Source organism: Lithobates pipiens, unplaced genomic scaffold (assembly GCF_037356315.1).
Source record: "Lithobates pipiens isolate NorthernLeopardFrog02 unplaced genomic scaffold, aLitPip1_a1.2 Scaffold_19, whole genome shotgun sequence".
NCBI classification, from domain to species: Eukaryota; Metazoa; Chordata; class Amphibia; order Anura; family Ranidae; genus Lithobates; species Lithobates pipiens.
The window spans coordinates 341,134,085-341,278,263 of record NW_027507764.1 but is presented as its reverse complement, the minus strand read 5'-3'; the positions used below and the strand labels follow the sequence as shown (position 1 = coordinate 341,278,263).

Genomic DNA, 144,179 nt, shown 5'->3' with positions numbered 1-144,179 from the left:
ACCCACTTCCGGGATAGCTCTCTGCGGAAAGGGGCGTAGATTACGCCCCTTTCCGAAAGTCCCCCGCTGCCTGCTGGGAAACACACAGATCCCAGAGGCAGCGGGTCCATCTTTATTGCGCAGCGCGACTCGCGCATGCGCAGTAGGTAACCGGGAAATGAAGCCGAAAGGCTCCACTTCCTGATTTCCATACCCAAGATGGCGGCGGCAGCACCCGAGAGACGATCGAGAGATCAGCTTCGGGTGCCGACATCGCGGGCGCGCTGGGCGGGTAAGTGTCCTTATTTTAAAAGTCAGCAGCTGCAGTATTTGTAGCTGCTGGCTTTTAAAAAAAGAACGGCGGAACTCCCGGCGGACTCCCGCTTTAATACATCCTGACTAATCTATAAAAATAAGACAATGAAAACTGGAACCTAAATCAACCTGTCTGCCAATTTGTTTTCTTTTTGCAGATTTGCATTTTAAGGACTGCTTTTAAATAAGCAGAACCTTAAAGCAGTAGTAAATTGGGGGGGGGGGGGGGGGGGGGGAACCTTTCCCCTGCAAGGAACTGTGATAATGTGCACCAAGTATGCATCGCACACTACTACATTATGAGAAACTAACCTTAAAACGAAGCCCTCCGGTGGCACGATTTCACAGCTGAGTTCACTGGCTCTGGTCCTTTGAATGGCCTAGCCGCAACGATATTACTCCCATGCATGAGCACAGGAGTCACTGATTATGGCGCAGAGCTGTGAAGGAACGGCACGGGTATGCCGTTCCTTCAGAGCCAATGCGCCGGTGACATCACCGGCTGCTACACAAGTATCTCCTAAATGGTGCTCATTTAGCAGATATTTAAAGTACCTACAGGTAAGCCTTATTATAGGCTTACCTATAGGTAAAACATACAAAAATGGCCTTTACTACCACTTTAATGTGGACCCATAACTAGTTAAAATCGAATTGCACAAATACACTCCCTTCAATCTGTTAACCAGCCATCTACATCTGCCTTTCTCAACATTTTTTACCCTTAAAATATTTTTCGGGTCCCAGGGAACCACTGCTAAAAATAATTATGCCAACAGTTTGCGGCACATGGTCATGATCACCAGATTGTAGAATGCTTTATATATGAGTAATCGGGCATAACTAGCAAATTTGACGCAATGTGTCATTTGTTTTATTTATTTTTTTATTTATTTTTTTTGTTTTTTTACACCCTCCTGCTCAAGTTTTTAGTAATAATCTTGAAATTAAAGTGTATCCAAAACTGTAATATGCAGCCACTGTACTTTCTTTCTTTTTTTTTTTTTTTTTTTTTTTCTGGCATCCTTTGCTTTATTTTCTCCTGGCAATTCTGCAAATAACTCACTTCCTGACCCTGGGTGGCTACATCACTCCACTGTGTCTGTGGAGGAAATCATGGTTGTCCCCCAAGGATGCTCTACTGATATGGACTATAAACATGTCTGTATCTCTGTTTCCACTATGCAGTGTTAATTTTGGCAGCAAATTTTGATTAAGTTTTAGTCTTCTGCAATTTTTTTTTTTTTTTTTTTTGTTTTAGTCGTATTTAGTAGAATAAATCTTCAATACATTTTAGTAAACTAAAATGAATTTTAGTCCTCTAAAATCTAATGGGAGTAATTAATTTTTAATGCATTAGTTAACATTTCTCTACAATTTTCAAACTTATTATATACTGCTGGAGTGAAAAATCTCATGTTATATAAGGTATTGAGGTATGAACATGCACTACAGACCAGTGCTAATTTTGAAGTCAAATTTCAATTAGTTTTAGTCTTAGTCTTTTGACTAAAATGTCATTTTAGTTTTAGTCATATTTTAGTCTTATTTTAATTTGACTAAAATAGTATTCATTTAGTTGACTAAAATGTTTTAGTTGACGAAATTAACACTAGTGGAAGGCAGGACAATTGGTAGTTAACAGAAGATAGCCAAGACCCAATACACACGATTTTATGCAGATTTTTGTCTTCAGATTTACCAAAACCATATAGTGCAAAGGCCTGCCTGATTACATACAAATGGAAACTCTGAAAAGGTTTTGGTAAATCTGAAGACAAAAATCTCCAGAAAATCGAATAGTATGTATGGGGTCTAATACGGACAATGTCAACAGATATTTACTGCATTTGCTGAAACCTTTTTTAGCTTTAAAAAAAAAATCAAGTTTTTCTCTAAAAGATGTAAGCTGCAATATATTGCACTTTTTTTGTTCTTGGGTTTAGTTTTCCTTTAAATGAATAATAAGCAAAAATAAATGGACAGTAAAAATTGTAGTGTTCCCTAACATAGTGGTCTCGCGTCTGTGGTTGGTGCAGCTAGGAGATCAGTTTGTCGTTGCTCACAGGTCAAAGAACCCCTAGCAACCTCTGCAGGAACCATAGGGTTCCACAGAACCTTGGTTCTATCAGGAAAAAGTGAAATTCTGATAGAGGTCATAACCCTCTCTGAAGCTATAAAAAACAAAAGTAAGATACGTTTTAGCTAGATTTTGGCTTTAAAGCTCCAGTCAATTCACCAAGTAAATGCACAGAACATGGCCCGTCTGTCCAGGACTTTTCTCTTGTTTTATGATTGCTTGCTCAAGCCAGGCCACGCCGTGTGTTTAATTCTCTAACCAGTGGTAACCTCCGAACACCTCATCTGGGACATGACATTCTACAGGCTAGGGATTCCTAACTGCTCATCAGCAGGTACTGTGTTCCTGTATGCCTTTTATCCACATGTGAAGATTATATATGGCCAGTGAGAAATTATTCACAGTTCTGATCTGTCCACATCGGAGTCCTGCAAGGAGGGAGGTTTCCTCAAAATAATGAGATATATGGGTGCAAGGGAAAAGGGAATACAACTCAAAATAAAGGAGATTGAGTTTAGTTCCTCATATTATTATGAATGTGTTCTTATTGGTGATTAGCAGTTTGTAAAAAAAAAAAAAATAATTGAATTCATATACGTGTTACCTGGAATAATTCTTTAGGGTTGGATCTCAGAATCTCATGTGACCAATTATTTAATATATTAACCTGCACAGATTTCTGCTGTTTTAACTTGCTTTGTAATCTTTTTTATTCTTTGATTTGATCACATCTTGTTCAGTAAGTCGAGAAATGTTGCAGCCCTTGGTGTCCACACTACAGCACGACATATGCAAGCAAGCCAGGAAGACTTTGATAAAGCACAGAATGACTTGAAAACATTAAAAAAAGACCCGGGCAATGAGGTCAAACTGAAGTTGTATGCTTTATTCAAACAGGTAGTTAAATGTTGCATGTTTTTATGTGTTGAAAAAAAAGCTTAGTTGCATTCAGGGTGGATTTGATTTAAATCATGATTTAAATTGCTAGTAAATAGGCTTGATTTTAAATCGTAATTTAAGAGCAAATGTCATCTCTGTCTCACAGTGGCTCCTCCTCTGACCCACTGTTGACTCACCGAAAGTTCCATTCACTTTATTGGGACGGCTGGTGAGGTGGCAGTGACAAAAAAAGGTGAGGGACGTGGCGGCAGCAGGTGAACAGATGCCCATTAACAGTCACTGCCATGATGGATCTGAAATGACAGGTGCTCTTTAACCACTTTCAGACCGGACCATTTTGCTGGTAAATGACCAGAGGTCTTTTTACACTTTGGCACTGCGCTGCTTTAACTGGTAATTGCGCGGTCATGCAATGTTGTACCCAAACAAAATTTGCGTCCTTTTCTTCCCACAAATAGAGCTTTCTTTTGATGGTATTTGATTGCCTCTGCGATTTTTATTTTTTGCGATATAAACGTAAAAAGACCGCAAATTTTGAAAAAAAATGATATTTTCTACTTTTTGTTATTAGAAAAATCCAATAAACTCAATTTTAGTCATACATTTAGGCCAAAATGTATTCAGCCACATGTCTTTGGTAAAAAAAAAGTCAATAATTGTATATTTATTGGTTTGCGCAAAAGTTGTCACATCTACAAACTAAGGTACGTTTTCTGGAATTTACGCAGCTTTTAGTTTACGACTGCCTATCTCATTTCTTGAGGTGCTAAAATGGCAGGGCAGTACAAAACCCCCCCAAATGACCCCATTTTGGAAAGTAGACCCCCTAAGGAAATTGATAAGAGGCATGTTGAGCCCATTGAATATTTTATTTTTTTGCCTCAAGCGATTGAATAATGACAAAAAAAAAAATTTTTTTTTTTTTTTACACAAAGTTGTCACTAAATGATATATTGCTCACACATGCTATGGGCGTATGTGAAATGACACCCCAAAATAAATTCTGCTGCTTCTCCTGAGTATGGGGATACCACATATGTGGGACTTTTTGGGAGCCTAGCCGCGTACGGGGCCCCGAAAACCAAGCACCGCCTTCAGGCTTTCTAAGGGCGTTACAGTTTTGAAGGCCATAAAATGCCAAGATGGCACAAACCCCCCCCAAATGACCCCATTTTGGAAAGTAGACACCCCTAAATTTAGGGGTACACTAGTGAGACTAGGTAATAAATGGCGGGTGCCCTGAAACTATAAAAAAATAACTAACCAACCAGCGTCACCTGTAACAGTTATATGGTGATCACTGGTGAAAGGGTTAACTAGGGGGCAATTAGGGGGCTTTATGCGGTAGTATATGGGGGTCCCTGGCGCTATAAAAAGCTGCAGCGAACCTAAATACCTACCTGCCTAACTAGCGTCACCTGTGACACTAATACGGCGATCAGAAAAACGATCGCTTATTAGGCTGGGTTCACACTGGAGCGATGCGGGAACGCCACGAATGCGTGGCGGGTTCCCGCATCGCATGCCTCCCGGCGGCAGTTCACACTGCCCTATGCGAACTGCTGGGAGTGTCAGTGAAATGTTACTGACACCCCCAGATCAGTTCGCATATCGCAGTGCGATCTGCAAACTCGGATCGCATGGTGTGAACACCCATGCGATCCGATTCTGCTGCGGGCCAAAAAAAGGGTCCCGTGCGAATTTGCGGCGGGTGCGGCGGGTGCGGCGAATGGCTGAACTCGAATCGCACAGAGATCGGATGTGATTTGCACTGCAGTGCGGTGCGAATCACATTCGTTCTCATAAACCGCTGCAATGTGAACCCAGCCTTAGTGACACTGGCGACGGGGGGTGATCACGGGGTTAAACCTTTATTGGGGGGGTTAGGGGGGTACATTAGAACTAAAGGGGGCTAACTCTAACTGCCCTAACAGTTATTACAGTCACAAATGACACCAATGCAAAAAAAAAAAAAAAAAAAAATGACATTGGTGTCACTGTGACTGGGGGGCAGGGGTAATTGGGGGGGTGATCGGGGGGTAAAGGGGGGGTGTGAGTGTGCCTGGCATGTTCTACTGTGTGTGTGAGTGTTGGTGCAACTTACTGATCCGCTCTCCTCCGTGTCGGAACGAAAAATACCGACACGGAGGAGAGAATACATCACTTCCTCTCCTGTGTTTACATTACAGGAGAGGAAGTGATGTCACCGGGGATTTCTATTCGTCGGGAGCGATCGCGAGGGGGTGGCCATGAATGAATGGCCGTCCCCTCGTCCGGGATCGCTCCCGTACGAATACCGACCGCCGCAGGCACCGGGCGGGGGCCCGATCGGGCCCCCGACCCGCGGGAGGCAAGGGACGTACATGTATGTCCTTATGCCTGCCCGTGCCATTGTACCGACGTACATCGGCGTGCGGCGGTCGGCAACTGGTTAAAAGTAAGGACTCATTCTTGCTGGTAGTTAGAATCTTTAATATTTGCATACAAAATGAAGGTTTCCCATTTAGAGTAATAAGCTGTCAGGTTAGTAAAACGTTGATATCAGAACCGATTCAATCTTACAGTTTGTAGTGTACGTAGATTTGCAAAACAATGGGATAATGGAATATTCCTGAACTTTGTTTTATCTCATGGTTACTGTGAAATTGTATGAATGCAGTGCATGTTATCTCAGCTTGTGGAGCTTGGATTCATTGAATGAGTTTACCAAAAATATAAATATTGCAGAATATACAGCCTCATGCTACATAACTAATCTCAATTTCATGCTGAAAAAACTAAATTATGAATGTATTTTAAATAGAAAACTATCTTTTAGATAGATTTTTACTCCAAAAGCATTTTATTAAAATTAAATTGGATAAAAATAAAAAATAAACTGTTTAAAAAAATCATTGCTTTATATCCACCCTGGTTGCATTTGATTATGGTACAAAAGCAGCATTTTGCTGTTTTGGTGTGACTATATCGGTCATCGTTGGTACTACAGGTTATATAGGGTAACACATGTTTTAGAAAATCTCACTGAGACCCTGAGCCTTTACCTCTCCTCGTTTCCTGACACCCATTTGCCTTACAGCCTGCACAGGCCATTGTAATTTTCAAAAAATCTGGAACCCACAAAGCTGCCATTGGTGACTTCCTTCAGAAAATTCTAGAGTGCTTCTTTGAGTTGCAGAACTGGAAAAAAGGATCCATATCCACAAAATCACAGTAATGTCAAAAGACCTCATCTGCATATTTGTTCTCCATTTGAGAATCTGAATGTTGAAGCCAGACTATCAACAAGACCACCAGATGCCTAGCATTTGCAGCTTGGATATTCAGCAATGGCAGCCTACATATATACAGAAATAGAGCTGTGCTTTAAATACCCAGAAAAAGCAGCTTATTTACAGTGTAAAACAAAATTATGCAGCGCTATTTGTATTAAATAAACTATATGCGGTTTATTCGTGCACATCAGTGAAGAAGAAAAATGACTTATTTGCAAAATTTTATAACCAACTAAATTTTAAGACCCTTTATTTTTTTTTTTTTTTTTTTTTTTAACTAAACCTTAGAAACCCAGTGGTGATTATATACCACCAAAAGAAAACTCTATCTGTCTCCAAAAAAAAATGATAAAAATGTCACATAGGTACAGAACAAACAGGAGGACTGAGGGTTGGGACTTTAAATGAAGCAGGCAGGTGTTTCAGTGATAGTGTACTCATGATTACCCTCATGGAACCTAAGAAAAACAATATATTTCATTCAGTGAATAAACGTACAGCAATGGCAATTAAAGCGGTAGTAAACCCGCAGATGTTGTGTTTTTTTTTTTTTTGTTTTTTATTGTTTTTTTTTTACTACCTGCAAAGCAAAAGGCATAATGAGCTAGTATGCACCGCATACTAGCTCCTTATGAAATACTTACCGTATATACTCGAGTATAGGCCGACCCGAATATAAGCCGAGGCCCCCAATTTACCCCCCAAAAAACTGGCAAACTTATTGACTCGTGTATAAGCCGAGGGTGAGACATGCCTGTCCATCCCTGTGTGTGTGTCCGTCCATCCCTGTGTGTCCGTCCATCCCTGTGTGTCCGTCCATCCATCCCTGTGTGTGTGTGTGTGTGTGTGTGTCCATCCATCCATCCATCCCTGTGTGTGTGTGTCTCCATCCATCCATCCATCCCTGTGTGTGTGTGTCTCCATCCATCCATCCATCCATCCATCCCTGTGTGTGTGTGTATCCATCCATCCCTGTGTGTGTCTCCATCCATCCATCCGTGTGTGTGTGTCTCCATCCGTGTGTGTGTGTGTGTGTGTGTGTGTCCAGCCTACCTGTGTCCCGAGCCTTTGTCCCGAGCCTCCGTCCCGTGTCGTGTCGTGCCGTGCCTTGCCTTCGTCCCGTCCCGTGTCGTGCCTTGCCTTCGTTTCGTCCCGTCCCGTCCCGTCCCGTGCCCTCTTCGTCGGCGGCCATTGTAAAATTCAAAAGCCGCGCCTCCTCCTTCGCCTGTGATAGGCGGAACACTGAATTTCCCAGCAGCCTGTGTTCCGCCTATCACGGACGTCGTATCATCCTCGTCCGTAGTACGAGGATGATACGACGTCCGTGATAGGCGGAACACAGGCTGCTGGGAAATTCAGTGTTCCGCCTATCACAGGCGAAGGCGGAGCCGGAGGCGCGGCTTTTGAATCATAGAATGGCCGCTGTCTGTCTGCTCGACACGCTGATCGAGCGGGCAGACAGCGATGACTCGAGTATAAGCCGAGGGGGGCACTTTCAGCCTCAAAAAAGAGGCTGAAAATCTCGGCTTATACTCGAGTATATACGGTACCTTAAAACGAGGCCCCGACATCTGGCCCGATCCACGCAGAGGGAGATGACATGCTCCCTCTGCGTTTCTTCCGGGTATCGCGGCTCCGGCGCTGAGTGGCCGAAGCCGCGATATCGTCACTCTCGCGCATGCCACTGCCGGATTTTCAGCCGAGAATCCCCTTGTGCGCATGAGCCGCTGCAGTCAGCGGCGCATACCGAGGGGAATATCTCCTAAACCATACAGGTTTAGGAGATATTTTTTTTTACCTACAGGTAAGCCTTATTATAGGCTTTCCTGTAGGTAAAAGTAAAAAAAGTATACAACCACTTTAAAGAGGAAGTAAACCCTGATGGGTTTACTTCCTCTCTTTTTTTTCCCTGCAAAGGTAAAGCATAATGGACTACTATGCATCGCATAGTAGCTCATTATGTGTCACTTACCTGACACAGGAGCCAGCGAAGTCGCCGCTGATCCCTGTAGTCCGCCGCGTCCATCTTGCTGGTGGCGTCTCGCAGCTCCGACCAATGACAGCGGCGCAACCGCGATGACGTCACTCCCGCGCATGCGCACGGGAGTCGCGCCTCGCAGCTCCGTTGCTGTCATACGGCGAAGCCGCGATGACGTCACTCCCGCGCATGCGCACGGGAGTCGACAAATTTGGCAAATCCATTCTTGGATTTGCCGCATTTAGTGCGCCTGCGCGCCGCTGTCTACGGCGCATGCGCCGTAGACAGCGGTGCCCATTTTCGGGCAAATATCTCCTAAACCATATAGGTTTAGGAGATATTGCTTGGACCTACAGGTAAGCCTTAATCTAGGCTTACCTATAGGTCCAAGTTGTTTGGAAGGGTTTACTTCCCTTTTAACCACTAATAATACAAATCACATATTATAGGTGATCATAAAGTAGGTAAAACATATAATTGGCATAAAAACATGGCATATAATGGCTCTATGCATTTCGTGGATTCATCCACTCTTCAGGAGCATGCACAACTGAATGCTGTAGTATAATAGTAACACAAAATATCTGTAAGGTCTGACCCTGTCATAGAAGGAGATTAAAATAAGTTAATTATAGTTAATCTTGCCAAGGATAAACCAACCAAAACCACACTCAAAACTACTTACAGTGTCTGTATCTATGCAGTAGCAATGTGCCAACACGAGTCAGAAAACCCATAGGGGTATCACTGGTGGTACATAGTTGGATGACCGTGCAATTGTCATTCAAAGTGCGACAGCACTGAAAGTTGAAAATTGGCCTGGGCAGGAAGGGGATGAATGTGCCCAGTACTGAAGTAGTTAAAAACAAAATTTGTGTCCAGAAGTGTTGCACTCAGTGTTTCCATGAAGCTCCACTGGGGGTCATTGGCCTCTGGTAAACACTCTTTGATAGCCCTGAGGTGGTGTATACAGTATATTCACTGGGAAGATTGTGTTCACAAAGGAGAGCACAGAACTGGAACGTTTACGGACACAAAGTTAATTTTGAATATGATCACATATAGTTTAATAGAAAGTGTTTCGTGTTAATGGCAGCCTACATGTTGCACACAGGGATGGATTTGTTTTAACTTTTCTGGCTCAAGCTCTGGAGTCTTCCAGTCCCCAGAAGGCTGTACTGTACAGCTAGTGACTGTAGACTGGAAGTGGAAATTGGCTGATGACAAAGATAAGTGAAAAATTGGAAAAAGGGAAGGAGGGACATTATCTTATCCACTTTAAAACAGGGCTAATTGTGACATTTCTCACATACATGTAAAAATCTCCATTCTTTTTTTTCTTTTTTTTCTTTTTTTTTCCCCTAGAAAATTGCTTAGAACCCCCAGGGCAGAGGCCCTGGAGAATAAATTGCTGGTTGTCGCAATTTTTGTTTTTTATGTCACACTTTAATGAATTATTGGGCACACAAACACGATATACTGTCCCTTTTTTTTTTTTTTGTAAAATATGATGTTACACGTAGTAAATGGAGGCGATTCAGTTCGCATTGTGCGCTATACAAGTATTTCATTCATTCAAATAGATACCCAACATGCCATGCTTTAAAATTGCGTACGCCCATAGAACAGAAACAAACGACAGTACCTAAAACAAATCTTCATAGGCAATTCTTTAAATGTTTTTACAGTTGACCAGTTTAGGGTTACACATGAGGTCCAGCCCTAGAATTATTGCTGTCGCTCTGACATTCGTGGTGATACCTCACAAGTGTGGTGTGATCACCGTTTACATATGCACACAGGACCTATGTGAATGTTTGCATTTGCACAGAAGCACGAGGGTACAGGGACCTTTTTTAACGTTTTCTATTTTATTTTACCCTGTACTGTACCATTTATTTTGATTTTAATTTTATTGCTATCAAAAGGAATGAACCCCTTTTGACTGCCTATAAAAGGAGGCTGTATAGCCTTGCAATCACTTTCATTGTGTACCGGCTATAAAAAAATAAAATAAAAAATCGCAATCATGACTGTAGCTGCAGCCATGACCAAGATATTAGCACCACTTCCCCAGGACATACAGTATACTCTTTACCTACCTCTGGAACAGGTGATTACTTAAGCCTAGTACACATGGGCTGAATGTCGGGCAGCATTGGGCGGTTCAAAAGAGAGCAGCTGACATTCGGCCGTGTGTACTGGAGTTGCTTCAACAGAAGCTGGCCGTTTTTGCTGGCTTCTGTCAAAGGGGCATGACTGAAAAAAGTTTGCCAATCGGCTTCCGATCAGCACTTTCAGCCAGTGACTGGAGTGTTCTGGCGGGGGGGCGTCCCGCTGTCAAAACACAATAGCACAGCTGGGAAGATCGCTGTACTAACCTCGGATTGTTGGTACAGCGGCTCTGAGCTGTTAGGTTTTTCCTTTTTTTTTTTTTTTTTTTTTTTTGTATTTATTTATTTTTCGTACAACCCGCTGGGTTAAACAAAAATAACGAATAATGTGTACAAGGCTTTGGGAAAAGGAAAGTAATTTGCAGCTTACATGGAATTGTTAGCATATTATTCACAATTCATTGATGATGTTTGTGCTCCTGAACTGATAATTTCATAAATTTACGATCACGCTAATGGGTCATTTTTAATTACGGCAGCGTATATCAAACAGTAAATTCAAACAACATTAGCAGCAAGAATTTCACAGTCCTGTTTTAGATTAATTAGACTCAACTGGATTACCAGTGTGCATTGGGGGAGCTGGATAGAACCCAATGAGTCAACAAGTCTGTCTTATATGTTCATATTTAGCTGCATCATTTTATTTTATTTTTTATTATGAACCCCTCTTTGGCTCAGGTTTTTTTTTTTTTTTTTTTTTTTAACATCTGTTATGTATTTTACAATTGCCACTTTACTCTGTTAAAATAATTGTCCTATGTATTTCCTGCAGGCAACGCAGGGAGCTTGCAATGTTCCAAAGCCAGGTATGTTAGACTTTGTAAACAAAGCAAAGTGGGATGCATGGAATTCACTAGGAGACTTATCCAAGGTAAATGTTGTTTTTCTGTTTAGTTAAAATACAATTAAAGCAGTTGTAAAAGTTGGGGTTTTTGTTTGGCACTGTGGTGAGAGAAAGAGAATAGATGTGGCGCTATACCTTATTAAACTCACTAAAAAAATATAAAATGAAATTGTACAAATTGTCCAGCTTGCTGGCTAATATATTTTTTTTTTTTATAAACCAGCGATAAACCTTGGTGGACTGAATAGTAAAATCAATAAATGATAAAGTGCTGGGGGTTAATCCTTATTAAATAGTGAATGCAAAGTGAATATAAATTTTCCAGCGTGCTGGTTAGTAAATGCAATAAAACTGTACGGTCCACAAAAATTAGTTAAAGATGAATAGATAAATATTTAGATAAGTAATTAGTAAAACTCCCATGAATCAATCAATATTCAATAGTGAAAACTACTTAAGGTGCTTGTGACTGTGATTGTGGCACAACCAAATGAATGGCCACAAGGGGAACAATCAAAATTATATAAACGTGAATACTGGTGGGATGGTGGGTGTGAACACACTGTGTCAAATCTCAGAACATGCCAAAAATTGTCACAATATGAAAATAGAAAAAATAGGAAAAAAAAAAAAGATAAAAAATTGATAAAGATAAAAAATTAAGAAATTAAGTCCAGAAAGTAAAAAGTAAAAAAATCTTGCGGTGACAAGTCAAATGTGAAAGTCCAATTGAATAAAGTTTAAAAATTAATATTTAAACATGAAACGAATATTTGATGGTGAAAAAGGTAAGTGAAGAGAGTGACTTCGATATTCGTTCGCAGTGAACGTTTGCAGTGAACGTTTATGGATTTTGCTCTCACCAGAGATATGACCCCGTCCGGGGTGGATCAGCCTCCACAGTATAAGCCACTGTGTCGCTTCTTGGGCTGTCTCTGCTGTGATGCTGGGGAGATCCTTCGTTCTTCCGTGGGGATGTTGTACCTCGTTTACATGTGATAGAAAAGAGGACTGCCCATGGTGTGGTATGTTTGAAACTCAGTTTATTTGAAACAACCTTAAAAATACTCACATTTAGTACGAAAAAACACGTATTGTATTAAAAGCGTTCGGAACATCCACTCGGCTGACACGCCGTTTGTGCTGAAGGTGTACGTATCTGGCCACGCCCTACGCGTTTCGTCATTCAGACGTCATCTGGAGCGGCCATCTTCATACACCTTTCCACTTTTATAGGGTATAGTTGCCAATCGCGCATGTGCGGGACCCAGCCGCCATGTTTGCTAAGGGAATTATCAATGTTAAGCCTGTTGTTATGCCGGCCCAGCCGCCATGTTGGCTGAGGGAATTGTCAGTGCTAAGCCTATTATTATGCCGGCCCAGCAGGCAGTATATCATTGTGCCTGCTGCTAGTGTAATGTTGTTAAACGCAGATTGGGCACTATTCCTATATAAGTGGAATATATGTTATTATAACACCTTTATGCACACACATAAATCGATGTAACCATAAAAATAATATAAATAAATTATATAGCAATTACAATAGTTTGACAGTATTTATGAAATTACAATAGTTTGGCAATATTTATAAGAAATTAAAAAATTTTAAAAATAAATTTAAAATTGGATTGACAGTATCTAAAAAAATTGAAAAATTACCATAAAAATCTATAAAAAGAAAACTGAAAATTAAAGGAGAAATATAATTTTTAAATGTGGCCAATGTCTTCCCTGCCGTAAAAGTAAAAAGACCAGTAGAAAAATTACTAAATTTACTTCAACTACCAATGGGAGAGAATTCAACATTAAGGAACTTATTTCATGCAAAAGTACGCATGTTACGTACATTATAGAATGTCCTTGTCATAAACAATACGTGGGTAGAACCACAAGAGAATTGCATGTAAGAATTAAAGAACATATTAAGAACATCAGGAAAGGATATGACAAACACAGTGTCTCACGTCATTTTAGAGACTTTCACAATCAAGATCCTAAACAGATGATTTTTTATGCAATTGATAAAATCAAAGGACATTGGAGGGGAGAAGATATGACCAAGAAAATTTCCCAAAATGAAACCAGATGGATTTTTAATATGGAAACATTGCAACCTGATGGAATGAACATAGACTTGGACCTCAATTGCTTTTTAACCAATTTTTAACTGACTTCCGTCCTAATACATCGTATGGAGATCGAATGCAACACAATCAACGAGGTCTTTAACGAAAAACTTATGTTCCATTATCCTAATGTCCCAAATATTTTAATTCTCCTACCCAACGCAAAAATAGTAACATTCCTATCTTTATTGTTAACCACATTCTATTCTACCATTTCAGTGTCCCCTTTTTAACATAAAAGTTTTTCAACATATAAGTTTTTTAATATACATGTTTTTTAATACACATGTTTTTAATATATACGTTTTTTTAATATATATGTTTTATATATTGATAGTTTTTTTATTATATATATATTTTACATACGCATATTTCATATATTTCATATATCCCTATTTACGTACATATTTTTATACTTGGTATATAAATTTTGTACATATTTCCTTATTGTAACTTTGCCATCACAACTGAGGACGAAAGAGATTCTTTCTCTTCCTCTAAATGAATCAAGTATTCTAGTCCTTGGGTAACACAGCATATAGTCTAATATTTTAAAAGTAATATACCAGATTGGAGGCAATGTCTGTCAAATATAAATTTTCTATCCAAACATTTCTGGAACCCAACTAGCCTCCTTCACATTTGAGATGAAGTCTAATATAAATTTAATTTTAATTTCAATTTAGGCATTACCGATTTTAATTTACCTTCATGTTCCATTATAAGGCACACACACATAGATTGGTTCCCCTTTCAGTATTCCTCCTTCCTTCAAATTTCTCCTTTAATTTTCAGTTTTCTTTTTATAGATTTTTATGGTAATTTTTAAATTTTTTTAGATACTGTCAATCCAATTTTAAATTTATTTTTAAAATTTTTTAATTTCTTATAAATATTGCCAAACTATTGTAATTTCATAAATACTGTCAAACTATTGTAATTGCTATATAATTTATTTATATTATTTTTAGGGTTACATCGATTTATGTGTGTGCATAAAGGTGTTATAATAACATATATTCCACTTGTATAGGAATAGTGCCCAATCTGCGTTTAACAACATTACACTAGCAGCAGGCACAATGATATACTGCCTGCTGGGCCGGCATAATAATAGGCTTAGCACTGACAATTCCATCAGCCAACATGGCGGCTGGGCCGGCATAACAACAGGCTTAACATTGATAATTCCCTTAGCAAACATGGCGGCTGGGTCCCGCACATGCGCGATTGGCAACTATACCCTATAAAAGTGGAAAGGTGTATGAAGATGGCCGCTCCAGATGACGTCTGAATGACGAAACGCGTAGGGCGTGGCCAGATACGTACACCTTCAGCACAAACGGCGTGTCAGCCGAGTGGATGTTCCGAACGCTTTTAATACAATACGTGTTTTTTCGTACTAAATGTGAGTATTTTTAAGGTTGTTTCAAATAAACTGAGTTTCAAACATACTACACCATGGGCAGTCCTCTTTTCTATCACATGTAAACGAGGTACAACATCCCCACGGAAGAACGAAGGATCTCCCCAGCATCACAGCAGAGACAGCCCAAGAAGCGACACAGTGGCTTATACTGTGGAGGCTGATCCACCCCGGACGGGGTCATATCTCTGGTGAGAGCAAAATCCATAAACGTTCACTGCAAACGTTCACTGCGAACGAATATCGAAGTCACTCTCTTCACTTACCTTTTTCACCATCAAATATTCGTTTCATGTTTAAATATTAATTTTTAAACTTTATTCAATTGGACTTTCACATTTGACTTGTCACCGCAAGATTTTTTTTACTTTTTACTTTCTGGACTTAATTTCTTAATTTTTTATCTTTATAAATTTTTTATCTTTTTTTTTTTTTTTCCTATTTTTTCTATTTTCATATTGTGACAATTTTTGGCATGTTCTGAGATTTGACACAGTGTGTTCACACCCACCATCCCACCAGTATTCACGTTTATATAACTTTGATTGTTCCCCTTGTGGCCATTCATTTGGTTGTGCCACAATCACAGTCACAAGCACCTTAAGTAGTTTTCACTATTGAATATTGATTGATTCATGGGAGTTTTACTAATTACTTATCTAAATATTTATCTATTCATCTTTACCTAAATTTTGTGGACCGTACAGTTTTATTGCATTTACTAACCAGCACGCTGGAAAATTTATATTCACTTTGCATTCACTATTTAATAAGGATTAACCCCCAGCACTTTATCATTTATTGATTTTACTATTCAGTCCACCAAGGTTTATCGCTGGTTTATAAAAAAAAAATATATTAGCCAGCAAGCTGGAAAATTTGTACAATTTAATTTTATATTTTTTTTTGTGAGTTTAATAAGGTATAGCGCCACATCTATTCTCTTTCTCTCACCTATTTTACTGTTCCATCCATCTGGATGGAAACATAATAGAGGCTGCTCTTACCTATATTACACTACATACTCTCTGTATAACAGATTCCATAGCGCACCCTATCCCTTAGTATGCAGTGCCAAACAAAAACAAAAGTTGTTTTACCTTCATGCATAGAAAGGGGAAGTGTTACAGTGTCTGTCTGTTTTTTTTTTTTTTTTTTATATATATTGGTCTGTGTTAAGGTTTCACCTGCCAGTTTTCACTTTGAGACCTTTTGCACATAGGGGCTTTCTAGCTGCACAGCGTGCAACCACACACTTCATTATTAAAGTGTATCCAAAGCCAAACCTTTTTTTGTAATAAGCCACTTGCTTCATTCTTCATTCTTTCATTCAATTATTCTTGTAGTAATAAAAATACTTATCACAATTCAGCACATATGGAAAAGCTTCCTGGACATTATAACGGTTACAATTAGGGATGCATCAACGCCCCTTTTTTATTTTTATTGGTGGTACGTGTACCGATACTTTCGGTCAAGTACTCACTGATGCAAACTACCGATACTTTGCGGTGTGACATGTGTCCATATAAAATGAATGGGTGCAAATTTCACTGCAAAGAATCGCATGGGATTTGAACGAGAATGCAGTGCAATTCCTGTCCTACCCGCATTCCGTTTCCCCACCACTCGTGTGAACCCAGGCTTTTAGCCTGGATTCACACAGGAGCGGTGCAGGAAACCACATGCAATTCGGACAGGAATCGTACCGAATTCATGTTCAAATCGCATGCAACTCTTTGTAGTGCGATTTGCACCCATACATTCTGTATGGACGCAAATCACACCGCAAAGTATCGGTTTTGGGTATTGAGTATTTCACGAGTATCAGTACTTTGTATTGGTAGTTGCAATACAGACAATATAAGCACTGTTGGTATAATTTATGTGTGCTATAAAGTGGAAGTGGAACACAAATAAAATTGACTGGCCTTATAATAAAATAAATTCTTCTGCTTTACTATACTGAGACTATGGGTTTATGCTTTAAAAATAGTTATCATGTGTTTAACTTTAAATTCTAGTTTATAGAATACTATTAACTTGTATTGCGAAAGTCTTTTGTGTGTGTTTTTGTTTTTTTAACAGTGTTTCTTTTTTGTTCATATTTTATAGCCCTTATAAAAAAGATTGAACATTTTCATTTATCGCAGTTTACTAATCCTTAAATATGGTAGCTGCTTTAGTTTCCCTTTTTTTTTTTTCTTTACTTTTACCTGGCGATCCAGCTAGTAACAAACATCCTGGTTTAGGGTGGCTCCAGTGTAGATGGAGGAGCAATGGCTCCACACTTGGACGACAGCATCGTCAATCTGGGGAGAGAGTAGTGTTGGATGCACTAGCACATTTACACATTAGATGAACTTGATTAACAACTTTGAACTCCAGCAAATTATTTTAAAACCGTTACAGAATCCGTTTTTTATTTTTTTATTTTAGGATAAAGTTTTTACATAAATACCCGTCAGTGATAAATTGTCTAAAACCTCCAACTGCCATTATTGCTTGACAGCTTGGGTGGTTAAAGGAAGTTGAATAACAGACTTTGAAAAAAAAACACTCTATTTAGATGTCAGCGTTCACCCCTAGGAATCGCTGTATTTGTTACACTGCTCTCTTGATGCGTTACACAAAGCAACTGTGTCTTTTAGCGATCACCCCTTCTATCCTTTTTACACAGCACTCCTATACACAAAATGGCCTCTATCCATGCCAATTATATTAGCTTTAGGCAGGCCGTACACGGTGCAAATTTATTTCCTGCAACCAAATTCCCACAATTTCCACAGATAGTGCTGACAGGGGAATTGGCAATGATCTTCCCCTGATGGGGGCGGGCATGGGAAGTCATCCCCGCCAGGAGAAGACAGTGATTATCGTTAGCGGCTATAGCAGCTGCTAACAATAATCACAACAGAATCCAGCAGGCTTATTGTACCCACGTTGATCTCTCAACTTGGTACATTCAGCCTGTCCATTAACGATTTGAATCTCAGGCCGGTTCAGCGGGAACCGTGTATTGCCAGCCTTAGCAATCACCTCTCTTGTTTTGCACAGTGTTGTGTACACTGATATATGATATGTCTGTATTTGTTCAAAATCGAATAAAACGTTATTCTTTCCAAAAAAAAAAAAAACCTTGGAAGAGTAGAGCAAATCAACGATTTGCTGAGAATTTAGTCATAGGAATTTCAGGGATGAACAATCCTGATTAATACCTCAAAAGGAATAATAAATCCTCAATTTTCTGGAGGCATTAATTAACCAACACGGAATATTGATTATGGGAACCATGCCTTTGGTAAGGAAATTCTATTTTGATAAGCTTAAAAGTATTCAAGGTAAGATTAACTCTGTGGATTAATATGTTAATGCTTCAATTGTGCCATTATCTTCATTTTATTTCTTGGATGAAACTTTTTTTTTCAATTATATTTACTGAAATTGGCAAGAGTTGAAACACATGAGTTAGGCTTTATAATTGTATGCATTCTGTGCATTGAATTTAATTAAAATGCATATTAACAGGTCATTAAACCATACAAAAGTGTTCTTCTTTAAACAGTTTAATTTTCCCGAAAGAACATCTGTCTTAAGTAATATGTGGACTGCCAATTCTGGCTCTGTTTTGAAAATGTTAGTTCCTTAGGTGTATTTGGCTTCAATATGTCTATGCCTGCAGCAAATGACAGTGAGGGCAAAGTCATCTTTCCTTATCTCTATAGTTGGTCTAAGTCCAGGATTCAGAAAGAGTCAAAGTCAATACATTAGCATTCACTTTACATTCCCTTTAGTTGACAGGTTATGAAAAATGTAAGTAAATCTGTCATGAGAGAAATATGTGGATGCCATTGCTAACCTCTTTATGAAATTGCTAATTAAATATCTTAACAAATATCCTGACAGATTTCTATAAATTGTAAGCTAAACTGTATATTTTACCTCATATGGAAAATGTTTGCATGTTTATGGCTAGTGGCAGTACCTTTCTTACTTTATAGTAACATTTTTGTTATTTGTCCTTTTAGGCTGGGTTCACACTGCAGCATGCTCCAGCTGACAGCAGGAGTCCAGTGCATCTCCATTCAGTTTTAGGTCTGATTTCAGCCCAAATCTTTGGATGAATTCTGACCTGAAACTAACCAATAGATACCCAGGACTCCTGTGCAAGTCACACCAGAGATGCTGTGGAGATGCTGGTCACTATCTCCTGCTATGCAAATTGGATGCATGGAAACCCACATCCAACTTGCATAGGTGTGAACCCAGCCTTAAGAAACCATTGAGGCTGAGTTCACACCTATGCAAATTGGATGTGGGTTTCCTCTGCATCCAATTCGCATAACAGGAGATTGTTACAGACTCTCACATCTCAGCAGCGGCTTCAGTCCGAATTGCACAGGAGCCCCGTGCATCTTTTGGTCTGTTTTCAGGTCTGAATTCAGCCAAAAATTTGGGCTGAAATTGGACCTGAAACTGTGAATGGAGACGCACCGGGCTCCTGCTGTGAGTCGGAGCGTGCTGTAGTGTGAACCCAGCCTTAAAGTGGCCTTCCCAACATTTTTAACAGGAAGGATCTTTTTTGTCAAAGTCGGGAGTCGTGTAGCCATTTGTTCCCGAGTTTTTCCAGAGTAGGGAGGGAGGTCATTATCAAATGAGTAAAGTCGCAAGGTGGGCTTATTTTCACATCTGGTCTTGGATATGTGGATTAGACCACCTGGAGGGGAGAACTGGAGAATTGGCGACTGAAGGCATGGGAAAGTTGTAGATGTCTAAAAAAAAAAAAAAAAATGGCTCTGAGGGGTGTTGAAATCGGAGATCGATTTGGGGAGTGTGGATAGAGATTGGCGATTACTTGGTCCACTGGTTTTAATGTTGAATTTAGTTCAAGAGTGGGGTTCGGGCAATTTGTAAATCTGCTCAAGGGTGGGTTTCAACCACAAGGGGGCAGGTGGAGAAAGTGCATTTTTAGGGTACCTTTCAATTTGAAGTCCTGCCCCCCATGCATGAAGCATGGTGCACATGGAGGGGAACAATGGGTATGGGGCCTTTGGGCCACGGAAAAGTAAAAATGTCAGTGCTTCCAAACAGGGTGGTGGGGTTTGTCGTATCGGGAGTGAGCCACCAGGCCTCTGTAACTAGCTGGGTGGCTAGCAAATATTTATATAGGTCATGGCACACCAGTCCTCCCTGGGAGGACGGGCGTACTAGTGTTGATCATCCATATCTGGGGGGACTGGGTCCCCCAGGTAAAGTAGGCAAAGAGGCTATGTAGCCGGGGGAAAAAAAAATTGGGAATCCATTGTGGAAGTAGGTAGGTCAATTTTGGCAGGATTTTCATTTTTATTAGATTTAGCCTACCTAGCAATAAGGGTAGTGACTCCCATGCCTTTTAGTCTCAGCCGTGTCTCCTGAACCACTGGGGATTGATTCAGGGGCAAGAAATCTGAAGCCTATATTGAGACTACCACCATAAGTTATTTGAAGCTCTCAACCCATTTTAGGGGTATATCGAAGGGGGCGGTGGTAGGAGCTGCAGTGTCTATAGGGAACAAAAGAGACTTTGACCAGTTAACCTTAAATCCTGTGACAGTGGAGAATGAGTTCTGAATCTGCAATGCCCCTGCAAGCGAGGAGTCTGCCTCGTTGAGGAAAATAAGTCGGTTGTCCGCATACAGGGCTAACCCTTTCCTCCAGCCAGCCAGCCAATGCGCAGGCCCTTGTTGTGCAGGGAGGTGGGCAGGGCCTCCGCTAAAAGGGCCGGAGAGAGAGGGCAGCCCTGTCGTGTGCCTCTTGACAGAGGGAAGGGGCTTGACAGACCCCCCCCCCCCCCCCACCCAACTTAATAGCTGACGTGGGTGCTTGTAGAGTGTATGTAACAATGTAATAAATATCAAGGGAAGCCCCATTCTACGGAGGACCTCCCACAGAAAAGGCCATTCCACAGTGTCAAAGATCTTCTCTATGTCTAAGGAGGCCACCACCCGGGAACTCTCATTGAGGTGTTGTACATGTATGTTGGTAAATAAGCGTCGTAGGTTGACATCAGTGGCTCTGTTAGCAATAAAACCAGTTTGGTCAGTCTCTATTACAGATGGATTGCAGCCTATTTTTGGTGTGGTTTCTGAACTGTGGACATTTTTAATAAAAATAGGTTCTATCTAATAAAGTATAAGAGGTGATCTAAACTGTTCAGAACAATCTCCTCTGTCATAGCTGGGATGCACATTGACATGTCTATTTTCCCTTTCTTCATTTTAGTATTGGAGCAGTCAAGAGCAGGCTGATGTGAAAATAAATAGACAATATTCCAATTTGTGTACCAGCATTGACATAAGGGGATCACTGCTCCTCTTTCCTTTTTTAGTGTGCCTCCTTTACTTAGTATTAGGGTAGGAAAGAGCAGGCTAATGAGAAAAATGTACTGTAATTACAACATGCCAGTGTGTGTGTGTGTGTGTCTTGATAATTATAGAGGAGATCCTTGCTGCTCCTCCTTACAGCACAGCCAATCTAATATCGGTGTAGGCAAGAGCAGGCAAAAGTTATTGGTAAGCCAGTGCTGTCGCTGTGCTGGCTTGTATACTATTTACATCAAAAGCCTGCTCTGTAAGCAGAAGGTTAATAGAATATGTATTACTGTAGACATGCCCTGTAAATTCCCCGCTGCTGTAAGATGGTGTCACAGGGCAGAAAAAAGGTATATCTTGCTGCCAAAACACTGTATGTGACCGTATGTCAACATATAATATTCTCAGCTAACAAACTATTGCACCAAATGGCTTTGTTTTTTTTCCAGTTAGCTCATGGTTTCCCTCTGTGCTTACAGTTCCCCCTCAGGCCAGTACAGGCAGTCCCCGAGTTATGAACACAATAGTTTAGGTTTGTTCATAAGTGAAATGTGTGTGTGTGTGTGTGTAAGTCAGAACATTGCATTTTTAAGTGGAACTTCCGCCTGTGCAGGGATGTGGGATGTTTCGGGAGCTTCTGGGCATGCAGTACATGTTATCTGGGGCTCTTCTGGCCATCCAGTACATGTAGTCCTGCAGTGTGTCCAACGCTGCAAGATAGCTGCTCGGAAGTATCAAGGACCAGCGTGGAGTACAAGTGGCCAGCATTGAGGTCGTTTGTAACTCTGGGACTGCCTGTAGAAGGAGCTGATGCTTTGAGCACGTAGCCAATCCTGTGCTGTCTCCTCACTTCCGGTGATGTCATTTCCGTGCGTTCCATGCTGGTTTTCTTGACTTCTGGTGGCCACAGGACAGACTACAGACATCCCTTCACCGATACAGTCCATGGATACAGTCAGAGGACATTAGTAGAGAATTGAGTGACACCCCACTACAGATGAGTGTTTTGTATCTTGACAATTCAGGTGCCCCTTCCTGTCTTTCCCATCTTTATTGGGTGTGCACAAGGGTCTTTGCTCTGATATACTAGCATGCCTATCGTGTAAGGCCCAACATCTGCCAAATCTGTATTGCTTTCTCTGTCCTGATCTGGATGATTCTCCTGCTTCCTGTTTATTTGGAGGTAACTTATTGCTGTCTCAAGTTGAAAATGCTAACAAGGTCAGCCATGAAAGCCCCTGCATAGTAAACCCAATTCAGCTCTTACATCTGTACAGGTTGTGTTTCTTCTGTGGGCCTGTTTAGTCTATAATATCCTTGTTACCTAGGATAAACAGTGATAAGATGAATAACTATACTGTACTATATCTACTCTGTATATATGGAAACCTACTTTTTTTAAATTAACACTGATAAAAATGAAAGAAAAGTTAATTTTTATAGAAAACAAAACAATTTCTATGGACTGCATAAAAAAAATATAAAATCACTTTTTTGCAAAACAATATCCGAGAAAAGCTTTGATTATTAAAAAAACAAAAATAAACTGAATTATCAAGTTCAAAGTGTATTTTCTAAACTTGCTAAAAATGTTCTTAGCCTGAAAAAAAAGAAAAGCAATGCAGCCACCACTTTTAGGGACCAGTAACCTACAATATGTTGCTACTAGCTTTGACCTGCAGATAAATTGAGCACAGTATATACAGTGGTGTGAAAAAGTGTTTGCCCCCTTCCTCATTTCCTGTTCCTTTGCATGTTTGTCACACTTAAGTGTTTCGGAACATCAAACCAATTTAAACAATAGTCAAGGACAACACAAGTAAACACAAAATGCAATTTGTAAATGAAGGTGTTTATTATTAAAGGTGAAAAAAAATCCAAACCATCATGGCCCTGTGTGAAAAAGTGATTTCCCCCTAAACCTAATAACTGGTTGGGCCACCCTTAGCAGCAACAACTGCAACCAAGCCTTTGCGATAACGTGCAATGAGGCTTTTACAGCGTCCTGGAGGAATTTTGGCCCACTCATCTTTGCAGAATTGTCCTAATTCAGTTACATTAGAGGGTTTTCGAGCATGAACGGCCTTTTTAAGGTCATACCACAACATCTCAATAGGATTCAGGTCAGGACTTTGGCTAGGCCACTCCAAAGTCTTCATTTTGTTTTTCTTCAGCCATTCGGTGGTGGACTTGCTGGTGTGTTTAGGATCATTGTCCTGCTGCAGAACCCAAGTTTCGTTTCAGCTTGAGTACACGAACAGATGGTCGGACATTCTCCTTCAGGATCTCTTGGTAGACAGCAGAATTCATAGTTCCTTTTATCACGGCAAGTCTTCCAGGTCCTGAAGCAGCAAAACAGCCCCAGACCATCACACTACCACCACCATATTTTACTGTTGGCATAATGTTCTTTTTATGAAATGCAGTGTTCCTTCTACGCCAGATATACAGAATGTCCACAGAATGTTGTCCCAAAAGTCTTGGGGATCATCAAGATGTGTTGTGGAGAAATTGAGACGAGCTTTGATCTTTTTGCTCAGCAGTGGTTTTCTCCTTGGAACTCTGCCATGCAGGCCATTTTTGCCCAGTCTTTTCCTGATGGTGGAGGCATGAAGGCTGACCTTAACTGAGGCAAGTGAGGCCTGCAGTTCCTTGGACGTTGTTGTGGGGTCTTTTGTGACCTCTTGGATGAGTCGTCGCTGCGCTCTTGGGGTAATTTTGGGCGGCTGGCCACTCCTGGGAAGGTTCACCACTGTTCCATGTCTTCGCCATTTGTGGATAATGGCTCTCACTGTGGTTCGCTGGATTCCCAAAGCTTTGGAAATGGCTTTATAACCCTTTCCAGACTGATAGATCTCAATTACTTTCTTTCTCAATTGTTCCTCAATTTCTTTGGGTCTCGGCATGATGTGTAGCTTTTAAGGATCTTCTGGTGGACCTTACTGTGTCAAGCAGCTCCTATTTAAGTGATGCCTTGATTGTGAACAGGTGTGGCAATAATCAGGCCTGGGTGTGGCTAGAGAAATTGAACTCGGGTGTGGACAACCACAGTTATAGTATGTTTTAACAAGGGGGGCAATCACTTTTTCACACAGGGCCATGATGGTTTGGATTTTTTTTCACCTTTAATAATAAACACCTTCATTTACAAATTGCATTTTGTGTTTACTTGTGTTGTCCTTGACTATTGTTTAAATTGGTTTGATGTTCCGAAACACTTAAGTGTGACAAACATGCAAAGGAACAGGAAATGAGGAAGGGGGCAAACACTTTTTCACACCACTGTACATACAAATGTAACAATGTTACTTTGTATCTTGCATCAGAACAATGTGTATAAACACTGTATCATACGGTCCAGTTTTGTGTTTTTTTTTTTGTTTTTTATACGACAGTGGCAGTTATAACTGCTGTAGTTGCATAGCAATGTCCGGCTGTCATTTTAACAGCTGGAAATTTACAGAAAATGCATGCTCTATTTTTCACAACTGGTCAAAATGCATTTAGCTTTTACTGTCAACTTATACGCTTAACCGCTTGCCGACAGCCGCATGTACATTTATTTCGGCAAAATGGCACGGCTGCGCAAATGGGCGCACCTGTACGTCCCTGTGAATTTGTTGGCATGCGCGTGCCCCCACCTGCAGGTCCAGCGAACTCTATGTCCGCTGGGTGTCCGCGATCGTCTCATGGAAAGGCAGAATGGGGCCATGCCTATGTAAACAAGGCATTTCCCTGTTTTGCCTTGTGACAGGACAGAGACCTACTGCTCCCTGTCATCGGGAGCAGTGATCACTGTGGTGTCACTTGTAGCCCAGCCCCCCCACAAGTAGAATCACTCCCTAGGACAAACTTAACCCCTTCATCACCCCCTAGTGGTTAACCCCTTCCCTGCCAGTGTCATTTTATACAGTAAGCAGTGTATTTTTGTAGCACTGATCGCTGTATAAATGACAATGGTCCCAAAATAGTGTCAAAAGTCTCCAATCTATCCGCCATAATGTCGCAGTCACGATAAAAATCGCATTACTAAAAAAAAAAAAATTATAATAAAAATGCCATAAATATCCCCTATTTTGTATACGCTATAACTTTTGCAAAAAACAATCAATATATGCTTTTTTTTCCCCCAAAAAATATGTAGAATACATATCGGCCTAAACTGAGGGAAAATGTATTTTTTATATTTTTTTGGGGGATATTTATTATAGCAAAAAGTAAAAAATATTGCTTTTTTTTTTTTTTTCAAAATTGTCACACTTTTTATAGCACAAAAAATAAAAATTGCAGAGGTGATCAAATACCACAAAAAGAAATCTATTTGTGGGAAAAAAGGACGTCAATTTTGTTTAGGTACAACGTTGCATAACCACGCAATTGTCAGTTAAAGTGACACAGTGCTGAATTGAAAAAAAAATGGCCTGGTCATTCAGCAGCCAAATCTTCCAGGGCTAAAGTGGTTAATGGACTTGCAGCAGGGTCCATTGGACTTGGAGGGCTGTGGGTACTCCTGGAAGTTTGTGAGACTGTAAAACTATTTGAGCTGTCAGTTTTCTGTCAGAGCAGCAGTGCTGATATCTTTGATGGCAAGCTCAAAATGCTGCAGAAGAGAACTACTATAAGTACATTGCTTAGCAGATCCGGTTATTTGTAGTACAATGCCATGAAATAAGCTCTTCCTTTTTTTTTTTTTTTTTTTTTTTTTATGTGTATGTTTTCAGGAAAAAGCCAGACAGTCTTACATAGAACTTGTTTCTGGTTTGATCTCCACGGAATCTCCTACCAAACAATCAACATCAAGTGCTGACCAGAAATATGAGACTTTAGAGGTGTTTTCTCAAGATAATATAACAAAGATATTCCTGAACAGACCAGAAAAGAAAAATGCAATCACCTTGCAGGTAATACTTATGATAAAGCTAGGTAAAGGCCTTAAAATGAATGTAATCAATAGTTGTTTTCACAGCTGTTTACAATAAAGACAATCAGTCCTGCCTTGTAAGGTTTTTGGTTAAAAGTGAATAATGGTACTTCATAGTAATTTTTAAGCAATGAAATTTGGGGGAAAAAAAAATGAGTGGAGAGATAGTTTACAATGATGCGTTACATATTTCATTACTTCATTTCCCTATAAATTATTGGCCCAAGGGCAAAGTTATTAGTGATTATACAGAATTACATGGATGCATAAAAGCACAATGCGACAGACTGAATTATATGGCAATTTATTAAAGTCCAAGGTGACCTCCTATTTTTTTTAAATGTAATCAGAACATTATTTCTTAGACATGTTTGACCCACAGGGCATTTTTAATATGTACTGATGTATTTCATATTCAGTGGCAGCTTTGGCCTTTACATGGGTTACATACATAGATCATGATTGAATATAATGCTTAGACCTTTTAAATATAAGGATGTTCGTCTGCTAGATTCTTTTAGGCTATTAACTGTGGGGTTTCAAACCTTGAAGGTTCATCTATTTTAAATCTTACAATTTCCAAAGGACAGTGGCTTAAAGGAGAAGTGCAGCCAAAGCTCATTTTAGCTGCACTTCTGTGGATCACAAGAGTGCAGATTGTTTTGCACTCCTGTGAACCATTTCCAGCAGATGTCAGCAGACAGCAGGCTTTGGCCTGCTGTCAGTCGGTCCAGGCTCGCAAAAGATCATGACCATATGGTCGGGATCCGACCACACTCCTGGACTGCTACCCAGCTCCGCATCCTGCCACCTACAGTGAGCGTGCGGGGGGGGGGGGGGTATAGCAGAGAGCTCTGAGACCCGAGCGACCAGCTGTGTTTGCTTAGTTCCCAGCCTTCGAGCCGGTGGGGGACAGATTCAACATCGGTCTCGTGCTGCACCTAGGTAAATGTAAAAAAATTTTAAAAAAATTCCCATACTTGTCTTTTTTAATTATGGTATTTGTTTTTTTTTTTTTTTTTTTTCCTTAGATCTAATTCACAAAGACACAAAATGTAGAAGCGCACCAGCGTCTGCATACTCTGCTTTTACATGTTCATCTTGTTTATAGAAGTTGGGGCAGCACAAATAAAATGCTCTTGAACAGTGCATCACCAAATATACCATGTCTGCCCTTAGTAGATGTCCTGCTTGTTTTTTTCTTCTAAGGGATAGGCCTGGGCACACTCGCCACCAAGCAAGGGGTCACACTGATCTCCAATGTAAGGTGGGCAATACACTGACCACAATGTCAGGGGGCACACTGAGCACCAGTGTATGGGGGGACTTGCTGAGCACTGACCACCAATATAAAGGTGCATGCTGAGAAATTTCACCAATCAAGGAGATGTGCTGGCCACCAGTGTAAGGGGACATTCTGAGTAAAGGCAACACACTGACCAACAACATAGTGGGACTCTTACTCCTGACCACTGGACTTTGCAAGCGCTGCTGTGCAATTACATAGTCATAATCCCTGCACAACAAAGTTTCCCCACACCTGTGGAATGTCCCATCAGTCATGCCAAAGAGGTAACAATGGTAGATACTGGTGGGGCTGAATGGTGGCTGTCTACTGTAGCTATCTGTTATTCTCAGTGAGACGCCTGTTTATCTAAGACTAACCAAACTTTTATGGATACTTTATTTAATGTACAGGCCGTGGAGCAAGGTACCAACTGTATTAATCTATAGCAATACCGTATATACTCGAGTATAGGCCGACCCGAGTATAAGCCGAGGCCCCCAATTTACCCCCAAAAAACTGGAAAACTTATTGACTCGTGTATAAGCCGAGGGTGAGACATGGCTGTCCATCCCTGTGTGTCCGTCCATCCCTGTGTGTGTGTCCGTCCATCCATCCCTGTGTGTGTGTCCATCCATCCATCCATCCCTGTGTGTGTATCCATCCCTGTGTGTGTGTGTGTGTGTGTGTGTGTGTGTGTGTATCCATCCATCCATCCATCCCTGTGTGTGTGTGTGTGTGTGTGTGTGTGTATCCATCCATCCATCCATCCATCCCTGTGTGTGTGTGTGTGTGTGTGTATCCATCCATCCATCCATCCATCCCTGTGTGTGTGTGTGTGTGTGTGTGTGTGTGTGTGTGTGTCCGTGCAGCCTTGTGTGTGTGTCCAGCCTACCTGTGTCCCAAGCCTCCGTCCCGAGCCGCCGTCGTCCCGAGCCTCCTCCGTCCCGTGCCGTGCCTCCTCCGTCCCGTGCCGTGCCTCCTCCGTCCCGTGCCGTGCCTCCTCCGTCCCGTGCCGTGCCTCCCCCGTGCCGTGCCTCCTCCGTCCCGTGTCTCCTCCGTCCCGTGCCGTGCCGTGCCTCCTCCGTCCCGTGCCGATGGATCGCCGCTCTTCTCGGCGGCCATTCTACAATTCAAAATTCCGCCTCCGCCTGTGATAGGCGGAACACTCAATTTCCCAGCAGCCTGTGTTCCGCCTATCACAGACATCCTCTCATACTCGTCCGTAGTATGAGAATGAGCGGATGTCCGTGATAGGCGGAACACTGACTGCTGGGAAATTCAGTGTTCCGCCTATCACAGGCGGAGGCGGAGAAGGAGGCGCGGCTTTTGAAAATTAATGTCCGCCGTCTGTCTGCTCGATACGCTGATCGAGCAGTCAGACAGCGGCGACTCGAGTATAAGCCGAGGGGGCACTTTCAGCCTCAAAAAAGAGGCTGAAAATCTCGGCTTATACTCGAGTATATACGGTAAATGATTCTACTAAAGATGCACCCCTCCCTATAAGATGGATGCAGATTGATTGCTGCAGATAGTGAGCATTACACGTAATGCTTACTGTTCTTTCTTGGCTAAAAGCTTGTAAAATGTATAAAGATTAAACTTTACATTGTGATTATGCTGGATCTTCCAACCCCAGTTCTCACTACTTTCAGGATTTAGTTAGTATCCACGCATGTGAAATGCCACCTGATATTTCATAAATGTGCTGACTGCACCGAGACCCAACCGATGTCCCTGATTTGTCATGGCTCATGCAGAATAAATGGACCACCACTTCACCACGCAACTATCTCATCATATATATGATATGTCATATCTGTTCAGTTTTTAATCATGGTTTCTGTTAATTTTTTACAGATGTATAAAGAAATTGGTCTAGCCTTAGATGAAGCTGCAAAAGATGACTCTGTTATTACAGTCTTGACTGGTACTTTTTTTCATTGAAGTTTTACATATCCATACTACATACATTTCAGTTTGCTGACTATTTGTGCTACACGTTTTATGCATACATAATAAACTTAGAATGTTCAGTTTGGATTTTAAAATTAAAATATTCTCATACTGTGTTTATATTTTTACATACTCCATTGTTTGTAGTTCTCTGGATTGGTGAATTCTTTGCTTTTTTTTTTTTGGGCGGCAACCAGTTAAAGAGGGTCCTGGCTTTCGCTGCTCCACCTCTGCACCTCAGTGCCTCCCAGGCTCCTTTATATGAGATCATGTCTTCTTGACTTGTCCAGTCGCAGCCACCAGGACAGGAGAAAGCGCTGAGCAGAGCGGGAGCAACTGGCACCTACCTGCCCACCAGTCCTCTCTATTTCCATTGGCTCCACCTCCTTGCAGTGCTGCTTCTCACCTTTTGAGTGCTGCTTGGGTGGGGAACAGGACCCTCAAGGGTGCTGTTGGCTGCCAGCCTGCCACGTGGAAATGTATGTGGATAATGTTCTGACGTGCTGCTGTCCGTTGACCCACCCGGGTCTATAGGTGTGTCTCTTTCCCTTGTGTCCTCCTCAGTCAAGCTAGCTTAGAACGGCAGTGCTGCAGAATTTCTTCCGGTCATTCTACTGGTATCTGAGATTGTGGCAACTGCTGGCAAAGTTGGTGATTTTGAGATGCTGGACTGAGTCTTTCATAATTTATGTTTTGTTAGGCACATATACTGATTTGTTTGTGGGCAGAATATTGCTGTGATTCTGCCTGCAACCGCGCTCTGATTCCAAATCACACGGCAATGCTGGCAAAACGCAGCCCATGTGTGTGTGTTCCATTAATTTTTACTGGCACCACAATGTGGTGTCTTTTTGCTGTGATTGTTGAGCGATTTATCACACAACAAGCATCCAAAACCACACTGTGTTTTGGTACCACTAAAAACAAATGGAACGCCCAATAGCTCAGGAGTTTTGTAAAAAAAAGAAATTTCACAATGGCTTCTAAAGCTCTTCAGACCAATGTCATAATGGACCCGGCTACCTCCCTCTTAAATTTAAAGCCAGCAGAGATCTCCCACAATCAATTCAGACTATTGACCCAACTCACCACTGTGGCCAAACAAACTATTGCTAAGGCATGGAAAACTCAGGCATTAGTTGTAGCTGAAGCAAAGCACAGAATAAATAAGGCCCTTATCTTTGCAAAAATGACCGCTATCAAAACAAATAAAGCCAAGAAATTATGGAACCCTTGGGTAAAACACCATCTGCCCCTGACTTTGAGTCTTTACTTATGCCTTGGTAGTACAGTCCATCTACATATGCAGGCCTTGTTTCCTGTTCCTGCATTAGTCACTTTTTATTAAAAAAAATGTTGTTATTGCCTAATTAGTGGATCCCCTGGTTGGGGGCCATCCTGCTGTGCCAGGAACCCCCACCCCCTATCAGCACATCAGAGTCACCCACAAGGCTAAAGTTGATATCTCTAAGACATCTTACGTTGGACCCCCTGTTAAAGTTCGAATTAGGGTGAACCTTCATTCGTGACTGCTCGTAATTTGTGTATGTCATGAACGTATGTTGACAGTTTGCATAGTATGGGACCTCTTCTGCCTCATACATCCCAACCTCTGAGGTCTATTCTGCACCTAACCATACTTTCCTTGGCAAGACTGGAAGAGACCCCTCCTGTCCACAGCAAGTTCCCATTAGGGGGGGGCAGGTAGAGCGAGACCTCTTTTGACATTCCTTTAGGCTCACACATGTTTGATCTCAGAGTTTTCCTTTTCCTCCCTATTTTTCACAGAATTCCCTACTACACATTAGCCATAACAGGTATAGCACTCGATTCCAACTGAATGTGTATATTTGCTGTAACTAATCTCACCAGTGCTGCTGTTCTCACTTTTAGTACTATATGTCTGATGTTTTGTTTTTCTTTGACACTTCAATAAAAACATTAAACATGAAAAACAAATGGAGCACAAACACATATGCTGCGTTTTGCCAGCATTGTGGACAGAATCACAGTGATTCTGTCCATGATCCCAAATCGCTCAATGTTAAGTCAGGGCCTAACAGGCTAACACAACAGCAATTATGAAAGATATTTTATAGGTACAAGGAAGCCCAGGTTTTGTTTATCTGTGTCCCTTAAGACCCTCCCACTATCATCTTTGGCCACACCCACTTCTTTGCACACACCACAGGACTCTTCTTCCCTGTCATGCTCCTCATTCTCGAGCTCAAAAGTTTTTATAGGTACATTCTGTTTGTATGGACTCTGCACAGTACCACTTCTTGTCTAGTATCCTGGGTTAACAAAAAATCAGGGAGTGTGCTTCCTTCCACAAGATGCTGCCCTTTGCACCTGCCCCATAAGATTGGCTGTTGCAGTGCACCACCCTGTGAAAGGCAGTCCAATGGCAGAAAAAACTGACCGCTGTCTTCTGTACCCTGTGAGAACACAATAGCACAGCGAGGAGATCGCTGTACTAACACAGAGTGTGTTTAGTACATTGATCCGTCACTGGGCAGTGTTCATAAAAACTGAAATCCGGTTCTGTTTTTCAAGAGGATCTGAGAAAATAGAATTAAGGATGTGATTGCTTACTATGAGCAACACATAGCTTTTCCTTTTTCCAGTTTTTATGAATTTGGCGCAATTTTGCTTTAATTTAAAAATACTTTACTTAGTACCTGCTGCTGAACTGAAATAGGGTTCCTTTGAACGCAGGAAGATTGAAGAGATCAAGTCCTAAATGCCCACCTTTCTCAAGGCTAAGTCTTCAAGCGGACAATACATAATAATCTTTTTGTTTTTCAGGCTTTTTTCTCATAATGTTTATAATTTTTCTTGTAGGATATGGTGATTATTATTGCAGCGGAAATGACTTGAATAATTTCACAAATATTCCACCAGAAGGCAAAGAACAGATGGCGAGTGACTCTGCAGTAATTTTGGAGTGTGTAAACAATAAGTATCTTTTATACATTTATACGAATAGATTAGAGCATAAAAGAACTAAAATAATTGCTTGGTTAGATATAGCTCAGGAGCCATTTAGCCAGTATACTGTTGAAAAACTGAATGTTGCACCCAACTTTCTTGCGCTTTCCCTGTTCTCTGGCTCTTTAACCTTGCCTGCTGACTCCTAGAATGAACTGCTTAGACCCTGATTTCTATATTAAAGTTCTGATTTCTATATTAAATTTGCACATTTTAGGTTTATTTTTAAAATGATTGTTGAAAGCAAATATTGAATCTGCTTCTAATTTTCCTTAGGTCCCCCCCGCAATGAAATGATGTTGAATAAAACCTTTACAATCCAGATTCTTATTTTGCACCCAGGGATCTTATCATTGGGTCTAGGTTTCTTTATGAAATGTGGGCAGATCATGGCTGGTGAAAGGGGCCAGCAGGGTGCTTCTTGAAAACACAGAACTCTTATTCAGGGACCTCCAGCATCAAAATGTCCTCATGGGCAGGGATCAGCCTGGAGGAGTAGGCATTCCTAGGAAAGATGCATTTGCATGCGGATCACACTAGACAAAACCCACATATGATGGTGAGCCTCCATGAGTGAAATCCAGTAAATGAGGCGGGCCAGTGACAGGCTGGGGAGGAAAGCCCTATATGATATTGGAGGTTCTTATGCCAGGGCATGGGGCAGGCTTTATCAGAATCGTTGCAGCTTCTGATGCACAGAAGGTTCTGATGCTTCTCTGAGAAGCTAAGTGTGCAGTGAAATCAAAGTAAGACATTTCAATACAGGAGAGAAACCTCTACAACTTCAACTGTGATAGTAAGCTTGGAGTTCAGCCTTACAAAAATACAATTGCATCACATCACTTTTTATTAATGTATCATAACCTTGTATTCTAGTATTAACAAGCTAATTAGATTTTTATTTTTTTTTCTATCGGTAACATACACAGTTTTGTTTGTAATACATTGTCCCATTAAAGTACCTACTTTCCATAACTACTGTAGATTGCTATTATGGACATTTTCTTGGCCTGGCAATGTGCATGGAAATGAGGACAGTTTAAGAACATTTTTTGTATTGCTTTGGCCTCATGAAAGGGTCATTAAGCAAAATTGCTTTTTCTATGAACTCTCTGGAGCGTAGCACAGACCCTTATTACAGACCAGCTGTAATGGGGTAAGCAAAGACTGTAGATGACATAGGTATATCTAGTTCTGCTTCAACGTGTATTTTTTAATACATACGCTTATGTATTTTCTACCTCGTTTATCAAAAAAATAAAAAATTTAAGATGTAGTTATTTAATCAAGCAATACATTTTTTTTTTCCCATTTCCAGAGAATTCGTCAATAAATTCATTGATTTTCCAAAGCCACTTATTGCTGTTGTTAATGGACCTGCAGTTGGCATCTCAGTCACCATATTAGGGCTGTTTGATGTGGTCTATGCCACAGATAGGGTAAGTATTTAACTGTGTTTGTTTAGAAGACATTTGTGTTATTTTTGCCTATTATGAGGTATATGGTTTTTTTCACTGCGTTTAGCTTTGTGTGCTAAAGCTGGCTATACACTAACAGATCCCCCTGTTAATGCTAACAGTGCAGATCTACATGTCTTCTGCTGAGGCTATTGTCAGAATACAGTGGGAGCTACAAAACAGTGACTCCAGCTTATTGGCTGCAATCACTGTTCTGCTGAGAATTGTCTGCCCAGCTTCTTTGATTTTGAATGGAAGGATTTGAAACAGTGGCGTGGCGACGGGGCCATCCACTGCTTGAATTTTGGCCATTCATCAGGAACTGCCTGAAACTCGATGTGTGGCCAGCTTAAAATTGAGAGCATGTTTGTTCAAAGTGATGGTGATTGCTAAAATGCTATATCATGCTAACAACCATTCTTGCATTCTTCCTTTTTGCAGGCTACCTTCCACACTCCTTTCAGCCAGTTAGGACAAAGTCCAGAGGGTTGTTCCTCATACACATTCCCTCGAATTATGGGTCTAAGCAAGGTAACCTTGAAGTGGGATTATCTTTCTGAATAAAACTACTATTTAAAATAGAAGTCTCCAAAATTTCTTAACAAAGAGCCAGTTTATTGTCCTTCAGGGTGGCCGAACTGTGGCCAGCAGGAGTGGAAATTTTCCTGGCATCATGGCACCATGGCCTACATTTGGTATTGGGGGTAAGAATACAGAATAGTGCCCCATCGTTGGTATCATTGGGAGAAATAGTGCCCCATTGTTGGTGTCAGTGGGAGAAATAGTGCCCCATTGTTGCTGTCAGTTGACCGACTAGTGTCTCATATCAGTGGAAGGAATAGTGCCCCAAGGGACAGATAAAGACAAGCAAAGGGCCGCAGTTTGGAGACCACTGATTTTAGAATATCACATACCCTCTTTTTTACCATGCGTGTTTGTGAAATGTCCAAAGCTCCCAACACACTACTCCCAACTCATGTGTTCCCGTACAAATGGCTGTGCATGTAAGTGAGCTCTTAAAGGAGTTGTAAAGGCAGAAGGTTTTTTTATCTTAATGCATTCTATGTGGGGAGGGAGGTAGGTATTTGGGACATTTGATGCTGTTATCTCTAAAGTATATTTAATAAACGTTAGAGGAGGTAGCCTTTGGGTGTGTACATGTTTTTTTGTTTTTTATATTTTTGGTATGCTGGCTCCTGCAATTACATTCACCATATATGATAGGAGAGCACCCTCTCAGTGGTAAAATTTTGCGTGGTTCCCAAGACTAACACATTTTTTGGTGTAGATGATCTCTACAGACTGAAACATGTAAGCTGTTATAGCTGACTTCTGAAAATGCTTCTTGCCGGTCTGCCATATTGATCTAATGTCTTCCGTAGTTTCTGCATCTCAGCCCACTAAAATAGCATTTTTGCATATAGTACTTTATTTAGGGTCAGTGACCTAAATATTTGGAGACAGAGTGTAAGCATGGTCAGGGCTTCTCAGCAGCAGGTCATTGTTGGCAGATAAATAACTATTCAATCTAAACCTTACAATGCTGCTGTAGTTATCAATTGTTTGTGTGACAGAACAATTTATTTTCAGGTATAAGAACCTTTTATCAAGCACTACTGTAGCTATGCATTTTTAGGTTGTGCAATTAAGTAGTGTTAGAGCAGGGGTAAGCATCTACAGCCCTCCAGCTGTTGCAGAACTAAAAAGTCCCATCGTGCCTCTGCCTCCTCATCTTGTAGTGCCTCTTGGGACATGTAGTGCCACAACAGTTGGAGGACCACAGTTGCCCACCCCTGTGTTAGAGGATGCTGGACTGGTTTATGTTAAATCTATTCCAACATCCCTTTGTGTACAATTGTCTCTGTGATGATGGATTGGATTCACTGTCTTCTGAACTGAGCTGAGCTTTAATGCATACAGAGTCTGTTTATTTTTGTAATAGTTGTCATGATAATTGCACTATTTCCTACCATTAAAGCTGAAGTCTGGTGTGTGTGTGTGTGTGTGTGTGTGTGTGTGTGTGTGTACCCACAGCAGGAACAGTACCTGCAATGAATGAGGAGTGTTTGTGTTAGGTTAAGTTGAAGTCTTAATTTCTGTGCCCTCGGATACTCCCTGTAGCTCTGATATTCTTCTGGTGCTGCGGGTGTTAATTTAATTTAAGTGGCTGCAGTTGTGGCAGGCACTTGTGAAAATAGACGAGAAAAAGTAAACAAGGGCGCCACTCTGGGTGCAGCATTAAAAACATAAGGATCTTATTAAACAGCACAATTTGGCAACTGACATTTGTAAAGGAATAGAGCCCTTTGCGCATCATAACATATCAGTGTAGCCCGGGACATCCAAAACTGCAGAGCTCCGCTAGAAAACTGGAAGTCAACATGCCATCGTGCGCCTGTGGAACACCGAGCCTCGCCAGGAGGAGATGAGGTCAGTGCCTCGAGTAGGTGGGGGCAGGAGAAGGTGTTACCTACACATTTCGGAACCACCCAGCTCTTTTTATCAAAGCTTCTTGTCAAAGCGCTCTCTTGCTTAACAAATGTGAGTTGCTAATTGTGCGGTTTAATAAAATCCTCATGTTAAAGCTGCACCCAGAGGGGAGCCCTTGTTTGTTTTTCTAGTTGCTGCTAAGATTCCTTCATGTCTCTAAGGAGCTGCCCTTCCAGTGCTGTCATTCATTAGATGAACTTCTTGGACTATGTTTTTTTAGTCTGTGAACTCTGGAGGTATACTCTGGCATTTGCACCATGTGTTTGTACACTCGTCAAAATTGACAACTATATTCACCCGTTTCTGTATGATTATCCTTTAGGGTTCACCTCGCCCCTGCCCAAAGTCTTCTACTAACCATGTTATTGTGCAGCCTATATAGGGAGCCACTACAGACCTGGCTGTTCATTTGCTTCTTCTGCGCATACGTAGAAACAATTTATTTCTATGAAGAGACAATCTATGGTCAGGATGCATAATAGACAGATTGTTCATGGGAATTAATGTGATATTTTTTCTGCACATGCACAGAAGCTAAAAACTGGCCAAAATGCTTGTCCTATGGATCTTGCCGTTTGAACAGTATTAATGCTTTTGGGGGGTGGTTTAATTTAAAATGATTTTACATACGTATAGCTATTCTTTTATATTATCTAAAGAACTTTTTTCACGACCAGATACATGCACAGCAGGTATGAGATTTTGCAGGAAACTGATAAAATATTTCTTTAATAGGCTTCCGAAGTTCTCCTCTTTAACAAGCTTCTGACTGCACGTGAAGCATCCCAGCTTGGACTTGTCACTGAAGTCTTTCCAGACAGCACTTTCCAAAGGGAGGTTTGGGAAAGGCTGAAAGGTTATGGCAGCCTACCAAAAAATGTAAGTATTTCACCAAATCTGGAAGCGGCAATAACTATTATGACCTGTGTTATATAATCTGGAACAAAGTTAACCACTTGCCGCCCGCCCTATAGGCAATTGACGGCTGCAAAGTGGTTGCATAATCCTGACCGGACGTCATATGACGTGATCAGGATTATGAGCCGCTGCGCGCCCCCGGGGGCGCGCATCGCGGCGATCGTTGTTGCGGGGTGTCAGTCTGACACCCGGCAACTACGATCTCGGTAAAGAGTCTCCGACGGAGACTCTTTACCAGGTGATCAGCCGTGTCCAATCACGGCTGATCACAGTGTAAATGGGAAGAGCCGGTGATCGGCTTTCCCTCACTCGCGTCTGTCAGACGCGAGTAGACAGGGGGGGTCTGTGCTGATCGATTATCAGCACAGCCCACCCCGAGGATGCCCACACTGGACCACCAGGGACGCCACCAGACCACCAGGGAAAAGGTAATCCTCCCTAGACCACCAGGGATGCCAGTCAGCACAATGGATGCCAATCAGTGCCCACAATGGGCATCACTGGCATGCATTATTGTTTGGCACTGATTGGCACCCATTACTATAGTATAGCACCTGTGCCGCCTATGAGTGCCCACCTGTGCCGCCTATGAGTGCCCACCTGTGCCGCCTATGAGTGCCCACCTGTGCCGCCTATGAGTGCCCACCTGTGCCGCCTAGGAGTGCCCACCTGTGCCGCCTATGAGTGCCCACCTGTGCCGCCTATGAGTGCCCACCTGTGCCGCCCGTCCGTGCCCACCTGTGCCGCCCGTCCGTGCCCACCTGTGCCGCCCGTCCGTGCCCACCTGTGCCGCCCGTCCGTGCCCACCTGTGCCGCCCGTCCGTGCCCACCTGTGCCGCCCGTCCGTGCCCACCTGTGCCGCCCGTCCGTGCCCACCTGTGCCCACCTGTGCCGCCCGTCCGTGCCCACCTGTGCCGCCCGTCCGTGCCCACCTGTGCCGCCCGTCCGTGCCCACCTGTGCCGCCCGTCCGTGCCCACCTGTGCCGCCCGTCCGTGCCCACCTGTGCCGCCCGTCCGTGCCCACCTGTGCCGCCCGTCCGTGCCCATCTGTGCCGCCCGTCTGTGCCGCCCATCCGTGCCAGCTATCGGTGTCCGTCTGTGCCGCCCATCCGTGCCAGCTATCGGTGTCCGTCTGTGTCGCCCATCCGTGCCAGCTATCGGTGTCCGTCTGTGTCGCCCATCCGTGCCAGCTATCGGTGTCCGTCTGTGTCGCCCATCCGTGCCAGCTATCGGTGTCCGTCTGTGTCGCCCATCCGTGCCAGCTATCGGTGTCCGTCTGTGTCGCCCATCCGTGCCAGCTATCGGTGTCCGTCTGTGTCGCCCATCCGTGCCAGCTATCAGTGTCCGTCTGTGTCGCCCATCCGTGCCAGCTATCAGTGTCCGTCTGTGTCGCCCATCCGTGCCAGCTATCAGTGTCCGTCTGTGTCGCCCATCCGTGCCAGCTATCAGTGTCCGTCTGTGTCGCCCATCCGTGCCAGCTATCAGTGTCCGTCTGTGTCGCCCATCCGTGCCAGCTATCAGTGTCCGTCCGTGTCGCCCATCCGTGCCGCCTATCAGTGCCACTTCATTGGTGCCCATCAGTGCCACCTTATCAGTGCCCATCAGTGTAGCCCCATCAGTGCCCATCAGTGAAGGAGAAAACGTACTTATTTACAAAGTTTTGAAACTGAAACAAAAAAAAACATTTTTTTTTTCAAAATTTGGGGTATTTTTTTATTTGTAGCGCAAAAAATAAAAACCATAGAGGTGATCAAATACCACCAAAAGAAAGCTCTATTTGTGGGAAAAAAATGATAAAAATTTCATTTGGGTACAGTGTAGCATGACCGCGCAATTGTCATTCAAAGTGCGACAGCGCTGAAAGCTCAAAATTGGTCTGGGCAGGAAGGTGTTTAAGTGCCCTGTATTGAAGTGGTTAACAAAGTTTAATTCCATAATTTATACTAATTGTTTGCCAAAATAACATAAAATGGCAATCGGACAAATAAGAACTAAAATAAGTCGCAGGCTTGAAAATTACCTTTATGGTTAATAATCACTTTGTGAGCTAAATCTGGTTTATAATTGTGTGCCGCTCTCCTGCAACATTATAAAACCTCATGCAGATAGGACATCAAAAATGCAGCTTTTACAGGCGTTTAACTTTTTTTTTTTTTTCCCGCCTCTAAATGCCCCCCTATCATAGTCTGTGTCCTTGCACACAGGCATTTACAGACATTTAGAGGTAGGACTGTTTAGAGACAGAAAAAGAAACACACCACCAGCGGACTAGCGTGCCTGTTAATGCATTCTAATGGCCAAAAAAAAAAGAAGATTCTGGCCATTAGACTGCATTAATACCAAATGTGCGAACGTGCATTAACACACATGTAAAACACAGATTTAAGTTTGTTTTTACTGTCTCCCTCAAACTAAAAAATTCACAACTTGCAAGGAAGACCAGTTCTGGTGAATTTTATAAATTGGCTCAAAGTTCAGTGTGTATTTTCACGTATCCTTATCCGCTGGGGAACAGATTTCAGTTTACTGTGGGCATTAGAAAAAGCAGCTCTTGTCATGGGTTGTTGCAGATAGAACATGGCCAGTGCAATTTCTATTGTCCAGTCATACAGCTTACAAGCGAAAGCCATACAGTATAGCAAAATTAGTAAATATTGTATATGTTTTCAAACCTGTCCATGTTTGAGTTAGTTTGTAGGCAGATGTAATTTTAGATTAAATCGGGGCTTTTTTCAGATGGAACTTGGTAGAACGTGGTTCCATCACCTCTGGCTCTGGCCATCTGCTCCCTGCTCGCCACTATCACTTGTAAACACAAAAGACTAGATTCTCTGTTTACAAGTGACAGCTCATCCCCCAACGGCTTCCACAGATCTGATCTCCAGAGTGACCCACACTGAGTGCAGGATGGGGACTAGGGAGATGCAGGTGCCCAGGGTGCAGTGTGGATGCTGACACCACTAATGGATAATCTCCCTGCAAGTGAGAGGCGAAGCCACTCTTCAAGAAGGGTGGATCCCTGCAGGAAGTTACTAGAGTCGGCTAAGTGCTGCGGAGGGGTGAAAGTGAGATGTGGATGTGGGCTATGGACAAAGGCTAAACTCTGCACTCTGTGTGTAACATCCCCACCACGACCTCTGAACTTGACACCTAATGCACTCATGGTATTTAGTGCCCCTTTAAGATCCTCCCACTGTAAAAAGTTGACCACACCCATTATTTGATGTAGTGTGGGAGGTTTGGGGGGTCGTGGTTGAGTTTCTGCACCTATTTTCTGAGAAAAAAGGCCTGGATTAAATGAATAGGCAGTCACCTTAGATTATAAATTCATTATAGAGTGTGGGGGTTAATGCCTTATATGTGAAATGGATTTCTGCTTTAACCCCATGGCCCAACATGAATACCTGCTGGTATTTGTTTATGAATTAAAACCAGTGCAGACAAACTGAGTTCTGTATAATGTATTATACCCTTGATGCTGGGAGAATCTTCTGCAAAGGAGATGGAGGAATATGCTAGCCATCACATTTTTTGCCTTTTTTGTGAGATACAACACGGACAACATAGTGGCCAGGATTGGAATGCTTGGCCCAAACAGATGATGCTGCATTTTACTCTGCACGCAATCCCAATGTTCTGGAAACTTTTCTGAGTAATTTTTTTGACAGAATTTCTCCTTTTTTGTTTTGCATGAATTGCTATTGTGTCATAAAACACAATGGAAGACATGATGGAGATTTAGTTGAACATGTGCAGCTCATGCAAGTCAAGGTGACTCCTAACAGGGCATCCCCCAACCCCACTATACTCTACTCGACTTGCTTGCATTTCCTTCCACCTCTGCAGCTGGTGCAGAGATTGGCAATCCAAGGGAGTGGTGATGTCACTCCTCTGTCCATGTAACAGTGCTCAGGCTTGGCAATCAGCTGATAGGCCAGGGCACTGTCACTGGGGAGTGAGACCCATGCTCCTCCATACCCTGAAGTGCCAGGTATTCTCGCTGACTATAGCTGAACAAGGAGCTGTGAGGGAGGACAGGTTAGAGAACTATAATTGAGTTTGGATGAGGAGCTTTCCAGGAGACCCTGTTCCTATTTAAATCAAAAAGCTTTTCAGAGATTTTTGCTTTTACCAGTATTTGACATAAATTGAAGACTTTATAAAACTAAAATCCTCCCACCACGGTCTTACAACAGAGGCAGGAAGTACATATACTGTTATATATGTTCTAAAAAAATGGCTTTTCTTTGCTTTTTCCAACAGTCCTTGGTTTTTTCCAAGCAGTTAATGCGTGCAACTGAGAAGGAAAAGCTGCATGCTGTGAATATTGAAGAGTGTAAACGCCTCAAGGAGCGCTGGCTGTCCGACGAGTGCATGAATGCAATTATCAGTTTTTTCCAGAAGAGAGTAAAATTGTGATGAGTTTATTTCCCCCAATAGCTTACATTTTGAAGTTCTACCTTAATGAATTTGTAACAAAATTGAAACTTTGTTAACCTTTGTTAATAAAATATCAATTACATATTTATATTAATAAATTGATCTGTATGGAATATCCAATTTAAAATAAAGACCTGTCTGACAAACTAGGATATGTTTACCTTTAAAGCAGTTGTTAGATCAGTGCCAAGGGCAGTAGAGTAGAAGCTGGAACCACCAAGCCACATTAACAATTTCAAGTTTTTTCCCATGTGTTCATGCTCTGAGCTAAAAGTGCTGAGATCTTTTGAGGGTTTACCAAGAGAGATACAGAAAGATTACTTTTTTTTTTCTTTCTTCAAGTAATAATCATGATTGGTACCATTGTTGGTAACCAAATGAGCAGGCAATATTTAGTAATGTTCACTAGGATAGCTCTGTTTCTTAAAATGATCTTGGTAAGAAAACTCACTCAATGGAAACACTTTGCGCTAGTTATTTCCATTTGATAGGGGTTGATTAGGACATCTGGAGCTTGAAGTTTCCTTGACTTTTCCTAGCAGTCCAGGACATATTCATAGGCAGCATAGGGGGGCTTTATGATTCCAGAGGTACTATATACAGTATGTATAAGGGCTTTGCTACATTGGACATACTTGAATGTCTTGCGCTGCATCCAAGAATCACTCCTGCATCTGCCTGAAAATATCTACATTAGGCACCAACAAGTGCAGCATTATGCCATTGCTCTGCAGTTATTTCAGTGTCCTAGCAAATACCTCAAATCTAGTTCTGCCTACATGCTAAAAATGTTTAATATTAGTTTTAGCAGTCTGGGTGAAAATAACCAATGGCGGAACTACGTAATTGTAGAGACTCATTAGGTTTCATGATTGAAGTTCATACAATGTTTGTATTATTTAATAGCTTGTGATTATTATGAAGGTTTATATTTGAAGAATGCTAATAAAATGCAATGTTTACTAAAATATTATGCATATTGGTTGGATTTTTACAACTATATACAGGTAACAAAGACTGTCCATGGGTCTCAAACTGGTGGCCCTCCAGCTGTTGAGAAACTACAAGTCCCATAAGGCATTGCAAGACTGACAGTTACAAGCATGACTCCAGTTTCGCAACAGCTGGAGGGCCGCCAGTTTGGGACCCCTTCTGTAGGCGTTCAAAAAGTGGTGATCAGCCAATGATTCTTGTGCATTTTACTGTGTATATATTTGAATGTCCCAGGAATGTTCCTTCCTGGTTAGATTTGTGAGATTACAATTTCAGAGATGGAACATGGTGACACCTGGTTATATGAAGCTGGTGAATTTGGGCTATATAAGCCAAGCTGCTTAGTTCTAAGTTGGTTTGCTAAACCCAGCACCCTGCATTCACTATAGCTGGTCTACCACAGTAAACAGAACATGGAAATGGAATTGTTATGGTAAATATAAACTGCTAAATACCTCTTTCCCATCGGCAGTTAGAGCAGTCTTGTGACTTCTACCAGTGTCTGGTTAAAGCTTGTAAGACGTTTTTATTCTGCTCTGACAGTCCTATAAGGCTGCAGGACCCCTGACCCTCTGTCTGGACAGTGCTGATTGGCCCTGTGCTGATCATATGCACTCTCCAAAGAAAAAACAAAGTCTAGCAAGACACAGTGGGCATGTGCAGCTTGTCTCCTAGCCTCTGTTCTATCAGGAGATGGGCAGTGGACAGTGGAAGAAAGGGAGGATCAGAAAAGACAGGATCAAACAGCCTTTTTACACAGTGCATATGATTAACCCCTTTGGTTCCACAGTGAGTAGAACAGGCATGCTTTATTGCATATACAGACTGACTTTACTGTTGTGGGTTTAGTAACACTTTTAATTAGAACAGGTTAATTTGATTTTAGGTTATTCTGTATACATTAATGAAATATACACTCGCTGTATTTTGTCTTTTAAATTTATATATATATATATATACTTATTATACTGTAGCTATACCTACTCAGTGTTATCAGTTTCCTAACTGCACTTAACTGTTTTTGCAGTTATTTTTATTTATTTTTTCTAGTTAATTTTCATGACTGTCCTTTATCTTATCCTTATAGCATTGCATGCATTATGCTTACTCCTGTTTCTGTCTATTAAAGGGGATCCTAACTGTATACTAACACTTTCCTATGTTGTACCTCTACTCCCCTGTAACCATATCAGGTATTAGAACTTCTGTAATAACTATGGTATGTGCAGCTCCCTTCATTTTGTTGCTAACCTTGGAACACATCTGCAGGAGGGTTCACATGGATCCAGTTAAATGGAGGGATCTGTGCTTGCACAGCACCACTGAGGCCGCGTACACACGCGGGGACTGTTCGCCCAACTTTGTCCGTCAAACAGTTTCGGCAAACAGTCCGCTCAAAATTAGCATGGATGGACATGGCCACACACGACGGACGAACAGTTTGCTGAAACCGTGCGTGATGACGTGAACGGCGACGACGTCCTATACACTGCATTATAACTTTCGGCGTGAAAATCCTTTCTGAGCATGCGCGCAACTTTGTTTGACGAACAAGCCTACACACGAGCGGACTGTTCGCTGAAACAAGGTTTCAGCGGACAGTTTTTCGGAAATTCCGAAAAACCTTGTCCGTCAAACTGTGCGCTGAAACTGTCCGCTGAAAGCCCACACACGAGCGGACTGTCCGCCCAAACACTGTTCAGCGGACAAAGTTGGGCGAACAGTCCGCCCGTGTGTACGCGGCCTAACTGGTTGTTCCTGGACACAATCCCCAAACAGAACCCATGTGACTCCTTGCCAAGTCCAAGACCAACAGATGAGCAGTAGTTTTTAGTGTGACAAATGCAGAGTCAGACCATTGCCCTTTTCACCAACTTGTGACTAATGACTGGTCAACACCACACTGCACTGTCACCGATTTGCAACAATGGCGCTCAGTTCTACCCTGCGTAAAGATTTCCCAGCTTGTGGGACCACAATTTAGGTGCCAACAGACTGAGGGAATATCACTGGGTTTAGTTAACTAAGCAATTTATTCTTTAAACTGCCACCACCAACTACTTTTAAAGAGAAGTAGGGATGAACTTGATGTTCAGGTCGGACATTATGGGATGTTTGCGGCAATCCCAGCGCCCTCTGCTAAGAGATCCATAATTGGCCAGAAGGCAGGGTGCCTTTGGCCAATCATGGCTCAGGGGGACTAAGTCCACGCCCCACAGTATATAAGGCTGCTTACATGGTGGCCCTGTGTAGTGTTGTTGGTGTGAATGGAGAGATACTGTAGCTTATTTAGTTATTCAGTTAGTGGCAGTGTATATGATTTTATATATTATATACTCTGCATCCAGTGTAGCCTATATCTACAGTGTATTCCGTGGTGTACTATTTATAATATACTTCAGGCGGTGTGTGTATGTATATATGTACTATTATACATATATACTGTTTCTACTACACTTCTGGTTGTGTACACAATACAGTGCAGCTTTAGTGCAGTTGCTACTACACTTCTGGTGCTGTACACAATACAAAGCAGTTGCTACTACTTTTCTGGTGGTGTACACAATACGGTGCAGCCGTAGTGCAGTTGCTACTACTTTTCTGGTGGTGTACACAATACAGTGTAGTGTTGCAAAACAAAATATACATCATGTCCGGAAGGCCAAAAGGAGAGGCAGATGCTCGCAGGCCACTAAAAGAGGGAAAGCAGCCTCTGTGTCTACAGTCAACAGTGCTGGTCCTGGACATGTTGCATCTTCTGCTTGTCGTTTTTTTTTTTCTTCTGCTGAGAGCTGTGGTATTGAGCCAAAACATGCAGAAGAGTTGGTGGAGTGGATAACAAAGCCGTCCTCATCCTCTGTCACCCAGGCTCAAAATAGTAGTTTGCCTAACAATGCAGCTGCCAAATCGACCTATTCCACTGGCTCCCTGTCCACAATTACTCCTTCTGTAGCCCCACGATTATGCATGGAGGAGTCCCCCAAACTATTTGACCACAGTGTCGGGTACAACTTGATTTGAAGGCTTCGGTGTTGCTTCCAAGGTTGAGGGAGTAACGTCACCCTAGAGGGAGGGGGTGCCCAAGAAGGACAAGAACTGTCATGTTCCCCCAGCTGCAGCATACTGCCAAGTTTTCTCCAGTGACGAGGAGGAATTGGATGATGAGGTCACTGACTCTACATGAGTGCCTGATAGAAGAGAGGAGGAGGAGGAAGCGGCATAACTCCAATGAGGCAGGCTGATTTTGAAAAGTTCCTTGATGTGGGCCTATTTTGACATGCGAGCAGCAGATCGTGCCATTGCTGTTTGCAACCTATGTCTGAAGCGGATCAAGCGTGACCAGAACAGCAGCCACTTGGGTACCACATGCTTGGCCAGACAAATGAAGACCTGCTATGCAGTCCATTAGTAACAACACTTCAAAGACCCACATCAAAGAAAAAGGCGGACTTCTCCTTGTTCCTCATATGGAATCTCCAACCTCACTATATACCTCCAATCCTCTCAAAAGCCTGCACTGAGAGGAATGAAGGTATAGCAATAGATGTCCCAAGTACTTGCAGCCAATCAGCTATCAGTACACCACCATCTGATTTTAGCAGGCAAATTTCCCTACCTCAGTTGCTAAACCGTAAAAGGAAATTCAGTCCCAGCCATCCACATGCTCGGCGTCTGAAAGCTAGCTTGGTCAAATTGCTAGCTGTCACGTACCTTGGAGGAGACTGAATTTACGAGGTCGGCCTCTCTTGTATTTTCCGCCCAGGCCCCACTGGGGGTGGTACAGGGAAAACTGAGGGCCAGAAGGAACATGAGTGCCTGCAACTGTTGACCCAGAGTTTTGCAGCAGAGGAGGTGAACTTGGACAGGCAGGTGAGCCGTCAGGCCTGGTTGGATCATCCGGTACCCAGGATCCGTTGGACTTAAAGGAAAACTCCACAGGAACAGTGGAAATGGAACGTGCGGTGTGCTTAGGTCCTTGATAGGCTTATAGCAGAAGATCACAGAAGGTTGCTGGATCAAGGTAATAGGCACCGGCAGGACGAGCAGCAGCGAAAGCAGGGTCTTGTAGGAAGCCAGGACCGGCAGCAGGCGGGAAATGTGGTACAGGTCAGCAGGCAGAGGTGAGGTAACAAGAATAGCCAGGGTCAGGAGCCGGAAGTCAGAGCCAGAAGCAGGGTAACAGGAACAGCTGAAGACCAGTCAGCAACCATTTGGGGTCAGAGCACTCCTTTAAATAGGCCTTCTGGTGCCAATTTGAGCCATGGGCTCACGCCCGCACGTGCGCGTAACCCGGCACGCATGCGCATTACCGCGCACAGGTATGTGCGAACTCTCGCGCGTGCACGCAACCCGGCGCGCACTAGCATGCACAGGTATGTGCGACCGCCCGCGTGCGCACACGAGTGCGCAATGGATGGGAGCAACTGGTTCTCTTACACTAGCACTGCAACTGCTGCCTTTTCAGCTGGTAGACTCTGCCCCCTTTTGTGAATTTATGGAATGTGCTGTACTTCAGTGGCAGGTTCTAAAACGCCATTTCTTTTCACGGAAGGCCATTCCGGCATGTGGAAGGCAATGCTTTGGCCTTGCTGGACAGGGCGGTCAGCTGACTTATGGTCTTAGCAGGCATGGGCAGCTGGGAAGGATGCAGGACAGGGTTCAGTATTGTTGGCACTTGTTCCACCGACACGCCTCCAAAATGCTAGTGGTGATTCTGCCACAGCTCTTTCCACCCCCCTCTTTTTCCTCTTCCTCTATGGCCTCTTCTGCAGATTTGTCAGCTGAACCAGCGGTGCTCCGTAAGGGTTCAAGGGGCTACGCAAGTACTCAGGCAAAAAGATGCCATGCGGTGCTTGAGTTGGTCTGCTTAGGGGACAGGAGCCACACTGGGGCAGAGATTCTGTCAGCTCTGCTGGGGCAGGCTCAGAGGTGGTTGATGCCACGTCAGCTTCAGCCAGGAATGGTTGTATGCGACAATGGCACCAACCTTCTCTCTGCCCACCGACGGGGACACTTGACCTATGTTCCATGTTCCCCCTTTATCCAGATAGTATTCCTGTGGGCCCGCCAAACGCACAGGAAGAGGAGGAGGATTGTGTCAGCATGGACGTGGAGTATAACACTCAGCAGTCTTCAAGAGATGGTTTTCAGTCCCCAGAAACCCAAGGAGGTGTGCGTGGCTGGGAGGAGGTTGTTACGGATCATGTGATCCTTGGTGACCCAGAGGACTCAAAAGCGAATGCCTCTACAAAGGTACGCTGCATAGCCTCTCTGATTCTGCAAAACCTGCGAAAGGACCCTCGGATTCGTGGTATCTAGGAGAGGGATCATTACTGGCTGGCAACCTTTCTTGATCCACATTACAAGGGTAAGGTTGCAGAACTCATCCTGAGGGAGCAGAGGACATGTTCAGGAGGCTTTGAAAAAAGGTTTGTGCAATGCATTTCCAGACCCTGGGAGGATACAATTTCCTGGTGCTGGACAACATGTTGCTAAGGCTTTGTTCAGTCAGCGTAAGAGCGGTGGAGAAGGTGGCCGCCTGACCGATGCCTTTAGACAATTTTTCAGTCCTCGGCTCCAAGGTCTGATTGGTTCAAGCAACCAGCGTCTGCATTACATGGTGCAGGAATATATAGGAGCAAGAGCAGACTTGGAGACCTTTTCAACAGACCATCCACTGGGTTACATGGTCTTGAGGATGGACCACTGGCCATAACTTGCTCAGTATGCAATTGAGCTACTGGCCTGTCCTGCAGTGTATATAGTGCCTGGGGGCCCCCACGCCATTTTTTTTTTATTTGGGTGCAGGGTTCCCTTTAATATCCATACTAGACCCAAATGGGCTGGGGGCGGGGAGGGTACCCATGCCATTTTTCTCAACGATTTTCATTTATATTGCCAGGACCTGACAATAAATTACAGCCACAAGCAGTATTAAATTACTTTTTTTTTTTTACTTTAGAAATGTCATTTTGCTGTGGTATTGTTCTAAACATGGGAAAACTGTGCCACTTTACAGCCATAATATAGACACCTCCAGGCACGATAGTTAAAGGAATATTTCATTTTTATTGTTTCACTTTAAGCATTATTAAAATCACTGCTTCCGAAAAAACTGCCATTTTTAAAACTTTTTTGCATTGATGCATGTCCCCTGGGGCAAGAACCGGGTCTCCAAACACTTTTTATGGCAATAACGTGCATATAAGCCTTTAAAATTAACACTTTTGATTTTTCACGTTCGTGTCCCATAGACTTTAACAATGTTCGCACAAACTTTTTGCATGTTCTGCTGCAAACCAAACTGGGGGTGTTCTGCTCATCCCTATAGAGAAGTAGTAAACTTTCACAAAATTAGCAATAGCAACTTATGATATTCTAATAAATGTATTTAACACACACCGTCACCAGACAGTATATTCAGAGTTTTACACTACAGTAGCGCTCTTTAAGAGACAGGGATTCTTTTTGTGTTCATGCATTAAAGACCATTTTAATACTTTTTAAAATATGGTTTAATAATAAAAAAGGTAAAAAATGGTGCAAATAAAATGTTTACAAAAAAAAGTATTACAACGAGACCATAGCAAAACAAAGGGGTGGGAAATGAAAATACTTGCAAGTCCTGCTTTCAGCAGGCTTCAGTCAATGAGCAAGGTGGTATATTTGGCTCTCATAACACCTCTGATCTTCCTTTTGTTTGGTATATCAAAGCTGGCAACTTTCAGGGCAGCCTCCTTTTCTGGCTCAGGAGGGGGTGTTAGAAATGGTCTGACCAGTCTGGGATGTCTCTTTTTATGATCATGCCACAGATCCAGTTTTCTTTAGGTATTATTATCTTTGAATGCCTACATGTTACAGTCTGCCATTACCTGTTAGAATGAATATAGGCATGACAGGTTTCGGATGCCCACTTCGCCTAGGAGAGGAATTGGGCCTTTTCTGCTCCTAGTGTAGTGGTGTTTGGACTCAAAATGCTACAAATTACACAAGGGAGGTAAATATTTCCTTATTCTGGCTCTACTGTGGTTATTTCAGAAGTTCTAAAATGCACTGAGATTATGGATTCTACCAAGAGAGAGCGACAACAATTTGTATTGCCAATTCAGCTTAAGTATTTGACTATTAAATAACTGATATGCCTGGGACCAGACCAAGTATCTACTAAAAAACTTTAGCCACTCAAGGGGGTAAGTCAGACAGTTTTATGGAGACCACCACCATGTTTGACAGTGGGGATGGTGTGTTGAGGGTGATGAGCTGTGTTGCTTTTACGCCAAACATATCGTTTTGCATTGTGGGCAAAAAGTTCGATTTTGGTTTCATCTGACCAGAGCACCTTCTTCCACATGTTTGGTGTGTCTCCCAGGTGGCTTGTGGCAAACTTTAGACGAGACTTTTTATGGATATCTTTGAGAAATGGCTTTCTTCTTGCCACTCTTCCATAAAGGCAAGATTTGTGCAGTGTACGACTGATTGTTGTCCTATGGACAGACTCTCCCACCTCAGCTGTAGTTCTCTGCAGTTCATCCAGAGTGATCATGGGCCTCTTGGCTGCATCTCTGATCAGTCTTCTCCTTGTCTGAGCTGAAAGTTTAGAGGGACGGCCAGGTCTTGGTAGATTTGCAGTGGTCTGATACTCCTTCCATTTCAAAATGATCGCTTGCACAGTGCTCCTTGGGATGTTTAAAGCTTGGGAAATCTTTTTGTATCCAAATCCGGCTTTAAACTTCTCCACAACAGTATTATGGACCTGCCTGGTGTGTTCCTTGGTCTTCATGATGCTGTCTGCGCTTTCAACAGAACCCTGAGACTATCACAGAGCAGGTGCATTTATACAGAGACTTGATTACACACAGGTAGATTCTATTTATCACCATCAGTCATTTAGGACAACATTGGATCATTCAGAGATCCTCGCTGAACTTCTGGAGTGAGTTTGCTGCACTGAAAGTAAAGGGGCCGAATAATTTTGCACGCACCACTTTTCAGTTTTTTATTTGCTAAAAAAGTTTTAAATATCCAATAGATTTTGTTCCACTTCACAATTGTGTCCCACTTGTTGGTGATTCTTCACAAAAAATTTAAATTTTATATCTTTATGTTTGAAGCCTGAAATGTGGCAAAAGGTTGAAAAGTTCAAAGGGGCCGAATACTTTCGCAAGGCACTGTATATGTTGAGCAACTTCCTTTGATCCCCAACCCTGCCAGTTCCGACATTAGACATGTTTAATTATCTTAATTGATGTACAACCGTCAGTCCTCTTTGATACAACATAAATTAGCATTTCAAGGACTTGTGGCACAGGCACTATATCTGAAATGGCCATCTCTATGAACAATAGGGTAACTTAGTTACTATGCAGACAGCAGACCAACATATTGGTGTGTTTGAGATGCCAAGAACAGTAAATAGACCCCTATTCTTGTATACATGATACACATATATATGCCCAAAACGGGGCATGGTAAGTTAATTAGAAAGTCCTCACAATGGCTCCCTTGGAGCTCCTTGCCATAAATTATATTTCAAAATCTCCACAACAGCAGGTACGTATAACATGTTTATTATCTTAATGGAAAAAAAAAACTGCGTTTAGACTCAAGCTTGCACATGTGGAGCGGGGAACCAGCTGTGGTAGAGGGCAAGATCGAAATGAGGAGAAGCTCTGCTGGTTTCTATCATCCAATCATGTGCAAGCAAAAATGCTGTTTTTTATTTTCCTTTTGTGTCCCCCTCAGATCTGCAGCGACTGCACTTCCAAGTGCACTTGTAGTGCAACGTGGCTTTTCCTTTAGTAAATAAACCGCTATGTCTTTTTACATGCCACAATATACGGAGAACCCTTCTTGTTAGCATTCTATATACCTCCACCATTCTGTTCTATTGTGCTCAGAGGGGTTCTCGTTCATGACTCATCATCCTACGGTACAGGCTATCTGGCTGGGAGATTTCAATACTACCCTAAACCCTAATCTAGACAATACCCATTTACCTATGGCGCCACAATCTGCTATACCTAACACCAGGTTTGCTAGACTTATTGGGAATTTCAATCTGGTTGACACTTGGAGATATAAATATCCCTCCACCCGAGCAAATTTGTGTTTCTGCTCCACTCATAACACTGTGTCCCACATAGACGTCATACTTATGGCTCATGCACTTCTCCCCTGGCTAAAGCAAGCAGCCTTCTGTCCTAGACTCCTCTCTGATCACAGTCAATATTGGGTAACGTTAAGTATTCCTATTGATAGACCACATCGCAGGTGGCATCTAAACCCATTTAGGCTCTCCCTATTACCAGAGAATGATGATCTCATGAATAAATGGAAACTATACTTTTTTTTAAATGATCAGTCTGCTCCTCCTTCCGCAGTGTGGGATTCTTTTAAACTTTGTCAGAGTTATTCTGGTCTCCCATATTAACCACTACCTCCGTGGCTGCATTTGATAAGGTGATATCAGAGCTATCCTGTCCTGAAAAACAATGTCACAAACCCTTCTCCTGCCCAAGCAATTTCGCTTAAGATGCAGGCTAGAGTGGTAGATCAATTACAGTATGAGATGAGCAGATGAAAACTTTTTTTCTAAGCAAAAACTCTTTGAACATGGGGAGAGAGTGGGAAAGCTACTTGCATATATGGTACACTGTGAACACAGGCCCCCCATGGTAATTTCTTTACCGACCTCCACAGGGGAGATGGTGACTGAACCTTGTAGAGTAACCTCTATATTTAGAGATTAGACACCTCTACGGTATTTTGTGATGTGGAACCGATGAGTCTATTTCTTGAAGGAATCATGTTTTAACAGAAGAACAGCTTAAAATGCTGGAAGCACCACTTCCAACCAAAGAGATAGCGGAAGCAATTGCTAATTTTTCAAGATACAAGTCCCAAGGTTCTGATGGATTACCCATCAGATTATATTCCCAATATGGTGAGATACTTATTCCCAAACTATTATCGTTATATACTCATAGCTTTGAAACAGTACTGTTACCCCCTTCTATGAGGGAGGTCCTCATACGTAAGCCCAAGAAGGATCCAGGTTTTCCTGAACCCTACCACTCAATATCCCTATTACAAGTGGATGTTAAAATCCTGGCTAAAGTACTCACATTACGTCTCAATCAGGTCATTCTAACTCTGATTCACACAGACCAAGCAGGCTTTATGCCAGGCAGTAACACCTCATTTAATCTTAGGAGACTGTACATTAATCTACAGGCCCAGCATGAGAGTGTTGGCTAAAGAGTGGTGGTGGCTCTGGACATAGCTAAAGCATTTGATTCAGTAGAGTGGTGCTATCTGTGGAAATGCTTCGTAAACTATGGCTTTGGTCCCAATTTTATCAAGTGGATCCAGCTGCTTTTATCAGGTTCCAGTAGCTAAAGTGGTAGCAAATTAATGAATGTCGGATTCATTTGGCCTGACCCACAGGTACAAGGCAGGGTTGCTCGTTGTCTCCTCTATTATATCCCTTTCAGCAGAACGCTTGCTATATCTATTTGTTCAAATTCCGAAATCCAGGGCCTACAATCGGGTCCCCTGGTGGAAAAAATTTGCATGAATGCAGATGACACTGATTTACTTAGCTGACTCCGGCCCCTCCCTCCATAATGCCCTACAAACGATAGAACAGTTTGGATCGTTTTCCGGCCTAAAATTAATTGGGAAAAATCAAATTTTACCCATAGAAATGATCTCCCTTTTAGGACACAAGCCCACTTCCCCTTACAATGGGTTAACACTATTAACTATTTAGGAGTCCATGTGACCAGATCCCCAGCTGATTTTATTTACCTTAATATAGAACTACAATTAAATCAAAAGCATGGGCCAGTTTACCTTTGAGTGTGATGGGACGTATTAATTTGATTAAAAAATGGTACTTCTTTCCAAGCCACTGTATACTTACTCCTGAAATACTTCAAAACCCTAGAGACCCTGCTAAAACCATTTGTTTGGGAAACTGATAGACATAACCTGGCTTGGCAAATTCTCAAGAACCCCACGGATCTGGGTGGAGCAGCTCTCCCAGAGTTTAACCTTTATTACATTGCTTCCCAATTATATCACATAGATAAAACGGATAGAGTAAGATTCAACACCCTTCTAGTTCACAATTGGGCACAAATAACCTCGGATCTACTTTGTGCTATTATGAATGGTACTAAGGATGAGAAAACTATAGGAGACCGTAAATCTTTATTGTACCATCACAGACAAATTTGGGACCTAGCATTCGATAAACTTGGTGTTCCCTAATACAATGATTTTACTCCTATTTGGCACAACATGACGCTCCCTGAATTTCTTCAGATACCCGTCGCTGATGTTTGCGGTGTGAGAGGAGTGTTCTACCTGTCTCACCTTCTCTTGTCTGGGGCTATAAAAACATTTGACAATTTAAAAACTGAATTCATGCTCCCTAATTACATGTTTTTCAGGTTTCTTCAGGCCCTGCACTCTCAATTCTCCCTATTTCTACCACAGCCTACCCCCAATGCTATTATGGAGGTGGTCAAAAGTATGAAATCCCAAAAATAAATTTATATCTTTTATAACATGTTAATCACGGTCACCCCTTCCTCTATCAAACTGGCATATGAGATTAAACCACTTTGGGAGAATGACGTGGGAATGATGGAGGATGAGGAATGGAGCTAGGCCTTCGACACCTGTAAAGTTGTAGCGCTTACATTTTCAGATAGCCTGTCCCAGATCTACATTTCTTTTATATTCACCGACCGACACAGCTTCTCTCTGTAACAAAATGGTTGTTTGCCCTATCACTGGAGATTACTAGGCAAAGTTGTAATACAACACTTCATAACTTTGGTTTCGCCCAGGGGGGCGGTCCCTTAGGCTACAATCCCCACACTCTGCCCTAGCAGCCTCAGTTTTATTTTGCCTAGTGAGGAGATAGACCTAGGAACCCTACGGGCCCATAGGTCCATGTTTTTTTGATGCAGAAGCTTGGCTTTTTGCGCAAGATGAATGATCCTGTGATGTTTTATCAACAGCCGGCTGGGTGACAGGCTGGTTAACTTATCCTTGTAGTCTCCTCAGTCCGGCCATCAAGCGTGTGCAGGTCGCAGCTACGGCTCGGCAGGCCACGACATACTTCAGCTCCAGAGGTGGTTGGTGAGCTTTTATGCTCCGGGGCATACATATGACCGGGCTACTGATGTCTGCGTCACAGTGTGCCGGGCCAGTATCCTTCCCTGTACTGATCAGGAGTTGGCTACAATGGAATGTCTCCCAGCTCTTCAGGACTGGTAAGTACGGCTCTCCCTGTCTCAGCAGGGTTGAGCAGCTGGGCATTCCCTGGGAGGTCGATTTGGGGGCCCCCTCACCCCCCTCTCTTCTCTCCCCTGTCCCTAACTCCCCTCCTGCCCCCCTCACAGGAGGGGGGCTGTGCATGGATGCTGAGCGGTGTGTGTGTGCCCCTGGGCTCTCACCTGGGTTCTGGCTGTACTGGGGTGCCTGGGTCCTGAGTGCTTAATCCCAGGAGGTATCTGTGAGGGTTGCCCCTGTGTTGGTGCAGCGCTGTGTCTGCCACATGTTTCTTTCTGCCTCTCATGGCACTGGCGACCATTTTCAGTGTGGGCAAGGGACAGCATGCTTCTGGGCTTCAAGCAGACATTTTGCCAGTGATTCCCTATTCAGAACACTGGCAGCCATTTTCTTTTGACGGTGGACCACGTTTTTTGAGCTCTAGCAGCAACTTCCTGTGCCCTCAGCTTCCTGTTTTTTCATCACAGAGCGCTGGCAGGCTTTCTATGTAATCTGGATACGTTTTTTAGATCGTTCACGATCGTTCTGACGGGCTGCCATCGACATAGCTTTGGTCCCTCTGCATCTGGGAGCGCTAGGGGGCTACAGGCACTGCTGTATACAGCGCGGAACTCCTCAGGGCGGTGAGTCCGGTGGGTTAGAACCCCTCAGTCAGTGGCAGCAAGAAGGGTGGGACTGTTACTGTCCTAAGTCCCCTTCGGGTGGCAGACAGGGTAGGGTCAGCATGGCTTCAGAAACTGGTGTTTCTTCCCCCGAAATCCAGGCAATAGCAACCGAGTCACCTGCGGACTGCGCGGTTCCCATGGACACCCTGATGGCGGTCCTCAATTCGTTCGTTGCCAAGATAGAGACGGTGCGTGGGAAGAAAGGTGCTAAAAAGCGGCTCCTGCCCCCCCCTCCTCTGGGGAGAGCTCTGATGCAGACTCGGGTCCTGCTGAAGCCGGTGACCCTTGCTCTGTCTTGTCAGATGACGCTGACCAGGACCGTTCGGACAGTGAGGATGAGTCCCCGTCCGTGTCCGTGCACAACAAAGCGCTTGTTGGAGCACTTATCACAGCTGTGCATGATACCCTGAAGATTCAGGAGCTAGTGGATCCCTCTGCTGATGTACCAGTCCCTTTTGGATCCCGCAAGCCAGCACGTTCACCTAAGGTGTTCCTGTATCTGACTTATTTTGAAAGTTAATTTACAAGGAATGGGGTCGCCTGCATCGGACCTTTTCGGTCCCCAAATACATGGCGGTGCATTACCCCTTTGAGGAAAGCCTTCTCAAAAAGTGGTCGGCTCCTCCGGTCGTGGACCCCCCAGTATCCAGGTTAAATAAAGTAACCACAATCCCAGTTGAGGGGACTCCTGCATTCAAGGATCCCACTGACAGGAAGGCCAAGGCTGTGGCTCGGTCCTTGTTTACGGGCGTGGGGTCAGCCGCGCGACCTGTACTGGCATCCGCACTTGTGTCACAGACACTAACTGAGTGGGCAAAACGTTTGCACCGCGAATTGGGAGAGCAACAGGCTTCCCCTGTCTGCGTGGAACTAGCAGACCAACTAGTGCAAGGCCTTAAGTACGTCTGTGACGTGGCCCTGGATACTCTCCCCCTGTTATTCAGGGCTTCAGCGTCAGCTGTTGTGCAGAGGCGCCTAATTTGGCTAAAAAGCTGGTCTGCTGACCAGGCATCCAAAAAAGCCCTGACGGATCTTCCTTTCCTTGGCGACCGGCTCTTTGGAGCCTCGTTAGATGACATTATTAAAAATGCCACTGGTGGTAAGAGTACACTATTCCCACAGGCCAGGAAAGCTAAGGAGCCACGCCGTAGGCAAGGGCCCTCTTTTTCTACTCACACGCGGCTTTTTCGTCCGCCTGGAGCTTCGATTAAATGCCCCCAGCCCGACAGGACACCCACGGACGGTCAGAAACGTCCCTGGAATCACAAGCCTGAGAATAAAAGTGCTACCGCATGAAGGTTTGCCCCCACCCTTGTCTCGGGTGGGGGGGTCGCTTCGGGAGTTTGCAGCCCGGTGGTCCCGGTTATCCAACCAATGGGTCTGCAATCTGATTTCCACAGGCTACAAGATAGAGTTTCTCTCTTGGCCACCAAACAGATTCTTCCCCTCCAGCATACCCGTATCCCCGACTCGCCGGGAGGCCCTCTTGGGGGCAGTAAGGGACCTGCTGAATCGCGGGGTGGTTGTACCAGTTCCGGACTCGGAACACTTCCAGGGATTCTACTCAAATCTGTTTGTGGTTCCCAAGAAAGAAGGGGTACATCCAATCTTGGACCTAAAAAGCCCTCAATCACTTTGTGAAAGTGCAGAGGTTCAGAATGGAATCAGTTCGCTCAGTAGTCACTGCGCTCCATCAAGGGGACTCCCTGGCGTCCTTAGACATCCAGGATGCGTACCTGCACATACCCATATGCCTTCGGCATCAAAAGTTTCTGCGTTTGCAGTCGGGGACGACCATTACCAATTTGTGACTCTACCCTTTGGTCTGGCATCAGCCCCCCGGGTCTTTACCAAGTGTGGTAGTATGGTACCCCACCAGCAGAAAAATGCAGGGTTCTCAACCAGGCAGGTTGAGGGGCTCCAGGAAAGTTCTTTGTTTGTGAGGAAACTGGCTTTTCAGTTTCCTCATTGTTTTCAAGAATCCAGTTTGGGACCTGGAGCCCGGAAATTCCATAGTGGGACCGGGTTTTGGGAAAAGCCAGAAGTCTGGCTGGATGATTGCACAGGTGGGTCCTGGGCTTATAACAGAGCCAAGACCATGGTTCTGGGCTCCACCCTCCCGAGGAGTCCAGGCAAGCAAGGGAGAAGTGTGCATGTCTGCACAGGTCTGTCTATCAGAGCAGACAAGCTTGTAAGTTTGAAAAAGGAAGCTAGTAAAGAGCTAAAATAACCCCCAAATATCACAAGTGGTGCTTGGATGCCGGCAGACCTGGAAATCCCTGCAAAAAGTGAGTTCATCTGTTATATGAACTGTGTTTGTGTGCATGAGATAACACAACACAATCTGTGTGTGCAGGTGAGGAGAGCTTGCACGAAGAGAAAAGCAACTTGCTTTAAAGTGACAGTGTTATTTTTTATTTTTATTTTTTTGCTGGATGGTGCAAAAGTCTGGTGGAGAGACTGCAAAGATGAAGCAAGGGTTTGAGCCTGCTGGAGAGTATTGAAGACTGTTTTTTGCTGCACCAACCCCAGTTAAAGGGGACGTGCATATTGTTGCCCCTGACAACGCTGATGCAAGCAGACCAGCTATGAATGTGCAGAAGCCTAAGTTTGTGTGCCAGGAGTGATCAACATGCCGAACGGAAGTTGGAGAGGTATGTGGTTGCCCGTAGCAACAGTGGTAATGTGAAGGCTGCAGACCACCACGTGAGAAAAGTGTTGCCTGCAGAGGGTTGTGGCAAGGTGAAAGCAGCAATGCTGCAAGGAGTTCAAAATCGCTGCATTTGGGAGAGTCAAAGTACAGCTGGAAGAGTGCTATCTCCCTTGGCAACAGGAGATGGGGTGTTAACCGGAAGGAGGAGCTACAGTGGAGATGTGGAGCAGCGTCCCACTAAAGATATGTGCAGAAATGTACCATGCCTGGAATGTGGTCGACTGGGGCATGGAATTTTTTCTTGTCCCAGGTTATGGAACATGCCTGGAGATGTGGTTACTGGGCAGAAGTCTTTGTCCACAAGCCCAGATTTTTGTGCAAACATGTTTTCAGTCACCTCTGGCAACAGTGAGGAAGTACCTGTTGTGCTTGCAGGGGGTGCTAAGGAGTCAGAAGTGGCTGCTGCAGTTTCGTTCCATGGCCACCAGGGAGAGTTGGCCAGTAAAAGTGTGATAAAGGAGAGACAACGTACTCAAATGAAGCCAGAGTTACCTGCTACAGATTATGGTAAGACTGTTGCAGTTTGTGGGACTGATCCCAGTGAAGTGGGAGTATATCCAGCTGGGAAATCGGCAGAAGGTGTAAAAATGGACTTGCTGCAGTGTGCTACCCTGAGTAGTGGGGAGACACAGGTTGAAGATCAACCTGCAGCAAGGTTAAAAACTCAAAAAGACTGGACTCTGTGTGTGCCTGGTGTAATCCACCAGAGTGCTGGAAGTGGTAACCTAGGGGTGACCAATACAGTTTGTGTGCCAGGTTGCCTAGTGACTGGTGCTACAGAGATGCCCAGGGAAACCTACCAGGAGCCCGCAGTGGTGAGGCACGTGGTTTCCCAGGACAACTGTGAAGCCGCCCTAATAGCCAAAATAATGCCTTTGGAGAGGAAGGGTGGTGTGCTGAGCGGTACATGGGGTGCTGAGTGTACTGACCAAAAACAGCCTGTTAAAGCTTATAACACTGCTAGGTCTATGAATGCTGATGGTAAAGGTATTGCCGATGATAAATGTACTTATTCTGATTGGTTCAAAAGTAATGAGGAAAGAGGGATGTCTCCCTTGGCAACCAGACGCAGAGCCACAGGGTTGTCCATGGAAGTCTCAGGGGCTCTCCATGAGTTTGAGCCAGAGATTTTCCAGGACAGCACTGAACTTGCTCTGGTGGAACAGACTGGGTCTACACCATGCAGTGATAGTTTGTGTGGGCAGTCTGTTTACCATATGTGTAACCCAGTTGGTAAGGGGTCAAGTTCACTTGCCAAAGCTGAAGGTACACAGCTGAGTGTGCTTGCGCCCCAGAAGCAAGGTGGTGATGGTGTATTGCAGCCTGCCTTGTTTGAAGCATTAGCAAATTATAAAAGCATGTTGTCAAAATGTGATTTATATAGAACTGACAAAGGTACTGATTGTGCTGCAGAATCCCAGGTGCCTCCTAAAGCAGATGAGGTACTGCTGAGCCCTCATTATGGAAGCACAATGGATTGGGACAGTTGGGCCAAACATTTACTAGCCATGTTAGACAAGGCTATGTTGAGTGACAGGGGTGTGAATACAACAACTGCTATGCCAGACAGGGAGATTGCAGAGCCAACGATGGTTGAGGGTGCATTGGTCACTGCAAGGGATGTTTCCCTCCAGTCGGAAGGACCAGATCAGGGCGCATGCATGGCACAGGTGGTGCTCACAACCCAGCCACTAAATGTCAAGTGTGAAGGTGACACGGTAATAAATTTTGACTTGCAGAGGCTTATTGGTGAGTTAGAGGGGATGAATGAGAGACATGCATCTAACAGTGTTTCAGAGGAGCATCAGGCTGTGATGGGTACCTCCAGTGAGGTGGAGGCCCCCTTAAATGTCGTGGCCCCTCACACTGCAGTGAATGAGCCCCTCTATGTCTCTGATAAGGGAAAGGTCCCCAAAAATGTTTTGCATATTGATGTGGAGTGTGTAGAATTTACAGATATACTAGTGGAACTGCTTGAACTGATGAAAGCACATTCCTTGTATACCTGGGTGCCTCTGTTACAGTCAGATGTGGTAATGCTGCATGGTACCAAAGGGTGGAGCCAGGTAATGCAAGCTGTGCTGGGTAACATTATAACCAGTGGAACTGGGTGGTATGGTGCTCAATAGTCTGGAAAGTGATCTCACAGTTCCCTGTGAGAGTGCTTCTGGATACGGTTCAGTACGGAAGGCGCTCTAGGGGGCTGCTGGAGACATCAGAGGTCTCTCCGCCTGATGCAGTGATAGACATGTCTGCTAGTGCAGTCCGAGGTGCGGCTGAGCAGGGTATAGTAAATGGTGTGGATACTGCCTCACCCGCTAGACCTCGTAAGAAGGAAGGGCCAGATATGGACACGGCAAAAGCAGAGATTCTGTCTATCGCCTGCAGAGAGGTACAAGTTTGGGTACCCGGAGACGCTCTCAAATATAGAATGGAGAGGAACAAAAATCGTCACATGGAAAAGGGTGAGCTGGCAAAGCTTGGTACTGGTGAAAATAGGTCATGCGTTGTTCAATGTCAATTGTTAGGACAATTGCCCGCAGAGATTTGGACAACAGGTGAAGTGAAGCCTTGTGAAGATCCCATAGGGGATAGCTGCTCACCTGTGTGCTGTCCCTCCTTGGGCCTGGCCCTAACAAATCCCGAGCAAGAAAGAACTGACGGTATTGGTAATTGGAGAAATGGTGGTGTATTACTGAATGTTAGTGTAAATAATGGCCTTGATATGAACATGAATAATTTCTTGGAAAATGGGCATGATACACAGATGTTGAGCTCTGGGGAGTTGGTGGTCAAGGATAAAGGCAAAGGAGTTGGTAAACCCAAGAGACCTGTTGTGATGGGGAAAACAGGTACCTGTGAGGGAAAATCTGGAAACAGAGTTGAGAGGAAGTAGGCTGCGGATACAGAACTGTAGGACCCCGTTGCGATCCAGGGTAGGGCGTGCCTGGAAGCACACCCGAAAAAAGGGTTGGACCTACATGGCTGATGGCCAGCACAGAGGTGTCCCAACTGCTATGGTTGGTGCAGGTGTTTCTCCCTCCGGGTCGAAACAAAGGGGGGGGGGATATGTGGTAGTATGGTACCCCACCAGCAGAAAAATGCAGGGTTCTCAACTAGGCAGGTTGAGGGGCTCCAGGAAAGTTCTTTGTTTGTGAGGAAACTGGCTTTTCAGTTTCCTCATTGTTTTCAAGAATCCAGTTTGGGACCTGGAGCCCGGAGATTCCATAGTGTTATGGGTGGGACGGAATCTCCAATCCTGGGACCGGGTTTTGGGAACAGCCGGAAGTCTGGCTGGATGATTGCACAGGTGGGTCCTGAGCTTATAACAGAGCCAAGACCATGGTTCTGGGCTCCACCCTCCCGAGGAGTCCAGGCAAGCAAGGGAGAAGTGTGCATGTCTGCACAGGTCGGTCTATCAGAGCAGACAGAGGGTCAAAGCTTGTGGGCTGAAAAAGGAAGTTAGTAAAGAGTGCTGAGGTACTGGGTGTACAGGAACTCTGTTATAGAGCCGAGAGGGCTGCAGCATAAAGTCTGAGCAGCAGTGCTGCTAAAGAGAGCCAGGTGGCTTGGTATTTTTGGTTCTACTTACATTGTTGCTGTGGAAAGCTGAAACCCCTGTGTGGGCAACTCTTCTGTTATCTGACTTTTCTTTCTTTAATAAAAGTGGGCCTACAAGCCCTTAAAACTGCATATCTGGCGAGGACTCAGCTCACTGGTAAGCTCTACCCTTAAGCTAAAATAACCCCCAAATATCACACAAGGTACTGGCTTCAGTATTGGCATTGCTGCGACAATGTGGGATCGCGATCGTGGGCTACCTAGACAATCTCCTCCTGAGAGCATCTTCCAGCTCAGAATTGTTGAACCTAAAGAAGTCGGTGATTGTGCCAAACCAGCGTCTGGAGTACCTAGGTTTGCTGTTGGACTCCAGGGAAGCGAGAGTTTTTCTCCCTTCAGACAAATTGCAGACTCTCAGATCTGCAGTCAAACTACTGATGAACCGCAAGTGGTTGTCGCTCCGGTTTTGCATACGAGTAGCCTCCTTCGAGGCAGTGCCTTACGCCCAGTTCCACACCAGAGTTCTGCAGAAGGAGATCTTGTCAAAATTGGACAAATCTCAGTTGTCCCTGGACCGGCAGATCCAGGTGAGCCAGCCAGTCAGGGACTCACTGATCTGGTGATTGAGGTCCCCAGTGATTCAGTCCGGAAAATCATTCCTTCCTCTGAAATGGACGGTGATCACTAGTCTATCCGGCTGGAGTGGAGTGATGGGGGTTTAGTCAGCTCAGGGCCCCAGGTCGATGGAAGAATCCGAGCTACCAATCAATCTTCTCGAATTTAGAGCAATCAGGCTGTGTCTCCACACATAGTCGATGAGTCTTCAAGGGCGTCCGATCAGGATACAGTCGGACAACGCCATGGCTGTGTCGTACGTAAATTACCAAGGGGGAACAAGAAGCTCAGCCGCTGCACGGGAGGTCGCTCACATACTTCGGTTGGTAGAGCGATACGCACCGGCCCTATCGGCCATTTACATCCCGGAGTGGAGAACTGGCAGGTGGACTATCTAAGCCGCCAGATGCTGGACCCAGGAGAATGGGCATTGCATCCGGAGACATTCAGGCTGCTGTGCCTGAAGTGGGGCACACCAGATGTGGATCTACTGGCCTTCGTCTCAATCGGAAGGTGCCAAGATTCGTGTCCAGGACAAGAGATCCATGGGCAGATGCGTCGGACGCGCTGGTGGCCCCGTGGGATCAGTACCAGCTGATCTACACCTTTCCTCCACTGAAACTGTTGCCACGTCTGCTTCGCAGAGTGGAAGCCGAGGGGATCCCAGTAATACTGGTTGCCCCGGATTGGCCTCAGTGTCCTTGGTACGCAGACCTGGTGCTTCTGGTGGCAGACGCTCCCTGGTGACTGCCATTGCGAGAGGACCTCCTATCTCAAGGTCCAATTCTCCATCCTGCTTTACCATCGCTGGCTTTACCGGCATGGCTATTGAGAGCCAGGTGTTGAGGAATCGTGGTCTGTCGGACTCAGTGATTCCAACTATGTTGCGGGCACGGAAATCTTCTTCTCGGAAGATATACCATCGTACGTGGAAGGCCTACATTTCCATGTGTGAGGAGAGAGGATGGCATCCGCGCTCCTTTTCCATATCCAGGATCCTGCTGTTTCTCCAGCAAGGAATTGACCAGAGATTGTCATTAAGCACCATCAAAGGGAAAATCTCAGCCTTGGCTGTCTTTTTTCAACGACCCCTGGCATCGCAGTCCTTATTGAGTACCTTCGTTCAGGGGGTATGACACTTAGTCCCTCCGGTGCGTCCACCGTTACCCCCATGGGATTTGAACCTGGTGTTGTCAGTGCTTCAAAAACCGCAGTTTGAGACTATCAGGCAGATTCCCCTTTTGACTCTTTCCCAGAAAGTGGTCTTTCTAGTGGCCGTCACCTCAGCCAGGAGGGTTTCAGAATTGGCGGCCTTGTCCTGAAGTCGCCCTATCTGGTTATCCATAGGGATAAGGTGGTGTTGCGTCCGCAACCGTCTTTTCTACCGAAGGTGGTCTCGGATTTTCATATCAATGAGGACATTGTATTACCATTGCTGTGTCCTAAGCCGAAGCACCCTAAAGAGGTGGCCCTTAATGCTTTGGACGCGGTTAGGGCTCTGAAGGTGTATTTGTCTGCCACGGCTCCCTTTCGGAAGTCAGACTCACTGTTTGTTTCGGTAGCTGGTCCCAAGAAAGACATGGCGGTCTCGTCGGACACCATTTCCAGGAGGATCAGACAGATTGTAGTACAAGCCTACGCCTTGAAGGGGCAGGTGCCCCCCCTTTCCGGCCACGGCCCACACTACAAGGGCAATCGGAACGTCTTGGGCCTTCCGACACCAAGCGTCGGTCGCTCAGGTGTGTAAGGCGGCGACCTGGTCCTCTGTCCATACGTTTACTAAGTTTTACAAGGTAGACGTCAGTGCATCGGCTGATGCCTGTTTTGGCCGCAAAGTTTTTCAGGCGGCCGTGTAGTTGCAATTGAATATGCAACCGATATTTTTTCCTGGGTTTTCTAAAAAACACAGTACTGTTATGTTAATGCACTGTTGCATTACTTCCGCAGTGGCTGCGGTCTTGAGGATACCCTGTTGTTTTGTGGTGGTTTTCCACGCACTGCTGTTTTTTTGTGGGTTTAGTTTCACTAGTTCCCACCTGCCATGGCGGATGAAGGTTTTTATGCTGTTTTTCCCACCCCTTGTTTGGCACTGCTTGGGGACGTCCCATTTTGTTACAGAGAGGAGCTGTGTCAGTCGGTGAATATAAGAGAAAATAGGATTTTTTGTACTCGCCGTAAAATCCTTTTCTCTGTAATTCACCGACCGACTCAGACCCTCCTTTTTTCTCTTTACGTTATACTGCTTGTTGACGTACTGAGGCTGCTAGGGCAGAGTGTGGGGGCGGTCCCTAAAGCCCCATACACACTATCAGATTATCTGATGAGTTTTTCCTTCAGATTTACCAAAACCATATAATATGAGGACAAACCTTAGGAGTTTCAATGTGTATGCAATCAGGCAGGCCCTTCTACTACATGGTTTTGGTAAATCTGAAGTAAAAACTCAGCAGATAATCTGATAGTGTGTATGGGGCTTTAGGGACCACCCCCCTGGGCGGAACTAAAGTTCTGAAGTGTTGTATTACAACTTTACCTAGTAATCTCCAGTGATAGGGCTAACAACCATTTTGTTACAGAGAGGAGCTGTGTCGGTCGGTGAATTACAGAGAAAAGGATTTTACGGTGAGTACAAAAAATCCTATTTTTTGCACCGTGCATAACTCGCAGAGTTCCACCCAAAAATGGAAATTCCGCTTTAAGTGTTGGTGACTCTGTTTTTCCACTTCCTCCCCTGACGCTGTGACTTGGACATGTCACAGGTCCCAGAAGATTGCCAGGCCATTCACAGCACGCAGCCACAGCCAGGTGCCCACAGTTAGAATGCCGGCACCACGGAGAGGAGCGGGGCTTCGTGCGCCCGCATCGCTGGTCCATAGGACAGGTGATTGTCTGATGATTAAAAGTCAGCAGATACACTTTTTGTAGCTGCTGATTTTTAAATGGGTAGAACTCCACTTTAAGATTAGCTAGATTTCAAAGAGGACAATCTACCACCTGCTTGATGTGTTCCCAAGAAGTGGGTACATTCTACCATTTAATATGTCTTGTCCAAGAATACAGTGTTTTTGGAAACAGATTGTATCCTTCCTCCATGAGCTCCCCTCTTGAAACAGTGTCTATTGGGGATATTCCCCGATTGGGATCTTGATAAAATTGCTAAGGTCTTTTTACACTAAACATTGTTCCCAGCCAGGAAAATAATAGCTAGACCAGTGTTTCTCAACTCCAGTCCTCAAGGCTCCCCAACAGGTCATGTTTTCAGGCTTTCCATTATTTTGCACAGGTGATTGCATCAGTTTCTCTGCCTTAGTAATTACCATAGCCGTTTCATCTGAGGGAAATCCTGAAAACATGACCTGTTGGGGCGCCTTGAGGACTGGAGTTGAGAAACACTGAGCTAGACAATGGATGAGACCGACACCTCCTCAACTTAATGACTGGGTGATTGAAATAAACCATATACTACCATATAAGAAATACCTGTACATCAACAGAGGATGCCCATCCAAATAAAACTAAATATGGGACCACTGGTTGCAAGCTGTTGAAACTTGTGTACAGAAATTGCGGTTATAGTTTCTCATTGATGATATTCTCATGTCTATCCCAAATATATTGTAGTATGTGCATGTGTATCCTTACCTACAATGTTGCATATGGTTCATTATTCCTTCTTTACTAGGTGCCACTTGTCTAGTGATATACTTATGGGATGTTCTGTACCCCAACTCTAAGTTCTTTATTGTGTATGTATTTATTACTTTGCATGCTTATTGTGATACTGTATATGTAAAATATTATTTCCATGTACATTTTAGATTGTAAGCTCTAACAAGCAGGGCCCTCTGATTCCTCTTGTACCAAATTGTAATATAACTGTAATGTCTGCCCTCATGTTGTAAAGCGCTGAGCAAACTGTTGGCGCTATATAAAACCTGTATAATAATAATAATAATAATAATAATAAGCCCTTATAGTTTTCCTTATTAAAAAATCTGTTTAGATGTTGATTGCCTCTTTAAATAAGAAACTGTGGCCCCTTTAAGAAAACTTCATTCCTCCTCCCCTTTTGTTTTACTCTTTGGTCTGTGTTACAAGGCTAAAGGCTACAACTCCGGAAAAAGAGCGCAGTGCTGTAATGATCCAACACACAGAGTAAAGACTTTTAAAAGGTGAGTACGAAAACTTTGATAACTTTATACTGATCAGTATATTTCATGTGGGGCTGAAAAACACCTTGTTTCAAAGAAGAACTTTCCCTTTTGTCATAAACTGAGTTTTGTATTTATAGTTTGGATGTCAGGAATATTTAGGTGTATTGGGCATAATTTTAAATGCTATACTGAACTGTTAGCTGGAAGGTGAACAGATTTCTTATCTCTGTGCTCAGATAAGGGACACCTTATTTTGAAAGTTTGATACTGAGCACATTTAGAGATTCCTCTTATAACAGTGACGGCTATGGCTAATGTGTATTGTAGCCAATTTATTCCTTAAATTACCAGCTAGAATTCCTATGATATTCTTTTAGGCTTGGTTCACACAGGGGCAACCCGACTTACAGCGCCACTTTGCAAGGCGATTTGGAGGCGACTTCACGACTTTAAAGCGGGATTCCACCCTAAAGTGGAACCTCCGCTGATCGGAACCCTCCCCCCCTCCGGTGTCACAATTGACACCTTTCAGGGGGGGAGGGGGGTGGAGATACCTATCAAAGACAGGTATTTTCACCCACTTCCGGGCATAGACTCCCATGGGAGTCTACGCCATTTCCTGCCCTGCCGCGCTGTCTGCTGGGACACACACCGGTCCCAGTGACAGCGCGGAGATTTCCTATTGCGCGGCGCGGCTCGCGCATGCGCAGTAGGGAACCGAGAAGTGAAGCCGATTCGCTTCACTTCCTGATTCCCTCACCTAGAATGGTGGCGGCAGCAGCCGAGAGCCGAGCGATCGATCGGCCTCGGCTGCCGGCATCGCTGGAACCCGGGACAGGTGAGTGTCCATTTATTAAAAGTCAGCAGCTGTAGTATTTATAGCTGCTGGCTTTTAATATTTTTTTTTTTTTTTTGGTGGAATCCCTCTTTAAGTAACTTACAATGCGACTTAAAGTTGCCTCCAGGACAGGTGCCTTTGGCTGTGGCCAATCAGAGGATAATCAGCTCTCTGGGAGGGAGGGGTTTGCCTGGGTAAACTAATTTCTTTTCCTGTAAAGTCACTTCAATATTAGATGGAAATCCAACTTGGAGGTGACTTCCATTGAATTCTATGGGTACAAGTCGCCTAGAAGTAGTACAGGAACCTTTTCTGAAGTCGGAGCAACTTCAGTATTGTACATTAAGACGGCTCTCATTAACTAACTAGAATGGAATTTCTGATGTCAAGCGACTTGGGGCGACTTGAGGTCTGACAAGTCGTATCCCAAGTTGCAGTAGTGTGAACCGAGCCTTAGAGCACATTTGCACCATGGCTGTTGAGCTGCAGTGATTTGCCTAGATCAACACAGGTTCAAGGCAAGGGCACAATAAAAACAGTTGTTGTCTATGTGTCCTTTTTACACCATTTGGGTGCAGTGGTGTGCGTTATGTAAAAATGCAGCATGTATGCAAAAAGATTAAAAATGTTACATTGGTACTATCACACAATTTCTTAAACAATAGTGTGCATTACTGGTGTCACCATCAGCCCTCATAATTGGGTTAGATCCCCCAAATATACACAGCAATGAGGAATATGAAAAACAGGTCCCGGTTTCCCAAGATACCCAATAATGGCTTCTTAGAGGGGTGATAATGTCTTGTTCATAGTCCTGCTCGATATGTTTTGCTACAGGCGCGCATCTTCAGGAGCTTAAGGGTTAAAATTAGTGGGGAGGGGGGGGGGCATGGCCAGCATGTGAACCAGGGCAGATGTGCCTTGCAGGAGCTCCGATTCTGCTACCACTATACCAGCATTTTCCAGCTGTCCCGACCCACGTTTTCCGCTCTAACTACTGCTACCTGCTCCCTGACAGCCTCAAGAACACTCCCGCCGCTTCGGCTCCGCTCGGATGGGTCCACCTAGGACCCGCTCCACAAGACTAGAATCCAGCACTCTCCCTTCTCCCCGGCTGGCAGCCATCCTAACCCCACGTATGCCGGCTGGCACCATGTCTGCCAGCAAACAACCTCAGGAGGTGACAGAGGATGCGGCTTACCCCTCTGGAGCAGCCATTTTAGCATCAATAGTGGAGTGCAAAGCTTCCCTAATAGCAAAAATTGATTATGCGCGACGGATGTTGGCCTCATCCGCCAGGATCTCGACAAATTACGGGCCCAGGTGTTGGAGGTGGAGGACCAGGTTTCTAGCGTGGAAGATGCGGTTTGATCGGACTTCAGGCCCTACAGCTGCAGGTACATGCACTGCAGAAGAGGGCCATAGACACCAAGAACCGCCTAAGGCAGAATAGCATCCTCATCCTGGGCCTACCTGAGCGGGCGGAAGGCTCAAACAACCGAACAACTCCTAACAGAGGTCTTCATCTAACTGACCTGCCACCAAATTTCATAGTGGAACGTGCCCATAGAGTCCCGCCAGCCCTCCCCAGACCTGGAGCCCCACGTGCCCCTTTCTGCTGTGGTTCCTCAACTACCGGGACCGAGACCGTATTCTGGCTGCAGTCCGGGCCAAGCCTGACATCAAATATGAGGATACCAAGCTACTGTTCTTTCTCGATTATCCCAGAAAATTCAACAAAGGTGTAAATCCTTTACAGATGCACGCAAGAGACTGAGGGGAAAAAAGGCATCCGTTTCAGTCTCCTTTATCCCAGCAGGATGAGAATCACAGCTTGCGACCGTTCACGCTTCCTTGACAACCCAGAGGCTGCATCGGCTTGGCTGGACACCCGCTGAAGACCTCATAACCCGGCTGTACCCTCACCGTGCCTCACAATGTCAACTAAGTACTTGCCTCACTCCTCAGGCTAAATGAGGTTGACTATCCAGAGGCCTGCTGGAGCCTTCTGACAATTTCCCATTCCCACGCCTCCTGTCTTCCCCTCCCGCCTCCATGGCTCCATTATCTCCCTGTGTACCCCTATTGCTCCTGCACTCCCACCTCCCCCTGGACTTCACAAGTGCCCACCACTGCCAGAAGGCAGACCCCACCCCCAAAGAAAAACACTCCAGGGAACCTGGTACAATACGGATTGTGTTGCTACTGACTTGTACCTGTTTGCCCCCTGGAGAACTTCCACAAATATTAAAGAATAGCATTGAACTGTTGCTAGTTAAAGTTTAAAGGGTTAAATTGTGTTTTTTTTTTTTTTTTGGGGGGGGTATAGGCCTGATCTGATCACTCCCAAGTTCCCAGGAATGCCATCAAATAAGGGCAAATAATGTCTTTTTTGTAGTTTGGTTACTCACTGGTCATGACTCTACCTGGTATAGGCCCCTTGGGTTTGTGCTGCTCCTGAGATGTACTCCTAAGCCGGTTCTGATCCCCCCCCCCTTCCTCCATTCCCCTTACAAGCCCACCATGATGGTACGGGATACCCCTAAGTTTAACATAGTGCCCTGGAATGTCCGGGGGCTCAATTTCAAATTTAAAAGAACGGTGCTCTTTAAATACTTCAAACTACACTCCCTGCATATGGTGCTGTTACAGGAAACACATCTCATGGGCAGCAAACTCCTAGCATTGAAAAAGCCATGGATCCAGAGAGCCTTCCCTACCTCCTACTCCACATATGCTAGAAGAGTCACAATACTAATCAGTAAATCTCTTTCAATGCGTGATAGAACAGATTCACGCTGACCCCTAGGGCAAATATGTGATAATAGTGTTCACTGTGCGGGGCACCCACTATATAGTGGTAAATGTATATATCTCTCCTCCCTTTCAGGCCATCTACGATGTATACCATCCTAGAGAGGGTCACCCTGTACTGTCCTGCCAGACTGTTACTTATGGGTGATTTTAACGCCATTGTGGCCCCTGACTTGGACAGGCCTGTCCCTTCTCCTCCACAGATCTGCTCTCCTGGGCTCAGGCAAAGGGGGTGACTGAGGTTTAGGAGGGAGATCCTCCGTAGAATGGGGTTCCCCCTGATCTTCATCAAATGGCTGCAAGTCCTCTACTGAGACGGCCATTAAACTGGGGGGGCCTGTCACAATCCTTTCTCCTGTCAAGAAGTACGCGGCAGGGTTTCCCTCTCCCCCCAGCACTATTTGCCATCGCAATGGAACCACTTGCGGAGGCCCTTCGCACCTCCCTACGCGTCAAGGGACTGCGTATTGGGTGCCTGGAATGAGAGGGTCATCCTGTACGCGGACAAACTTTTTATTAATGACACTCTGCAGGTCCTCAACTCATTCTTCTCTGTCACAGGCCTCAAGGTCAACTGGACAAAATCCCTTCTATTCCCTATAGATCCCACAGCCCACACAAATGCCCCTCCTGACTTTCTTCTGCAATGGGTTGAAAGCTGTCGGTCTCCCGACAGGCCTCAGATTTTATATTCCTAAACCTATCCCCGGTGCTCCAGGAGGTTTGGTTAAGACTGAAGGCGTGGGAGGCATTACCTCTTTGAGATGCATAAATTTGATCAAAATGAAAATCCTACCCAAATTCACCTACTTATTTTGTCACTCACTGCAAAATGGACCCCAAATCTTTTTTTTTTTTTGTCCATCTACGCAGCCTCCTTGCCTCTTTTATATGGGGACTCCAATGCCCTAGATACAGCTGGGCCACGCTGGTGCATCCAATCTCCCAAGGGAGCCTAGCGTGCCCGATCCCTATAAATATTTTTTGGCCACCCAGTTGGTCACTGCTGCTTGGTGGCTCAACCCGAAAGTAACTAACCCCGCCACCATGGTTGAGGCGGCTGTAGTACAATTCTTTGAGGCATTGAAATTCCTTCTGTTCCGTGGCCCCCGAGCCCCTTATCCACTGACACCCTCCATGCATACTACGTTACGTGTGTGGGGGGCAAGTCTCAAAACAGAAAACTACCCCAAACATGCGATCTCCCCTAATGCCCCCTTATGGTTGAACCCCACCCTGGAACACATCTATAAACTGCCCGAACCCCATGCCTGGACCAAATTTAACATCAAAACGATAGCTCCGATAATCTCTGACCAATCCCTGGCCCCACTCTCCAATCTGGCTTCTGATTTTAACATCCCACAGTTCTACTTTTTTTTTTTTTTTTTTTTTTTTCCTCCAGCTCTCCCACGCCTTGAGCTGCCAATTCCCCGGCTCTCCCCCCAAACTAGTCTGACCTGCACTTGAGGACCTCTTCAGATCCAGCGAGGTGAGGAAACCCACCTCTCAGCTATACTCTCACTTAATAATCACCTCCCTTCCAACTCAGGATAAACTCAGATCTAAATGGTCTCAGGACATTCCGGACTTTGACAATGACGATTACGACGATATATTGGACATCCCATTTAGCTCACTTGTCTCAGTAGAGATACGACGGTCCATCATGCATACTTTACTCCCCACAGACTACACAAAATGAACCCTGAACCTGGATGAATATGGGGAAGCACTTCTATAATAAAGTCATCTCCGCCTAAGGAGACCCACAAGGCTGCTTTGCTGGCATACTCCAGGCCTTGCTAGGGAGGAGGAGACACACTATAGACGGACACCTTTTTGGATGCCCGCAGCAAAGGTCCTTTTTTTTTTTTTTTTTTTTTTTTTTTTTTTTGGGGTATTTTCAGCACATTAGAGAGGCTCATCTGGAATGATACCCACTTTCAGACATGGACCAAGGCTTCCTGGACACTACTCATAGGACTATTTGCAGACAATTGGATACCTACTTGTTTATTCTTAGGCGGAGAGACGCCTTTAACCACTTGCTTACTGGACACTTAAACCCCCTTCCTGCCCAGGCCAATTCTCAGCTTTTCAATGCTGTCACACTTTGAATGACAATTGCGCAGTTATGCTACACTGTACCCATATGAAATTGTTATCCTTTTTTTTTTTTTTTCACCCAAATAGAGATTTCTTTTGGTGGTATTTAATCACTACTGGGGTTTTTATTTAGCGGCACTGATCAGGAGCCACTGATAGGCAGCACTGAAGGGCACTGATGGGTGACACTGATAGGTGGCACTGATTGGCAGCACTGGTGGGCACTGCTTAGCAGTACTTATAGGCACTGATGAGGCGGCAGTGGCTCTCTGTATGCGGAACTGATGTCCCGTTTATACAATTTTTTTTATTTTTATTTTTTCTCCTCACGTTGTCATCTGATGGGGAAAAAAAAGTTGATTGCCGGCTTCTGTTTACATCATGTAATCAGCTGTCATTGGCTGACAGTTGGTTACATAAGGGGCCAGGGTAGGGCGTTAAGAGGTTAATACATAAGTGTGTCCCCATATTTATCCTTGGGGGGGGGGGACTTGAGCTGGTCCTCTCCTCCTCCCTACATGCTCTACTATTGTATCATATACGTTAGAAAATCAATTTTAACCCTTAAGCTCCCAAAAAAGCACGCCTGTTGCAAAACATGGCGAGCAGGACTATGATCTGGACATCACCCCTCTAAGCAGCCATTATTGAGTATCTTGGGAAACGGGGACCTGTTTTTCATATTCCTCATTGTTGTGTATACTTGGGGGTTCTAACCCAATTATGAGGCATCAGTTTTATGCAGCCCACGTCACTGCAGCATGTTGCAAAATACTGTGATGTATAACATTAAATGAAGAGTTATATATATATATATATATATATATATATATATATATATATATATATATATAATTTTTTTTTTATTTATTTTTTTTTTTTTACACCTCAGTAAAGTAAATAGCATGATGTGTTGTAACAATGCCTCACACCATCCTTATACAACATACACATATTTGCACACGTTTTAGCATGCAAGCTGGTGTAAACATTCCCCTTTAATAACTACATACACTTTACATTATACTTGTAGAAATTGGTATTACTACTTTCACCTTTTAAGGCCTCATGCACACAGGAGGTTTTGCAAACTCTCCTTGGCTCTGGTTCACACCAGTGCAGCTTTGAAATCACACTAGTTCAACACGGTTTCAAGGCCACCAATCAGTGCGATTTCATGTGCGGCTTCCTGCCATCTGTGCGACTTCATTTACACAGATGTCAATGCAAGTCCCACATTGCACAGAAATAGTGCAGGAACCTTTTTTCAAAGTCGGCACGATATGAGTTCCAAATGGTTCCATTGCTGGCAATGGTGTGCGACTTGTCATGAGATTTGGAACTGTCAAATCGCAGGACAAATCACACTGGTGTGAACCAGGGCTAAAAGCCTTTCCTCCTATTTGACAGAAAAAAAGCCTGATGTTTATAAAAGTGTGTAACCCGTCAAGGCCCATTTACAGGCGTCAAGTGCTTGGGCACTAATTCATGTCATTGGCCAGACCGCTGAGCAGTGCTGAGGTCTGCACACATGGTTGGTAGCCTTTAATGCCTATGTGATAAGTGTCTAATAAATTATAGCAGACCTTGTGTAAAAATGCAAGGTCCATTTATCTTGGAGGGCTCCAAATACAAAAAAACGAAATTAAAGTAGGGAAAATCATCCATTTATAGTGGAAGGAAACTAATTTAAAAAAAAAAGATGACCAGAAGGTTTTTTTTTTTAATGACGGAAGAGAAACCGTGGACACTTCTGTCCTAATACTTCTCCCTGCCTGTCAGCGGTAATGTACACTGAGCCACGCATTGCTCGGCTCAGAGTACAATTACGGCACTGCTCCATTACCATGATGAAGTGACTCCAGTGTTCATGCACAGGAGTGATGTCATCCCAGCCTGGCCATTCAAGCAGCTGAATAAAGGGAAACCCAGAAGAAGATGTAAGGGACCAGCTGGACTGCTGACAGCGCAGCACTGGAGGGCTTTGTTTGTCAAACACATCTGCCATAATGCGCTAAGATGCTGCGCATACTATTATGAAATAAACTCCTAACAGTGTAATTGACTTAAATTGGGATTATTAAACAGAACCCGAGTCTGTTCGCTATATACACAGCTCATATATATATACCACAGTCCTTATACCCACAAAATATTCTTAGTTACTGTTCCACTAATAGTCTCATAGACACACACAAACTTCAGCACAAGTAATCATAAAAAAAAAAAAACTGTTCTATTACATATGATGTTGCATATGCTGCACACAAAAGGCCATCACTTTGTCTGAGCCTACCAGCACCATTTATAAACAGAGGCTGGTAGACAGGGGTTTTAAAAACACTCCAACACTATTGAAGGTAACCCCACCAGACTGCCCTCGCCATATATCCTTGGATCCTCTCTCCCAGCTGCAGACCTCAGACCAGCATTCCAGGTGTCAGTAGGTGAGATTGAGGGAGAACAATGAACATGCATTCACTGATCTCCCCCCTGATGAATTAGTATGGGAAGGGCGTGTATTAAATAACTTCCGAATTCAGTTGTTACAGCAGCTGGAAACAAGGTAAAAGAGCATTATTTGTGCTCCATTGGCTTTAGTGAAGAGCACGGGAGGCATCAAGGGTCTTGTAGACCCCTTGATGTCTCATTAAAGGGACTAGGTCATTACAGTGTGCTATTGGCCCCCTAGTAATAAAGTCCCTGCATCCCATTACGCATGTGCTCACCAGTGATGTCGGGCAGCTTTAATTTCCAGGTCCAAGCATCTGCCTTTTACAGTACTTTGGGAGGAAGCAAGGTTCGGTGGCCAAGGCGGGGGTTCTGCTCATTGCTCCAGGCAACCCAGGCTGTTTCGCTCAGCATGTTTTTCTTTGTGAGTGCAATTTATCTATTTTAATAAACACTTTCAACTTTACATTCTGCACTATGGGGTTTGCGATCTTGTTTCTACTTTTTGTTTTGCAGTCATTGTTAAACTGGATGCACGCCATAACATTTTCTGTAGATGTTTTCCTTTAGATTTACCAAACCATATAATATGAGGTCAAACCTTAAGAATTTCATTTTTTTTATGCAATCAGGCAGACCCTTGCACTACATGGCTTTGGTAAATCTAAAGGAAATTGGACAACAAGCGTTGTATAGTGTGTATGGGGTCTAACAGTGGTCACCCTCTCTGGTTCCAAAGCACCCCCTCCATAGTTATAGCGGCTGAAATTGATTAGTACCTTGGACTACTCACACCACTTGCCTTGATTGGTTACGGGATTGTATAGATCCAGCACAAGAATATTTTTTTATGATCATTTTCTATTTAAATTCACTTCATTTTAATTACATCTGTCATTTCTATCTGACTTTTCACTTTGGTGTTGTGTGCTGTGTCTTCCAGGTTTTCACAAGGCCAATCATTATTCGTACAACACAGAGATCAGCGCCTCCAAAACCAGGCAGCTGGGGTATTTTTACGGACAGTTTCTCCCATCTACAGACTTTAATGAATGGGAGAAAACACACACTGATTTTTACTAACTGTCCATAGAAGATTATTGGCAACCCTGTTCCCAACACATCACAACAGTCTTGCGTGAAGCTTACAAAAATGCATAGGTGAACCACGTGGTTTTCATCCATTCTGTTGTGTAAGCAGACCATTTGAAAATGAATGGGTTGCCTGACCACAACACTCAACATAATGCACATTAAAATACCTGCTGTAATGCACCACAGAAGTGTTAGGCCGCGTACACACGGGCGGACTGTTCGCCCAACCTTGTCCGCTGAACAGTGTTTGGGCGGACAGTCCGCTCGTGTGTGGGCTTTCAGCGGACAGTTTCAGCGGACAGTTGGACGGACAAAGTCTTTCGGAAATTCCGAAAGACTGTCCGCTGAAACTGTGTTTGAGCGAACAGTCCGCCCGTGTGTGGGCTTGTCCGCTGTACTTTCGAAATGAGCGGACTGTTCCCGCTCGGAAAGTCCGCCCATTTCGAGCGCGTGTACAGGTAGGCGGGGCCCGCGAAGGAGACGTCGCGGGCTCCGCTGCCTGGAATGGGCTTAAAGGGGAACCCCAACGCCGAAAAAAATCGGCGTGGGGGTTCCCCCCAAGTCCACACCAGACCCTTGTCCGAGCACGCTACCCGGCCGGCCAGGAAAGGGGGGCGAGCGAGCGCGCCCCCCCTCCTGAGCCGTACCAGGCCGCGTGCCCTCAACATGGGGGGTGCCTTGGGGAAGGGGGGGCCGCGCGGCCCCCCCACCCCAAAGCACCTTGTCCCCATGTTGATGAGGACAAGGGCCTCTTCCCGACAACCCTGGCCGTTGGTTGTCGGGGTCTGCGGGCGGGGGGCTTATCGGAATCCGGGAGCCCCCTTTAAGAAGGGGGCCCCCGGATACCGGCCCCCCACCCTATGTGAATGAGTATGGGGTACAATGTACCCCTACCCATTCACCTGTGAACTAAAGTACAATAAAAAACACAACACAGAGAAAAAATATTTTATTGCACAGCTCCGGGGGTCTTCCGTCTTCGGGGGTCTTCTCGCCGGACTCCTCCGCTATGTGTGTGTAGCTCTTTTGCTAGCGGAGGAGTCCGGCTTTCTTCCTCCCCGCCGCCGGCCTCTTCTCCCGACTTCGGGGGTCTTGTCCCCCTCTTCGGTTCTTCTGCCGGGCCACCGCGCCTGGTCCGGTGGCCCGGTCTTCTGTCGCCGTCTTCCGTTCTTCTGTCGCCGCCTTCGGTTCTTCTGCCGGGCCACCGCGCCTTCTTGTAGCTCTTTTACAGGCGGTGGCCCGGTCTTCTGTCGCCGCTGTCGCCGCCTTCCGTTCTTGTTCTTCTTCTTGTTGTTCTTCTTCTTCTCCTGGAGATGTTGACTCGACGAGCTCTCCGGCCGGAATGCCAGGGACACGCTCCGCTGCCACTTATATAGTGACAATGGGGCGGTGTCACATGGTATATGTCACATGGGTTGGTCACATGGGTTGATGTCACATGGGGACTATGACATCGTAAGGGGGCGGGGTCACCATGTGACCAACCCATGTGACATATACCATGTGACACCGCCCCATTGTCACTATATAAGTGACCGCACAGCGCGGCTCTGGCATTCCGGCCGGAGAGATCGTCGAGTCAACATCTCCAGGAGAAGAAGAAGAAGAACAAGAAGAAGAACAAGAACGGAAGGCGGCGGCGGCGGCGACGACAGCGGCGACAGAAGACCGGGCCACCGCCTGTAAAAGAGCTACAAGAAGGCGCGGTGGCCCGGCAGAAGAACCGAAGGCGGCGACAGAAGAACGGAAGACGGCGACAGAAGACCGGGCCACCGGACCAGGCGCGGTGGCCCGGCAGAAGAACCGAAGAGGGGGACAAGACCCCCGAAGTCGGGAGAAGAGGCCGGCGGCGGGGAGGAAGAAAGCCGGACTCCTCCGCTAGCAAAAGAGCTACACACACATAGCGGAGGAGTCCGGCGAGAAGACCCCCGAAGACGGAAGACCCCCGGAGCTGTGCAATAAAATATTTTTTCTCTGTGTTGTGTTTTTTATTGTACTTTAGTTCACAGGTGAATGGGTAGGGGTACATTGTACCCCATACTCATTCACATAGGGTGGGGGGCCGGTATCCGGGGGCCCCCTTCTTAAAGGGGGCTCCCGGATTCCGATAAGCCCCCCCGCCCGCAGACCCCGACAACCAACGGCCAGGGTTGTCGGGAAGAGGCCCTTGTCCTCATCAACATGGGGACAAGGTGCTTTGGGGTGGGGGGGCCGCGCGGCCCCCCCTTCCCCAAGGCACCCCCCATGTTGAGGGCACGCGGCCTGGTACGGCTCAGGAGGGGGGGCGCGCTCGCTCGCCCCCCTTTCCTGGCCGGCCGGGTAGCGTGCTCGGACAAGGGTCTGGTGTGGACTTGGGGGGAACCCCCACGCCGATTTTTTTCGGCGTTGGGGTTCCCCTTTAAGCCCATTCCAGGCGGCGGAGCCCGCGACGTCTCCTTCGCGGGCCCCGCCTACCTGTACACGCGCTCGAAATGGGCGGATTTGCCTCCGCCTTACATGGGCGAGTCCGTTCATTTCAAAAGTTGAGCGAACTGTTTGCCCAACCTTGTTCGTCAAACAGTCCGCTCGTGTGTGGGCAAGTCCGCTCATGCAAATTTTGAGCGGACTGTTTGATGAAACTGTTTGCCGAACAAGGTTGGGCGAACAGTCCGCCCGTGTGTACGCGGCCTTAATCCAACATAAAGGTCAGGTTAAGTGTTAGGGGTCAGTGAAGGGTTAGGTATTAGGGTAAAATCAACAGTTATAGACTGGGAACGCTTAGATACGGCTTCATTTTAGATTTTAAATTATTTTTGAGCAGATGCCATTGCATTGTATGCTCTTTTTATTTAATATTTTAAACAGTATCTTGTTTACGCATCTTCTGGTCACATTTTGGCATTTGACAAATCAATAATAATTCAGTTTGTGTGAGGCTGAAATCACATATACATTGCATACAAATTCCGCATGCAATGTTAACATCAGCACAGCATGTCGGAATGCCCATTAAAGTGGAAGTCACTGTTTCTGAATAGGAATGCAGCATGAAAAGTTGTGTAATGCTGCGTACACACGACCTGACTTTCCATCAGAATAAACTCTGATGGTTTTTCGGACAGAGCGGACTTGCCTACATGCGATCACACCAAAGTTCGTTCATTTCGAACGCGATGACGTGCGACGGGACTAGAAAAGAAAGTTCAATAGCTGCCCTTGCAACGGTTTTCCCGATAGGATTTGACTCCGTCGGAAAGATTTAAAACCTGTTCTATTTCTAGGTCTGTCAGAATTTTTGAAGAAAAAAATCAGATGAAGCCCACACATGATCGGAATATCCGATGAAATGATTCCGTCTGAACTTTTCTGGCAGAAATCCGGTCGTGTGTACGCGGTATAAGGGCTTTTTTACACTTCCTTTAAAACATGGTGTTTGACACATTTTTTTAAAGGACTCTAACCGGTTCCTGACCGGTGCACGCTGGCAGAATGGCACGGCTGGGCAAATGGACATACCTGTACGTCCCTTTAAATTTGCCATTGCGTGCGCCGGCCGGGACCTCCGTGGGTCAGGTCGTGGGTCCCGTGGACTCGATTGCCGTGGGGATACCCGCGATCACCTCACGGAGAGGAAGAGTGGGGAGATGCTAATGTAGACAAGCATCTCCCCGTTCTGCCTAGTGACGGTGTCACTGATCTCTGCTCCCTGTGATCAGGAGCAGAGATCAGTGACGTGTCACACGTAGCCACACCCCCCCACAGTTAGAATCACTCCCCAGGACATACTTAACCCTCACACTGCCCCCTAGTGGTTAACCCCTTCACTGCCAGTGGCATTTACACAGGAATCAGTGCATTTGTTTACAAACGGTTTTTATTATGGGTAAGGTCATAGTACACGCTTTTGACAGTGGTATTAGATGTACAAGTGAAAGATTCATTTGGGTAATACATTTATAACTTGAGTAAAGACAAATCAAATGACAAGATGCACACAATGGACTATAAATCTATATAATATTTGCAGAGAAGGATCTGTAGGTGTGCTTAAGTAGAATAACAGTAGTGAATATTACATCAATAGGGAAGTTTCCCATAGAGTCCATACTTTATTTATTTTTTGGTATATATGCATTGTGTCATATAACGTGTGGTGTATTCTTTCTGATAGTTTGATGTTTGCCATACGGTTGAGAACCTGAAGCCATGGAACGCTGGAGGAACGCCAGTTGAAGGCGATGGTCCAGTGGATAGAGCAGAATAGAGTATGGATTAGTCTAGAACTTGCTATTGGAATATCTTGTATAGGGAAGAATAAAAGGCACATTTGGGGTGTTAGTTGGATCTTTCTGCCTGAAATTCGATTGGTCATTAGATTAGCATTGTGCCAAATGTCTTTTAGATGGGAGCAATCCCAAAATATATGTAGCAGTGTCCCATGTGTAGGGCAGCCTCTGAAACAGAGTGGGGATGTCGAAGGGTAGAATGAGTTGAGTTTGGTAGGGGTAAGATACCACTTATAGAGCAGTTTGGTGGCAGATTCCCTGATGATGGTAGTTTTGGTGGATTTGTGTAGGTTTTCAAATATGGTATCCCATTGTTCGGGGGAGAATGAAACGTTTAGGTCGGATTCCCATTGAAGCATGGGGTGGGATTTTTCAGGCATATTGAATTCGTTTAGATTTTTATAAATTTTGGAGATTAATCCTTTGTCTCGTGGGGAGGAAATACAAATCTGTTTGAATTGTAAGAGGGGGGTGTGTAGAGTAAGCGAGTAGTATTTTTGGTAGAATTGTTTTATCTTCATATACGTTTCCTGTTCTGTAGGGGCAAGGTCGTATTTTATTTGTAGTTCGGAGAAGGAGTAAAATGTATTGTTATGGATAAGTGCTTATAAATTTGTTAGATTGTGTTGTTTCCATATTGTTAATGAGTTTTGGTTATTATCTAAAGCGAAGTGAGGGTCTCCTAGAAAGAATGCTAAGGGAGGGATGTCAGAGGACATGTTAAATTTGGTATTTTGTCTGTTCCACAGTTGTAAGGTATGTGTAACAATTATATTCAACGGTCTTGTTTTTTTGTGGCAAGATAGACTTGGACCAAAGTAGTCCTTATAGGTGGTATGGGAGGACTGATTGTTCTTCGAACAGGAGCCAGGGGATTTGAGAGGATGGAGCATACCATTGTGCTAGTTGATTAAATCTGGCTGACACATAGTATATCCATAAATTTGGGATATTTAGACCTCCCTTTAGTTGGGGCCTAAACATTAAGGAGTAACTGAACCTTGGTTTTTTGTTATGCCAAATTCATTTGTTTTCTCTTTGGAGAGAATCTAATGTGTTTTTGGGCAATGCAAGGGGAAGGGCTCTGAAAAAGAATAAAAGTTTGGGTAGTATAACCATTTTCGTTTCCACTATTCTTCTGGAGAATGATGACCATATGATGACCATATTTTCATTATATTTTTGATGTTATTAAATATTGGTGGGTAAGTAGCATGAAATAGTGTTTTGTAAGAGGGTGTAATATGAATTCCTAGGTATCTAAATGAGTCTGTGCACCAATTGAATGGAAATTTGTCTTTAAGTGTTGTTATTAAGGCTGGTGAGATATTAATGGGAAGGGCTGAGCATTTAGACAAATTTACACTTAGGCCAGTCAGGTCGTGAAAAATGTCCAGTGTTTTGGTCAGATTCGGTAAGGAGATGAGGGGATCTGTTAGAAAAAGGATGTCTTTGGCATAGAGGCTTAGTTTAAATTCCTTGGACCCTTTAGTGTATCCTTTAATATCTGTGTTGTTTCTAAGGCAAGGGGCTCTATTGCCAGGGCAAAAAGAAGCTGGGAAAGTGGGCATCCTTGCCTAGTACCCTTGCTCAAAGGGAAAAAGTCAGAATTGTTGCCAGGGAATTTGATGCATGTTTGTGGGTCATGGTAGAGGGCTTTAAAACCATGAAGGAATTCTCTGTTTATGCCGTATCTAGGGAGTAGTATGTCTAAATATGACCAGCTGAAGCTGCCAAAGGCTTTGTGGATATCAAGACTGAGTAGAAGTGTAGATTTAGAGTGTTGGTTAGAGTCTTGAATGATGTTTGTGGTCAGTCTTATGTTATCCGTTATTTGTCTGTTTGGTCTGGATTAATTAGTGGGGGAATAACTGCAGCTAGTCTATCAGCTAGCATTCAGCCAAATATTTTAAGATCGTTGTCAATGACTGAAATTGGGCAATAGTTTTGTGGGATGGAATGATCTTTATTTGGTTTGGGAAGAAGGGACATGTTTGCTAGGAGTATTTCTGATGGGAATTGATTTCCTTGTATGATATGATTATATCGTTTTGTTAGGTGTGGGGTTAATGTGGAGGCAAATTTTTTATAATATGATGAGGAATATCCATCAGGGCCTGGAGCTGTAGAGGTTTTTAATGAGCTTATGATTCTATTAATTTCTATGTCCGTGCAGGGAGCGTTGAGCATCTCCTATTTGTTGGTTAGATAGAATGGGCAGTGTAATATCATTAAGCCAGTTCAGGGAAGATTGTTTAGGTAGGGATGGGGGAGTAGAGAGAAGCTTTTTATAGAAGTCTAAAAATATGTTCATAACTTCTTTGGGATGGGATACTAAGTTACCTGATGAGTTCCGTAATTTAAAGGTGTGAGGAGGTTTTGTTGTTTGATTTAGTTTTCTGGCAAACATAGTCGAGTATGAATTGCTATTAACCTCCCTGGCTTTACGATTATTTCGGATTTTAGGTGCTAAAAGCGGTACCATTATTTTGCATGAAAATTTGGTGTTTTATATTGTAGTCCTGTAATTCTTAGGAATAACTCTCTTAAATCTGTCCAAACCAGAGTCTAGCAGACATCCCGGGTGTAATAAAGTTTGAAAAATGAAATCATAAATTATAATATAATAAATAATTATAAATAATTGTACCAAATAATAATATAATATAAGAATAAAAAAAATTATTCAATAATGTAATCAAATCAAAAACACTGAAATTTGCTCAGTTGCAGAATTGTCACTGTCATTACTTTTCAGTATTTGATGACGGATCTCCCCACAAATCGCTATCGCTCAATTCTGCAAGTGATTCCAATTTATTATCGCTGTTTTCTAGCTGGTCTGAAATAATTTTTGATGTAAAGGGACAATCTCCAGTTTCCAGGCATAAAGAAAAGTTTTTATAATATAAAACTACATGCAGGACACTGGGCAGACCACTAGGGACAAAGGGGATGTGAAATAATTACATACAGCAATGTAATCTGTATAATTACATTATACTGTATGTATACTGTGTGTTTCACTTTTTGAATTTGGTGCCGATCTCCATCCCCGTGCGTCGCAACGCTCGCAGGGAACGGAGATCAGCGATGTGATAGATCGAGCGAGACACGGCTCCCTTGTACAGCGCTGGATCCGAGGGAGAAGGTAAGTAAACCTCCTCCTGGATCCAGCGATGCAGTCCAGAGTCTGGCTCAGGGTTACCTCTTTTGGTATAAAAAATTCCACCCCGAGACTCGGGAAGACCGTCAGGGGGGTTAAGCAAAAATCTAGCTTTAGACCATCTAAGGGCTTTTTCTGTACCTGCTGTAAGTAATGAGTCTAAGGCTATGCGTTTTTCTTGAATTTGTTTAAAGAGATCGCTAGAGGGGTTTTTGGTTGTTCAGATGATATAAGAGATCTAGATCTCTGGTAAGAGATCTTATATCAGCGAGTTTAGATTTGTTTTTGGATGAGGCAATATTTATCAAATGGCCTCTCATGACCCCCTTATGTGCCATCCATAAAGTTGTGGGTGGCATGTCTGGTGCTATGTTAAGTGAAAAGTATTGCTCAAGGTGTGATAGGATTTCTTGAGTCATTGTTGGGTCAGTTAGCAGGGAATCATTTATTCGCCATTTGTGCGTTGTGGTTGCTAGGCCTATATGTGGGGTGTTAAAATCTTTGCTAGACCGATGGAGTTCTTGCATACTGTAGCTGATCTGCATCTCGCCCAGCATGTGCCCTTTTTTAGCTAGGAGTGAGAGCTTAGTTCATCCTGTTGACTCCTTCACAGAATAAGAGGTATCCATGCCACCACACCGGTGTGTGGAAACAAAGTGTCTAGTTTGAGAGTTGTGGTTCGCAGATGGAGCAGGTACGGAGGAATCGGGTAGAACAGATGTAAACTGCTGCTGTGTAGCAATATGAAAGCCCTCCTCCGGATTGCTGCCAGGGACTGTTCTTGTTTGTGGCTGCAAAAACGGAAGGATTTTTCTGGTGATGTCTTCTGACACAGATAGTTTTCCAGGTTGGATCACTTTAGTGAAATAGAGAGCAAATTGTCTGCAGAGGGGCAGGGGAGGCCTTTGAAATACTGGGGTAGGTTGTAGCGAGATGGTTGACCTGTGAGGCTATGGGGTTCGGGCTACAGCCGCTATTCACTGCACATATGGGGAGGGATCCCTCTTCAATACTGCAGTACCGTACTGTCCCGACGGGGGGGGGGCTCCGGTAGAGGGGCTGGGTCTAAATAGGGCACTGTCAGTCCCGAGTGTTCTGTGGTGTGCCAAGATGGCTGCTGTGTACTCGACTGGTGATACCAGGGCTGTTGGCCCAGATGAGACCCAAGCAGGCTGTGGGTCGCAGACCCCAATGCCAGCAAGGCAGATAGGCAGTTAATGTGAGCCACAATTTACACCCTGTACAGCAGACTCACAGCACAGCAAGGATTGTCAGTACAGGGAAGGCCCGGAGAAGTGAGCCAGAAGCGGCAGACTGGAGATACCAGGCCCTGGATGGCTCAAATCAATTGGGCAGCATCCAGCAGCACCTACCGCAGTGACAGGGCAATGAATGGGCAACCAGGCAGGTGAAAAAAGATCCACGGCCCGATGGTAGGCCGGACCGGCCGCAGAGCACTCCCGCGGGCAGCGGCTGCAGGAAACACCAGAGCTCCTCAGGCCTCGCTAGGCCGCACCAGGCCGGACCCAGCCACAGCCTCCACGGGTGTCACGGAGGCCCAGAAGAACCCCCGGAATGCCCCAGACAGGTGGGTGGGTGGCGGGTGGGGACGGATGGAGGTCCCTTGCCTCTCCAGGCAATAATAGTCTAGTTTCTCCGGGAAGCCTTAGGAAGGCAAGATGGTGGCGGCCGTGAGTGTCCGGAGGCAGTGAATCTCGGGGGTCCGCGGTCCGTTCTTCGCAAAAAAAAACAGCCCAGGACACTGTATCCGGCTGAACTGATGAGGCTGGTATGTTTTTAATGTCCTGTTTTGAGGCGTAGATGTGCGGATGGCAACAGATTACTCCGTGGGTGTCTGGACCTCTCAGAAAAAGCGTCCGCCGCCATTCATGTCAGGAAACGCCCCCCGGAATCAGTGCATTTGTATAGCACTGATTGCTGTATAAATGACGATGGTCTCAAAAATGTGTCAAAAATGTCCGCTGTGTCCACCATAATGTCATTCACGATAAAAATCACTGATCGCCACCATTACTAGTAAAAAAAAAAAAGCTATAACTTTTGCGCAAACCAATCAATAAATGTTTTTTTGTTTTTTTTTTCAAAAATATGTAGAAGAATACGCATTGGTCTAAACTGAGGAAAAAAAATGTTTTTTTTATATATTTTTGGGGGATATTTATTATAGCAAAATGTAAATAATAATGCGTTTGTTTTCAAAATTGTCACTTTTTTTGTTTATAGCGCAAAAAAAAACTGCAGGGGTGATCAAATACCACCAAAAGAAATCTCTATTTGTGGTTAAAAAAAAGACGCCAATTTTGTTTGGGAGTCACGTCACACGACTGCCCAATTGTTAGTTAAAGCGACGCAGTGCCGAATCGCAAAAAAATGCTCTGGTCAGGAAGGGGGTAAAATTTTCCAGGGCTGAAGAGGCTAAACAATAACCAAAGTTTACCCTACAGTCCTGTTCACACTGTTGCATTTGCTTTGCTTCACTGCTGTCAGGTCACCTTGAGGAGAGGTGACAGATGCACACCGTAGGGATCAGGAGTGCACCGCAAGGTTGTGGACCCTACGGCTGACTGCTGCGGACGGGGAATCCCACCGGGGTTAGAGCGCAAGATTCCCTGGGGCGCGGAGTCTAAGAGCCAGCAGGTGTTGACCAGAGTCTCTAGAGGTGAGGATGGAGTGGGCTGCAACTGGCTCCAGGTCGCGACCCCCAGGGTCCCCCAGCTCGCACCCACAGCAGGAAACAGGAGGATAGGGACAGTGAGGGATAAAGCCAAGGTCGGGGCCACAAGCAGACAGGAATAGTCAGGGACACGCCAATATGTCAGGATCACAGGCAAACAGGGATAGTCAAGGACACGCAAAAGTCGGTAACGGAACAACAGAAGAGCACACGGCAGGTAACAGGACGCTAAAACACAAAGGTTGATCAGCAGGGTTGGCCTGCAGTGCACAGGTTAATTTAGAGCTCTCTGATAGGAGCTAGGGTGGAGTCATGCAAGAGGATGGATTACAAAAGCAGTCAGGTGAGGGTCGGCTGGTCTCTAGAGATGAACACATGGAAACAGGTAAGCAAACTATTGCAAAACCATGACAACTGCGCTTTAGAAATTATACCCTCTGCCGTTATCTTGCTTCAACGGCTCTCCAAAGCCTCCATAGAAGTCTATCAGAACGCTACTTGTCCACATCTGCAGCGGTGCAAGATCTTTAATTCAGCATTAACTATGCTTGCTTTTAAATTATTACCTTTTGAAAAATGGAAAACCCACAACAGACGGCATTTGCCAAGCTTCATTAAAGCCTCAAAAAAGCATCTTGAAGGAGTAGCCGCTTTAATTTGTGTTAAAGTTGAAGCAAGTGTAAACAATCCCTAAGTCAGAACTCCTTGGAAGCATTAAAAATATTGTGTTAGATAAGTGATAGTAGAAGGTCATGCGCACTCTATTGTAACAAGAGATATAGGTTGATCCTTTTGGTAGTCTAAAATTATTTATTGAAGAATCAAGATGGGTATATGGAAACAGTATGATAGCCTGAAAAAGACCAAAAAGGACTGGAAGCACTGCACTGTAAACCTAAACATCCTGTATGAAACCACTCATTTAGGATGAGTTCATTCAGGCTGGGTTCACACTGGAGACCGTAGCGGCTCACAGCAGGAGTCTGGTGCATCTCCATTCACCATTTCAGGTCCGTTTTCAGCCCAAACTTTTGGCTTAATTTGGACCTGAAACTGTCAAAAAGACGCACAGGGCTCCTGTGCAATTTGCACTGGAGCCACTGCGGAGATGTGTGAACCAGCTCCATAGAGAGACAGTCACAATCTCCTGCTATGCGAATTGGATGCAGGGAAAACCCACATCCAATTCACAATATTGTGAACCCAGCCTAAGGATTTAGGCCTCCAGAGCTGTCTGATTTTAATAACTGTAGGTAACAGAGTTCTTTTTTTGCATGTGTAGCCATCTTTTGGGGGATTATGAGAAATGGCCCTCCCCAAACAGAACATTACGCTAAACCTCTAGATAAATAAGGATACCAGGACCTTCACTAAGTGAAAAAGTGGGTTTGATACTAAAGCTGACAGTGCCTCCATGAACAGAGGGGATTCCCTTTCTGGGAAATTAACCAGTAATAGTAAAAGTATATAGGTAGTACACACCAGTATGGAAATAACACAAATTTCTTATAATAAAAGATTAATAATTGTACATACATCCAATGTACAAACGAATAAATACAGCAAAGGGCCCAACGAGTCCAGGTGGACTAGTGCACATACAGGTGCATCTCATAAAATTAGAATATCATCAAAAAGGTCATTTATTTCAGTAATTCAATTCAAAAAGTAACTCATATATTTTATATAGAAGTATTACACACAGAGTATTATATTTCTAGCATTTCTAATTTTTTCATTTTGAGGATTATGGCTTACAGCTAGTGAAAATCCAAAATTCAGTATCTCAGAAAATTTGAATATTACATAGGAGGACCAATACATAAAAGATTTTTAATACAGAAATGTTGGCTTACTGAAAAGTATGTAGTATGCACACAATACTTGGTCGTGTTCCTTTTGCATGAATTACTGCATCAATGCAGCGCTGCATGGAGGCGGTCAGCCTGTGGCACTGCTGAGCTGCTATGGAAGCCCAGGTTGCTTTAAAATCGGCCTTCAGCTCGTCTGCTTTGTTGGGTCTGGTGTCATCTTCCTCTTAACAATACCCCACAGATTCTCTATCAGGATTAGGTCAGGTGAATTCACTGGCCAATCAAGCACAGTGATACCATGATCATTAAACCAGGTATTGGTACTTTTGGCAGCGTGGGCAGGTGCCAAGTCCTTCTGGAAAATAAAATCAGCATCTCCATAAAGCTGGTCAGTAGAGTGAAGCATGAAGTGCTCTAGAATTTCCTGGTAGAGGGCTGAGCTGATTTTGGACTTGATAAAACAGCTGATGACATGGCTCCCCAAAATCATCACGGACTGTGGAAAATTTTGCATTTGATTTGGAAATCAAGGTCCCAGAGTCTGGAGTAGTAGAGTTGCATGAGGTCCAGTGTAAAGTTTTCACAGTGATCATTTGGGGAGCCATGTCATCTGTTGGTGTTGGTCCACTGTGTTTTATCAAGTCCAAAGTCAACACAACCCTCTCTCAGGAAATTCTAGAGCACTTCATGCTTCCTTCTGCTGACCAGCTTTATGAAGATGCTGATTTATTTTTCCAGCAGGACTTGGCGCAGGCCGACACTGCTAAAAGTACCAAAACCTGGTTTAATGATCATAGTATCGCTGTGCTTGATTAGCCAGCAAACTCGTCTGACCTAAACCCGATAGAGAATCTGTGGGGTATTGTCAAGAGGAAGATGGGACATCAGACCCAACAATGAGATGAGCCGTAGGCTGCTATCAAAGCAACCTGGGCTTCCATAACACCTCAGCAGTGTCACAGGCTGATTGCCTCCATGCCACGCCGCATTGATGCACTAATTCATGCAAAAGAAGCCCCGACCAAGTATTGAGTGCATACTATACTGTACATGGATAAACTTTTCAATAAGCAAACATTTCTGTATTAAAAATCCTTTTTTTTATTGGTCTTATGTAATATTCAAATTTTCTGACATACTGAATTTTGGATTTTCATTAGCTGTAAGCCATAATCCTCAAAATTAAGAGAAATACTTGAAATATATCACTCTGTGTGTAACGCAGCTATATAAAATATGAGTTTGACTTTTTGAATTTTAATTACTGAAATTAATAAACTTTTTGATGATATTCTAATTTATGAGTTGCACTTGTATACTTGGGTATACATAGTTATTAATAAAAAATACCTTGCGATAAATGTTGCAGCAAAGTCTGGTTGCAGGGGCCCCTCAGGATGATCACAAGGTAGTGTCTATCTTGATATCGACCTCAAGACAGAATCACTGATGATGACAAATTCCCCAAACCAGCCCAGAATGTAGCTTCTTACAAGTGGAATTCATGGTGTGACACTTGACCTCAAGGTCAGCCTTTCTACTTTGCATCTTAGTATCTAGTAACTTCTAATCTGTTATGAAACTGGACCCCTAACAGCCTGAGGGCTGTCAGATACCTAACCTATGGTGGTTATTGAGCCCTGAGCCAAAAATAGCCATAGAATCCCAGACCAGAAGGAGCCAGGTTAAACTAAACAAACAGGCACTACATATAATCTCTATTGCAATAAACTTTTTTTCTATTTTATTTTCCTTTTCTCGTTTAACTCTGTGACATTAATTAGCACAGCCACTTACAAATATCGGCAGTAGAGGGCAGATTTTATTGTTCGGCTGAAAAAAATATAAGGTACTACTAACATTATTATTTTTATTGTTGGTATTATTTATAAGTTTTATCTTCTGTCATTTTAATATATAAAGCTGATTTGTAACTTTGTACAAAGGCTTAGTATTCGTACTGTCTTCATGGTATACATTTAGTTTGATTTTTCCCTACTATTCACTACAAAGCTGGTGATGTCTAAGGATGAGCTCCGGCGTGTTTGCATGCTCCACGTGCGGAGCCCACCAGGAAGTCGGCGCTGCGCTAATCACAGGCAGTGAGACATTGCCCCGATGCGCGGCTGCAGAGATTGGGCAATGTCTCACTGCCTGTGATTAGCGCAGTGCAGGGCCAACTTCCTGGAGCATGCAAACACGCCTGAGCTCATCCCTAGTTTTGTCTTATGCAGTAGAAGCTGTATGCTTTGTAGCACTAAAGGACCTGGGTTTGAATCCTGGTCAGGATGCTATATGTACATCAGGGACGTACAGTCAGGGGAGGCAGGTGAGGCAGAGCTTCACCTGCCATGAACATAAAACAAAATAACAAAAAAATATAAAAACGATCAAACTTCAAGGGTCGTAGCTCGACGACCTGGGGTCACAGAGACCCAAGCTGTCCAATGAAAATGCTACAGTGGAGACACGCCTCTGACTGCAGTGTCATAGAAGAAGGCATGCGTCTAAAAGACACATGCTCCCTTCCAGCCCAACCCCATTAACTACAAGGAAAAAGCATTGGTTTATGGGTATAAGATTTACCCATAATCCTATGTTTTTCTCACACAGTTAAGAGGGAGAATGAGAATCTGCTGCTATTGAAAAGGTACTGTTTTAATCAAGCTAAATCATATATTTATATGTTATAACTTATAGCATATAAATATATGAATTAGCTTGATTAAAACAGTACCTATAATATTTATTTGTATATTACTTATGGTAATTACTACTTGCCACTCAGGTAATTCTGACATTTCTCTCCTACATGTAAAAATCATAATTTTTTGCTAGAAAATTACTCAGAACCCCCAAACATTATATATATTATATTTTTAGCAGACCCCTAGGGAATAAAATGGAGGTCGTAGCAACTTTTATGTTACATGAAATTTGCGCAGCAATTTTTCAAACACATTTTAATGAATAATAAAAAAAAAAGAAAAAGCACTAAAGTTAGCCCAATTTTGCTGTAAAATGTTTTACAGGTTACATCTTTAGAATTAGAGGAGTTCTAGTGCTACAATTATTGCTTTCGCTCCAACGATCGCAGCGTATGTAACCTTTGTGCATCTGGCTCTGATACTAGCCAGTGCTTCACCAGCCACTGACCTCACCGCACGTCCTTGATGTGCATGGAGTGTACATGTTCTCCCGATGCTTGCACATGTTTCCTCCAATTACTCTGGTTACCTCCCACACTCCAAAGACATGCTAATAGGTTTGGCTTCAGTTTAAATTGGCCCTAGTATGTGTATGTAGACATTTTTACGTAGGGACCTTAGATTATAAGTTCCTTTTAAAGGGAGGGATGTCAATGTACAGTATGTAAAGTGCTGCCTACATTGTTGGTGCTATATAAAAATACAAAATTAATTTAGAAATGCTAACTTTATAAATGTGTGTGTTGCTCACACATATGCAGAATGTCAGCAATATTCTCCTACTAGAGAGACTCAATATCTGTTTTGTCAGTTCTGTTAAACATTACAGATTCCTACAAACTATGACCTGCGTTCAATGTCTTAAAGTCTGAGCTTTAATACTTCTTTTATTCATCACAGGCTATTTCACAGTCTTTGTCCTGATTACACCAATAAGATGCAATCCAATAATAAGCTTAATACTTGTATAAAAATGCTGGTAAGTTCCTTTTTTTTTTTTTTTTTTTTTTGTTATTAAACAAAATGTCACTCTACTTTTCAGGGTACAGTTTGTATTTTATTTTGTGATTTAGAAAAAATATGGTTTATGTGCTAGTATTAACCCTCATACATACGATCAGACTTTGTACAAACCTAACCGTGGATTTTTGTACAAAGGGCATCGGCCGTGAACTGCGGCAGGACTTTTTCAGCCAACTTTCACCAAATCACGTGGTTTTTCTGCTCTTTACCGCCACCTTTGGTCAACTTTTGTATTGTTGTCTGATCTTTTGCATTGGTTCTGAGCATACGTGTTTGTACTTTGTACAAAAGTCCGATGGTTTTCTGTACACACGATCAGACTTTGTTCCATCGGACTTTTGTTGCCGGAAAGTTTGTGCGTTCTCACAGCCAACAAAAGTCAGATGAAAACCAAAAAAGTTTGTCAGATGGAGTGTACACACAGTCGGATGTTGCCTTAAAACAGCTAATTTGCATGTTTGTTGTCAAAAAGACCAATCGTGTGTACGGGCCTTTAGACTGATTTTGCAATATTATCATTATTACCAGAATGTTTGTCTGCTTAGTTCACCAAAAGCTGTAAATGCATGTTTTAAGCATTTACTCAGCCTCCACAAATAATTCAAATTTTACCTAATATGTATATTTCCTATGATTGTCAACTCCATCTTGGAACCATAATGTGGTATTTCCCCGATTTAGGTATTTCAGGAAAATACCTAATTTTGCCAACTAGATGGAGCCAACAATCACAGTAAACATATTATGTCAAATATGGGTTTTATTCATGACAGTTGAGAAAATGCTTGAGACGTTCACGCAGCAAATTTTGTTATAAATAGACTATATGGTATCTGATAAGCTTTGTACCTATGGCACAGAACAGTGGCATGGAAGGAATAAAGTAAATTTTCTTCTCTTTGATGTAAAATCTAAAACAAAAAAAAAAAAAAAACTGTCGCATTCATTATGCTGTTTTACTGTTTGTGCTCTATTTCAGGACAAGACACAGAAGGATGTCCATCTTTTACCAAATCTGGTATCCTCAGAAACTATAAAAAATGCAAGAAACAGCGAATCAAAATATAAAAACATTCAAGTGGTCTATAAAGATAATATCACTACAATAGTAATGAAGCGGCCAGAGAAAAAAAATGCATTAAGTATGGAGGTAATGTATCATCGACCTACAGTATTTTACTTACTGTATATGCTGGTAATAGCATGTTTTATTTTTTATTGTGATTTTTTTCATTTATTTTTGCATTTGGTGCTGCAGTTATTAAAACAAGGTGAAACTGAAGACTGATACAGTGGGGAAAATGATTTATTTGATCCTATGCAGATTTTGTAAGTTTGCCCACTTACAAAGAAATGAAGGGTCTATAACTTTTATCATATGTGTATTTTAAATAGAGAATATCAACCAAAAATCCAGTAAAAAACACATAATACAAATGTTATAAATTGAGTTGCAGTTCAGTGAGTAAAATAAGTATTTTATCAAAAGCAAAACATGACTTAGTACTTGGTAGTGGAGAAACCCTTGTTGGCAAGCACAGAGGTAAGTCGTTTCTTGTAGGTGCTTTTTTGGTTTGCACATCTCAGGAGGGATTTTGGTCCACTCTTCTTAGCAGATCTTTTCTAAATCCTTAAGGTTTCTTGGCTGTCGCCTGGCAACTCAAAGTTTCAGCTACCTCCATAAATTTTCTATAGGATTAAGTTCTGGAGACTGTCTATGTGCCTAATGTGCTTCTTCTTGAGCCACTCCTTTGTTGCCTTGGTGGTATTATTTGGGTCATTGTCATGCTGAAAGACCCATCCATGACCCATGTTCACTGTTCTGGCTGAGGGAAGAAGGTTCTCATCCAAGATTTTACAATACGTGGCCCCTTTTATTGGCCCCTCAATTAATCAAAGTCAGCCTGTACCTTTTTAGCAGAGAAACGGCCCCAAAGCATAATGTTCCCACCTCTGTGCTTGACTGTAGGGATGGTGTTCTTAGGATCATAGTCAGCATTTTTCTTCCTCCAAACACGGCGAGACAAGTTAGTGCCAGAGAGCTAAATTCTGGTCTCACCTGACCACAGCACTTTCTCTCAATCCTTCTCTGAATCATTTATATGTTAATTGGCAAACTTCAAATTGGCCTGTACGTGTGCCTTCCTGAGGGGAGGGACCTTGCAGGAGTTGCAGGATTTCAATCAATGGTGGTGTTATGTGTTACCAATGGTTTGTTTGGTGACTGTGGTCCCTACTGCCTTAAGATCATTCACAAGTTCCTCCTATGTAGTTCTGGGCTTATCCCTCACTTTTTTATCATGATCATCCTTATCCTATGAGACAAAATTTTGCATGGAGCTCCAGACTGAGACTGAGGGCGATTGATGGTTATTTTGTATTTCTTCCATTTGCAAATAAACACTCCAATAGTTGTCTCCTTCTTACCAAGCTTCTTGCTGATGGTCTTGTAGTCCATTCCAGCCTTGTGCAGATTTACAATCTTGTCCCTGACGTCTTTTGACAGCTCTTTGGCCCATGATGGTGAGGTTTGAATGGAAGAATGAGATTCTGTGGACAGGTGTCTTTTGAACACATAACTAATTAGGAGCACCTTCTAAAATTGATAGGGCTAATCCGTGTACCACATGAGCACATAGTGTAGCCAGTCTGTGGGAGACTTTTTTTGTGGGATTTTGGTTGATATGCTGTCTCTATCATTATTATTTATTCATTTTTAACAACAAGGTTGGTCTTTATTGGAAAAATTAAGTACAGGACATTGTCAATCGCAAAAAATATTACAGTAGATACATAATTACAGTAGATACATAGTGGAAAAATCACATAAATGCAGTAGTCAATCTACACGGCAACAGTAGGTCATCAGGGGTATACACTCTCCAGGGTGGGGGGGGGGGGGGGAGCTGATAGTAACATAAGAATATATTAATAGGAAAAACGGGGGACTGGGGGAGGGGAGGGGGGACAGATCACATCTATACTTAGCACATATTGTGTCAGCAACAAGAGATGTAGGATCAAGGCACTCACATGGGGTCAGTCCACGACTGCCATACCTTTGCATACTTCTGAGGACATCCTCTACTCATGTAGGTGAGCTTATACATTGGCAGAATGGCATTAATCTACTTCTCCCATGACCTCAGCGTAGGAGGCAAGGGGAAAGTCCATTTGAGTAAGATCTCTCAATGAGAGCAGTAATTTACTGTACCGGGGCCTCTGCTCATCATCCTGTATACCCAGCAGTGCCAACTCTGCCGTCAAGGGTAGCTCCAGCTGGAGACGTAAATTAATAAATTCCACAATGGCAGACTAAAAGCGGGAGCGTCTAGGACAGCCCCAAAACATATGAATATAGGTACCATCGGGAGACTGGCATCTCAGGCAGTTTGGAGACCACTGTGGGTAGATTCTGTGCAGTCTCTGAGGTGTGAAGTATATCTTCTGCATGAATTTGGTTTGTATCAATTTATCCCTAGAGGATATTACCAGCTGGGCACCATTGTCAAAGCACTCCTCCCAAGTTTTTCTATCTAGAGTCGGGATGTCCGCCTTCCATTTACCCCATAGTGAATCTATTCTAGGTGACTTTCCGGCGCATTGTCAGGTATAGAGCAGAAAGGGGTTTATTTAGGGATTCCTGGGCTAGTAAATCCTCAACCACATCTGCCCTAAGGTCAGGTGTATACCGTGTCTACCTGCAAGGTCCTGAAATGGAACAAGGGCCCCAGCAGAAACAGTATCCTTCAGCAACTTAAAGTGGAGAACCACCCTGAAAAACAAAAGTACATTAGAATGTTGCAAAAAATCTGAAAAAAAAAAAGTTTTTTTTACCAGAAATGCCTGTTGCTAGGCAGATCATCCTAATCTGCCTCTTCCTACTCCGCGGTGATCTTTGGTCTTCTGTCCTCCGAGCGCCATCTTCTGGGTAATGGGGCACTGTGTGTTCTGGAAACTGTGTGTCCCAGGACACAGCACACCCCATTCACAAAGAGCTGCGCAATTCACTCATGCACAGTAGGAAACGGGCAGTGAAGCCGCAAGGCTCCACTCCCTGTTTCCCTTAGTTGGAATGGACAGGTAAGTCTGCTTATTAAAAGTCAGCAGCTACAGTGTTTGTAGCTGCTGACTTAAAAGAAAAAAATTTCAGCTGCCCTTCCCCTTCAATACCATATCGGGCCCCCAACTGTGGATTGTCCTAAAATGGGGGAGAGTCGGGTTCCCCCATAGCGTACAGTAGGGGGACCACCAATTGAGAGACAGGAACTGCCTTCTAGCCACCCCCCATATCCATAGAATAACCTTAGTGGGACCCGGCAGGGAGGGGTTTGTTTAGACTCCCCGATACATCGGGTTACTCAGCTCTGTGAGGCAACCCACAATAGCTCTTTCTAAGCACACTGTCACATTGGCCCTAGACTGCTCGAACCACCACCTGACCATAACCAACATGGCCGCCAAATAATACACCAGTAGCTTAGGCAGAGCCAGGCCACTGCAGCCAACTGGGAGCTGAAGGGTAGTCCTGGCCAGCCGAGGGGAAGTTTCCCCGCACAGAAAAGAGCCAATGCAGCCGTCTCTAAAAAAAGGCCTGGGATAGCCACACAGGGAAGTTCCTAAAATATTTTTCCAGGCTCTTGTTGAGAAGCCAACCCTTGCGTGGCCTTCTCCCGAAGAGTCCTCCCCTAGATAACTTCACAGTTGCTGGGCCTCTCCACTAACCGAGACGGCACTGAACCACCTCCAAATCCTTCCTTTAGTTTCCTCGCCTTTGGCTAGCCAGCCCCGATATGTAAAGTCGGGTGGATCCGCATCCCAGGCCATGGAAGTCCTGGGGGCTGGTCAGGAGGACCAGGACCATGCAGTCAGAACGTACTTCTGGACCGGAACCCCATAACACGTGACATCCACATCTTAAGTACCCCCTCCCAGAAGGCACAGCAAGAGTGACCCTCCCACTGGGCTGGTTCAGAGAGAAAGTAACCTTAAAGCACCCAACTAGACTGTGTTTCCATACCTGCCAGAAGTGACAGCGTCCCTTATGGCCAGGCAGAACACCCTTCAGTCCAGTCAGACTGATGCTGAGGTCAATATTTACAGTAATCAAACCCAAACCAAACTGCGGTTTAAGGGTAACATTACATTTCAAAAACACATAGCACAATCTCTTCAGGAGCCGGCGCTACATAAGATTTAGTGGCTGTATTTGTTTTCTTTTTTAGATCCACCCCCCACCTTTTTTTTTTTTTTTCATCTAGAGATCTAGCCAGTAAGTATGTTGTTTTTCAAAAACACAAGCTCTCTTCTGGATGTATCAGTTTACAGGGATGAGATTATCCATGTGTCACTGACTTTTATTCCAAAAAGAAAAAAGTGTACTGGTTTAACTGATTATAAGGTGTGAGGTGTAGTTTAGCTTCAATTTGTTACTATGTTTTTAAATCTGTTAATATATTTACAATAACCCTTCCCCCAGACAATGCTGCTGTCTGTTGCACCCCCCGTGTCCCTTCCTTCAAAGTGGGGACACGCTTCTTTTTTTTTTTTATTCTTTTTTTTAAAGGAAAATAAAGTATCCAACAATATAACTAAGGTACCAGGGGTGCCATTGCACATAAAATATAGTTACAGTCCGGGGTAGTACAATCAAATGTAGGGTAGCTGGGCAGCAAGTCAGCGCGGCATTACTGACATTCAGGTGAGCCTCCCACTTAAAGAGATCAGGTGGTAAAAGTGGGGGCACTCTAATACAAGAGGTGTGTTACTGGCCTGTTAGCCAGGTGAAAACAGAGGGAAAAAGCCTAAAAAAACAAACAAATGCAACCAAATCGTCTAAAGATTGGTAAACTGCAATATATATAATTTTTGGTTTGGGGTTTAATACTTCAACTAAGCAGATAGATAAATATGTTTTTAGTATGCATCTGCCCAACCCACGCAAGTTTTTATTTCAGAGTGGCTAATTAGCATAGAGATTGTGGCAGTTTTCAGTATTTACATGCCTCGATGTAAGGCCTTAACTGTAACAATAGAGGTATACATTTAGACTTTCAAGATAGTCGTGAGGAAATTCATTTCCTTAGAATAGTGAAAGGGAACATCGTGTACCTCTGTTTTTTAGAGCGCAGTTCCGCTTATAAAAAAAAATTAAAAGTCAGCAGCTACAAATACTGCAGCTGCTGACTTTTAATAATCGGATGCTTACTTGTCCCAGGATCCAGTGATGTGGGGGAACGAAGCCCCGCTTGTCTCCCCCTCCTCTCTGCGGCGCCGGCATTGTCACTGTGGGCGCCCGGCTGTGGCCTCATACCAGACCAAAGGGTCTGGTATCTTCCTGGGGGGAACCCCACGCTAATTTTTAATTTTTTTTTTCATTTTGGCAGGGAGGTTCTCAAGAAAATCCTGAGGATCTTGAAGGGGATTCCCCTCAAGATTCCCCTTCAAGGTCCTCAGCACACATCAAGGCCGACTTCTGGTGTGACTTTTATTCAAATTAATGGAAATTAATGGACTTCCATAGCGAGCCATTGATTTTGAATATAGGCAGAGAAACGCCTGACGAGGCTTAACGCTCTGTATACAGCGTCAAACTGCTTTTAACAGCTTTTACCGGTGTCTGGCATTTTTAAAGCTCTAGCGCTGGAGCCTCAGAATGTGCTGGTCCTGTTTTTTTTTTTGGGGGGGGGGGGTTTGGAGCTTAAAAATGCCTATGACACTTACAGCTCCTTAACGTTTGTGTGGGCATGAGGCCATAGAGTAACATGGATAGGTGTTTTCAAGCTGTAAAAAACACTCCTAAAAGCAGCTGTAAAAATGCCCGTGGGCACGAGGCCTCAATCAGAACAGACTAAGATGGTACATGGTACATCAAGAATGTAGTATATTTAATCGAATGTCCCTGTGGAAAACAGTACGCCACCATATGTATGCCCAATGTGTGTCTTAAGGAGTATGTTGCAAATATTAAGAGGTTTTTAAGGGGCATTACTTATGCAAGCATTATGCGAGATGCCACAACAAGAATCCTTCTGGTACAAAATTTTTTGCTATAGATATGTTTACACCTCATTGGAGGGGAAGTCATGTTAGTAGTGGGATAGCTCAACTAGAAACACATTGGATATATGATTTGAAAACCTACAGACCTTATGGGTTGAATGTGGACTGGGATATCAACTGTTTAACAACAGTTGAATATTATTCTCACCTGAGGATGTGTCAAGATCGGGGGATTGTGGATTTACCCCTATATGAGCTGTTTGGTCATTTTATAATATAATGGTCAAACCTTTCTGGGAAGGATCCTGTGAGAGCCCTGTGAGAGCACTGTTGAGCACCGTTTTATTGGGTGTTTTCTTGCGTTTCTGCACTCACTGTGGAGCAGATTGTTCATATGGGATCTGACCCTTAGTGCCCAGTACTGTATAAATTACATTTTTGACTCTACTATATAAACAAATTGCTTGAACACGATTATAAATTGGGTGTGAATATTGTTATGACATCTACAGTTGTGGTTTGTTTGATACAATTTTAATATACTGCACTTCGTTTATCATTATTTGTTATTATTATTTTGGTATCACAAATGTCCGGTGCTAGCAGCTTACAGACCAGGTACCTAAGCACGGTGATATCTCTTCTAGTATACAAAACTGCAACAGATCCCTTCCAGGTCAGACCTCACATCTTTCGCTGCTTGTAGGAGTAGAGCATATGCAGCCCTCCTCCTTCCCACACTCAGCTGTGCAGGAGTCAGGGACAGGCAGAGGAATATAGAGCCTGCTGCACTGTTTCTGTGGTGTCTGTCACAGGCACAGCATAGAAAAGAGAGCACATAAGACTTAATTAACAATATATATACATACACACACACACACTCTGTATGTGTGTGTATGTATATATGTGTGTGTATATATATATATATATATATATATATATATATATATATATATATATATATATATATATATATATATATATATATATATGTATGTATATATATATATATATACATACATATACATATATACACACACACACACACACACACACACACACACACACACACACACCGAACCGAAGCTGTTATCGCTTTAAAATATGTGTAAAACGTATTGATACTACAAAATAAGCTTTTTATTCCAATATTGTAAAATGTTTCTTTTTATCGCAGGCATATAAAGAAATTTCTGATGCTCTAGAGGAAGCTGGAAATGATGATTCAGTTATCGCTGTGTTAACAGGTACTGAGAGTTACCCTGGTTTATTTATCTTCCCTATGTCTAGTTTGGTGATATTTGCTATTAGCTTCATTATATCTTCCTTTGCTCCACTTCTACAAAATTCAGATTACAGTGGTGAAAACAATCCTGTGAACATTGTTTTCTATATATATTTCAAAATGTTTCCCCAGAAAAGTGATGCGGTGAAGTTGTTCTTATGCCGCGTACACGCAATCAGAGTTTTCGTCGGAAAAATCTTGGATGTTTTTTTTTCCGATGGAATTCCACTCAAGCTTGGCTTGCATACACACGGTCACACAAGTTCTCTGAACGTTCAACCACCAAGAACATGGTGACATACAACACGTACGATGGGACTATAAAGAGGAAGTTCAATAGCCAGTGCGCCACCCTTTGGTCTCCTTCTGATAATCTCGTGTTAGTAGAAGTTTGGTGAGAGATAATTCGCGCTTTTCAGATTTGTGCTTTTCCCATCGTTACTGCTCTTCAGTTCTTGCTTGTGGGTTCGTATCTGTTCTTCAGTATGTGTAGTCAGTTTGCATCTGGGTTTCAGTGCGTATTATTATTATTATTATTATTATTATTATTATTATTATTATTATTCATATTTGATTTTCAGTGCGTTCTTGTCCACTCGTTTCTGATTTTCAGCTTGCTCTTCTTGGGCCTTTCTGTACTTGGCGACAGGGAGAAGTCTGCAGGACCTCAAGTTTTCGACAGGCATCTCCCCCCAGGCCCTGGGGATCATTATTCCAGAGACCTGTTCTGCCATCATTCAGGTCCTGCAGAAGGACTATATTAAGGTAAGATTTCTCCTTTAAAATCACATTATATGTATTTAATTTTTGCTAATGTATTGCATTTCTTTCATCATTCCCTAATTACCATGATTGCAATATGCTTTGAATGTCCTCTTTATCCTCATGCATGCTGTATGCTTTTAATGCTCCTTTTTTGTCCTTCGTGCATATATGCCTTCACTAACCTCCCCAGCATCCTATCCTGGGTCCATATGCACCTAGCCTAGTCAATTAACAATGTATTTTGTCAGCTCCATTGTAGTGCTTTACCCTAAACACCCCCTAAAATGTCTAAAAATGTTATTGTTGTCCTCAAATTCAGGGAGAGTGCCATAGGCTTTTTTTGGGGGTCCCAAACTCATCTAGAAATACCCCTAAAATGTTTACCATGGGCCATCATAGAGGGTGAAGAATCTGATAAGTGTACCTCATCTTTTTGTCTTTAAATGCTCCTTAAAATAAATGTTATACTGATGTTAGCCAAGAATGTTTGTGTCTAATCTGCTTGCAATGTTATGTGTAAAAGTACTAATTTTATTTTTTCTGTTTTGACTCCACAGTTTCCTTCAACACCACAGGAATGGTAGACTGTGGCCTCCCAGTTTGCAGAGAGTTGGGAATTACTGTGGAGGGGCAATCGATGGGAAACATGTCCACATCGTCCCAGCACCCCACTTGAGGTCATAATATTTTAACTATAAGGGGTTTAATATTATCGTATTGATGGCGGTGGTGTCGGTGACATACGTTTTTATATGTGGACATGGGGAAGAATGGCTGGATGTGAGATGGTGGAGTCTTTGCCCAGACCGAGTTCTACCAATGTCTCCGGAGTGGTTGCTTGGGATTGCCACCTGCGGAAGAGAATGTGGAAGGACTCCCATGTGTTTGTCACAGATGAAGCATTTGGTCTGGGTGAACATCTGATGAGGCCATTCCCCCCAGAGGATCCTCACCCTGGAGGAGAGTGTTTTTAATTACCGGCTGGCCAGAGCCAAGAGAGTGGTGGAGAATGCGTTTGGTATAATGGCCAGCTGGTTTTGCCTATCCCTTATGGCAATAAACATGGCAGAGTATAAATTGCATCGCATAGTGTTGGAGTGCTGTATTCTCCATAATTATTTAAGGATCAATGCTCCAAATTATGTGGTCTCAGTTGGGCCTGAGGCCACAATTCAGGACATAACTACAATAATGGCCTTGGAAGCTGGCCATCCTGGCTTGCCCCTCCAAAGCTTCCATGATGTGTGGCAAAAGTATCTGGACTATTTTACTGGTAGGGGGGGCCATTGCTATGCCAGCAAATTGTTGTTCCTTTTATAAAATAAAAAATTATTTTGATCTGAAATCATCTTGAATTTGATTTACTGCTTGTGTTTCTTTTAGCTGTCTCCTCGGTTCTCCTAGCGCACTTGTAGTGCCAAATGGAATTTGCCTTATTAAATAACCCCCATTGTCACTGTAAACAACAACTTAATACAAAAACTGGTATTGAGCATTGAAAGAAGAAGCCACACATTGTTGAGTATAAAAACTTTTACTCCATGCACATTCACATGTGCGTTGTAAAACATTTTTCCACCAAAAATACTTCTCTGTTTAATGAAGTTTGAGATTTTTAGTTATAGATTTTGCTTTAGGGGGCATGTTTCAAACCATAACATACGCAACTTTGGAACTTGCAAAGTTCAACGTACAAAAATTGAAGGCAATATCAGACATTAGTATGTCAAAACTGTGTTGATATTGTATTCATCAGAAGGGGTGAAGATGCACACAAATTGGGATTCAAAATTGGGATTTCCTCCCTGATCCCATGGCTAATGTCAACATGTGCTAGCTCCCATCATGGGGGATCAAAGGACGTGTTTTGGGGGTGCAGCCCCTCCCTCTCACCTACTATAGTTGCGAGGAAGAGGTTGCACCCACAAAACGCATACATTGCTATCCCATGATGGCAGATAACACATGTTGACACTGTATGCATCTTCAAAATTTGGCTTTTAAAATGTATAAAATGTCTCCAAAAATAAAAACATGGTGTCATGTAGTTATTTAGATTCTCCCTAATACATTAATCATGTTCTTAAATTTTTGTTCAACATCATTGTTTTTTTGCTTTATGATGTCTACATCCCGACTACACACCATTATGCCCTGGATTAGCATTTTGTGCACTTTCACTGGTCAAATTAGTAGATTGTTCTTCCACAACATGCACATCACCTAAAATAAAAAAACACAACGTTTTATAAATATGCACAACATGTATTAGAAATATGCAGGCATATATCTATTACCTGAAGCTGTGGTCTCAGGCATTCAACTGTTGTGGTCACTATTTCAGCCACGTCATCCACCTCTCTTTCCTCCACATCCTCAGGTTGTGTGCTGAGTTCCACTTCCGTAGGAGGTGGGGGGTCCCTGGTGTCCTCGGATGTCCTTTTCTCCCCTATGAGACTGAAACAAAAGGTATACTTGGCACACAGATATTTGAGTCCAGAAATAGGAATATGAAACATTGCTTGGACGTGTGGTACAATTGTCTGTTTTGGCTGTTCAAAGCTGAATACAAGAATTTTTTTCCCCAAAGCTGGAATACTTGCCTTTTTTGGACAATATTCGCACATAGAGACACCCCTGGTATCCCCTGGAGCACCTGTGTGGGACACCCTAAAAAGTTCTGGTGTTCCACACTAGTGCTCCTGAGTCCAGATGTGTAAACAGCTGCTGAGTGTCCTCTCCTTACATTACACTGAATCAAGTTTGCATTTCATTCTAGTTACAAACACATCTAGACAATAATGTACTAAACTTATTTTAATACAAAGAGACATGACCAAATGTAGTTAACCCTATATCTGCAAAAAACATTGTATTAATTAGCGAACGAACAATGTTTACTATGACCGATTACTAAACTGTACAACAGTAAAGAAAAGCACATGGAGCAGCATGCAAGCAATAATAATAATAGGAACACACGACAACTACTTCATTTTTAGAAGCGCTTGCTTGATCCTTCTGTACTGATGATGCTCCCTCAATTTCAGGTCTGACAAGCGTTTCCTCAATTGCTCCTTGGATCGTCGTACCCCAAAATTCCTGTGCAAACTCTTCACAACTTTAGACATGATCTTGGCCTTTCTCACATTTGGGTTTAGGTACAGTCCATACGTCCTATCATAGTCAGCCCTCTTCAAGATGTCCACCATCTCAACAAAGGCCATATTTGAGACCTTAAATGTCCTCCGAGATCATGACGATTCTGGCTCAGATCTTTCCTCCTCATTGTTACTAGAATTACGCACCTGCTGTCTCTCCGCCATGTCCTCTCTCACTGCGCCGAAAGAGAAGGGGTGGGGAATATTCTAGAAAGAACAACTGGCGAAGAACTGGCGGAAGTGCCAATTGTGAAACAAAGGTAACATTTTAACTTGGGGCATCAGTGGCCTATACTGCTTCTAGATTGAGGCTTATATTGTGATAAGATTATGAGAGTTTAGCCTGACATTAGGGTTTTTGTCTGGCAGAAATAATGAATCCCTTCAAAAAGTCTGAGTTTATGAGCCAGTTTATAGATGGGTACAGAGAGCTGCCCAGTTTGTGGCAAGTCAAACATAATTTATACAATAATGGACCAGCTAGGAAGGCAGCGCTGGAGAAACTGTTGGAATTTGTGAAGACGGAGGTCCCCAACGCAGAAAGCATTTTTTTTGGACAAGAAAATTGGTAGCTAAGGTCCTGGCATCCCAGAGGTCAGGAGCAGCAACAGAGGACATGTATGTACCCAGTCTGTGGTGCTATGACAAAATGCGTTTTCTGGAAGACCAGACTGAAGGGAGGACATCACTTTCCAGACTTCCTTCCACCCCAGCTGAAGCTTCCGAGGACCAACCTGGGCCTTCCAGCTAGGAAGAAGTGGAGTAGCCCAGCTTGATGCAGGTATAGTATTTTTCTACACATTTCTTGTCCTAAAATGAAAGATATTAACTAGATGTTATTATTGATAAGAAATTAATAATTGAACAAAGTGTTTTTACATATCAATAGACAGTAGTGGCCAAAAAGGATTGGGACAAGAATGAAAAATGCTGGGGTGAGAATGATCGTCTTTTCTGTTTATTAACATTCAATTTGCAACAGTCATGAGCGGAGAATTGCGTGTGAATGATGAACCAAAAACTAAAACACTGTGCCTTTTTTATACACAGGAAAGCCTCAGCCAGGATGAGGATCTGGAATGTGGCAGCCAGGAGGTGGCAGGGAGAAGTGGCAGCCAGGAGGTGGTGGGCCCAGTGGACTGACCCAATGCCAGGTCTCTCCCCTATGCCTTTCACCCAAAAGACCTAAGGAAGGGGAGGAATGTGGAGGAGGCAGCACTTGCCCTCATTCGGGATGCTCATGCAACCCTGAGAGACCCCCCCCCCCTCAGCATTCAAGAGGGCTATGGCTGCATACTAGTAACAAAAATTCAGTAAATGGAGAAGGGACAATGCCTCTTATGTGAGAACATACGTTTACAGACCGTAAATAAGGGGTTGAGTGGCCAAATAACTGAAAATACACACCTTTTGTGAGTTCGTCCATCCTCCTCCTCCTCCACCTCCTGCCACAACTCGACGAACAAAGCCACAGCCTGGAAGAAAGCGTGCAAGTAAGACAAGAAAGCAATGGCCTGGGTTCAGTCTGGTCTGACAGAAGAAGCAGGCTGTTGTAGTAACACAGCATGGGGACATATGTCATCTGCTGCTGTTCCTGATCTCTCGGAATCCAGGACCAGATTGTGCTCACTATTGTATGGACTCCTCAGGCTACCAATTTTCTTTTTTAAATAGTTGATGTCTGCCCTGGAGATCACTAGAAAATTATTTTAAAATGATCAAAAAAAGAGATCTTGATTTAACTAAAAAAAGGTAAAAACAAAATCACTATACCATATGATTCTAAACATTATTATGAAGATGTGGCTTTAAAAACTATATATATGTGTAGAAGACACGACATAATAATGAAATTAGTTTGTCAGAACTCTGTGTGAATATCAGCAGCAAAACAACTTCATTCTTCTAGCATTGTAAAGAACAAAAGAATGTGCTGCTTTAAAAGATACAAAAATTTACAGCGTGACGAATGTGCTCTCCATTACGAACGCTAGTTTTACCAGACCAAGTGCATATGTCTCGTACTTGATTCTGAGCATGCATGGTTTTTTGCACAATGAAATTGCATACAGACGAACTGAATTTTCGATCTGAACTTTTTCCATTGGAAAAATAGAGAACCTGCTCTCAGTCTTTTGCCGGCGAGAATTCCGCCAGCAAAAGTCCAATGGAGCACACACGGTAGCAATTTCTGACCAAAACCTCACATCGAACTTTTGCTGGCGGAATTTCAGATCGTGTTCGGGCTATTAAGGTCCTGAGGATTACAATGCAGAGCACAGGCTCATTTTTGTCCTGTTTGCATGCATTTCTGAGTGTATTGGAAAAATTCTGGGTAATCCATACTGATGCTTGTAAATTGGCCTCACTTGAAGGATTGCTGTGGAAGCAGGCACTAACTGTAGAGGCTGACCCTACTACAGTCATTACCACAATCCTCTTAGTCCTACTAATAGCTGTGTGTGAGCAGATTTTCTACTGCACACTGACCACAGGGGGTCGCTTGCTTGGCACTGCTGGCATTCACGGAAAACCTTGTATTTTTTAAATTGAATACAAGGCATCCTCCATATGGATGAGGTTGAGAGGCATGGCGGTGATGTCTCGATCTCTACCTTGTACAATCAGAGAACGCTTAGAATTTATGTCTGTAATAAGAGTGAACCTTTTTAACCCTCCAAAGTTCTAAATTATTGCTATAAATGGCTACTCGGTAGCCATCAGTGAGTTAATGGGTCATATAATGCACTCCAAAGCTGCATTCACACAATAGCGACACGTGATTGCACACAATGGCAAGATTTTGTGTGTTTTTACTAAATGCGCAAAAAAAAGTGTGTTGTGGTGCTATTCATTGTCAATGGCCCCAAATGCTGGAAGCATGAAAATGAAAAAAATTGAATGAGCTGCTCTGCTGCATTTGTCGCACATAGGGCAGCCCACTGAAATGAATGAACTACTATATGCAAGTAGCACAATGGCACAAAAGACAAATGCGCATGTGCCAACATAGTGTGAATGAGGCCTTATTGTGTCCAGTAAGGCTCTTATTAAGTGTTAGAAATGGGGTGTGGGGATGACTAAGGAGCCAAGGGAGTGCGAAGGTAAGTAGGTGGGTTTATGCCAGAATTGTTACCTGTGGGCAAATACTTTGAAGTGGGTAAAATCTGCCCTAGAGGTATGATTACAAAGTATGTTTTGTCTTGAAGACAATCCTGATGGTATGTATATGTAATAGATTTTAGTATGTCGACAATTGCTAAACAAAGTAAATGTTTACCTCTATATTAATATTTGGATTCCGGTATTCATTTTCTTCATAGACTTTGATTTAGATTTTGCAGTTGTTTTAAAAATGAACCTTCCATTTTATGTATGTGCAGGATATGGTGATTACTTTAGCAGTGGTAATGATTTAAATAATGCTCTTGGAAGAATCAATGGAAACCTGGAGGACATGATAAAAGAGTCAACAAATGTTGTAAGGTATTGCTCTTTATTTTCCAAATCAGCACACATTTATCAAAGATTGTTATCACAGTAAAGCAGGTTTATTTTATCCACATCATAAAGCTCAATACAAGATAAGTAAAGAGCAAAATGAAAAAAATAAGGAACTCTGAAGTGTGAAAACTGAAATCTGGTTGATACTGTACACGTTTGCAGTATTTTACAGAGAACATTACATCACATCAGGCCCTGAAGTGTTTTTTTTTTTTTTTTTTGAGGTTGAGTGTAATTAACATACCAGTAGGTTTTTGTTGTGCTAGATGATACCCACACAGACATAGCCAGAACATCCAACCTTCATGCTAATGCTGTCCTTGGTGGGAACTGAACCCATCCATGACTGGTAGCTGCAAAGCACTGAGAGCTCCTACTAGTGGGTAATCTACAAATCTGCATGTAATAAATACAATGAGTGTATGCATGTAAATGGAAACTATATACAGTATAAACAATTATATCAAATAAAAAATAAATGTATTCACTGAAAATTAATTTTCCATCGAATAGCCTGGTCACAGCATGTCTACAGCTGTGTACAGTTTTATGTGCACGTTCCTGCATGTTCTCCATTAATGTAAATGCAGCACAAAGCATCTATCCACTAGCTTAGATCTACACTTTAGTGCCTGAAGGCTCATTCACACCAGCCAAGTCTGCTGCGATGCATCGCATTGCGAATTAATGTGCGTTACATTAGGTAGTCTATGCATTTGAATGGACTGTCCAATGTGCCATAACAGACCAAAAATCATGCATGCAGTATTATGGCAGCACCGCATACTGCTACCATATAGCACTGCAATGCAAATGCACTGAGAAGGTGTGTCGGGTGTGGCATTCGTAATGAATAGTACTTCATCGCACCAATGCACATACCACATCGCGATGGTGTGAATGGGCCCTTAAGCACACCTCATCAAGACATAAATCTAGTGCAAGTGGACCTTAAAGCTAAACGCTAGGCTGCTTTAGAGAAACACTACTATTTAATCCAGTTGTCAGCAAAGGTGAGGAGGCGCCCAACCATCATCTATGAGAAATCTGCTTCAGTGTGTCTCCTCCCAAGCCACACCCCTCTGATGCATTTCACCCTTCCCTGGGCTTGGTCATAGAGGTGGGAGTGACTAGATGACTTCAGTTTATATGCATCATCAGCAATTACAACAAATTAAGCTCAGCTGGACTTTAAAAACGGGTCAGGATCCAAAAACTTTTCATATACATGGTGTTAAACATTGTTTCAAATATAAATACACATGCAGCTCCAAAGCATAAAATTCAAAATGAATATATGATGACATGATGTTTGGAGGTATATAAAGAGATATAAAGTAATACATGTCACAAACCCCCAAAAGGGATGGCCTAAAAGATTAAAAATAATGTATATGTATGTATATTTTTTTGATTTGATCCATGATTTGATATTTGATGGTTTATAGTTGCAGCTTTTAGGTTTTGCCCCAAGCGCGATATTTTTGGTCTGTTTATTATTTATCAATCCCACTTACCTTATTCTCTACAAGACCACTCGCAACACTTTCCTCTTTTGACCTTGCTACTACTGAAGAGGTTGCTAAAGTTTTCTCAGAAAAAACACCTTACCACCTCAATCCTGTTCCCTCACAACTACTATGGTCAGCCGCTTCTTCTATCCTATGCTCCCTCACATCTTCAATTTCTCCCTCTCTACTAGCACCTTCCCTTTCCCTCTAAAATATGCACTAACCCTTATACCTAAAAAGCCCTCAATAGACCCCACCAGCCTGAACAACTAAAGACCCATCTCCTTGTTTCTGTTTTGCATCAAAACTTTTAGAAGGCTTAGGCCGCGTACACACGGGCGGATTGTCTGCCCAACTAAGTTCGTCAGACAATCCGACAGACAGTCCGTTCAACTTTTGAATGAACAGACTTGACCACACACGATGAACAGACAGTCCGCTGAAAGCTTGCGCGATGACGTATACAGCACGTACGACGGGACTAGAAATACGACGTCCAATACACTGCAATGCAACCTTCGGCCGTGTAAATCCTTTCTGAGCATGCGCCATACTTAGTCCGTCCAACTTGCCTACACACGAGCGGACTGTCCGCTGAAACCAAGTTTGGACGGACAAAACCAAGTTTGGACAGACAAAATTACGGAATTTCCGAAAGACTTAGTCCGTCAGACTGTCCGCTGAAAAAGTCAGCTGAAGCCCACACACGAGCGGATTGTCCGCTGAAACACGGTTCAGCGGACTAAGTTGGGCAGACAATCCGCCCGTGTGTACGCGGCCTAAGTCTACAACCGTCTGAGTTCCTACCTCACTAACAACCTTCTTGACCCCTTACAGTCCAGCTTTCGTTTACTACACTCCACTGAAACTGCCCTACTGAAACTCACTAATGATCTACTGACTGCTAAAACCAATGGCCACTACTCCATACTCATACTACTAGACCTCTCTGCAGCCTTTGAAACTGTTGACAACCCCCTCCTCCTCAATAAACTCCACTCTCTTGGCCTTCAAGACTCTGTTCTCTCCTGGCTCTCCTCCTACCTATCACAGCGCTACTTCAGTGTTACCTATAACTATGTTTCCTCCTCTCCACTTCCTCATTCTGTGAGGGTATCCCAAGATTCTGTCCTCAGACCCCTCCTCTTCTCCATTTACACCTCCTCCCTTGGTCAGTTAATAAACTCATATGGCTTCCAATACCATTTCTATGCTTACGACACACAAATCTATCTCTCTACTCCTCACTCCACTCTCCTCTCGCATTACTAACTTATTAACTGACATATCAGCATTGATGTCACACCACTTCCTCAAACTCAATATTTCTAAAACTGAGCTCATAATTGTTAGTCCAGCCCATGCCCTTTCCCCTGATATCTCCATCAAGATCAATAATACAAAAACCAGTCCCTCCCCTCATGCCAGGGTGCTAGGTGTAATCCTGGACTCTGACCTGTCCTTTCAGCCCCAAATCCATTTTCTGTCCAAATCTTGCAGACTTGACCTCCGTAACATCTCCAAAATATGCCCCCCTTTTTAACCATTGAAACAACTAAGGCCGCGTACACACGGGCGGACTGTTCGCCCAACCTTGTCCGCTGAACAGTGTTTGGGCGGACAGTCCGCCCGTGTGTGGGCTTTCAGCGGACAGTTTCAGCGGACAGTTGGACGGACAAAGTCTTTCGGAAATTCCGAAAAACTGTCCGCTGAAACTGTGTTTGAGCGAACAGTCCGCCCGTGTGTAGGCTACTTTCGAAATGAGCAAACTGTTCCCGCTCGGAAAGTCCGCCCATTTCGAGCGCGTGTACAGGTAGGCGGGGCCCGCGAAGGAGACGTCGCGGGCTCCGCCGCCTGGAATGGGCTTAAAGGGGAACCCCAACGCCGAAAAAAATCGGCGTGGGGGTTCCCCCAAAGTCCACACCAGACCCTTGTCCGAGCACGCTACCCGGCCGGCCAGGAAAGGGGGGCGAGCGAGCGCGCCCCCCCTCCTGAGCCGTACCAGGCCGCGTGCCCTCAACATGGGGGGGTGCCTTGGGGAAGGGGGGCCGCGCGGCCCCCCCACCCCAAAGCACCTTGTCCCCATGTTGATGAGGACAAGGGCCTCTTCCCGACAACCCTGGCCGTTGGTTGTCGGGGTATGCGGGCGGGGGGCTTATCGGAATCCGGGAGCCCCCTTTAAGAAGGGGGCCCCCGGATACCGGCCCCCCACCCTATGTGAATGAGTATGGGGTACAATGTACCCCTACCCATTCACCTGTGAAATAAAGTACAAAAAAAAACACAACACAGGGAAAAAAATATTTTATTGCACAGCTCCGGGGGTCTTCCGTCTTCGGGGGTCTTCTCGCCGGACTCCTCCGCTATCTGTGTGTAGCTCTTTTACTAGCGGAGGAGTCCGGCTTTCTTCCTCCCCGCCGCCGGCCTCTTCTCCCGACTTCGGGGGTCTTGTCCCCCTCTTCGGTTCTTCTGCCGGGCCACCGCGCCTTCTTGTAGCTCTTTTACAGGCGGTGGCCCGGTCTTCTGTCGCCGCTGTCGTCGTCGCCGCCGCCGCCGCCTTCCGTTCTTGTTCTTCTTCTTGTTCTTCTTCTTCTTCTCCTGGAGATGTTGACTCGACGAGCTCTCCGGCCGGAATGCCAGAGCCGCGCTGTGCGGTCACTTATATAGTGACAATGGGGCGGTGTCACATGGTATATGTCACATGGGTTGGTCACATGGGTTGATGTCACATGGGGACTATGACATCGTAAGGGGGCGGGGTCACCATGTGACCAACCCATGTGACATATACCATGTGACACCGCCCCATTGTCACTATATAAGTGACCGCACAACGCGGCTCTGGCATTCCGGCCGGAGAGCTCGTCGAGTCAACATCTCCAGGAGAAGAAGAAGAAGAACAAGAAGAAGAACAAGAATGGAAGGCGGCGGCGGCGGCGACGACAGCGGCGACAGAAGACCGGGCCACCGCCTGTGAAAGAGCTACAAGAAGGCGCGGTGGCCCGGCAGAAGAACCGAAGAGGGGGACAAGACCCCCGAAGTCGGGAGAAGAGGCCGGCGGCGGGGAGGAAGAAAGCCGGACTCCTCCGCTAGTAAAAGATAAACACACAGATAGCGGAGGAGTCCGGCGAGAAGACCCCCGAAGACGGAAGACCCCCGGAGCTGTGCAATAAAATATTTTTTCCCTGTGTTGTGTTTTTTTTTGTACTTTATTTCACAGGTGAATGGGTAGGGGTACATTGTACCCCATACTCATTCACATAGGGTGGGGGGCCGGTATCCGGGGGCCCCCTTCTTAAAGGGGGCTCCCGGATTCCGATAAGCCCCCCGCCCGCAGACCCCGACAACCAACGGCCAGGGTTGTCTGGAAGAGGCCCTTGTCCTCATCAACATGGGGACAAGGTGCTTTGGGGTGGGGGGGCCGCGCGGCCCCCCTTCCCCAAGGCACCCCCCCATGTTGAGGGCACGCGGCCTGGTACGGCTCAGGAGGGGGGCGCGCTCGCTCGCCCCCCTTTCCTGGCCGGCCGGGTAGCGTGCTCGGACAAGGGTCTGGTGTGGACTTTGGGGGAACCCCCACGCCGATTTTTTTCGGCGTTGGGGTTCCCCTTTAAGCCCATTCCAGGCGGCGGAGCCCGCAACGTCTCCTTCGCGGGCCCCGCCTACCTGTACACGCGCTCGAAATGGGCGGATTTGCCTCCTCCTTACGTGGGCGAGTCCGTTCATTTCAAAAGTTGAGCGAACTGTTTGGCAAACAGTTCGCTCAAACAGTCCGCTCGTGTGTGGGCAAGTCCGCTCATGCAAATTTTGAGCGGACTGTTTGCCGAAACTGTTTGACGAACAAGGTTGGGCAAACAGTCCGCGCGTGTGTACGCGGCCTAAGCGACTTAGTCACTCCCTTGTTATCTCTCGCCTTGACTATTTTAACTCCCTCCTCATTGGCCTACAGTACCTCTCTGCAAGCCACCTTACCAACTGTTCAGTGTCTGCCACCCCTCTCTGCCAATCCCTCCACTAGCTTCCCGTTGCCCAACAAATAAAATTCAAAACACTAACAACATAAAAAGCCATTTACAACTCAGCCCCAAGCTACATCACCAATCTGGTCTCCAAATATCACCTAACCTGTCCTCTCCACACCTCCCAAGACCTCCTGCTCTCTAGCTCCCATGTCTCCTCCCCCAATGCTCATCTCCAGGACTTCTCCAGAACCTATAAAATACTCTGGAACTCACTACCCCAATTTTTTTTTTTAAATCCTCTTTATTCATTTTAACAAGGTATACAGTATGCAAGAGGCATGCATTACAGTTACAACCATAACCAAGTACAGCACACAAAACAGTAGTTCGGCACCAATGGTTAGTACAACTACAAAAAGTCATGTTATAGGCATCTGTCTCAAAAATTCAGATCTTATGGAATATACGTAAAATATTATTTATGAAAATATCCAGTTTCCCAAAGATACCTTTACACCTTTGCAGGATAATGGCAGGCATAATGTTAGATAAGGATGGGTCTACATCTCCAAAAACACCCACCAAGAGACACTAAGACACATAAAGTGTAATAGAAATCCTCAATTACACACTCGTATTAACCAACAGAGATAGTGCATCGCACTTCCTAGTTGATAATAGCTGGCCCTCCATACGAGCCCTTACTGCCGACAATGGTCAATTCCAGCTGCCATTTTGGGATCCATTTCCTACACTCAATCCCCAACCCAACACAATTTAATCGAGACCTGACGACTTTCGAAGAATATTGCAGAGACAGGGGAGTGCTATCTAAAACCTATGCTCTGCTCAATTCCCCCCCAGAACAACCCAATCTGACGTTCATACAAATATGGGAAAATTACCTACAACGCCAGTATACTAGCATCCAAAAACAAACTATTATCAGATTCTCTCTGAAAACATCCATTTGCACAAAGACACAAGAACTTAACTACAAGATCCTGACTAGATGGTATTATACCCCTATATTTATGTATTATAACAGACTACATAAATTCTTCCCAAATACCTCAGACAAATGCTGGAAGTGCCAAATGGACAAAGGGACACTCCTCCACGTCTTCTGGTCTTGACCTCTATTCAGGTGGCCAGACTGTCTTTGCAATTTTTCCTTTGTTTTTTATTTTTCACTTATAGCTTTCAGAATTTGTGAAAGAACACCCCCCCCCCCCAAAAAAAAACCATATATTTTCGGGAAAGCACATAAGTAGAATAAAAAGAAGTTACTACTGATTTTTTAGACCCCATGGTATTTGCGCAAATGTTTATTGAACCAATATATTGGCAAAAAATACACTAAAACCAATATTAGCAGATAAAAACAAAGCAAATTTTACAAAATTCCTGCTAAATCCCTACTAAATATAAAAGCTTAACCTGTATGGAGTTAATAACAAATATTTGTAAATTTTAAAATGCGCCTTTTTGCAAAATGGTGAAAATCGAACGTACCCAAAAATTTCTCTAAAAAGCTGGAGGCCTTTATTTTTTACTTACAGCTTTCAGAATTTGAAAAGACCCCTCAAACTAGACATTTTCTAAAAGCACATGGCCAGTAGAATAAAAAAAAGTGCTACAGATTTTTTGGGCCCCGCAATAATTGCGCAAATGTTCATCATATGCTATTTTCATCATATAGCTATTTTCACTAAAAATACACTAAAATCATTGATGTTGCACATATACACAACGTGACTTATAAAATTCCTGCTAAATTATACTAAAGCCTCGTACAAATGTGGCATACTAAAGTGTACGCCCCTGGGGGACTATGTTTACCCACACAGACATGCACAGGTATTACGTCCATCTCCGTACTGCTGTTCCCAATCTGACATCCATGTGGGTGTGGGTATATGACCCTTTACACAGACAGTGTGAGCTCAGGGACATGCATGTGGACCTATATGGGTGTAAAATTGGGAGCAACGGCTCTGTTGGTGCAGTTGCTACATCCCAGATAACACCAATGGGACAGCCTGCACAGAGATGCACGGAACACCTGTGCATCCCTGTAAAGGTATGTTGTGTATGCCCTGTGTAAACAAGGCCTTAGGCCCCTTTCACACAAGCACACCGATGGGGTCTCCTGTCAATTTTTTTAGGCAGGCCCAATTGGACCACCCATTGTTCTCTATGGAGAGACTGATGCAAATGGACATGTGTCCGTTTACACCAGCCTACATCTGATCCAGCCCGCTAAAAACAGAGGGATGGTGATTCCATTCCCCATCCATCTAGCAGATTGGATCAGATGGCATCCCATGGAAATGGACAGGCAGTCCATTTCCATCCAACCATCCCTTAGAGAATAGTGAGCTGTGCCCGTGTCCACTCTGCATCAGTGGAGCGGACATGGACCTGTCATCCACTTGCTGAACCGTGATCAGCAGACAGATCCCCCGCTGAGCAGGTGGATCTGCTTTTTCAGAATTCACTCCATGTGAAAGGGGTCTTACCAGGAGCAGCAGTTTATTAGGGGCGCTGCTCCCCTGCAGGGTGCAAAACTCATAAGTTTTTTATTTTTTTTCAAGCCAAATGATTAGAGCCTGAGGCTCTAATTTGGCTTGAAAAAGGTTGGGCTCAGACCCATAGCATTGCACTCAAACCCACCCACTTGTGAGTTGTGACTTGTGAGTGTTCTCCTCCTGGCCAATAATGACAGATCAGGTTGGCCAGGAGGAGAAGCTAAGGTGGAGGGGTGAGTGCGGAGGGGCACCATCACCATGGAGGGACAAGTGCGGGCAGACTTGGGGGGGGGGGGGGTCTTGCTATGTTTGTGGGGGGTTTTATTTACTTTTTACATATTTGTTTTACAGTCATTAAATTTTTTGGGGGGAGGGGGACCGCCTGTAGAGCGCCTGAAAAAAGCCTCTGCTTTCACTGCTGCTGCACTTGCAGGACATCAAAAAAAGTCCTGCAAGCAGCTTATTTGAGGCTCCTAATGAAATCAATGGGCAGTGCTGCCGACGGGCCTCAGCAGCGGCCCTTTGCGGGAGCTTTGAACCCTTTATTTGGCCGCTATCAGGGGTTAAAAGTGCCCCGTGGGCACCTTAAAAACACAGCTATAACTATACTTTACGAACGACGCCCGAGCACTGCCATTGTGAAAGGACTCTTTCTGTGTTTTTTATTTTTACTTATTTTTTATTTTTTTGCAGTCATTTCATTTTTATTTTATTATTTGTGGGGGGGGGGGGGGGGGCTTTGGTGAGTTATCAGAGCTCTTTTTTTTTAGACCGAGAAATGGACTATTCCCTTTTCTCTGTACTTTACTTTACTTAAATGAATAAGAATCTGTATAGAGATTCCATTCATTCAGAAAATGGCAGTCTGATATATTGTAACACTCGCGGTTACAATCTATCAGCTGTCATTGCCAGTGGATACATAGCAGTGATCAGTATTGATAGCTGCATGTGCCCTCTTTTCTACTGGGGGGATCTTAGTAAACACATGTTTACTAAACCCCCCAACTTCACCCGCAGCACCACCCCCCCCCTCCCATCGCTGCGATTTCCAGCCTAACAGATCACAGAGATCTGTGCAGGGAGAAGATGCCGGCTAATAATGGTGGCTGCGTGGAGCGGGTTTGCGGGGGGGGGGGGTTGGGATCGGGTGGAGGGGGTGTAATTAGTGCTGGGGGGGAGAAGAGGATAGGAGAGTGGGGGGCAGTTTTAGATGAAAAGGTGCAGAGGGGGTGGAGAGGCAGGGAATGGTCACATTGGGGGTTAATAACTGATCAGCGGGTTATAATCCGCTGATCAGAGTTAAAGAATTGTTCAGCAGAGTCTGCTGAACAATTCTGATATAAGCTTATGGTCATTGAAGTAACCATAAGCTTATAGGAGAGGGAGAAATTAGGTCCGTACGCCGCACTGACCTGGCCACCTGTACGGACCTGGCAGTGAAAGGGTTAAAGCCTTCTCGGCAGATATGGATGGAGCCATTGGAGCCGTGGGTTTTCCTATAACAAGACAATGAGTTTTCTAACATAATTAAATAGCAAGGCGAGTAAGGTGCATATTGTTTTTTTTTTTGGGACTTGGGTGTCCACCAGGCTCAATAAACAAATTGCAACAGATGGTTGAACAGGTATAGTCATGACCACCTGAATACATTGCACGACCTCCAAACAATATTGTCAGATAGCCGTGCAATCCCAAAATATGTGGATAAAATTTGCCAGTGTGGCAGAACAGCACCAACAGGCAGAGGACTGAGATGGAAAAAACTTAGCTAATCTGGCCGGAGTCAAATACACCCTATGAAGATATAGATGCAAAAGTTTGAGGGGATAGAAGCTCCACATAAGGTTGTACCATTCGACTGGCAATCCGTCCATACCGGGAGCCTTATGGTTGGGAAAGAAGCCTATCGCAGCTGACCCTTCCTCCTCACTAAAAGGGGCATCAAGTAAACCACCTGTCTCCTCAGGTAAAGGGGCAAATGTAGTGACTCAAGCACTGTCACAAGGTCTTTCCTAACATACGGTGCAATTGGTGCATATAAGTCTAATTAGTAGGCAGGGGCGGACTGACCATTTGGCCACTCGGGCACTGCCCGAGGGCCCCGAGCCACTAGGGGGCCCCATCGGGGTTGCCAGCCTCAGTAAAGCCAGGGACAGTATGGAAAAATCTGTGTTTTTTTTTTTTTTTTTTGTTTTTTTTTACATCTGTCCCTTACCAACATCCTTTGGGTCTAAAAATCCTGAGATTATAGCTGCCCCACCTCTCCAGTACCTTGTTAGCCAATAGAAACAGTCTGTGTATACATGTATGTGTATACTGTGTGATTGTATACTGTCTGGCCCCATAATCTCTAATTGCCTGGGGGGCCCATAATCTCCTATTGCCTGGGGGCCCCATGAGTTGTCCGTCTGCCCCTGTTAGTAGGACACCAATATCTGAAGGATTCCCTCTCTAAAAGTGATTAGCTCACCAGAGGGAGAGGTGAGGCAAGGGATAACCATCTGGGGGTGAGCATCTGACATCAGGGAATGTAAAAAGTTTCCAATTTTTGTCTAGTGCAAATGTGGGTAGGAATTATCCCAAAGTGAGAATTATGCAGCTCGCTGACTCACCTGTTAGGTGTGGCCTATGCCAATAAAAAGCTGAGTGAAAGAAAAAAAGAGAAGCAGCTGGATATACTAGACTGCAATAATAGGCAAAAATATGACCAAGCAGCGTAAACAAATCACATTTTTATGAAAATTGAATTAAAATGGTAAAGAAACCATCCGTGTGGACCTTCCAAAAGTAATAAACAACATAAATCACATATACATAAATATTAAAAACAATCCAGGTAGTGATCCAATGTGCAGGAGATTTCATGAGATCATTGAATGGTGGACAAGACTCAAAATCTGGTATCTAGATATAATAGCTAACCAATAGTAGAGAAAATTGTAACATAACACAGTGTAATTCAAATTCAGTTGCTGAGTATTGTAGAATCCCAGTAAAATCAATGGATTTTGAACAAATGATGTCAAAAGCAGGATGTATGTGGGACAAATAGTCTCTTTATACAATGGTGATTGAATATATAATCCTGTAGGTGACCACCAAAGGACTTGCATGTATGATGTGAGTGGACGTGTGTAGGACGTGCTCTGGCTCTTTCATCCTGCAGCCCATTTTGACTGATCTCCTAGGAATCTCTGCTTAGTGTTTGGATGACAGCTGCTTCAAATTGCCTTCATTCACCTCCTAAACCCTCCATTCCCAGAGCATAACTGACTGTGAACTGTAAGCCAGTGTGGATGTGGAAAGTTGCCAGCTTATGTTTGGCTATTTGTCAGCTCCATTCTTTTTACACAATATGCCCCCCTACTTAATTTCATATACCTAAATTGTATACCCGCATCGGAGTGGTAGTTTGGTGTGGAGTCTGCTGTATCCTGTATCCTGACACCTCAGGGCTTCCGAGACACCTCCAGGGCTTCCAGACGGTGGCTTTTTGGGTTTCCTACCTTATTTCATCTCCCGTTGAACTCCATGTTGTTCTGTGTCCGGTCTCTGCCTGCACTGTGGCCCTCCTCTTGTGATCTCCGCCTCCTTCGTTCTGTTTGGTGGAGCTCGTGGCTTTTGGCAGCCATAGGCTGTTATCGGCTGCTGTCAGTGTGGCTGGAGCAGGGGGTGCTTGAGTGGCACTTCAGCGGGTCTCGGGGAATTTCGGCAAGGCTCTGGGAGGGAAGTTGGTGACTCCTCTGAAAACCGACGGGAGTTGTGATCGGATCTTTAGAAGAGACAGATTATTGAAGGAAGTTCTTTTCAATTGAACTAAAGTCATGTTCTTCCCGGACTTCTTTCCAGATGTACAAAAACAGCGCATTCAATTTCAAGATGTGAAAAAAAAAATCATATTCAATGCTATACCCTGCTAATTGGAATGAGAGGAAGAAAAGAGAAGATCCTAAAGAAAAATAAAAAATTTTTGTTTTTTTTTGTTTTGTTTTATCTCTTTCTATCTTCATAAAGGGGAGGTGGTTAGTAGTGATGGACGAACTTCCGACGGTACGTTTTCCGAACGCGGACCGCGAACGCGGCCGATAGTTCGCGAACCGTAACGTTCGCTGCAGGCCCCATCGACTTCAATGGGAGGCGAACTTTGCAAACCTACAGGTCAAATTTGCAGCCACAAAATAATTACTAGCTGTGCAAACATAGTCCCACCACATGGCCAATGACATAACACATGTATGAGGTGAATCTGGGATCGATAACTACAAGCATTCTTTTTCAGGACTGTGGAGCGCATGAAGGCAATGGAGGAGAGGGAAGGTCAGGGTAGGCAAAGAAGAGGGTGCAGGAGATGATCACCAGCAGCGTGACATACAGCAATGACACCTGCACCGTGATAGTTATCTGACAGTAGCACCATGATAGAGAGCACTGACATCAGCAGCGTGACATACAGCAATGACACATGCACCGTGATAGAGTGATCTGATACCAGCACCGTGATAGAGAGCACTGACATCAGCAGCGTGACATAAAGCACCATGATATACAGCACTGACAGCAGCACCGTGATAGAGAGCACTGACATCAGCAGCGTGACATAAAGCACTGACACCAGCACCATGATAGAGAGCACTGACATCAGCACCGTGATAGAGAGCACTGACATCAGCACCGTGATATACAGCACTGACAGCAGCACCATGATAGAGAGCACTGACATCAGCAGCATGACATACAGCAATGACACCAGCACCGTGATAGAGAGCACTGACATCAGCAGCGTGACATAAAGCACTGACACCAGCACCATGATATACAGCACTGACAGCAGCACCGTGATAGAGAGCACTGACATCGGCAGCGTGACATAAAGCACTCACACCAGCACCGTGATATACAGCACTGACACCTGCACCATAAGCAGCCCCAGGAGGAAGTCAGCATAGCACAGGGATGGTGGGAGCCCCTCATAATGAGCATAGCACAGGGATGGTGGGAGCCCCTCATAATGAGCATAGCACAGGGATGGTGGGTGGGAGCCCCTCATAATATGCACAGCAGAGGTACAGCCCCAGGAGGAAGTCAGCACAGCACAGGGATGGTGGGAGCCCCTCATAATAAGCAGCCCCAGGAGGATGTCAGCATAGCACAGGGATGGTGGGAGCCCCTCATAATAAGCAGCCCCAGGAGGAAGTCAGCACAGCACAGGGATGGTGGGAGCCCCTCATAATAAGCAGCCCCAGGAGGATGTCAGCATAGCACAAGGATGGTGGGAGCCCCTCATAATAAGCAGCCCCAGGAGGAAGTCAGCACAGCACAGGGATTGTGGGAGCCCCTCATAATGAGAATAGCACAGGGATGGTGGGAGCCCCTCATAATATGCACAGCAGAGGTACAGCCCCAGGAGGAAGTCAGCACAGGGATGGTGGGAGCCCCTCATAATGAGCAGCTCCAGGAGGAAGTCAGCACAGCACAGGGATGGTGGAAGCCCCTCAGAATAAGCAGCCCCAGTAGAAATATGACACTGCTCAACCTCTTCAAACAGGAGAGTACGGGCATATAGTACGGTGTGCTTTTTTTGGACAAGGAAGTGAGCCAAATGAAGAAAGGAGGTCTGTGTGCTCGATTAAAAAAATTGTTTATAGACATATACATGGTCTACTGGTCACATGTGTTGAATTCCTCCGAGATCCATGCCTCATTCATTTTTAGAAATGTGAGGTAGTTAACACTGTCGTGAGCTAGGCGAGTGCGCTTATCGGTCACGATCCCCCCTGCTGCGCTGAACGTCCTTTCGGACAGGACACTGGACGAGGGGCAAGCCAACAGTTCAATTGCAAATTGGGCAAGCTCTGGCCAGAGGTCAAGCCTGCCCACCCAGTAGTCCAGGGGTTCATCACTCCTCAGAGTGTCCACATCGGCCGTTAACCCGATGTAGTTGGACACCTGGCGGTCTAGGCGTTCCCTGATGCTGGATCCGGATGACACCTGTCGATGGGTCGGCTGAAAGAATGACCTCATATCCGAAGTCACCAACACATTCTTCAAACCGGCCTCTTCTTGCAGGCACTATTGGATGGGTACCCGCAACTCCTTCTCTGGGAGTGGGAATTGCTCCTCTGCCAGCGCACGCAAAAGCAGAATGCAGCATTTCTCGAAGCAAGGCCTGGAAGTGCTCCATTCTGACAGCCCTCTGTGACGGCGGTAACATTTCCGCCATTTTGTGTTTGTACCGGGGGTCTAAGTACGTTGCCATCCAGTACTGGTTCTTGACTCTTATGCTTTTTATATGGGGGTCCCTATTAAAACACTGGAGCATGAAGGCCCCCATTTGCACTAAACTGGAAGCGGTGTGGTGGCCTGGCTCCTGCTCATCATCCAGGATATGTCGTCCTCTTCATTCTCCTCTCCCCATCCACGCACAACAACAGGGATCCCAGAAAGGTTTAAAGCATGCTCTTCTTGCTCCTCCTCATCCGCCCCGACACCATCCTCCTCTGACACCTCTTCAGACTCCTGTTGTTCACTCTTGTTCTCAGATAGAGTAGCCCCCCCCCCTGGGAATTCATCCAGCATTGCGACTTCCTCATCTTCCTGCTCCTGCTCCTCCACAGCTTGATCAATGACACGACGCAATGCACGCTCCATAAAGAAGGCATAAGGTACCATGTCACTGATGGCGCCATGGCTGCGACTGACCAGTTTGGTGATCTCCTCAAATGGCCGCAGAAGTCTGCATGCGTCGCGCATGAACAGCCACTGGCGCAGTGAAAAAAAAACCAGCTCCCCAGAACCTGTTCTGCCGCAGAGTTCATACAGGTAGACATTAACTGCACGTTTCTGCTGGAGCAGCCTATCAAGCATATAGAAGGTTGAGTTCCATCGTGTCAGGCAATCTCAAATAAGACGTCTGACCGGCAGATTGTGTCGCCGCTGAATGTCAGCAAGGCGAGCCATGGCCGTGTAAGATCTTCTGAAATGGGCCGAGATTTTCCTTGCCTGCCGCAAGATGTCCTGGACCCCAGGGTATTTGATAACGAATCGCTGCACGACCAAGTTTAAGACGTGTGCCATGCATGGCATGTGCGTAATTTTGCCCTGTTTCAATGCGCTAAGCAGATTGGCACCGTTGTCACACACCACTTTACCAACTGTCAAATTGAGCGGTGTTAGCCACTGATCTGCCTGTGAACGCAAAGCTGAAAGGAGTGCCGGGCCAGTGTGGCTCTTGACTTCCAGGCACAACAGATGCAGCACGGCATGGCAACGTCTCACCTGGCATATCGAATAGGTTCTAGGGAGCTTGGGCGGCGCAGCGGAAGAGACGCTAGCAGCGGAAAAGGAGGAGTCAGCTGAGGAGGAGAGGGAGGAGGAGAAGAAGAAGACCCAGGCCTGCATGCAATCCATAGCGGAAAAACAAATCTACACGGGTGCCACGGGTTACGTGCTTGACGGCCGTCACAAGGTTCACCCAGTGGGCAGTAAAAGTGATATACCTTCCCTGCCCGTGTTTGCTAGACCACATGTCTGTGGTCAGATGTATCTTGGCACCGACACTGTGTGCCAGAGATACATTCACTTGCCGCTGAACATGGCCATATAGCTCTGGGATGCCCTTCTGTGAGAAATACTTCCTTCCTGGGACCTTCCATTGTGGTGTTCCAATGGCCACAAATTTGCGAAAAGGCCTCCGAGTACACCAGTTTATATAGCAGTAGTTGGCGGGCTATCAGTTCTGACAAGCCAGCCGTCAACCGTTGGGCAAGAGGGTTATCCGGCGTCATCATTTTTTTACGCTCGAACATTAGGCCCACGGAAGCCTGCCTTTTTGCAGAAAAACGTGAGCTTGGCGTGATGGAAGGTGGAGTGGAGGACAATTGTGAGGAGAGAGGAGAAGGAGAAGTAGAAGACGAGGCTGGACGGTGAGAGCCTGGAGTGTGGCTTTGTGTGTTCCGTTGGGCTCGGTGATGGCTGCTCATGTGCCTTCTTAAGGCGGTTGTCCCTAGGTGAGTGTTGGGCTTACCACGACTAATGCGTTGACTGCAAAGATTGCAGATGGCAACGCTATTGTCAGCAGCGGACACGTTAAAAAAAGCCCACACTGCGGAGCCATGTGCCGGTGTCCTGGGAGCGCCAGATGTGACCGTACATGGTCGATGACTCGCTCCTGATACATTTGCAGTCTGCTTTGTCCCTCCTGTGCAATGTAAGTTATTCCTGCTTCTCCTCCCTATCTGCTGGTCCATATCTCCCTCTGAACTCTCTTGTAGGCACCCACGTGACATCACTAGACACGTCATCATCGACGTCACCTTCCCCACCGCTATAAGTAGAGATCTCGGAGTAGGCAGCAACAGCGGGGACCAACCTGCTCCTTGGGCTGATCTGGGTACAGTCGTCAGACTGCTGAGTGGTGGTTGTTGCTACCTCCTCTTCCTGATCCAATACCAAGAGTGGCTGCGCATCAGAAATGTCTTGATATGGATCGGAAAATAATTCCTGTGACTCAAGCGGAAGGTATGTGGTGGTGGTGCTGGTGGTGTTGTTGGTGGTAGTGTCTTTGGGGGTGCACATAGCAGAGAGTGAAGAAGAGGGTGCAGATCGAGAGGATGAGGAGGGTGCAGAAGAGTAAGGCTGAGTGAGCCACTCAACCAAGTCTGGTGCGTCCTTTAAAGTAATTGAATGCACCTTCTGCAACTTCCCACTTTGGCTCAAGCCTTTTGCTCCTGCCCTACCCCTACCACCCCTGCGGAAGGGCCTGCCTCTTCCTCTGCCTGTCATTTTTTGAAATGACCCTGTGACAAAACTCTCAGTCCCTATACTGATAAAGGACTGCTGCAGCAGAAGGGCAGCAGTCAGCAGTAGTGCACCTCAACCCTATGTATTGTGGACCTATACCAGTCCTTAAGGAATAGCAGACTGTACCTCACTCAACCCTATGTACTGTAGTACCCTATACCTTACCAGTCCTTATAAGGACCTTTGTGGAACAAGTAGGTTGTGAATGATTAGCAGACTTTACCTCAGTCCCTATACTGATAAAGGACTACTGCAGCAGAAGGGCAGCAGTCAAGTATAATAATCTTTCTATATTTGGAAGAAAGAATATTATACGTGTACAAGCCTATTACCATACCAGTCCTGAAAAGCTACTGATTAAACTGCCTGTCCCTCACTGCCTCACACACAGCTTCCTGCCTGTCCCTATTTAAACTGACAAAACAGAGGCTGCTGGAACAATAACTTGAATAGCACTTTTGTGGACCTAATAGTAACAGCTATTGATTAAACTGACTGTCCCTGCAGCACACAGCGTCCTGTCCCTCTCTCTACACTGACAAAAGACAGGCTGCTGCAAAAATCAGTAGCACAGCAGTGCTTCAAACCTATATCCTGAACTACACCTAACGCCTATACCAGTCCTGAAAATAACTTTTGTGGACCAAATAGCTAGCAATTTGGGTCACTGCAGTCTCTCCCTGCTCCACACAGCAACCTCTCCCTATAGTGACAGAAGAAAGAATGTAAAATGGCCGCCGGATCGGGTCTATTTATAAGTTAGGGGGAATGTGCAAGTGTCTATGTGCTGTAATGTCTCAATTGGCTGTCCTGTACCCCATGATGGATGTGTCATCATTGGTCAAAGTTCTTTTACACAGTAAACACGGAAGTCCGCCGGGCGAACGGCGGCAATAGTCCGCTGATCGGGCGGACGGCGAACAGCCGAAATTTGCCGTGAAACGACCGCCGGGCGAACCGTTTAGCCATTCCTAGTGGTTAGTTTGATTTTTATTTTTATATAGATCCGGGGGAGAGAGTCCAGTAAATTTTTACTGAATTGACTCTCTATATTTTGTTCCTGTGTGAGCTGTGTGAGCTAATTTGATAAAGATGATATGAATGCCACAAGTATTATATTTGTTGCATAATTGCCCTTTATGGCTTCCTCTGAATTTTTTTAAACCTATAGATGTAGGTAGAAGTGAAGCACTAAATAATCAAAACAGGGAAATATGTATAAATCACTAAAAAACAGATAATGAAACATGTGCAACGGTGTTATAAAACCAATGTTAAAGTCCACCAATAAAACTAAAATGAAGAGAAAGTGTCCATCATGGAGGCAGAAGAATATCATGGTAACAATGTCACAAAAGCCGTATGAACCATCACATGGAGATTTCTTTCAAGCGAATAATATGACTTAAATACGCTTACCAGAACGGTTGGACCCGACTGCCAGCGACAACAGGTCATTCGAATGAGCAGATGGACCCAAAGCATCACAGGAATCCTGGAGGGGTGTGGATATACTCCACTGGTCTCCCGATGGTTTTGAGGGCAGGGGAACCACTGGACCTCTCAGTCAGCCAAATCTTGGTCTCCAGTTATGTGGATGGATCAAGTAACCAGAGATGTCAGCAAGGCATCCAAAGGGGAAGAGTGGGTAAAATATGGGGTACCCTCCAAGGGGATAACCTGAAACCAATACCAGAACCCAAAGAAAGGCTTTTGTCCATAAAACATGGAAATAATTAAAAATGGGGCTCCAATAGTGCAGGTCAAAAATTGTAGGTTTTAAGGTTTTTTTGACCTGTACTATTGGAGCCCCATTTTTTCTTTTTGGTGATGGACATTTTCTCTTCATTTTAGTTTTATTGGTGGACTTTAACATTGGTTTTATAACACCATTGCACATTTGTTTCATTGTGTGTTTATTTGTGATTTATACATATTTCACTTTTTTGATTATTTACACTTTTACCGACATCCATTAGAATTTTTGTCACATTCTTGTGTAACTGCTCACCATTTTTTGTTTTATTTATTTATATATATAATATAATTTTTTTTTGGTGTAAGCGTAGTAATTTTCTCCATTCACATTAAACAAATGGATACCTTGTTTAGAGAACTTATTTGGAGATATAAATATCCTCGGATTGGATTAGAAATTCTGCAATTGCTCAAAGATGAAGGTGGTTTGGCTGTTCCAAATACCAGATTGTATTATCTGCCATCCCAACTTCAGAAATTAAATGGATGGAATGGTATAGACTATGAAGACCCCATATAGCTAATTATATTTTCCCAGCTGCCGATAGATCCACCGATACAGTTAATAGTAGCAAATTACTTTTTTAGTAAACATGGTTATCCTACATTTAATTTAATACATAAGATCTGGACTACGATTCAACAAGATACTGAATATGAGGGATATACTCAAAATATACCATTATGGGATAATCTGCAATTGCCTGAGGTTGCGAAGCTTGAAAATTTTGATTTATGGAAGAAGGCTGGAATTCTGCTTCTTTGTCAGCTTTTTGACAATGAGGTTTTGCAACCGTTTGATAAACTGGCAGAGAGATATAATTTGCCTAATAAGCAATTTTTTCAATATTTGCAATTATGGCATGCCCTGCAGAGTCAAGCAATTACTTTTTTATTAAAATATAACTCTTCATCAATCTTAACTTTGGCAGTAACTGCAAAACGTTCTAAACAGGTCCTCATAGGGAGTATATATTCTTCTATACAAATGACAGACAGAACTAATTCGCAAGTGGGTAGCTTTGGGCGGTGGTGCAGGGATCTAGAGACGCTTAGTGACAAGGAGTTGAAACCAGCTTTGAGGAATCAATTTGAGGTATCCTTTTCCTCTTCACAGTGCCTAACTTAGTTATTTATCATTCACAGAGCCCATTATACCCCTTTAAAGTTATACTCTTGGGGTAAACCAGTTACACCAAACTGTCTAAGATGTACCACTGATAAAGGTACACTTTAAATTCTGTAGGCTTCACGCAGGTTCATTTTGATCCAAAAATAGCTTTACTAGGGATTGTACCGAAATAAACCCTTCCAGTTGAAAAGCATGTGATGTGGTTGACAACTATCTACATGGCTCATAAACTTATATTACAAAAATGGATATCAAAATACCTGCTAACAATGGATCAATGGATCCAGCCAATTAACCTTAATTTAAGACGAGAGGAATTGGTATATAAACATAGGAAGAGCCCTAAAAAATGTAAAAAAAAATTGGCATTGGTGGTTAGTCTCCAATTTGTTCAAAAAATCAGTTGAGTAAATTAATGATATTGAGGAAAACTAATAATAACATAAGAGGGAGATAAGTGTATATATAATCCACTAAGGAGTAATAATAAGATGAAGGGTCTTGAATAAAAATTGAAGCGTGGACTGGTGAGCATAGATGTGTTTTTTTTTTTTTGTGTATCTGGAAGGGTTTATTTGTGGGTAATGTTTTGTGTGTATTTTGAAATGTTGTATTATAAAAAAAATCTATAAAAAACTATTTGATTGAATGATCAAAAAATGTTACTCCAAATGCAATAACTGATTGATGGTAGAATTGGAAGATGGTTTCCATACTATCTTAATTCAGTTTTCATTCAAATTTGATTTTATTACGCTGCTTGCTCATATTTTTGCCTATTATTGCAGTGGCATATCCAGCTGCTTCTCTTTTTTTTTTTTTCGTTCACATCCATTTTTGTCTCCATTTAAATATTCTTTCAGCCCCCTTCTGTAAGGAGTCATGTGTAGGCTTCTTGTAAAGTAAACCTAAACCTCGTCTGGTAAACTGTAACTGTAAGGGAGGGAGAGTCGGCATGTGAGCAGGCACAATCCTGTTCACAGTCTTGTAAAACAGAGGTAACATGATTATGTTCAACGCTGGTAGCCTTAATAGTTGAGATATACATATGCTCCTAGTAGTTGCCTTGAATGCCTCCCATAAAGTCGATACTGTAGAAGACACTTCATTTATCTGCCAGTAAGATTTCATATGGCTCAACTAACGTGACTTCCACCCAGCCTGGGGTCAGCCGCCAGAAACCATAGGGTCTACTATCCTCTAATTGCAAAGATACTTGCAATGGTGACTGTTCTGACAGCCCCCCTGGGAGGTAGGTAGCATCGAGCAGCACTGGCTGAATAGCAGCAGTGCCAAAGGCGAGGTCAATTCTGGAGTAGCATACACTGAGAATAAATATGAGTAACATATTATATTGAGTGTTAAGGTGTTTCTATCTCAAGAATTCTGTACGACCTGCAGATGAGGCCCAGTGGGATAATTCCATGTTGGGTTTGAGGTGTCTAACACATAGTCCAATATATTGTTTTAATCTCCAGCAAATAATACTTAGGAGAGTAGGTTGCCACTCTCTGTCTAAAGCCTTATTCTGTCCACTTTTATACGATCTCTGAAAACTCATCCTCCCTTTAGGGAGGCCTAGCCTGCCTTCAGCTAACAACTGAATCTTCTACTTCCCTCATCAGTTCATCCCTCACAGTTACTACCTTTTGTTACACCAACCCCTCCCTATTAGATTGTCAGCTCACAGGAGCAGGGCCCTCCTAACCCTCTTGTATTGAATTGTATTGTTGCTGTATTGTATTTAAATTCTAAAGTGCTGCAAAACTGTTGGCCCTATTTAAATCCTGTATTATAATAATGTAAAAATTTATTGTCATCAGTAAAAATAGCAACCAGCTAGGTAAAGAGACAAAAGTGAAATAAAAAAATATAAGATACAAAACAAAAGCAAAAACCTGAAAAAATTGATCCAATAAAAAAACACCTTTACTAAATCACTATATTAAAATGCAAAGATATGAAAAAAAGAGAGAAATTCTATGTGTACTACTACAAAAATAGGCATGCTTTCCTGCCAGGCCTCATGCTTGGATAAGGCTTTGGGGGGCCATTTTTTATTTATTGTGCCCCCCCCCCCCAATCCATACCAGACTTGAAAGGCCTAGTGTGGATTAGAGGGGGGACCATGCTGTTTTTTTTTTCTTACACTGTCAGCTCTTTTGTTTACATTCTGCTGTCAGCGTGGAATCCACCACTGAGGGCAAGGATGAGTCATAGTTGTTTAGAATGCTGGTGGGTGCCAGCCCATTAGCAACCAGTATCTATGAGCTGTACTGTCACATTTAGCAGTGGTATGCTACAGCTAAATGTTCACTTCCAGCTGCAGCTAGAGGTCTGGTCTGCGGTAAAATTGGGTAGAAAAAAGCATAGTAAAAGAAAAGTAGCTCTTTTGGCCCTACTCCTGTGACCTGTTTTCAGCCGACAGTGGGCTAAATCCCCCTGTTGGCTGACACACTGAATTGATCCCAACTTTAATGTCAGAATCCACCCAGATACCTGACTGGCAGTCGCTTCTGTGCCCTCCTTAGCCAGTGAGCGCTGGAGGGGCAGAGCAGAGGCCAGTGACTGTGTATACATGTATAGGGGAAAATATAAGCGGCAGGGGACAGATTCAGCATAACACTTTTCTCTCCCCCCCCCCAAATTATGGGTAAGCTGCTGTATACTGTATTTTTGTTCTTGGGTTTAGATAAAAACATTTTGTTGAGGAAAATAACTTTGTTGTTTTTCATGGGTTTAGAGACAATTTACATACAAAAGATAAGGGGGAATGAGTACAGGTTTTTGCCAGAAGCCATTGTAGTTTGGTAAATGAGGAGCTTTTTTCTAAAGAACGTTTTTGTTTTTCTTTTTGTTTTTCAATTGCATTAGTGTTGTATGGCTAGCTTAGATCTGAACAGTACTTTACAAACATGAGCATTAAATATGAGACTGTTTCTTTATTAAGATTAGGGATACCAGTATTAAAAAAGACTCATAAGCTGGTGCAAAATTAAATTAATTAATTCTCTGCATTCTCTTAACAATAAATATCTTCATAGTAGTTAGCCCAACACACAATACTACCCATTTATTCTTTACTCTTTACTCAGGGATTTTATATGTAAATTCATTGACTTTCCAAAGCCACTTGTGGCCATGGTGAATGGACCTGCTATTGGTATTGGTACAACAATTCTTGGCTTATGTGACCTTGTATTTGCATCTGACCAGGTAAATAATATGTTATGTACTGTGTTTTTTTTTTATAGAAATTTACATTTTAATAATCTTTTTGTCAGATGATAGCGCTAGATTCAATGTGCCTATAGAAGTGTATAAATCTCATAATCAAGAGTTTCTTTTCTTTCCAGGGATAGGTGTACATTCCTGGTCACCCCTATATTTAATAATACAACCTTCTCTCTTTTGAAAGATGACAATATTCCCCTTTTACCATATCTTCCTGGTAACAAGTCATAAATATACATGCATAAATAAGCTGCAGCATCAGTGTTTTGCTATTTGAGCTGGGATCAGATATTATACACAGGATTGATCAGGAGGATGAGTGGGGGTATTTGGACGATTAGTGTTTGAAAGTGCCCTTATACATTCTTATCGAACAAATGAAGGCCGTGCTACACAAACCTGCTCTTTTATAACTTTATTGAGCTGACAGGCAATGTGGGCATTTGTTTGGGAGAGACTAGCTTGTCAGAACAGTAAAGTTATTCAGTGGACAGAAGTGTGGAGCATGGCCTGTATTTGTTATGTTTGGAAGCGTAACAGTTGTTTTGGACTCCATGAGGATCCAGCACCCTCAAAAGCTGGATTTGGGAATTGCAAAGAGGGCCTTGAGCTGTGTATTTTGCATTATATGCAATGCAAACATCTATTAATTGATAATGTAGCAATCACAGTATTAATTGTAGCATGTAGAGCAGGGATGGGCAACTTTTAAAAGGTGGCACTCTACCTGAACAACATGAAAGAGATCAAAGGTCACTGGGATGCAGCACCATTTTATTTAAAAATAAATTATTTAGCAAGGCCTAACTAAATAGTAAGGAAAACTTAGAAAAATATAATAAAAGAAAGGTCACTGTAAAAATACAAACTTGGCTAACCTAAAAGTGGACTGTGTCAGCCAGTAGACCAGTGGACAGTGTCAGTCAGTAGGGCAGAAGATGTGTCATCATGTTAGTGGATGGTGTCAGAAGTTTTTATTTTCATTAATCTTTACAGTTTTTTATTATTAAAATTATTTTTTCAGGAGCCCTGTTGGGGGTTGCTCAAAGGGAAGCACACGGGGGGAGGGGGGGCAAGCAGCATAAAAAAGAGGAACAAGAACAGGCGGGGCAGTGGATGAGGCATTTACTAGAACCAATCCCCTGCCTTTTATCTGCTGCAGGAGGAAAATAAAGGGTATTGCTTTGGGGCACCAGGTTAGGGAGACGGTAAAATTCAATCCCCATCCACTTTCTGGGAATTCTAATTTTTTAAATACCTGTCCATGGAAGGGAAGGGGGAGAGGACACTTCTATGTTGGAAAGGGGGGCGGGGCAGAGGACACTCCTGTACAGGGTGATGTGAAGGGTGGTAGAGGACACTTCTATAGTGGTTTACCTGCCCATAGCAGTGTCCTCTGACCCCTTCACATCACCTCCCTCCACAGTAGTGTCCTCTGCCCCCTTCACATCATCCCCTCCCATTGCAGTGCACTCTACCGCCCTTCTACCCCCTCCCCCCCTTTTCCCACAGTGATGACCTCTGCCCACCCCACTTCCTTGCCATAAAAGTGTCCCATAGCAGGGTTACTTTAGTGAAATTGTAAAATCCTATTTAAGAAAAATATGCTGCTAATGTTTGCTACAAAACATTTAAAAAGTACGGTAACTCCACATTTGTTGAGAAACATTCCCCTCCTCTTGCCAAAAGTGCATTTTTGTTGCATGGGTGCTCATATTCTGACTTGTATCTTAGTGCAGACATCTTGGAAATTTACTTTGAAAGGGAAAGATCATCTTTAATGACATTCAAATACAACATGAGCAATTGTATACACTATATTTTGTTTTGTTTTTCCCACGAAAGTGGAATTACCCTTTTAGTCAAAATTGCAAATTAAACTTTAAAATGCACACACTTGGAATAGCCTACATTCTTCCATTCATCCAGACAGAATAGCTGTACTGCATAAGACAACCACTTTACTGAAAACCTTGTTTTGCCAATGTAGTAATCTGGGAACACACATTATTTATTTATGAGCTAATGCAGACCAGTTATTCTCAATTCTGCCCACTGCATAGAGAGAAGTTGCACAGCACAATGCTATTTGGCTCTGAAATGGAGATGATAGTAAAACATACAGAAAAAACATACAGAAAAAAATATACATTATTTGGAATTAGGTCTGTATGGAAATTAGGCAAAATATTTTTCCCGAGAGGTTTTAAAGCTAAATATTTGACCTGTAAGAATGTTTCTAATCTCTGTTCTATTTACAGGCTACATTTAACACGCCTTTCAGCAAACTTGGCCAACATCCAGAAGCATGCTCTTCTTATACCTTCCCAAGAATAATGGGCTTGTCAAAGGTAAGCTGCTTGTAATTGTAGCGCTACCGCCGACTGTGTTCTGCTCCTTGATTCCAAGAACAACCTCTGCTCCTCTGACACACTTGGTTGAATGAAACTCACTACATGCACTTTTAGGAACATGAGTATAGATACCTTTTTAACTTGGTTGTGATTTAGTACCAGGAAATGGACACAAGACCGTTTAGTGGTAAATTAAGTCAATGTATTGGTACATGTTAGAATAAATAGTGGTTTAAGCATAAGTGAACACACAGAGGGTAGGTTCAGGCACAGTCCGCTAGACAGTATATTTCTCTATGCCAAGGCAACCCAGAATAGAGTTTTGTGCCACTAGACTGGAATTAACACATAAAGCAGCAATGTCAGCAATAAAGTGCATATAAGCATTAACTGCAATATGAATAATATCACTTTAGCTAGTTTAACTATTTTGCTGGCTCAAGACCAGACCACTTTTTGCGATTCGACACAGCGTTGCTTTAACTGACAATTGCGCGGTCGTGTGACGTGGCTCCCAAACAAAATTGACGTCCTTTTTTCCCACAAATAGAGCTTTCTTTTGGTGGTATTTGATCACCCCTGCGGTTTTTATTTTTTGCGCTATAAACAAAAATAGAGCGACAATTTTGAAAAAAACGCATTATTTTTAGCTATAATAAGTAAGCCCCAAAAATATATAAAAAAACATTATTTTTCCTCAGTTTAGGCCGATACGTATTCTTCTACATATTTTTTGTAAAAAAAATCGCAATAATCGATTATTGATTGGTTTGATTCCTGTGTAAATGACACGGGCAGTGAAGGGGTTAACCAGGGGGTGGTAGTGTAGGGATTAAGTGTGTCCTAGGGGCGTGTTACTAACTGGGGGGGGCTGGGCTGTGAACACTGATCTCTGCTCCAATCACATGGAGCAGAGATCAGTGTCACTTGTTGCTAGGCAGAACGGGGAGATTCTGTTTACATCAGCATCTCCCCGTACCCCCACGGCGATCGAGTCGGCGGGACCCGCGACCGGACTCACAGGGGTCCCAACCAACACACGCGCCGCCGGCGGGGCACACGCGATGGCAGGGCGGTAAATACAAATGGACGTACCTGTTCGCCAATTTGCCTGCCCGTGCCATTCTGCCGACGTACATTGGCATGCGCTGGTCGGGAAGTGGCTAGAGAATGGCTAGGATATGGTGCAATGTCCCCTGAGAGGTACCTCTTGGCATATGCAGTAGGTGCAGTAGGTGAAGGTCTCTGTGTAGCAGCTGTAAAGGGACAGTCTTCAGTCCTAACTCTTCAGCCGGCTAGCACTTGGGCCCTGTTGTACCATTGGTGCAGGCACCAAAAAAAGTTATTAGATGGTTGTATGGTCAGTTCCTAAAGGGCTCAGTCTCTCTAGCAGCAGAATGGTCAATCCCCACAACAGCAGCTCACCAGTCTCAGTGATGTTGCATCTTACCATCTGGTCACACACAGTGATTAGTCCACTCTCTGCTCTGTTCCCAGGTGATTCTAACTGTCAGCACATCTGGACTCAGGCTGTTGTTATGCAGTAGTGGTGGTGCACACTGGACAGCAATGTGCATTCCCTGGGCTCCCTCATGGCAAGACAGAAGCTAGTCAATTATTTTCTCCACCTGTCTCCTGCTGGGAACTGTGTCCAATGGTCCATAAGAGTCCATAGAATGGCTCCCTTTATTAACTTCAAATCCCACAGTCCATTGTGGCCAACATAGAGGTCTCTTTCAAATTATTCAGGCTTGTTTGCTCCCCCTACTGACTGGAGGCAGGTAATGTTGTTAGGTCCTGCATGACCAGTTCAGTAAAAGCACAGAGAGTAATTGAAGCACAGTGTTTCTCTCACTGTCATTTTTAGCCAAGCACCTGGATACACTATATACACTGCTTAAAAAAATTAAAGGAAGACTTTGAAAACACATGAGACCTCAATGGAGAAAAATATGCTGGATATCTACAATGCTATGGACTGGGTAATGTGTTAGGAACGAAAGTATGGAAATTAAAATGATCAACCTACAGAAGGCTGAATTCAAAGACCTCCCCAGAAATCAAAGTGAAATAAGGATGCAGCAAGCTAGTCCGTTTTTCTGAAATTTGATTGCAGCAACTTAAAATGGTACTCAATAGTTGGTATGTCCCCCATGTGCTTGTATTCATTCCTGACAACATCAGGGCATGGAGACGACGGATGGTGCCCTGGGGTATTTCCTCCCAGATCCCGGACCAGGGCATAACTGAGCTGAACAGACTGAGGTGCAACCTGTCAGTGTCAGATGGACCGAAACAATGTTCTTGTTCTATTGGAATTAGGTTAGGCGAGTTTAGGAGCAATTCAATGGTATCATATCCTTCATCCTCCAGGAACTGGCTGCATACTCTTGCCACATGAGGCTGGACATTGTCTTGCACCAGGAGGAACCCAGGACCCACTGCACCAGCGTAGGGTCTAACAATGGGTCCAAGGAGTTCATCCTGATACCTAATGGCAATCAGGGTGCCATTGTCTAGCCTGTAGAGGTTTGTGTGTCCCTCCATGGATATGCCTCCCCAAACCATCACTGACCTACCACCAAACCAGTCATGCTGAATGATGTTACAGGCAGCATAACAATCTCCACAGCTTCTCCAAACCCTTTCACGTCTGTCACATGTGCTCAGGGTGAACCTACTCTCATCTGTGAAAAGCACAGGGCGCCAGTTGCAGACCTGCCGATTCTGGTGTTCAATGGCAAATGGCAATCAAGCTTCACATTGCCAGGGGAAGTAAGCACAGGGCCCACAAGAGAATGTCGGGCCCTCAGGCCACCCTCAAGAAGTCTGTTTCTAATTGTTTGGTCAGAGAGGCCTGCTGGAGGTCATTTTATAAGGCTTTGGCAGTGCTCATCCTGTTCCTCCTTGCACAAAGGAGCAGATACCGGTCCTGTTGATGAGTTAAAGACCTTCTATGGCCCTGTCCAGCTCTCCTAGAGTAACTGCCTGTCTCCTGGAATCTCTTCAGTGCTCTTGAGACTGTGCTGATACAGCAAACCATCCTGGAGGAGTTGGACTACCTGTGCAACCTATAGGGTCCAGGTATTGCCTCATGCTACCAGTAGTGACACTGACCCTAGCCAAATGCAAAACAAGTGAAAAACAGAAAAGATGAGCATTTTCGGGGTGTCTTTGAATTCAGCCCTCTGTAGGTTGCTAATTTTAATTTCTATCAATGTGTCATCCTTTCGTTCCTAACACATTACATATCCAGCATATTTTTCCCCATTGAGATCTGATGTGTTTTCAAAGTGTTCCTTTAATTTTTTTGAGCAGTGTATACATTTATTTATCTTGCTTCTTAGACTAGCCCTTCCCAACTCTGGATAGCACTAGTAGCTCACTTAATTTAACTTATTGGCTAGAATTTTTATTTTTTTAACAAAACTGGAGATTTTGTTTAAACTCAAACTGCTGTATTCATTTTGTTGTGTATTCTGCTGCACCTTGGCTCCTGGGAGATGTTTGTCATTGTTCCCAGAGGTCAGTGGGCATCGCGTGGTGTAGATAGATTATCTTTATTGCCATAACAATGGAGTGGGCACTTCCTCCATTGCCGCCCGTTGTTATGGCAACAAGATTATTTTCCTGCACTATGCCCTGTGTAAACTGCGCATGCGCGAGATCGGGAGGTGCATGCTGGGTATCCACCAGCACCTTATCCCAGAACAGACTCGCATGCCCACAGTGAAGATGGAAGTGCTCTGGAATGAAGAAAACAAATGTGAGTGAATAAAAAAAAAGACGGGAATCGAACAGCGATTTTATTAATCACACGCAGCAGAACGAATGACCTAAAAAAAAAAGTGGAATGTCGCCTTAAATTCAAGGGGTGAGCCCCAGAGCATTTTGGCACCATAAACACCTTTTATGCCACGTACACACGACCAGACTTTCCGGCAGACTAGGTCCGAAGGGATTAGTCCGCCAGACAATCCGATCATGTGTGGGATAGTGTGATCGTTTAAAGAAAAAAAATCAGACAGACCTAGTAATAGAACATGTTTCAAATTTATCCGATGGGCTCAATTCTGACGGACTAAAATCGGGAAAACCATATATCTGTGTGCTGGTCAAAAGTCCTTCGAAACTCATTAGAATGTACTTAGCTGGTGTGGGCACCTGCTTTACAAATAGAAAGAATAAATTGTCTATCCCTTATTGTAGGCAATTGTAGTTCTCAGACCATTATTCCTCATTTTTAATAACAACATCATTTGACTACACACACTTTTATGTATTTTCCTGTAGGCTATTGAGGTATTACTTTTCAACAAGACGCTAACTGCTCGTGAAGCTTTCAACCTTGGACTGGTCACTGAAGTTTTTCCTGACAGTACTTTTCAGCAGGAAGTTTGGGCAAGGTTGAAATCCTATGCCACCTTTCCTAAAAATGTAAGTTTTTTATTTAGCGGTTGTAAACTTTTGAAATTAAAAATTAACATAGCAAATCTCTCTATAGTGTGTACTAGCCTCACTCCAAAGCATCTAATATGATTTCCTTCTCCTCTGTCTTCACTCTATCTGCATTAGTCACTATCCTGACACTACAGAATCTTGGGGGCCGGCCCACCCATCCTCCAGCACCAGGGCCGTTTTTAACCACTTCAACACAGGGCACTTATACACCTTCTTGCTCAGACCAATTTTCAGCTTTCAGCGCTGTCGCACTTTAAATGGCAATTGCCCAGTCATGCTACACTGTAACCAAACTAAATTTTTATAATTTTGTTCCCACAAATAGAGCTTTCTTTTGGTGGTATTTGATCACCTCTGGGATTTTTATTTTCTGCTAAACAAATAAAAAGACTGAAAATTCAGAAGAAAAAAAATAGGTTTTTTTTTTTTTCATTTACAAAACGTAAATAAGTTTTCTCATTCACTGATGGGGCTGCACTGATAAGGCGGCACTGATGGGCACTGAGGTGGTATTGATGGGCACTAATATGCGGCAATGATAGGCGGCACGGATAGGCACTGATAGGAGGCACAGATGGGCAAGGATGGGCACTGATAGGTGGCACTGATATACTGTAATGTAATCAAACACCCCAATGTCAAATCCTATTCACACTTATCTGCTACCCATAGATCCTCTGCCAGAATTGATTTGATGTTTTGGCAACCCTCCACTGCTAATTTATGTTCATGACGCTGAATACTTGGCTGGGGGGAACATCAGACCACTGCCCACTTTCGGTTACCCTGACTTTCCCGGTTGGGGGGAGGCGGGGAGGTTGTCGCTAGACTGGCTGCAGGAGTATCAAGTGGCTTCTCAGATACAGGACTCCATTGCAGCTTACTGGTCAACCAATGTTGATACGGCTAAACTGACCTTGGTATGGGATGCATTTAAAGCTGTGGCGAGGGGTGAATGTATCTCTGAGATAAAAGGGGACAGGAATGATCACAATGCACAGGGAGAGCTTCTAGCTAATGAACGAGAATGTGCGAGTGCTCACGCTGACTGTCCATCAGAGACCAATTATACATCTCTGCTGGAGACACAGCGACTTTTGTCAATGCACTTCTCTGAACTGGGCTGCTCTGAAATAGGGAAGAGGGCGGAATCGATATTTGCTAAAAGGGACAAAAATGGCAAGCTTTTGACCCTCTTGGCAGCAGATCAAACAATACCTGTCAGTATCCCTGTTATTAAAACCACTGGGGGGAACATGGTCACTGACCCTTCCAGTATCTTGGACAAATTTGTGCGGTATTTGTACTACGCTTTACTCCCCTATACAAGCATACGACATTGGTGAGCTAGATGGGTAATTAAATAAACTCTCTCTCCCCATATTGTCAGACTCAGATTTTACCCTTCTGGATGCTGATATTTTGAGTTCCATCAAGAACTGCGTGCAAGTTTACCTAGAATTGATGCTATTTTGATGGCAAAGAGTGGTCTGATTTTGATTTCTCTTCTGTTCATTTACTTTTAATTTTGTTAAATGATAAGAATAAACAATTAAAACTTTTATTTCTTAAAGCATTCCTAATACACAGCATTTTTTTTTCACACCTGCCTAAAACCTGCCTAGCACAGTAGTGTATATGCTTACAGTTATCTGTAACAGGTTAAAGAAGTACATCCATACTGCTTCACAATTTCTGATGCAGCTTTAAGACACCCCCAAAGCATGTTATTTATAGGATTTGTGTATTTTTAATAAAACACCCTCTTCTTTCCACACAACTTTCCAAAACACAAAAAAAAACAAAAAAAAAAAAAAACACAGCTTTCCAAAAATCTATTTTTTGCATTGGTACCCATGGAAATACCCAGTAACCCATGCCCTTTGTTAACAAAAGCTTGAAAATTAGCCTTGAAAAAGGCCAAAGAAAAATACCAAGAAGGTTCAGCACTATGTGCGGTATTCTTGAACTTCACGGTGGGTTCAGCAAACCAAATACGTTTTTATATTTTATGATAATTTGTAAAAATGTACTTCTTGATAATCTGCGTGTCAGGTAGTTTATCATTTTTGATGAGCAACTGTTATGGGAAACTTAGTTACATTATGAGCTAAGAGAATATGTATAGATCAGTCTATAATTTTGTATTGAGATATAAGCAGAACATTATAGTGCTCTGCTACCAAAGCTGACTACGCACTAAATGAAATTTGGCTGGTTCAGCAGGGACCAACCAAATTTTGATCAGTGTGTGGCTGCCCACACTCAACAGACGTTGATCATTTGACATGTTGAAAATAGTTTTATCGATCAGCAGCTGAAGCCAATCAGCTGCACCCACTCCTGTCAGGATACAATGTCTTGGCATGCTGGAAACCACCATCCATCTCGTCTGTTATTCATTATTAATGTTGGCATACATAATTGCAAATATAATGCAGAAGAGTTTGACCTATAATAATAATGTACATGAATGTAACAAATTAACACGGCTGTGTTTTTTTTTTATTAGTGTCTGGCTCTCTCGAAACAGTTGGTTCGCAGTGTGGATAAAGAGAAACTTCACGCTGTATGTAAAAAAGAGATGGAACTTCTCGCTCAAAGAGCAAACTCTGAGGATTCACTTAATGCTCTACAACAATTCTTCTCAAGAAAATCAAAGATCTAATTTTTTTTTCCAAATAAAATGTTACTGTCCCGTAAAAATACACACAAAATATTAATGGGAAATCTTAATTTCAGTTCTAATTAAGTATAATGTCGCTAGCTCTCACTTCTTATTTCCAAATGCAGTTTTATTTTATTTTTTGAATTTTTATTTTTGTCACATTACAGACATTAAATACAGTTGGCAGCATACGATGATGCAAAATCATACATTCCATTAGTTTTATTTTTTGACCAGTCCTTTCGACTTGCAAGGCTGCTATTAGGGATGAGAGTTTTTGCATCACTAAAGTTTTTGGTGAAATTCGTCCAATTTCTTTGAAATGCATTGAAATTAATAGTGAACAAAACATTTAAAGAGCAACTCTAATTTCTTGTAAAAAAAATAATAGCTAAAAAATAAATAAAGCATATACAATTGCTACACAAGCCATATTGTAATGAAATGTTATTAAAAAATACTTTTCCTTTTTAATCTACAGTGCAATATAGCAACCTGGAGGCGTTCTGTACACAGTAGTTACACAGAACCCAGAAATTTGATTTCCTGCTTGTGTGATTGTATGCACTTAAAGTGATTGACTTATTTTTTTTAAATAACAAACATGTCATACTTACCTCCACTGTGCAGTTCATCTTGCACAGAGTGGCCCCGATCCTTGACTTCTGGGGTCCCCCTGGCAGCACTGGTAGCTCCTCACCACATCATCTGAGAAGCGCTGTCCCAGGGGGTTGCCTTGCAGATGTGCTCCCGAGTCCAGCATTCAGCCATCCATAGACACTGAATATAGGACTGGGCCCTGCCCCGCGTCACTGGATTTGACTGACAGCAGCGGGAGCCAATGGCTGCGCTGCTATCAATCTATCCAATTATGAGCTGAGAACCCTGGGCAGAGAGGAAGAGCATGTCTCTGGCGGGGAAAAACCAGACTCAGGTGAGTAAAATGGCGGGGGGGGGCTGGGGGGCCAGTCAGTGACAAAAGTTTTTTCACCTTAATGCACAGGAAGCATTAGGGTGAAAAAACATGAGGGTTTACAACCTCTTTAAGCTGGCCATACAATATACCATTTTCTTGTTCAATTTGCTTTAGATTTACCTTCAACTATGTAGCGCAAGGACGTACCAGATTGCATACAAAGTGTTTAGGTTTGACCTCATATGGTTTTGGTAAATCTAAAGGAAAACTGAACACTTCTGGACCAGTAACATACTGGTTATACCGGGAAGATGCCTGGAGCTGGCACCGATCCCATTTTCTTTTTTAGAGTGAGCAGTCAACTCTCTTGTAAAAGCAGTCCTAGCGGCTAACTAACTGCTGGATTGCTTTTACAAGCAGCGGCAGGGGAGGCTTTCTTGGGTAATTCTAGCAATAGACCAACTCTGTAAATCTAAAGTGGTAACCTGTAAAGGATTTTAAAGCGTTGCCTATGCATAGTAAAATGTAAGCTATTTTTTGCCATTGCACACGCGTGCACAAAAAGTGCCAGAAAAGGCCTGGTCTGGAAGTGGTTTTGTATGGCCAGCCTAAGGCTAGGTTTATGCTAATGCATTTTGTGCGAGTCGTGTTTGTACACCATTCATGTGAATGGGTCACTGTACCTGCAAAAAACACATGCTCTGCACCTTTTCTAAAAAAACAGCCACATAGAAACAGTGTGGTATTTTTGCACCAGACTGTTTCATGCACCCCAAACAGGCAGCACGCTTAATGGCACCCCTATGCATCTGCAAAAGTGCAGTGTGTTTTGGCTGTGAACATGTGCCATTGCAACAGTGTGAACATTGCTAGGGATACATGTCAGCTTTTAGGCATCCTCTGCCACAAACATTTAATTTTTGGAGATACTCCCAAAGGGTTAATTGCTTCTAAAGGGATGCAGACCTAATATTTTGCTCATTAGAACACTGCAAGTGTATCAGATGAATAATAATTAAAAAGATACTCCCATTTAGATTCACTCTGCAGACAATCAACCGCTTTTTTCTGGGCAGAAACCGGTAGGACCATGTACATTGATCACCCAGAGGTAACTGTTTTTTTTCTCAACAAAATTACATTATAATTAATTTACAGCAAAATTTGCCAAAACAATCAACCTGTTAAAATTTTTAGTAATTTTGCCAACATTTGGGAGAAGGCAAAATCAGTATTTAAGTATCACTCTGTTGAATCTTAGTTGCTATTATTTGTACATGTGTTTTTTCCATGTAACATCATTGGAATTGAGCAGTGCACTAAAGTATTAATATCCAGTCATGGGGTGTATCAATAGCCATCGTGGGGTTTATCAATACTTACTGTCAGCAACCTAAATAATACTAAAAATTACATACTACAGGCAGTCCCCGAGTTATGAACAGGTTAGGGACTGCCTGTTTGTTCTTAAGTCGGTTTTGTTCGTAATTCGGACACGCATGCACAGAAGGACATTTTCCGACGTTTTCCAACGTCGTTTTCCGATGCGCCGCCTGCCATTCATAAGTAGGAGTTGTTCGTAAGTGGGAGGTTTGTAACTCGGGGACTCCCTGTATTAAAAAATGCTTTTTACTTTGTGCATTTAAAGTGGTTTAAACCTAAATAAATACAAACAAGATTAAATACAATAGATAAACTAACAATGGCACTCTGATATAGTAATTTACCTTATTTGTTTTACAAACAAGCAGTAGTACAGGGTACATCTATGACAGCCAATTTCCAGAGCATGATGGTCTTTCTAATGAAGTCCAAAAATGCTTGCATGCTTTTTGGCAACATCTGCAAACTGACTTATTCAAATGTTCCTGTTTCCACAAGGAAAACGGGGAAAGTTGTCAGTCAGCTATAGTTTTAGCACAGTGGTTTAAAAAAAAAAAAAGCTCTCAAGAAACATAAAGCTGCACAGATTGCCCCTGCTGGTAGAAAGTTGTAAATATGAATAATTCATAAGCAATGTTTCATATTTATTATGCCATACAACATATGTTTTCTAATGCTGTTCATTATAAGCAACATTTGAAAAGCTATAAATAAACTTTGAGATAAAAAACTCGAACACTTAGTAAATATCAATAAATAATTGTTTAGTAGCAGCATAGTACATATTTAATAAGCTGTGGGATTTCCTGACTGTAGTAATGATAAATCAACACTTTTGCAGGAGAAACATAGGCGAAAGGAAGGCATAGTCAACAATTCCAAATGCACAATTTAGACTGTAAATTTCAACAATTCTCACAAATGTCCAAGGCTACCAATAATTCTGTCCTTTAACAAATTAAACTTTTGAAGTGCTAAGCAAACAAAAAATATATATATTTGAAATTGTGATTTTTAGTATGAATATTTAAAAAAAAAAAATCACTACCTTTTCGGTAGTATTGGTAAACATGCACATTCATTTAGGACCGTATTTGCAAACAAAATGATATTTTACTTTTGGTTATAAAAACAATCTAATAAACTCAATTTTAATCATACATTTAGACCCAATGTATTCAGCCACGTCTTGGGTAAAAAAATAAGCATATATTTATTGGTTTGTGCAAAAGTTATAGCGCCTACAAACTATGGTACATTTTCTAGAATTTACGCAGCTTTTAGTTAATGACTGTCGATCTAATTTCTTGAGGTGCTAAAATGGCAGGGCAGTACAAAACCTCTCCATATTACTCCATTTTGGAAAGTAGATACCTCCAAGGAATTTGCTGAGAGGCTTGTTGAGCCCACTGAATATTTTTTATTTTTTTTGTCACAAGTGATTTAAAAAAATATATATATTTTTACACAAAGTTGTCACTGAAATTATATATTGCTCACACATGCCATGGATTTATGTGGAATTACACCCCAAAATACATTCTGCTGCTTCTACATATAAGAATAGCAGACAACAATACAGAATCTTTTTGGGAGCCTAGCGCCGTACAAGTCCCCGAAATCCAATCACCGCCTTCAGGCTTTCTAAGGGCGTAAATTTTTGATTTCACTCCTCCACTACCTATCAGTTTCAGAGGCCAAGAAAGGCCCAGATAGTACAACCACCCCCCCCCCCCCCCCGCCAAATTACCCCATTTGGAAGTAGTAAACCCAAGCTATGCGCTGAGAGGCATGTTCATGTTTCATACTTTGCCACAAGTTTCAGGAAAATGCCAATTTTTTTTTGGGGGGGGTTCT

At 43.6% G+C, this 144,179-nt stretch overlaps 2 protein-coding genes across 4 annotated transcripts in view; both read left to right on the top strand.

The window, feature by feature from the left end:
• ECI2 (enoyl-CoA delta isomerase 2) overlaps positions 1–42,879 on the top strand; it is a 66,573-nt gene extending 23,694 nt beyond the window's left edge. Inside the window, exons 2-10 of the mRNA XM_077492129.1 lie at positions 3,115–3,271; positions 11,477–11,575; positions 26,175–26,354; positions 29,520–29,589; positions 32,460–32,562; positions 33,925–34,045; positions 34,505–34,594; positions 37,289–37,432; positions 41,735–42,879. Coding sequence (XP_077348255.1) covers positions 3,115–3,271; positions 11,477–11,575; positions 26,175–26,354; positions 29,520–29,589; positions 32,460–32,562; positions 33,925–34,045; positions 34,505–34,594; positions 37,289–37,432; positions 41,735–41,890 — 1,120 coding nt within the window. The 3' untranslated portion in view covers positions 41,891–42,879. The remainder of the gene's footprint in view (positions 1–3,114; positions 3,272–11,476; positions 11,576–26,174; positions 26,355–29,519; positions 29,590–32,459; positions 32,563–33,924; positions 34,046–34,504; positions 34,595–37,288; positions 37,433–41,734) is intronic.
• Positions 42,880–66,833: 23,954 nt separating this feature from the next.
• On the top strand, positions 66,834–140,451 carry LOC143996843 (enoyl-CoA delta isomerase 2-like). 3 transcript variants are annotated; one of them, XM_077492127.1, is made up of 9 exons: positions 66,834–66,936; positions 91,774–91,852; positions 92,876–93,046; positions 100,076–100,145; positions 107,493–107,595; positions 130,402–130,522; positions 132,802–132,891; positions 137,188–137,331; positions 139,868–140,451. In XM_077492127.1, exons 2-9 carry the CDS (start codon positions 91,811–91,813, stop codon positions 140,021–140,023), a joined length of 897 nt encoding a protein of 298 aa, XP_077348253.1. In that variant the 5' UTR covers positions 66,834–66,936; positions 91,774–91,810; the 3' UTR covers positions 140,024–140,451. The 3 variants fall into 3 exon arrangements, with proteins under 3 accessions (XP_077348253.1, XP_077348254.1, XP_077348252.1); XM_077492128.1 differs by lacking the exon at positions 66,834–66,936 and adding an exon at positions 76,090–76,140; XM_077492126.1 differs by lacking the exon at positions 66,834–66,936 and adding an exon at positions 76,151–76,291.
• Positions 140,452–144,179: the final 3,728 nt, after the last annotated feature.

Excerpts from the sequence above, each read along its gene's own strand:
- LOC143996843 (XM_077492126.1), top strand. Across the intron at positions 100,146-107,492 it reads AGTTATCGCTGTGTTAACAG|GATATGGTGATTACTTTAGC; the intron begins GTACTGAGAGTT and ends ATGTATGTGCAG. Across the intron at positions 137,332-139,867 it reads ATGCCACCTTTCCTAAAAAT|TGTCTGGCTCTCTCGAAACA; the intron begins GTAAGTTTTTTA and ends TTTTTTTATTAG.